The sequence below is a fragment of the Salmo salar genome, chromosome ssa10 (assembly GCF_905237065.1).
Source record: "Salmo salar chromosome ssa10, Ssal_v3.1, whole genome shotgun sequence".
NCBI lineage: Eukaryota > Metazoa > Chordata > Actinopteri > Salmoniformes > Salmonidae > Salmo > Salmo salar.
In genome coordinates this window covers 15,383,851-15,517,331 of record NC_059451.1, presented here as the reverse complement: position 1 = coordinate 15,517,331, position 133,481 = coordinate 15,383,851, and the positions used below count along the sequence as shown (strand labels likewise).

Sequence of the window (133,481 nt, the reverse complement as noted above, 5' to 3'; positions counted from 1 at the left end):
CCCTCCAGGCCTGAGGACAAAGTCTTTCCTCTAGATATATGACAGATAGGAGTGGCTATAGAGTCAGCTACCATCCTCAGTAGCTCTCCATCTATATTGTCAATGGCAGGAGGTTTGTCATTATTTATCGATAACAATCATTTTTCCACCTCTCCCACATCAACTTTACAAAATACAAACTTGCAATGCTTTTCTTTCATTATTTGTTTTTTTTTATGCATGAATTTGATGGCTCATTGTTCGTTGTTGGCAATTCCTGCCTAAGTTTGCCCACTTTGCCAGTGAAGTAATCATTAAAATAATTGGCAGCATCAAATGGTTTTGTGATGAATAAGCCATCTGATTCAATGGAAGATGGAGTTAAATTTGTCTTTCTGCCCATAATTTCATTTAAAGTACTCCAATCTTTATATCATTAATCTTGTCTTCATAATACAATTTCTTCTTTTTGTTGAGTTTAGTCACATAATTTCTCAATTCGCAGTAAATCAGCCAGTCAGATATGTAACCAGACTTATTAGCCACTCCTTTTGCCCCATCTTTCGATCATACAGTTTTTAAATTCCTCATCAATCCATGGAGCCTTAACAGTTCTAACAGTCAGTTTCTTTACAGGTGCATGTTTATCAATGATTGGAAGAAGCAATTTCATAAATGCATCAAGTGCAGCATCTGAATGCTCCTTATTAATCACATCAGGCCAACAAATATTTTTAACATCATCCACACGGGTCACAGCAAAATCTTTTGTATGATCTCTTATACACTATTTTAGGCCCAGCGGTTGGAACTGTGGCTTTCCTGGATATAGCCACTATATTGTGATCACTGCATCCAATGGGTACGGATACAGCTTTAGAACAAAGTTCTACAGTATTAGTAAAAATGTGATCGATACATGTGCATGATCTTGTTCCTGTAGTGTTTGTAAACACACTGGTAGGTTAATTAATAACCTGAACCAGATTTCAGGCACTGGTTACAGTAAGAAGCTTCCTCTTGAGTGGACAGCTTGATGAAAACCAGTCAATATTCAGGTCCCCAAGAAAGTAGACCTCTTTGTTTACACCACATACACTCAAGCATTTCAAACATATTATTTAGATGCTGACTGTTAGCACTTGGTGGCCTATAGCAACGCCCCAAAAGAAAAGGCTTTAGATGTGCCAAGTGAACCTGCAACCACAACACTTAAATAACACATGACATAAGATCTTCTCTAAGCATTACAGAGATATGGCTATATACAGAAGTATATACAGCAACACCTCCCCCATAAGCATTCCTGTATCTTCTATAGATGTTATATCCTTGTATTGCTACTGCTGTATCATCAAATGAATTATCTAGATGAGTCTCAGAAATGGCTAATATATGAATGTTAGCAAGTTATTAATTTCATGAGCCTTATTTCTAAGGCTACACATATATGAATATGTGCTATTTTCAGCCCTTTCCTGGGTAGCTTATCAGAGATAGACATAATATAGAAAAGAGCAAACAAAGCAAGATTTAAAAAATCTACATTCAGCAGTCCATTAATCAATTGGTGTGTGTGTGTGTTCTGCGGGGTTGAAGCAACAAACCCATAGGCTTGGTTTGCTCATCCCTTCCAGTCTTCTGGGAGGAAGGGTGGAAAATGAGCCTGTCATAGCAGATGTAAGCAATGTCCCCACTCACTCTGGCAGCTTTCATGGCTGGGATAAGTTATTTCCTCTTTTGGCGCACAGCTTCTGGATAGTCCTCGTTGAGGAAGATATACGTTTCTCAAGTTATTGGCTCGTTCCAGAACATCTATCGTGTCCTTGAACCTCAGGAACTTGACCACTATCGGCCTGGGCCTGTCACCTGGGCCAGTGGTGGGTTTTCCAGTCCTGTGGGCGCTCTCCACCTAAATCTTCCTGTGGTCCATCTTCAATTTCTCAGAGATAATTTCCCTCACTTTGTCCTCAGACTCTGTCCAGGTCTCATGTGGAGATTCTGCATGGAGGCATTGTCAGGCTGAAACAGTAAAGGACTTTCCTCAAACTGTTGCCACAAAGTTGGAAGCACAGAATCGTCTAGAATGTCATTGAATGCTGTAGCGTTAAGATTTCCCTTCACTGCAACTAAGGGGCCTAGCTAGAACCATGAAAAACAGCTCCAGACCATTATTCCTCCTCCACCAAACATGTCAGTATGCATTGGGGCAGGTAGTGTTCTCCTGGAATCCGCCAAACCAAGATTCATCCATCGGACTGCCAGATGGTGAAGCGTGGTTCGTCACGCCAGGGAGTCCAATGGCGGCGAGCTTTATACCATTCCAGCCGATGCTTGGCATTGCGCATGGTAATTTTAGGCTTGTGTGTGGCTGCTCGGCAATGGAAACCCATTTCATGAAGCTCCCAACAAACATTTCTTGTGCTGAAGTTCCTTCCAGAGGCAGTTTGGAACTCTGTAGTTAGTGTTGCAACCGAGGACAGACCATTTTTTACATGCTACGTGCTTCAGCACTCAGCAGTCTAGTTCTGTGAGCTTGTGTGGCCTATCACATCCTGGCTGAGCCGTTGTTGCTCCTAGAAGTTTTCTCTTCACAATAACAGCACAGTTGACCGGTGCAGCTCTAGCAGGGCAGAAATTTGACAAACTGACTTGTTGGAAAGCTGGCATCCTATGACGGTGCCACATTGAAAGTCACTGAGCTCTTCAGTAAGGCCATTCTACAGCCAACGTTTGTCTGTGGAGATTGCATGGCTGTGTGCTCGATTTTATACACCTGTCAGCAACGGGTGTGGCTGAAATAGCCGAATCCACTAATTTGAAAGGTTGTCCACATACTTTTGTATATATAGTGTATTTGCTGCTACTTCATTTAAAAGTCCCTTCCAGTGGAGGCTGGTGAGGAGAGAACGGCTCATAATAATGGCCACAACAGAGCAAATGGAATGGCATCAAACACCTGGAAACTATGTGTTTGATGTATTTGATACCGTTACACTGATTACGCTCCAGCCATTATGGTGCCACCAACCTCCTGTGTTTAATACACATATAACTGAATTTGTCCCAATACCTTTTCTCCCCTAAAATGGGGGGGACTATGTACAAAATGTGCTGTAATTTCTAAACGGTCCACCTGGAAATCATGTGTTTGATGTACAGTACTAGTCAAAAGTTTGGACAGACCTACTCATTCAAGGGATTTTCTTTATTTTTATAGTACATTTTTTTATAGTAAAAATAAAGAAAAACCCTGGAATGAGTAGGTGTGTCCAAACTTGTATATATACATATTAGCTGAACAGGTGGGGCTCAAAACAGCCCCACCTGCCCTGAATGATGGGTCGCCACTGTCCAAGACATTGATTCAGCTTTGATCTAAACTTTACTAAAGGAGCACCATTGTAAGAAGTGGCGGAGGTGCTACGACACCCCTGCAGTCTATGCACCTAATGAGCAATTGAAGTGCACCCAGCCTGCTCCTTTGCCTGTGCAAAATTTGGCGATGCAGAAACGAGAGAGCACAACATCTGGGAATATTTGGCCTAGGAATATTTTCTGGTTGGTCTCAGGGAATGTAAAACAGTTAGGAAGGGTGCACTGGAGGTTGGTGGCACCTTAATTGGGGAGAACAGGCTTGTGGTAATGACTGGAGCGGAATCAGTGAAATGGTATCAAATACAGTACCAGTCAAAAGTTTGGACACACCTACTCATTCCAGGGTTTTTCTGTATTTTGCTATTTTCTACACTGTAGAATAATAGTGAAGACATCAAAACTATGAAATAACACATATGGAATCATGTAGTAACCAAAAAAAGTGTTAAACAAATCTAAATATATTTGAGATTCTTCAAAGTAGCCACCCTTTGCCTTGATGACAGCTTTGCACACTGTTGGCATTCTCTCAACCAGCTTCATGAGGTATTCACCTGTAATGCTTTTAAATTAGCAGGTGTGTCTTGTTAAAAGTCAATTTGTGGAATTTCTTTCCTTCTTAATGCATTTGAGCCAATCAGTTGTGTTGTGACAAGGTAGGGGTAGTATACAGAAGATAGCCCTATTTCGTAAAAGACCATGTCTTGTGGCAAGAACAGTTCAAATAAGCAAAGAGAAACGACAGTCCATCATTACTTTAAGACATGAAGGTCAGTCAATTCGGAGCATTTCAAGATCTTTGAAAGCTTCTTCAAGTGCAGTCGCAAAAACCATCAAGCCCTATGATGAAACTGGCTCCTCTCATGAGGACCGCTACTGGAAAGGAAGACCCAGAGTTACCTCTGCTGCAGAGGATAAGTTCATTAGAGTTACCATCCTCTGTAATAAGGGTTGTCTAAAGGAGACCAAAATGCGGCGTGTGAAGTGCTCATATTTACTTTTAATGAAAACACTTTGCAAATTAACAAAACGACCAACAACAGTCCCGTCAGGTACAAACAACGAAACGGAAAACAACCACCCACAAAACCCCATGAAAAACAGGCTGCCTAAGTATGGCTTCCAATTAGAGACAACGAAAAACACCTGCCTCTGATTGGAAACCATACCCGGCCACAACATAGAAAATACAACATAGAACGACAATCTAGACAACCCACATAGAAAACAGAAAACCCAAAATACATAGACAATAAACACCCCCCTGTCACCAATCTACTATGGAAAAATGACCTCATACTAAGGTCAGAACGTGACATCCTCAGAAATTGCAGCCCAAATAAATGCTTCATAGAGTTCAAGTAACAGACACATCTCAACTGTTCAGAGGAGACTGCTTGAATCAGGCCTTCATGGTCGAATTGCGGCAAAGAAACCACTACTAAAGGACACCAATAATAAGAGGAGACTTGCTTGGGCCAAGAAACACGACTAATGGACATTAGACTGGTGTAAATCTGTTTTTTGGTCTGATGAGTCCAAATTTGAGATTTTTGGTTCCAAGCGCTGTGTCTTTGTGAGACGCAGAGTAGTTGAACGGATGATCTCCCCATGTGTGGTTCCCACCATGAAGCATGGAGGAGGTGTGATGGTACTTTGCTGGTGACACTGTCAGTGATTTATTTACAATTCAAGGCACACTTAACCAGCATGGCTATCACAGCATTCTGCAGCGATACACCATCCCATCTGGTTTGCGCTTCGTGGGACTATCATTTGTTTTTCAACAGGACGATGACCCAACACACCTCCAGGCTGTATAAGGGCTATAAGACCAAGAAGGAGAGTGATGGAGTGCTGCATCAGATGTCCTGGCCTCCACAATCACCCGACCTCAACCCAATTGAGATGGTTTGGGATGAGTTGGACCGCAGAGTGAAGGAAAAGCAGCCAACAAGTGCTCAGCATGTGGGAACTCCTTCAAGACTGGAAAAGCATTCCAGGTGAAGCTGGCTGAGAGAATGCCAAGAGTGTGCAAAGCTGTCATAAGGGGTGGTTACTTTGAAGAATCTAATCTAGGTAAAATGTTTGTTTCATACTTTTTTGGTTACTACATTGTACATTAATTATACTGTCATAGCCTAAATGAACAACTCATAATACTTTTATTTCCCTTTTGACCCACATTTTAATCGCATAGACAAGTAGGGGAAATCCAGAATATAAAAAGTGTCACTTAAACACAAGCCACATGCAGGAACCAATGGGATGCTTGAGGAGGGGCGTTCTTGCTGATTCATGAATGGCCACATGCAGGAACATCCAAATTGAGGGCCGCAATCAGTCACTATTGGAGAGGTCCGGACATTCGGAATTCAATCAGGGTCTCAACTTACTGTGAGAATGCTGTTCATAGACTACAGCTCAGCGTTCAATATCATAGTCCCCTCCAAGCTCATCACCAAGCTAGGGACCCTAGGACTGAACCCCTCCCTCTCCATCTATTAGGGCTGAGCGTTTAGTGCTTTTTGAGGTTGGTTCGATTTTGGTTCGATTATTAAAAAATAATCACAGTTTTTCGATTATTTTTTTAAACATTAAAATGCACTATGCATTATGTGGGTTGAATGCTGTAACAACACCAAATTAAACAATTCATAAAAGTCCCATGATGGTAGTGGCTGTCCATTACTTCTTATCACTTATCATTATTTATTTATCATTTATTCACATTACTTTACTTTAATAAAATATTTGTTTTATTTGATGACTTTATTATTTCCTTCCAAGTCATCATCTCATCTCTATAGAACTGTTGCTTATGCTGTCTGACAAAATCACGATTTTAATAGTTCTTCAAAGTCAATAAGGCATACATTTATGACTGTTGAGTACCAACTATCAATCACTTAGATCATGTATTTTCAGGCTTGCGAAGCAACGGCTTTCTATCCCTCTCCATCGTGCATGCTCTCTTCTCTCAGTCTCCATGTCTGCTCCGCACAGACCTGACAAGTTTAAGTGGGCGCGCAATGGATTATGGTCAATGTAGTTAATTACCATGTTTTCTGAGCTAAACTATGTAGAATATTGGCCTGTTGGAAACTACAACTTCCTACTACATTGCACAGTTCAGGCTCTACAGAAACTGCTCATCGAGCTCACATAAAAAAATGAACGAACTGGAATAATTAATAATTTAACCAACTGTGGTCAATTAGTTATTTAAAAAATGAAAAATAACCAACATTTCGGTTAATTGCTCAGCACTAGCAACTGGATCCTGGACTTCCTGACGGTCTGGCCCCAGGTGGTGAGGGTAGGCAACAACACCTCCGCCACGCTGACCCTCAACATGGGGGCTTTTCAGGGATGTGTGCTTAGTTCCATCTTGTACTCCCTGTTCACTCACGACTGCGTGGCCATGCACGACTCCAACACCATCATCAAGTTTGCTGGCGACACAACGGTGATAGGCCTGATCACCGACGGCGATGAGACCGTGTACAGGAAGGAGGTCAGAGACTTAGCAGTGTGGTGTCAGGACAACAACGTCTCCCTCAATGTCAGTAAGACCAGAGAGCTGATCGTGGACTATAGGAGAAAGAGGGGAGAGCACACCCCCATCCACATCGACTGGGCCGTTGTGGAGCGGGTCAAGAGCTTCAAGTTCTTTGGCGTCCACATCACTAAGGACCTAACATGGTCCGCACACACCCGCAGTCGTGAAAATGGCACCTCTTCCCCCTTTAGGCTGAAAAGATTTGGCAGTGACCCTCAGATACTCAAAACATTATACAGCTGCACCATTGAGAGCATCTTGGTATAGCAAATGCACCGCCCTCGACCGAAAAGCACTATAGGGGGTGGTGCGGAAAGCCCAGTACATCACTGGGGCCGAGCTCCCTGCCATCCAGGTCCTGTCAGAGGAAGGCCTGGAGAAATGGCCAAAAACTCCAGCCACCCAAGCCATACACTGGTCACTCGGCTTAAAGTCCGGCAAATGGTACGGGAGCATCAGCTCTCGGACCAACAGGTTCCAAGACTACTATTACCCCCAAGCCATAGCCAGACTTCTAAATACTCAATTAATGGTACCCAAAGGATCTGCACTGACCCTACACACACTCACTAGACTAAACAGTACACACTATATACACACTCACTCACACACATAACATTTACACACATTCACATACAGGTACACTACATACGCACACACAACGCAGGCATTCCGACACAACACAAACGCACACACATACATGCACATTACATGCAAACACAAACAAAAACACTTTAACACGTATCATTTGCTGCTGCTACTCTGTTCTTTATTTTACTCGTATTATCTATCCTGATGCCTAGTCACTTTACCCTGCCTTCATGTACATACAGTATCTACCTGAAATACCTGGTACCTCTGCACATTGATCTGGTACTGGTACTTCCTGTATACAGCTCCATTCTTGTGTATTTTATTTTATTCCTATTGTTACTATTTAATTTTACCCTGCATCGTTGGGAAGGACTCATAAGCAAGCATTTCACAGTAAAGTCTACACCAGTTGAATTCGGCGCATGTGACAAATAACATTTGATTCAATTTGAGTTAGAATAGCAGAATACACAAGGTGCAATTTCCAAACGTGGTTGGGCATCAGCAGTTTTCCTCTTCTAATGTCACTCAATGACAGTTACTCAATTAGCCCATGTCAACAACAAAAAATGTTGATTGGTAAATTAGCTAGCTAGACAAACACTAAACTATCTAAACTTGTACAGTAGTGGCCAAAAGTTTTGAGAATGACACAAATATACATTTTCACAAAGTCTGCTGCCTCAATTTGTATGATGGCAATTTGCATATGCTCCAGAATGTTATGAAGAGTGATCAGATGAATTGCAAAGTCCCTCTTTGCCATGCAAATGAACTGAATCCCCCAAAAACATTTCCACTGCATTTCAGCCCTGCCACAAAAGGACCAGCTGATATCATCTCAGTGATTCTCTCGTTAACACAGGTGTGAGTGTTGATGAGGACAAGGCTGGAGATCACGCTGTCATGCTGATTGAGTTTGAATAACAGACTGGAAGCTTCAAAAGGAGGTTGGTGCTTGGAATCATTGTTCTTCCTCTGTCAACCATGGTTACCTGGAAGGAAACACGTGCCGTCATCATTGCTTTGCACAAAAAGGGCTTCACAGGCAAGGATATTGCTGCCAGTAAGATTGCACCTAAATCAACCATTTATTGGATCATCAAGAACTTCAAGGAGAGCGGTTCAATTGTTGTAAAGAAGGCTTCAGGGCGCCCAAGAAAATCCAGCAAGTGCCAGGACAGTCTCCTAAAGTTGATTCAGCTGCGGGATCAGGGCACCACCAGTGCAGAACTTGCTCAGGAATGGCAGCAGGCAGGTGTGAGTGCATTTGAGGCGAATACTTTTGGAGGATGGCCTGGTGTCAAGAAGGGCAGCAAAGAAGCCACTTTTCTCCAGGAAAAACATCAGGGACAGACTGATATTCTGTAAAAGGTACAGGGATTGGACTGCTGAGGACTGGGGTAAAGTCATTTTCTCTGATGAATCCCCTTTCCGATTGTTTGGGGCATCCGGATAAAAGCTTGTCCGGAGAAGACAATTTGAGCACTATCATCAGTCCTGTGTCATACCAACAGTAAAGCATCCTGAGACCATTCATGTGTGGGGTTGCTTCTCAGCCAAGGGAGTGGGCTCACTCACAATTTTGCCTAAGAACACAGCCATGAATAAAGAATGGTACCAACACATCCTCCGAGAGCAACTTCTTCCAACCATCCAGGAACAGTTTGGTGATGAACAATGCCTTTTCCAGCATGATGGAGCACCTTGCCATAAGGCAAAAGTGATAACTAAGTGGCTCGGGGAACAAAACATTGATATTTTGGGTCCATGGCCAGGAAACTCCCCAGACCTTAATCCATTTACATTTACATTTAAGTCATTTAGCAGACGCTCTTATCCAGAGCGACTTACAAAAATCCTATTGAGAACTTGTGGTCAATCCTCTGACAATCATCAACAACCCACAAATTCTGACAAACTCCAAGCATTGATTATGCAAGAATGGGCTGCCATCAGTCAGGATGTGAACCAGAAGTTAATTGACAGCATGCCAGGGCGGATTGCAGAGGTCTTGAAAAAGAAGTGTCAACACTGCAAATATTGACTCTTTGCCTCAACTTCATGTAATTGTCAATAAAAGCCTTTGACACTTATGAAATGCTTGAAATTATACTTCAGTATTCCATAGTAACATCTGACAAAAATATCTAAAGACACTGAAGCAGCAAACTTTGTGAAAATTGATATTTGTGTCATTCTCAAAACTTTTGGCCACGACTGTAGTAATCATGGCCGAATTACCGACCAGGCACACAGGGCCCGTGCCCAGGTGCCCTGACCTCCACAGGGCCCCCATTTATTTTGTTAATCACTCTCGCTCAGATATCATATTAATATGACATAAACCATGGCAAAATGTGTAAAATTGCAGGAAATTAGCTGTAAAACTGCTACATTTTTCTCTCCGACCCATAGCAAAATATGTATAATTGCAAAAAATGTACTGTATTCGCCCTTGGATGACACGCCCTTAAAATCCCCCCCATCCAGGCCTCACTAAAACTCAGACCCTGGCTACGGCTCTGGCTGCAGCCCAATAAGGCGACCAGAGTATTGGCAAGTGGGCGTGTCAAAAAGAAAGTAGTGGACGTGAGGGAAGGAGTGAGTGTGTCGAAAAGAAAGTAGTGGATGTGAGGGAAGGAGTGGGTGTGTCAAAAGGAAAGGAGTAACCACGCAACTACCCTCCTGTTAGAATTTGTACTTCTGTTTTGAAGCCAGATTATGAGTCGGAGTCATAGTTCACTGTTAGTTTTACTCAAATAGTTGTACATTTTCAGTTATAAAACTTACAATTGTTTATTTTTTATTAAATGTACTGATGATGGATGTACTGTTGCTTGTATGCGTTGTATGTGTGGGCTTACTGTGTCTGTCACCCTGATATTGGCTACTAGGTAGCTACCTTCCCACGCCGTTGCGGGACAGTAGTGCTTGGCAACAGTGGCGGTTCTAGACCATTTCAACTGGGGGGGGCCAAGCTGGGGCCAGTTGTACTGTTAGAGGGGCCAGTTACATTAGACGTTATTGTTGTCATATCGTTTTCTTCACTGCATTGCAGGAATTAGCAGGCACTGTCTAATAACGGATGTAAAAAAAAGAACGATAGCAAAAATGTGTTATGTAAAAATTATTTCATACTCCACATTTAGGGGGCCACAAAGGGGTCCAAAATTGTTGTCACAGGGGCACAGGGGCACAAGCAGCTCTATACAACACTGGTGCACTAGTCATTTGCACTGGCAAATGGTGGCAACAAATCTGCTGAATTAACTGATTCGCTTTCCATACACTCACTCCTATCGACACACTGACTCGCCTATACTCCGGTCGCCATATTGGGCTGCAGCTACCCATACTTGCACCACAGATAAAACAGTGCCCTCTGTAATTATTGGGACAGTGAAGCATTTGTTATTCTCTTGGCTCTATACTCCACAAGTTTGGATTTGAAATTAAACATTTACTTTGAAGTTAAAGTGCATACTGTCAGTTTTAATTTTAGGGTATTTTCATCCACATCGGGTGAACCGTTTAAAAAGTACTGCACTTTTTGTACATAGTGTTAACATTACAGTAACGGGAGGTTAGCATTCTTTTTTTTGGGGGGGGGGGGGCGTTATGATATTTTTTGAGAGGAAGTCCATTGATGGGAAGTGGGAGAAGATAGAGCTTGATGAAACTTGGCCAACATTCTTCTATTTTTGTTATTGATGAAACATTCGATCTCAAAACAGTTTTCCGTTCCCAAAACTGTAATACGTTACTAACAGAATGCACTAAGTTTTGTAGACTTTACCCTTTCTAAAAGTTACAATTTTTGTTTAGAAGGGAAAGGGCAAACGGCGTTATTGCACACATGCGCATCACAGAGTAGGCGTTCCTAACGGAAATATGCAAATACTTGCTAGAACGCTAGCTCGTGTTGGCCCTGCCCACCTCCTTGCTTTTTCTTCCCACTCTGCTTAATTTGCTCCCATTGGAAATGACACCTTCTGGTCTATCTTGGGTTATTTAACAAAATCTTTGCTTGCACTGAGTGGCGAATCAAGTTCATTTGACTGGAGTTATTGGACTAGTGGTCCACTAGTATATTCAGACTGGGCTACTAGTCTGTAAATCCAGTCAAAATAACCAACTTGATTTGCCACTTACCTTGGCTGTTGATTCACCAAGAACGTTTGATTACACTTTATTTGACAATAAATTAATAACACATTCCCTACATAACGTAGTCACACACAGTACAACAATCGCACGTTGATAATTCCGATATGTCACTTGCGATGAGATAATTTCGTGCCACTTTTTTCTGGGACTCCCTAAAAACACGCCACTTCATTATAAGTTACTTTTCACTAACCCTTTCCCTAACCTTAACCTGTAGCTCCTAACCTTATACGTTAATTATCCTAACCTGCGACGAAAAAGTCGTAGCTGTATGGAAGTGGTTTGTTTTTCGGGAATCTCTTCTTTTCTAGGCTTTTTTTTCCCAGCCATGGCTAGAAGGCATCCTTTTGTCAAATTACGGTCAAAAGTGTATTATTTTTTTGCATTTTTGCTAACCCAAACTCTTTTCCCAACCTTAACGTAGCAGGTTATGAGAATTAGGTTAGGGCTAGGAAAAGGATTCGCTAAAATGCAAGAACAAAACAACAACTTTTGACCTTAATTTGACTAAAATTGGAATCCTTCTAGCCATGAGCCTTTCCCCCCCACTACCAAGTTTGAACAGGGAGAGTGGGGTTCATTGCGTTGCTTGCTGATCACGAGTGCGCATGTGCTAACTATCAACAGACTCAAGAGTAGCAGCTCTGTGGTGGCAGCCTATGCTGAGCAATATATTCCATGGACATTTTTGAATAACATGTGAACATCCCAGTTCAAATATAACCCGTTTTTGGGACCATTGCGGAAGTAACTTTTTTCTCAGTGATAAGAAATTGCTTTAATTGATTAGGCCTAAGTACTACCGCACTGCGCAGTGACTGTTGGGGGAAGTTCGCGGCTGGACTTGCTGTATTGTCTGCCCCAGACACCGCCGAGTGTCTTCTACAAGCGCTGTCCAAGGCTACTTCAGAGCAGACCATCCACATTGGCGTGTTTTCGCATCATTAAAGACCGCAATAATACATTTCGTAGAGCGGTGAAGTCATTGAAAAGTATACATATTTGTCTTATTTTTTCAAAAATGGCCGCAGCAGTGGAAATGGACGGAAGTATAATGGAGGGTGTGAGTATTTCACACGATTAAAATACACTTTCTACTACATATTTTATAAAAATGGTTTGACAGTAAACTTAGGATATGTATTTACTGTGTACATTGTCATGTTTTGTCCTCTTTCAGGGCGGGCAAATTTTGAGAGTAACCGCCGCACTGAGTTGCATCAACGGCGCATCCATCAGAATACACAAAATCCGCGCAGGTAGAAGTACACCAGGATTAAGGTAATTAATTTAATAAATCTTTGCCATAATATCATAGAGAGTATGTATAACAACAAACGCCACATGTCATTACTAATAAATGAAAGCTTCACTCTAGTCGCAGTCTATAGCCCTGGGGCGATCCCCGGCGACCCGATAGAAGTTTAGTGAATCAGAAAACAAAGCAAAGTTGGTCTAAAGGACCTTTCTTCTCAAAGCAGATGTAGCATTAACGTACGTCTCCGATAAACAATTGATAACGGTTTTACAGCCTTTATTTGTAACTTGTCTAATTTGTTTTATATTTAACGGCAGATGCCCTCGTACATTTTTCATGTGATCCTTTGTTGGTTAATGCGCAAGCACATGGCTGTTCACTTATTCCTATCAACAACTGAGCTAGCCTACTCAAATTTTCCTTCATTCCCTATGTTATTCTGCACAGATAATATCAAAGCCTACATATTTTTCTAGTGAAATAAGACGTTTGTTCCTTTCATTGTTAACCCGCCGCCCCCCTTCCCCTTTTCACAAGACCACAACATCTGTCAGGGTTGGAGTTGGTGAGAGACATTTGTTGTGGAAATCTAGAGGGTGGCACAGTGGGATCTACTGAAGTCACACTCATCCCTGGGAAAATAAAGGCTGGGAAGCACACCGCAGACCCCCAAACAGCAGGGTAAATCATGTCAGGCTGCTTCTGTTTTTCCAAAGTACACATTCAAATGGAGTATGGGACAGACAGTTTGTGTTGAAAACCTTGTAGTTACTATCAACCTGACATATTTGATACCCGTAGAAACACTATCCAAAACAATATCTAGAAGTGTCTAGAGAATTCAATACTTCATTTCACCAAACAAATAGGGGGAAAAAGGTACTACATTAGTCTCCTATCTAACTCGTACTTCCGTGTCGCTCTGCGCCAGGAGTGTTGGGCTGCTGCTGCAGGTCTCTCTACCCTGTGCCCTGTATGCTGACGGACCCTCGGAGCTCTGTCTGAAGGGGGGCACCAACGCAGACATGGCCCCGCAGATTGACTACACCATAAAGGTATGGTTAACCTAACCTGTGTTTGTAGAGGTGGTTGTAATGGGGGCTTGTGTTCATGGGAAATCATGAATTGGACTTCTCTCAAGTTGTTATATACCCTGTGTCTATAGATAAGCCCATAGATGGACGGCTTGGTATATGACTGTCACTCGACATCCTCTTATTTGCCATTCTCTTATTGTTGTTAAATGCCATTGGAAATACTGTAATACATACAAATGTCTTCCAGGTATTCAAGCCCATCGTGGAGAAGTTTGGAGTACATTTTGACTGTGATTTGAGAATGAGGTTAGTATCCCTTCCCGTGTTGGAGAGTTGTTGGTAGGATAATACTGCCTGGCCCCCCAGAAAAGGACTGTTCTTCTGTCTCGAATAGGGGCTACTACCCCAAAGGTGGAGGTGAGGTGGTGGCCAAGGTAAACCCAGTGAGTGAGCTGAGCCCCGTCACCATGACCGAACGAGGGACCATCACCAAGATATATGGCAGGTCCTTTGTTGCTGGGGTGCTACCCTATAAGGTACAGCACAAAGGAATGGCTTTGGGTTAGAATTGCCTAGGAATTTTACATTTCAGTTAATGTTTTACCTGTGTAATAATGTAGTACTCAAGTAATGGAGTTGAGTGGTTTTTCATCCTTATTCCACTTGTGTACTTACAAACAATGAATTAGATTTTTCTGGACAGGTGAAGTTTACGCCACAGAGCAGTTCCTTCCACCGATCCATGTGCTACCCTCTATGCACGTGGGAGAAAAAAAATTAAGTACATTTTGAGTGAGCTCATACTTGTTTCCCTCCAGCTCGCCAAGGACATGGCAACGACGGCGACAAGAGTTATCAGGAGAGAGATAAAGGACCTGTACATAAACATCCAAACGCTGCAGGAGAAGGACATGGCCTGTGGGAGCGGCAACGGCATCATGTGAGCTTATACCTGACGTTTTACCGTTACGTGAACCCTCTGACTGTAAACGCTGTCAAAAGACGCCAATACCCGTATGACCTCAGTAAACCTGTATCAGTCACTATGCCAATGTTTTCGGTGACGATCCTTATCAAACCACTTGCACTAGTAGAGGGTGTATTGATGGTGTCATCTGAAATAATGTTGTCCCTAGTTTGGTGGATAGACGAGAGAAGGGTACTTTTAAATTATTATTATAAATTTTTTTTTACTGCCATGGGCGATCTGCCGTCTTAAATGCTTTGCAGTTCTACCTCATTTTTGACATGTTGTCTACCCTCACCAGAATCATCGCAGAGTCTTCCACGGGCTGTATATTTGCAGGGTCAGCTCTTGGGAAGAAAGGTGAGAAATCCACTGTTCTTGTGCTTGCTTGGTCTGTTAAGTGTACAGTACACGATGTGCCACTAGTCGGCAACATCCGACAGAGAATGCCTAGCATGTTAGCTCGGATGTGAAACTGTAATATCTGATTGGATGGTGAGTGAAGTAGTGCTTCAACATGAACATTTCTAAGGCCATACAGGGAAGCTGTCAACGGTGGAGAAATAGGAAAATATAGAGAAAAGGGAAAATCTTGCTCATTGTATTTTGTTTGGCAATAGTGGCTACTATTTTCAAATTGCCATCAGCAGATGCATCCGTAGGTCGTTTTTTTTTAGATTGTCTGTTTCTGCAACAACAGTTTGTTCTCTTGGGAGCAGAGTTAGGAGGCGTGTGCAGTGCACCTGTTAAGGGAAACAAATGACTCAAGCTTAGAGTAAAGGCGTTGGCATGCTTTGAGCTAAGCGAACCGAACGAGTGTGCTCACATACTCCCTTAGGCAATATTACTGTTTGTCCGTTTTGACACGCAGTAGCCAGTATACACTTCCTGAAAATAGTCAGAATTAATCTAAGATGACTCAAGAAATCTGTCGGTTAATTTTGACGTTTTTGCAGAGATCTTAGTCGCACAATTTTACAGTAAACAAAGATGTTTGGTGCAATATTTCTCAATGAAAAAATTTGAATGAAAACGAGTTCTCTCGTTGAATGACAAGTGCTTTATTGAATAATCCCTACTGTGGACCAATCAGACGAAGGGGCGTAGCCATCGGCTTGCCTTGAGGGGAAAAATGTGTGTCCGGACAGACACCATTACCGAAGTCCAACGCTAACTAAAATGTCACAAAATCTTGTCATAATATATGCGCAAACTCTTCCGAACTGTTTTGTCTGGGAAGCATGCAGACGCCATAAGAGGCCTGCTGATCTGGGATCAGTTTTGCCTTTTAGATTATAATGAAAACAATTACAAGGGGGAACCTGATCCTAGATCCCACTTCTGCTCTATTAGACACCAAAAATACGGGTCCAGATCTAAAAAAATAAAAATGTAATTCAATTTGACAACTAATGCCTTTCTCCTATGCCTCAGGTGTGTATGCAGACAAAGTGGGCTTCGAGGCTGCAGAGATGCTGCTCAGGAATATAAGGCACAACGGCTGTGTGGATGAGTTTCTCCAGGACCAGGTTAGCAATGACACACACACACACACACAGGTATTTCACAACGCAATGTTAGGTGTCGTCCTGTAAGTGATCTATACTAATTGTAAGTAAAGTGAACTTCCAAGTTGAATAGGTGCTTGACCCCTGTCTTTGCCTTACTCTCCATCTAACAGCAGCCACTTGAACTTACTCTATTTAGTCATACTGAACTCTTTGTCTTACACTTTCTGGCAGCTCATCCTCTTCATGGCCTTGGCGAATGGCACCTCCAGAATCCGCACTGGCCCAGTCACCCTACACACACAGACTGCCATCCATGTGGCAGAGCAGCTCACCCAGGTGGGACCCAAATTTTTTTTAATTTATTTCCAAAGACGCACATTTTTTAATGTTCATGGTTTTATAAACTTTTATAAAACCAGTCAACTTTTCAATAGAAAGTGTTGTCCTTATTCCCAGGCTAAGTTTACAGTGACCAAGGCAGAAGATGAGAATGCCAGCAATGACACCTACATCATCGAATGCCAAGGAGTGGGTGTCACCAACCCTCATTTCTAGCCACGCCCATGTGTTGTCTCCCCACCCCTTTTATGTTGACATCTCCACCTTCAGTCGTGGATAGAAGAAGAGGCACTGGAGAGACTTGAGGACTCATAGCCGATACACTACTGTGACGTCACTGAATAGTCTGACGCTGCTTCTATTTATATTATGATTTATGGCCCTTGTGGCTCGATATTCAAGCAAATTAATTATTGGTTTAGAAACATTCAGCCACATGAGTTGGTTATCGTTGTCCTTTTCCCCCTATTGCATTAACTATCATTACCCTCTTAGCTTGTATAACTCAGGGTATTAATGCCTTACACTGTTATAATAAAAACCTTCGATTTCTGCGTAGAAGTGGTGTATGTTTCAGCAGTTTGTTGAAGCGCCTTATAGTGCATACTGGCTTTTACGACAAACATATTTTCATGTTCTTTGTCCCTAGTTTATCGTTTTAGTTCCATGCTGCTGTCCTTTCTTAGGTCAATTAATTATATAATTTTTTGTTGATGGTCACTAAGGTAATGCAGACTAGACTGCAGAGGTTTGTTGGCTACTGTATTAGTCATAACATTAAAAAAATAATACAATTTGGAGATTTTTTGCAACTTTTTTTGTAAACATTTACAAATAAAAATCTTTCCCAGAACAGGAGATGATTTTGAGTAAAATATTTTTCACAGACCTGGATAAATTGAAATATGTAGCTAGAAGTTAGTCATCAGTGATAACTCTTATTTTTTAATATTTTTTACTTTTCAAATTTGTATTTATTTTTTACCCCCTTTTTCTCCTCAATTTTGTGATATCCAATTGCTATTTTGTCTCATCACTGCAACTCCCCAACAGGCTCAGGAGAGGCGAAGGTCAGAGTCATACGTCCTCTGAAACATGACCCACCAAACCGCGCTTTTTGACACCTGCCCGCTTAACCCGGGAAGCCAGCCACACCAATGTGTCAGAGGAAACACCGTTCAACTGATGACCGTTGTCAGCCTGCAGGCGCCTGGCCTGCCACAAGGAGTCTCTAGAGCGTGATGAGCCAAGTAAAGCCCCCCCGGCCAAACCCTCCCCTAACCCGGACAACACTCGGCCAATTGTGCACCACCCTATGGGACTCCCGGTCACGGCCGGTTGTGACATAGCCTGGGATCGAACCCAGGCCTGTAGTGACATGCCGTGTCTTGGACCACTGCGCCACTCGGGAGGCGCGACTCATCACTCTTAGTCTGTCATAATGCAAAATATCATTTGTGATTCAAACAAATATTTTAAGGACAGGTTGGCAACAATTTAATTCCAGTCAATAACTTGCTCCAAAAATCTAATTAGATGTGCTTGAGAGAAATTAAATAGACATCGCATGGAGTTGCCTATCAGATATTAATAACTATCTAGCTGACCCAGCTTGATAGCATGGTCTTGTTATACTTGCCACCTAATGATTTAACAGCAAGAAGAACCCTTTGGCACTACAAATGTTGAGGTGCTTAGGCTGTGTTTACGCAGTCATGGTGATCTTATTCCAGATAACTAGCAGAAATAGTTGCAGGTTTGTCTGACTGGAAAGCATGCAGTCTACACTTTCAGTGAAGTGTAGACCTATGGAAAACCTTATGTAACTGCTGGCAAAGCTGACCTTTTTTCCTTCCCGACTGCGGCAACTTGACAGAACCTTTTCAATAAACTCTAAGTAATGAAAATATAATGAGAAGGTAAACTATTGTATGTTTTAGCTTTGCTCATTGAGTGGTTATGCAAGTAAGTGGTGAATGTATGAGGGCTTAAGGGTTTATGGCAAGGCTTGTTGCTCAGCTCCTTTTGTGGCCTGTTCTAACCGCTTTGACTCACCACCCCCAGATGCAGGGACAATAGAGAGGAAAGAATGGGTCTAGCCCATGTGAATGACTATGCAGATCTCTTTGGTGAGGAGGTTGTGACCACTGAGCTTTATTCAATCTCTAGTTATTCACAACAGTCATGTGCATCTGTTGCTTATAGAAGTCACCAACTCCCTAATTTTACTCTCTTGTGTTTTAGATTGAAAACAATGCCGTTTTTATTGGAAGCTCACATACCGAGTTGTATACCAATTTACAGTACATCATAAAACACCCTCTCAAGACAAATCCCTTGGTCTAATACTCCTATGGCTGGGTGGTTCTTTAGAATATACTGTACAGATTAGAGGAAACTGCATGTACAACCATTCCCTTCTTTGAGTTCCGTGTTGAGCAGTGCAGGTAAGCCTTCTCCCTACAGCTACAGGTTCACTTGTCCTGTTTTTCCATGATGTCAGATGGGCAGAGTATCATGTCGTCTCCACATGACCCCAAATACAAACAAGACTCATCAATGCATGGTGTGTGAAATAATACACAGCACACCACTGCAATTAAATGAAAAATGACCAGCATTTATAGGGCAGATCGATATCTATCTATAGAGAGGAAATAAATTAGTGGCTGATAAATCTGAGAGAAACTTGAAATTCACACCGTGGCTGCATTGTAACAGGAACACCATGTGAGGGCCAATCACATTGCAGTAACCTGAGGCGGTTACCTGACCCCACCATCCCTAGCTTTGCGTTCCTCCGGCACACTCAGAGGTACAGTACTCACAAAGCCCCTCTATCGTTTGGTAAACATCGATCATATTCTGGGGTTGGAAGGGGCACAGTGATCCACAGAGTTGTCGCTGAGGCCCCGGGTGGCCCCCAAACCTTCCCTTTTGCTGTACTCCAATGTAGGCATGTCAGACGTTGTGTCCTGGAGGGCCCAAGAGCACAGTGACTGGAGCCAACCTGCAGCAGCAGCACCTCAGCAGGTCTGGATCTCTCTAATAGCAGGTGAGCGGGATCGATGGAAAACATATTCTCTATCTCATTGCTGCCAGATCAACCTTTACTAGCATCTGGGATTGGGATTTGTTTAATGTGGTATCTCTCATTAGCTCCAATTGATTGGCAATAACCATATTATGGGATTTTTTTCTGTGAGGGGAAAAGGTACAGTATTTATTGCAGTCTATGATTGAATGAAGTGAAACAAACAGCTGCTATGACAAATGACATTCTATCACAGATACATGATTGATGGATACAAGAGAAAAGAAAAGACGTGTGGTCAACAATGAAATTACTTGATTTTTAATGACCCGTGATCTGGGCAGGAAAAACTCTGGACGTTACTGAGGTAGCCTCTTTGAAGGACGGTTCACTAAAAACACAAATGTATATGATTTTGTGCTTACCTAAATAAAGTAACAAATAACCCTGAGTACGCACATAGGGTCAATACGTTGAATCAACGTTGAGTCAAGTCATTTGAATGAAATTACGTTGAACCAACATGGAATAGACGTTGATTTGGCGTCTGTGCCCAGTGGGTGTGCATGATGGCAATAAAACGGGTTTGCTTTCAGTCCACTCTCACTCACATCCTCTCATTGTGGGTGACCCACATAAACACTGGTACGAGAGGATGATACCTAATTCTAGTGTCACAGTTTACTTACTTGTGTTTCTATATAAAGATAAATTCCATGTTGAGGGTGAGATTAAGCTGAGATCAAGCTTGGTAGCGTATTGCATTGAGTTAATCAGATAAAACAAGCACCATCCCACATCTGAGACCAAGGGAGTGAATTCGGTTCATAGCCCCGACTCGACCCAAGTCCAGCAAACAACATCTTAGCCATTACTCCAAGAGGTGCAAACTTCTTGACGAGGTTGCAAAGTAGGTGTTTGGCTAAGGTCGCTACAATATTATCTTAAGTTTCAGTTGCTCAACCTATATATTTATTTACTCCTATATACTGTAGTCCATGGGCCAGAGGGCCAAATTTAACATAATTGTCCACTTTGGGGTGAAAGAAAGAAATTAGAATAAATATTGTTATTTATCTTTTATTGTAAGTGCAAAATTGTCCTCCGTAGTGGTCATTGGGATGTAAATATGAACAAATATAACATTAAAGTCAATGGGTACAGTAGGTGAAAAACAGTTGCGACATCCGGGTGTCCGCTACAGAGGACATTTCTTGATAAGCTCTTATTTAATGGGGAAAAAAGTATTACACAGTGCTGACAACTCCCTTAACTATTCCTGAGATATTCACTTACCAGAAAGAATTTGAATATCAAACTCACAAAAATGTTAATTTCACACACTTCTTTTCAAATGTCCACAGAATGTGCTAATTTTGACCTCAGACATTTTTTTAAGAACCAGGAAGATGAAGCTTTCAAGGTCACACCCCCACACGTGATATCATTGAAAAGCCTACAATGTCCTCTTAAAGGGACAACAGGACTTAATACAGTGACTGTATGGCCTCAGCGATACGTACCAAGAACTGATGTTCACTAGAGAGGACAAAAATGAATTGCTGGGTCTCAAGAGGCTATGGGCCCTTTAAAAAAGAAAAGCTGCACACTCTAGGAGCAATCATTTACTTCCAATGTTTCGACAGCCAAGCTGTTTTCATCAGGGTATAATCTCTATTGGCCGACCTTGGGGGTTCAAAGGCCATACATGGGGGTACATCAAGATAGAGCGCCACCCATTACAGCTCATTCTATCAACACATGGTACCCCAGCTGATAACTACACCAAATGTCATACAGAACAAGGAAACCCCATTGGGAAAGCTTTTTAGCTACACTGAACAAAAATATAAACGCAACATGCAACATGCAACAATTTCAAAGATTCTACTGAGTTACAGTTCATATAAGGAAAGCAGTCAATTGAAAAATGAATTATGCCCTGATCTCTGGATTTCATATGACTGGGAATACAGATATGCATCTTTTGGTCACAGATACCTTGGGAGAAAAAAAAGAAGAAAAAAGGTATGGGCGTGGATATGAAAATCTGTCAGTATCTGGTGTGACCACCATTTGTGCGACACATCTCCTTCGCATAGAGTTGATCAGGCTGTTGCTTGTGAATGTTGTCGCACTCCTTTTCAATGGCTGTGCGAAGTTGCTGGATATTGGCGGGAACTGGAACACGCTGTCGTACATGTCGATCCAGAGCATCCCAAACATGCTCAATGGGTGACATGTCTGGTGAGTATGCAGGCCATGGAAAAACTGGGACATTTTCAGCTTCCAGGAATTGTGTACAGATCCTTGTGACATGGGACCATGCATTTTCATGCTACAACATGACACGTCAATGGGTCTCAGGATCCTGTCACGATATCTCTATGCACTCAAATTGCCATCGACAAAATGCAATTGTGTTCATTGTTTGAAGTTTATGCCTGCCCATACCACCATGGGGCACTCTGTTCACAACGTTGACTATTGCAAACCGCTTGCCCATCTGCCCGGTACAGTTGAAACCTGGATTCAACTGTGAAAAGCACCCTTCTCCAGTGTGCCAGTGGCCATCGAAGGTGAGCATTATTTGCCCACTGAAGTCGGTTTCAATGCCGAACTGCAGTCATGTCAAGACCCTGGTGAGGACGACGAGCATGCAGATGAACTACCCTGAGACGGTTTCTGACAGTTGTGCAGAAATTCTTTGGTTGTCCAAACCCACAGTTTCATCAGCTGTTCGGGTGGCTGGTCTCAGACTATCATGCAGGTGAAGAAGTCGGATGTGGAGGTCCTCGGCTGGCGTGGTTACACGTGGTCTGCGGTTGTGAGGCCGGTTGGACAGCCAAATTCTCTAAAACGACATTGGAGGCGGCTTATGGTAGAGAAATGAACATTACATTATCTGGCAACAGCTCTGGTGGACATTCCTGCGGTCACTATGCCTATTGCATACTCCCTCAAAACTGTGGCATTCTGTAGTGTGACAAAACTGCACAACTTAGTGGCCTTTTATTGTCCCCAGCACAAGGTGTGCCTGTGTAATGATCATGTTGTGTAATCAGCTTCTTGATATGCCACACCTGTCACGTGGATGGATTATCTTGGCAAAGGAGAAATGCTCACTAACAGGGATGAAAAAAATGCGCAACATTTGAGAGAAATAAGCTTTTTGTGCATATGGAACATTTCTGGGATCTTTTATTTCAGCTCATGAAACATGGGACCAACACTTTACATTTTGAGTTTCTATTTTTGTTCGGTGCATATAGATTTAGTCTATAATCAGTCCCAGCAGCCCATTTTCAAAATGCCCAAGTATGTCTGTTATATGTGGGTGATTCCGCACGAAACTAGAATAAAACAGGACCATGATTTTGGGGATTTTCACAATTGTATCCATAGAAGGGTCCTTTGGAGGAAGGATTCTTGACATATATTTGACGTTTGCATCTTAAAACATAATTGAGAAATAATTAATTGACATTGGATCATTTGACATTTTGGGCTTACCCAGGCCTCCTTTAATAAGACACCATATAGTTCCATCTGTTGGTGCTACATAGCAAAAATTGGTGTCATGCGAAGCTTTACCACTTGCTCTAATATGAGTAGTGTTTTGATTTCAATAACAATTTCTTATATTGATTTATTATTATTGAAAAATATAAACATTAATATTGAAAGCATGCTGTTTTTGATATGGCAATTGTTTTATATACAGTACCAGTCAACAGTTTGGACACACCTACTCCTTCCAGGGTTTTTCTTAATTTAAAAAAAGAATAATAGTGAAGACATCAAAACTAGGAAATAACACATGGAATCATGTAGTAACCAAAAAAGTGTTAAACAAATCAAAATATATTTTATATTTGAGATTCTTCAAAGTAGCCATCCTTTGCCTTGATGACAGCTTTGCACACTTTTGTCATATACACTGCATTCTAACAAACTGCCGATAATGAGGGCATCAACTCACATAGCTAGTGAAGTATTAAAGCTTCAGCCTTTATAGATGATGTCTAGTTCCACTATTTATGGAAAAATTGTATATTTTAGTTTAGGGCTTCTGCAATATGTAATGGTTAGTGGCTGCTGAGGGTTGTCAAGGGCATCAGCAATAATCCAATTGCTGAAAGGCTGGCTTTTTTTCTAATCACCAGTTGCATAATTTCAATTAAATGTGTCAAGCAGCCACTGAACTAATGGCTACAAAATGATTAGGTAACATACTTCATTAAATAACATGTAAGGTTGAAGGTTACAGAGCATCGTTTTAAGGTGGTCAGGGACAGAAGAGCTTATGAAACACCAATGTTCCTTTTGTGTTTACCTAAATCTTTGCATTATCATGCTGAGACAACACAACAAATGGCAGAGCACACCTTTCAATTTGGAAACTTGGTTATTCACCAGCAGTTTTCCTCTTGTTATATGTCACTCACTGACAGTCACTCAATTAGCCCATGTCAGTTAACATTTTGAGATTGGTTACTTAGTCTAGCCAGCGATCTTAACTTGTAGTAATCATGGCCGAATTACCGACCGGGCACGCAGGGCACGTGCCCAGCGGCCCTGATCTCCAGGGAAACTGCAATGAATTTTGTTAGTCACTCTCATTCAGATATCATATTAACATGGCATAAGTTATGGCAAAATGTGTAGAATTGCAGGAAATTAGCTGTAAAACAACAACAAAAAGTTATGTAAAGCAAACATATTTATTTACCTTTTGTTAAAGAAGCACTTTCAAACTTTTAAAAAATAATTTCAGCCAGTAGTTTTGAGAGGTGCTCAGGAGCCAAAAGTTGTCCCTGTTTTATTTGTGTAAAATGTCATCAAATTGTGCAAGCTGATTCCGGTCATCAGTCGAGCGGTGTTTCCTCTGACACATTGGTGCATCTGACATTAGGGTTAAGAGAGCAGTGTGATAAGAAGTAGGCGGGCAGGCGTGTCATGTTTCGGAGGACTCTGGAGCAGTGGAAATGATGAAGTGATGAATTCCCCATCTGGCAGTCCAACGGACGAATCCGGGAGAAGGATATCATAAGGTGAATGCACCAATTTCTAAGTCGCTCTGGATAAGAGCGTCTGCTAACAGAGGAGAACGCTAACAGAGGAGAACACGGATGCCAGGAGACTATGCACTATGCTACCTGCCCGAATGCATAGTGCCAACTGTAAAGTTTGGTGGAGGAGGAATAATGGTTTGGGGCTGTTTTTCATGGTTTGGGCTTGGCCCCTTAGTTCCAGTGAAGGGAAATCTTACGCTACAGAATACAATTACATTCTAGACGATTCTGTGCTTCCAACTTTGTAGTAACAGTTTGGGGAAGGCCTTTTCCTGTTTCAGCATGACAATGCCTCTCCGCACAAAGCGAGGTCCATACAGAAATGGTTTGTAGAGATTGGTGTGGTAGAACTTGACTGGCCTGCACAAAGCCCTGACCTCAACTTCATTGAACACTTTTTGGATGAATTGGAATGCCGACTGTGAGCCAGGCCTGATCGCCCGACCTTACTAATGTTCTTGTGGATGAATGGAAGCAAGTCCCCGCAGCAATGTTCCAACATCTAGTGGAAAGCCTTCCCAGAAGACTGGTGGCTGTTATAGCAGCAAAGGGGGGGACCAACTCCATATTAATGCCCATGATTTTGTAATGAGATGTTCGACGAGCAGGTGTCCACTTACTTTTGGTCATATAGTGTATGTAGAATGTTCTATTGTTGTTTAATAGTCATTTTCAATTAGTATGCGAACATTTTAATTTGTGTCAACATTATTTTATCAGCCGGCGAACATTCTATTGTAGCTACAACATATATAAATATGTGAAAAACATAGAAAGCTACTTTGTTGGAGAGGTTATCATATCAATTTGGTCAGGGGCTTGTGGGGAACAATTTAATACGATTAACCCTTTGCTACCCAAAAGTGTACAAATCTTTCTGCTTGCCATGGACCAATAGTTCTCGGCGGTTTACATAGCATTTTATAAACTGGGTGGTTCGAGCCCTGAATGCTGATTGGCTGAAAACCATGGTATATCAGACCGTATACCATGGGTATGACAAAACATTAATAATGTTGGTAACCAGTGGTGTAAAGTACTTAAGTAAAAATACTTTAAAGCACTACTTAAGTAGTTTTTGGGGGTATCTGTACTTTACTATTTCTATTTTTGACAATTTTTACTTTTACTTCACTACATTCCTACAGAAAATTCTGTACTTTTTACTCCATACATTTTCCCTGACACCCAAAAGCACTCGTTACATTTTGCATGCTTAGCAGGACAGAAAATGGTCCATTTCGCAAACTTATCAAGAAAACATCCCTGCTCATCCCTACTGCCTCTGAATTGGCTGATTAACTAAACACAAATGCCATGTTTCTAAATGATGTCTGAGTGTTGGAGTGTGATCCTGGCTATCCGTAAATAAATACAAAACAAGAAAATTGTGCCGTCTGGTTTGCTTAATATAAGGATTTTTTATTATTATTTGTACTTTTACTTTTGATACTTAAGTATATTTAAAACCAAATACTTTTAGACTTTTACTCAAGTTGTATTTTACTGGGTCATTTTCTAGTAAGGTATCTTTTACTTTTACTCAAGTATGAAAATTGAATACTTTTTCCACCACTGTTGGTAACCAGTTTAAAATAGCAGTAAGGCACATCGGGGTTTGTGATATATGGCCAATATACCACTGCTAAGGGCTGTGTCCTAGCACTCCGTCATGCCTTAGCACAACCCTTAGCCGTGGTATATTGACCATATACCACACCCCCTCGGGCCATATTGATTAATTAATCTTTGTTAACTCAGATGTAAAATATTGTGTAATTTGGTCAGTTGGATGCAGAATCTGCTCATGGGAAATCTAATAGCATCTCATTCTCATTATGTTATTTTGCATATCCTGTCAGCTATAACTTTGTCAATAATTCACTGGGCCATGCTGAACAGGCATACAAAGTGTGTTACTCATATAGGCCTGTTTATACAGTGTTACTTACACATACTGTTATAGAGTTTTTATTATACTGTTTACTGTGCCCTTAACTCCATTGTTGAGTATAGGCACAGTGATTTTGATCGCTGATTGGTTGAGGTAGACATGACCTGGCAACGTGCCTTTGTGTGGTGATTGGATGGTTACCATGTGACGTCCCGATCCGCAATCATGGCAGGGAAAAGATTTGTGCGGTGTCGGAAATAAGTGAAGAGGACGTCTGTTGTTTGTTGATATTTTCCTCCGTTGTTAACGCAGCGCGGAATGAAACCAAGAGGCATGCAAATATTTTTTGGTGCAGGGCTTCACTTTATCCTTGGGCATGGATTTCGAATTGGAATGTCCAAATGACGTCTAATTTATTCTTTCAGCCTAGACAGAGTAGAGCAAAGTGCGTGGCTAGCAACTAGGATAGCTTCTGTCTATCCAGCTAACTTCATTACTGTACTTTAAAAAATATATATATCTATATATATATGAATAGTCTGATACCGTTATCTAGCTAACTTTTTCCCAGTTTACTCGTTAACTTATTTGCAACTTGTGTCTGTGTCGATGCCTCTCGACAGTCTTAAACATTCTGCTATTCTTTCAACTTTGTTTAAAATGGCAGACGACATAGAATTGATAGGAGCTTCTGAATTTATAAAAGGTAAGTGGAAATCAGGTAGTTGTGTAAACTTGCTAACGTTAACTAACAGTTATCAAGTTTGCCAACTCAATAACGTTAGTATTTCGCCAACCTGGCTACTGACTAGTTAGCGCGAGCGAGCCTTTGCACCTCGCGAGCCAACGTACTGGTCAGGCTCCTCTCTGTCTGTGATTGACACATGTGTTCGAGAACTGCTAACTTGATTACTCATATTTTCAAAGTAAATGAAACTAGCGAATTAATCTGCCATTTTGAGTTTAAAACTGACATTTGATTGAACGTAGCAAGCTTCGTACGGCAAGTCAGCTACTTTTTAATGACGGCTTGCGGGAAGCGAGTGATACAGTCGCATGAGTAAAAACAATGTTGCCATAAACGCATTCTTCCTTTGTAAAGTGTGTGGTGGATGGCGGTTTTTATGGTCCCGCAATGTTTGTTGTTAAATGTGTCCATGTTTTTTTCAGATCGATTATATTTTGCTACCCTAAGAAGCAAACCAAAAAGCACTGCAAACAAGCACTACTTCTGCACGGATGACGAATTTATCTATGAAAAGTAAGTTTTGTCCTCCCTCCCAGAATCTCTTCTCACTTTCATTCGCTTCAGTGCATTTGATTAGCTACACTTTATTGCGCAGCGGCAACAAGTCGCTTGGGCTGTTGAGGAGCTTTCTTTGCAATTATGTAACAGCTTTTCATTATACGTTTTCCAATTCAGATTAATAAAACCATTGTGTTCCACTCTGCTTGGGGTTGACCAATGGTTTGCCTAAGTCTAACCCTCCCCGCTGAACAGAAAAGTAAAACCAACTAACTGTCTGTGGTTACAATATACATATATTTAATTGATAATACATATAACAGATGGGGTTAATTACTGAATAGGATAGCTTAGTCATCTCTGTATTAGACATTTCTATTTAGAATATCAAGAATTGAAATATGTTTAAGTAGTCTGACATTTTTAAATGTTCATTATATTTCAGCTTCTATGCAGATTTTGGACCCCTCAACCTAGCCATGCTGTATAGATACTGTTGTAAACTCAACAAAAAGCTGAAGGTAAGTCATGTGCCTCTATCTCAAGCCTTACCTCCCTCAGTAAGAATGTACAATATGCATCTGTGACAACAAAACCACTTGTGGAATTCTACCTCCCACACCCTAATTGACAACTGCAAGGTTTGTGACATTTGAAAACATGGCAACGCATACAGTAGTGTGTTTTATGGGGTTAGTTATTAGATAATTACAAAAACCACACATTTTTCCCTCGCCTAGAGTTTAGTTACTTGCAAGGACAGTAATAAATTCATAGGCCCTACCAAACATTTTTCTGTTTGGCAGTGCCTCGCATTGTGAAACTTGAAGGGTAGGAATGGAATGAATGGACAAAACAAAAGTCCTCAGACCGTGTAAATTAGGGCTTTGGCAAAGTTATTTGTGTTCTTTTTTTAGCCACCCTACACCTGTCCCAAAGCTGCGATGTCACTTTCCCTCGGACAGAGAGAGTCATTGGAGATGCCAGGATAAGCTGGTCCTCATTGCACCCAGTTGGTCAGCAGTTTTATTGGGCTGACACAACACCACAATCTAGTCCAACTTGTAGTATAAGCTACAGCTATATTCTTGTCTATTCTGGAGCCTCCAAAAAGAATGATTAGATAATACTGTTTGTCATGTTTGGTGCAAATGAAATCGGAGTGTTATCACTTTTGGTAACAGGAGAGGCATTTTGTTTATAGGTCTACCTTTGTTATTATTTGTTGATGTGCATTAGAATTCGAGTTCAATCAGGTCCTGGCTTTTATCCAGGAGTAATTACATTGTTGCGGTTTATGATTTATAACTCAATTTTATGCCAAGATTTTACATGAAGTTAGTTTGTTAGGCTAACCTGAGTATTTATGAGTTCTTGTTGACATTCCGGGTACATCAATTCTCCAGATATGTTGCTTGTTCAGCCATCTCAATTATCTTCAAATTTAAGTGGGGTCTAGGAGATGTGAAGCACTAGCTAGGTCTACTCAATTTTAGTTTTCAATTGCCCTTTTAAGGCCAAAACCTTTACAAGACCCTAGTCAAGGGGAGGTCCCATCGCTTTTGTCTAACTTGGTTATTCTCAACTGAATGGGTCCAGGGTGTCTGAGTAAAAAAAAAAACATGTATTTATTTTTATTAAAAACAAATACTCCAGTCTGACCTTAAATGACATAAACCAGGTAGAAATTGTGTAGAAATTCTGAATAATTAAAAAAATAATAATGTTACCTCAGACTTTTGTTCATTCTTCAGTCACAGTATCTTTAATATAGTGCTGTTAGCAGTGCTATTTTGGTTGATTTTGGGGTCTCAAACCAGAGTTTATTAACATTCTTCATCAAGAATATTAGTATAATTTAATTATTGAAAATGAAAGAGATGGGCATGTTGTTCCATTGACGTATAATTGCTACATTTACCATCAATTATAGCATAAAAAATAGTTTTTCAGATTGTATTTTGGTGATTTATTTTTTGCGACTGAAACAACTTGGTACAATTTGGGTCCCGAGGCAAAACCAGTTGAGAACCACTTGTCTAACTCATGTCTTTCTACCACCTTGTGCATGTAACTCTCAGATAGTGTCATTAATAGAGGTTCTGCGTCTGTCTTTTTGTCCTGTCAATTTTCCGTCGATGCAGACAATCTGTAGGTCTGTCATATGTAGATGTTGGTCAATGTTGAAGGTAAAGTCTCAAGCAAGCATGATGTTTTTACCACTGTCATCCCCCCTATTTCTGTCCATGCCACCGCGCTTCGCCCTCCGGTGTTTGTTATGAACAGCTTGTTGCCTTAGGGACGGCATTCCTTTGAACCTCACTGGTTTGGATCTGCTGCATGACAAGCTGTGTATCGTCTGGAGAGAAAAAGACAAGGAAAAGTGGACAACCCTGATTGAGAAATGCTGAAATTGTACAGTTTGGAGGCTGAAATGTCCGAAATGAGTCAGGTTATCCCTTTGACAATTACGCTTTGACCATCCCACACCTGTTGGACCTGAGTCCATTTGATTTGTGTTTTTGCCCCCACTCACCTACCCTGTTTCCACATCCTCTCACCACTCATGCATGTGTCTGGCCTGGCCTCAGTTTCGTCTAACTTAACCTGTTTAGTGATGCATTTCAACAGTTTTTTTACCCTGACCGTTACCCAGAGAGGATCAAGGAAGTGTAAACATCTCTTGTGGTCACTGCTCACTACATTTGAAGTCAATAGATTCAATCCGTTTCCCAAATAATTTCATAAACATTACAAAACCATAAATCAAATCCATCCACGTGTATTGCTTCAATATCTTGGAGGTTTAGGCCTACTATTTTAGGTCTAGGCCTACATCTTCTAGCAAACCTTGTTAGATAGTCTGAAGTATTTTACATATGAAGTGAAAACATTACAGCAGATTAAGTCTGTTTTCCCCCGAATCCAATATAGGCTATGTTTTCGTGGTTACATTTCTCTGTCATATAGCAATTTACTTTCTCTATTAAGACTAGCATATTGGTGGCATGAATGCAACAAGTAGATCACTTCCCTCAGGCCTAGATGATGGTATTGATTCATGACCAGGCCCGATGTCTTTTGCTATGGTAAAATATTCCTCCCACACCGTCCAATGGAAGTTGCTGCCTCTGTTTTCCTCTCAGAGGAAAAGACTGAGGTCATCCTTACAAGCCTCTGCAGTTTCATTTCCATACCACACTTCAATTAGTATAGAGACTTGAGCATGGTGCTCCTCACATTTCTGGTTAGGCCTATATAGCACCGACTGGATGTGTGTCTATGGATGTGTCTATGGATGTGTGTCTTCTAGCTTGCCTTTGCTGCTTCCAAGTGCTTTGGCCCCCTCGGGCAGTGATTCTGAATGAAAACACTGACAGCGGCACAGACACTGTCACACACACCTGCAGCCCACCTGTCCTGCCAGCGGTGGCGACGTCCTGTCTGCATCAGTACATATCAGGGTTTTTCTGGATCAAAAAGGGGCTTAGGTGGTGGTCGCTGCAATGGGTGTGTGGCAATGGGTGTGTCGGCCCCCATCTTGGGGGATTTAGTGAATTCTTAAGCCAATTTCCTGCAATTCTACAAATTTCTCCATGGCGCTGAGAGATTTGTGCAGTTTTAAAGCAAATTTCCTGCAATTCTATGCATTTTGCCATGGCTAATGCTGTTCTTTTGCTGAAACATAAAATCAATACTGCGAAATTCATTGGTTTTGGATTTTTTTTTCAATTCTCCCTGACTGTCTAGCTAGTGATTGTTAGTTCTCAAAGATTTATAATTCTAAAACAAATTTACATCTGATTTTAGTCATTTTAAGTTTACACTGAAAGCCTTTTTCCATCCTGAAAATGACGTAAAAAAAAAAAGTTTTTTTCGTTTTTTTCCTCTATTTTTTTTACAGTTTGTCCTGGGCGGCCCGAAAACACTTAGGCGGCCCGCCCAATGATTTCAATGGCGGATAAAACCTTTCATATAATGTAATATCATATACAAGCCAGAACTAGATGTGCTTTCAGGTCTATTAATTAGCTCCAAAACTGCCATGTTCTTGCATCTTTCTCTTGAGTAGAAAATAGGAAGCTGACGAGTTCATCGTTGTTGATTTCTATTTACTGCCACTAACTGTTTTATATAGGCCTAGCGTATGTTTATGCCACATATAAATACATGATCATGCATAGGTTGTACAGTACTATGGTCACCTAACCATTGTTGTTTAGACATGGTTTAGTAGAGTTTGACTCATCCAGTGTTTGAATATCTTGATCAATTGTTCTAATCTAAATGGCTTTAATGTGAAGTTTTAATCGTTTAGTTTTTTTCCTTACGTGTGTTTTCTCCTTTTTGTCTGCAGTCCTTCACACTGACCAGAAAGCGACTCGTACACTACACCAGCTTTGACCAGCGGAAAAGGGCCAACGCTGCTGTTTTAATCGGTGCCTATGCTGTGAGTATCCTCTCTCTCACTCTCTGCAGGGAAAGGAAGTTATGCAAGGGGAATAGTGTATTTTGGTGCATTATGTCATGCTGCACCTCCCTAAGTAATGCAGCTCAACTGCACATTTCCCCTAGTGTATTGTTTTTATTTTGTTTTGGCGCTATTGTTGTCAATCAAGGCCTTTTTTGAGTGCTTCTTTCAGCCAGTGCAGTTTTAACCATGCTAGCCAGGTCTGAGTCAGAACAGAAACGGATAGGAGCTGCTGATATATATAGTCAGTCCTATTGTCCTCAATGTCCTGCCATAATGGCCCTATCTTCCAGCCCTTTTGAATGCCCAGCAGCTTCTGTTGCACTAGGCCCTATTCATTTGGCCCCTTGCTGCCATCCATGGTTGAAGGCTGTCCTTTCGCTTCCAATCAGATACCAGCCTTGACTGTAATGTGTGACGGCATCCCCTGCCAGCTGGCTGCTCTGTCACGTGGCAGTAAACGAGGGGATTTATCTGGTGCTTCTGTTGCTGTGCTGTGATGATGACATGCCTTATGACAGATGCCGTAGATGACATGATGATTATCTCCGGCAATGTGGGTCAGTAGTGTTTCACTCAGTGGACTGTGCCCAGTCCTTACCCCAAGACGGAGGGGTCAGCGTCGGTCATGACAACCTTTGTATGTAACTTAAGGCCCTACTCAGAATATTTCCATTGTGATGCCCAGCATCTAGAAGCTTTAATAAACCTGGACTTGACCCTCCTCTAAGGTAAACACAATATAGGCTATATCAGGCTTCATTCTGGTTTCGGCCCTTAATGGCTAAACGCATGATTGATAAACCACAGTTGTTGTGTATCTCAACCATGTTTACAGTTTCTTAACTAGCTAGCCTATCTAAATCCTCAAGTAATATTATATTGCTGGCCTGGGTTAGATTGAATAGGGCCTTTTGTCTATAGCACTCTTTGTCTTGATAGCAGCCCAGGCAGGCCACATAGCTCTGGGAGGAGATATTAATAAGCAGCGTTGCAGCAGGGGGCATGCTGGATTATAATCTGGATTTGGCTTCCTGTCCTGGATAACAGTGGCAGGAGATGGTTGGTCCTCCCCAAACAACAGACACCCCTGAAGTGAACCCTGTATAACTTACTGTCCTATGCACAGCTGTACTTAAGGTTCCATGCTAGCTTTGTCCTCTCAGCATGTCTAGACACTAGCCATATTGATGCACACTAGCCATATTGACACATGGTCAGATGCTCTTCAATATTTATCCATGCTCGAAGGAATTTGATGTACAGCACTTTCTAACTACAAATAGGATTTGATCCACTCACCTTAAAGGATAAGTTTACCCAAAATCCACAAACTCCCAAGGGATTCCATACATAGTTAAGTGGAGTTATCCCTCTCCCCCCCTCTCTCTCCATGTAGTGCTGTACTGAAACAGCTGCAAAAAAGGGTCACGTGACTCGTGACGTTGCTGGATGCAGGCCTCGCACTGCTCCGTTGCTAGTGAATTGATGATTCAGAAATTGTGTACTGTTATATTTAAAGGTAAACACTTGAAACATTTGCCCTAATTGATATAATTGTTTTATGTTGGTGACTGCCACAGTAGCTGAGATGGATAACAACTGTGCATGTGTGCTCTCGGGGTAATCCCTGCTATGTAGAAACTTCACATTATGACCTTATTCCCAGATGTGTTTTTTTCTGAGAAGTGTAGACCGCGTTACACATTAGTTATACAAGGTAAACAACAACCTACAAATCTGTCTGACGACAAAATACTCGCAAGTTGTGAAGAACCCTACTGGAAAGTCGCCGACGGTGTCGTCGAACCGTATTTATTTGAGCCTGAGTATTTGGATGTAGAATTGAGGCAAATTGAGCTTCAGTTGGCCGTCGCTGCCCTAGCTGCCGCAGCAGTAGCTGCACCACTGACCCAACCCATGCCCAGGATCAACACAGACTGGTGGTGCAGTTTTGGCAATTATGCTCCAATTCCTCGAATGAGGAATGTTTGTGCTGCAGAGATTTTGAATACGTTATGTTGAATACGTAATGATGAGGAGCAGTTAGTTTGCTTTTGCAATCACAGGGATTTTGATGCCCACAAACCCTGGTTTCCTGGATTATATATTTTTTTCATATCTAATGAGTAAGTAGCTTAACTTTACTTTATTGAATGATTGTTTATCACAAACATCTGAGCGGGACCGTTACTTGGTTGCTGTTTTCATATTAGTCCAAAATATTAAATAGCCTATGTCTATTTATCGCAATGTAAGGTGGCACAATGTCGGTTGTCTCTCACCCTATTCATATATGACGGGGGGTATGTGCATTCGGAAAGTAATCAGACCTCTGGACTTTTTCCACTTTTTATTTTTATTTTTTTAAGTTAGACTTATTCAAAAATGAATATAAAAAAAATATATGTATGTATGTATATGTGTATATATATGTGTATGCTAATCAATCTACACATAATACCCAATAATGAGGCAAAAACAGGTATTTAGATTTTTTTTGCAAATGTATAAAAAAAAGATACCTTATTTACGTAAGTATTCAAACCCTTTACTTAGTACTTTGAAACAACTTTGGCAGTGATTACAGCCTTGAGTCTTCTTGGGTATGACGCTACAAGCTTGGCACACCTGTATTTGGGGAGTTTCTCCCATTTCTTCTCTGCAGATCCTCTCAAGCTTAGTCAGGTTGGATGGGGAGCGTCGCTGCATAGCTATTTTCAGGTCTCTCCAGAGATGTTAGATCGAGTTCAAGTCTGGGCTCTAGCTGGGCCACTCAAGGACATTCAGAAACTTGTCCTGAAGCCACTCCTGCATTTTTGGCTTTTTTGCCCTCGGTCATTGTCCTGTTGGAAGGTGAACCTTTGCCCCAGTCTGAGTTCCTGAGTGCTCTGGAGCAGGTTTTCATCAAGGATTTCTTTGTACTTTGCTTCGTTCATCTTTCCCTCAATCCTGACTAGTTCCTGCCGCTGAAAAACATCCCCACAGCATGATGCTGCTACCACCATGCTTCACCGTAGGGATGGTGCCAGGTTTCCTCCAGACATGACGCTTGGCATTCAGGCCAAAGAGTTCAATCTTGGTTTCATCAAACCAGAGAATCTTGTTTCTCATGGTCTGAGTCCTTTAGGTGGCTTTTGCCAAACTCCAAGTGGGCTGTCATGTGCCTTTTTACTGAGGACTGGCTTCCGTCTGGCACTCTAGAGCTCTGTCAGCGTGGCCATCAGGTTCTTGGTCACCTCCCTGACCAAGGCCCTTCTCCCCCGAGTGCTCAGTTTGGCTGGTCGGCCAGCTCTAAGAAGAATCTTGGTAATTCCAAACTTATTCCATTTAAGAAGGATGGAGTCCAGTGTGTTCTTCAATGCTATAAAACAATGTTGGTACCCTTCCCGATATCTGTGCCTCGACACAATCCTGTCTCAGAGCTCTACGGACAATACCTTTTGACCTCATTGCTTGGTTTTTGCTCTGACATGTACTGCCAACTGTGGGACCTTATATAGACAGGTGTGTGCTTTTCCAAATCATGTCCAATCAATTGAATTTACCACAGGTGGACTACAGTCAAGTTGTAGAAACTTCTCAAGGATGATCAATGGAAACAGGATGCACCTGAGCTCAATTTTGAGTCTCATAGCAAAGGGTCTGAATACTTCTGTAAGTAAGGTAGTTGTGTTTTTTATTTAGAATTAATGTGCAGAAATTTTTTAACCTGTTTTTGCTTTGTCATTATGGGGTGTTCTGTGTAGATTGCTGAGAAACATTTTTTTATTTAATCCATTTTAGAATAAGGCTGTAGCGTAACAAAATGTGGAAAAAGTCGAGGGGTCTAACTACTTTCAGAGTGCACTGTATGCTAACCTGTAGAGCACCTAGGCCTTATGTTTACATTATATGGTGCAATGGTAATAACACAATAACACCTCGAACTTCAAGAATTAAACTCCACTGAACTTGTTTTGGCGTATGAAATCACTTGGGAGTTTCTGGATTTTGGGTAAACTTTCCTTTTAATGGGGATACAGCTATTTAAGGGATTTATAAATGAATGATATGTACCAATTTGATTCTTGAAGAATATAACTTATAAATGCCTCATGAGCTTAATTTAACTGTTGTACCCCATCAGAAGCCAAACTATATAAGTTGTTTTACTCTGTTTGTAAACAAAGCAGGGTTTGGAACGAAAATTATTTTTCAATAGTTTCGTTCTGAATGGAACAATACATTTTTTTCCCATCCATTCCACATTTCCAACAAGCAAAAAGTTCTGAACCAGTTCAAACCATAAAGTAACATTTTATATCATTCCTTTTTAAACCTGTTTTTATATCTAGCTCAACATTAATCAATCAGTGCTTCTAGAGCACCAATCAGTGACTTGCATCCTTCACAGCGTTGGCTTAACGTTGAACCAGAGATCGCTAACAAGCTTGTGTGTGCAGAGCGGCAGCAGAATACATTTCCTGTATTGGCCAATAGGAGACTGATAACGTTGTGGGAAGAGTATTGCACTGATGGTGTGTCTAATCTGTCACTCGGTGACCCTAATTAAAGCTGCTATCACTTATTCCTTCGTAGACAATCTCTCCAGGGTAGATGCACAAAACGAAGCGCTGAGCTAAATTTTGCCTGAACCTTGACCGATGCCCAAGATGAACTTTTCATTCATTGACACTGAAATATCACGTTCTTTCACAACCAGGCCATATAGTTTCTCCCAGCTGCACGAGTCATTAGCTCTCAAATGCACACTGAAGACATAGCATTCAGAAATCAATATAGTTCCTGATGAACTGCGTTTAACCAATTTAGATGGGATACGGGATGTGATGTTTGTCTGCGTTGTTATAACCTCTGTAGCTACATCATGTGGATTGTGTTGACTTTAATAAGGAGAGAATGTGCTGGGAACACGGCAGGGCGGTCTGCTACTCCCTGTGTTTTCTTTCCAAGTGGGTCTCCATTGATCCGGTCACATGATTGTGTGGGCTCTGTTGAGCCCTCCTGGCCCTGCTCTCATTACAGAAGTTTGGTGCTGCGCTTTAATACAAATGACCCGCTTTCAACCCGAGAGGATTATATGTGGGACAAACAGCTGGCCCACATTCTGTATGATGGATCACGTGGGACAACACACTCCCACACCAGCAGAATAGTTTAATCTGGTGCGTTTTTGATGGATCCGATTGTCTGACTGGTGAATATTTCATGAAGCGGGAGCAGGAATAACAAAGCTCTGTTCTACTTGCTGAGAAGACGCCGGCTTCATGCACTGTTTGGCCTCCATGTCACCAGACCCACTGACACACAAGCTGCATTCACAAGCCCACTCTCCCATACATGCCCCCTAGTCGAGACTAATCATCCAGTCAACCTTTGAAAATTGGCACTCTAGGCCAGATTTGCTAATTGTTCACGCCAGGGTCCTGTTACAGCAGTTGGGTGTAAGAAAGTTGGTCTTAAATGCGAGGTCGGTGGCGTAGCTACGTCTGACTTTGGGATCAGAATTGACACCTGTTGCACCAACCAAAAACAAGACTAGTCGTAGCTAAGTCCGGCGTAAGCAATGCATGCTAGGCAGCGGCCGTTACTAGGCTGTTACCATCCTCGTGGCAGTTCTAAACTTTGCGAGGCATGTCCCATCACTTCGTAAAGCCCACCACAATGCATGACTTTTCTTAACCACAACTGTACGGATCAATCAGTAATTACCATGGTAATGACTATCACTGAATTCCGAAAATAAGTAGACTGCCATTAAAGGCATTTATCGTGTTGCTTACTGAAACTCCCAAAGTCATCCAACCGTTTTAGATACTTTAAAGCAACAGCCGTGTGTTGTCAACCGTAATTTCAGCACTGTTATGATTGGGACAGCGTTATCGCGCTGCTTTGAGACAACCGTGGGGGGACTTTTCACAGAATCTTCATTTTGAGTATTTGGTTCCAATTAGGCTGGGAAAATGTTAGCCAAATTCAGGAGCGCGGTCATGATGATAATCTAGTTTGCTTGTCTATCAGTTGTCAGAACATTTTGCTAGCATGTAATGTAGCCTATGCTAGCCTAGTATAACAGGTGGATCGTTTTGCTCTTCACTCATGTAGTAGCCTGGGCTATATTCCGAGTAAAAACCCTTGTCTGATGATCAATCAACGTGATTCTGTTTCACTGAATCTCCGTCTGTATTTGGTTATTGGATCTATTAGTTTGCTGATATCTGATCAGACACATTTAGCGTGCTGTAATATAGCGTATAAATCAAGTGTGTTATTTTTGTGATTGACTCGCGTATAGGCAACTCAAAAAGCCCACAGAGGTTGTGAAATATGAATACGAAACTCGCGTCCTTTTGAAAATATAGATTGCTATTTTCTGTGCGTGTCATGAAAGATTGTCCCAGTTGAATGCCCTATGCCTTCTCTCTACTAGACATAGAATGTACGCCCCAGGCGTAGCACGTAGACGGGCTAACGCCCAGGTTGTGCAACAGCTTTCATTTTTATGTCTGCCGTAGAACACATTTTACGTCGGACTCTACGTCGGACGTAGAGTTACGACCAACCGGTCCCAGGGCAGTTTTCACCGGTTGTTTCCAGAGGAATGTTCACATTGTCTTTATTTACTTTGTCCAGAGTTATTTTTTTGCAAGCCTCTACATTTTTTTTTTGTACATGTAATAATTAGCTAAATCTGGTCCTCTACATCCAAATGTTATGAACACACCTTGTACTGACGTGCTGCTCCACTCTGTCGTTGCTACTCCTTGTATGGATGTGGGACGCTGAGGTGTTGAGTTCCGCGGTGTTTCATTTTTAGCGTTGGTTCAGATGAGCTACCTGCTTTGCTGACACGGCTGGGAGAGCAACACGTTCATGAATGGATGACTTACCTAGCGTGTGCTTTTTATGTCCTCCATTTGGAGAACCCCTGGTGCTGAGACGTGGCCTACTGACCCCTATGCTGTTGCCTGTGGAATCTCATCTGTGTGACACATTCTGTGTCCTTGTCTCCCGTCCATGTTATGTTAGTGCTTTAACCTGAATAAATCGGGAAGCTGGAGGATTACCAAAATCCTGGAATGAAAGCTGTGTGGTTTCAGTAATTCAGTCATGGTTTATGAACTGCTTCCCCATCTCTCCCTCTCTCCCTCTCTCAGGTCATCTACCTGAAGAAGACTCCAGAGGAGGCCTACAGGGCTCTGATCTCAGGCTCCAATTCTTCATACCTTCCCTTCAGGTAAGACCAGCCATGTCCACACTATCACACAGCAGCATGGTTTCTTACCACCGAAACCATCATTGGATATTTGCCTTGGAAGCACATCTTGGCTAATTGCCTTACCTTTTGTATCATGGTTGAGCTTACAGAGGTGTTTTTGTTTTACATTGTGTCTCTGCAGTCGTTATTGTTGGGCTTTAAGCAGCTCGCGTACCTTTCGTACTGTGCTTGCTCTGCCTAGTGTATGGGACTGGTTCATTGGTCTGTTTCCCTGCCTTGTCTGGTTTCCACCTCCAGAGGCTTCCCCAGTTTTTGTTTGTGTCACCTGAAACTGTGACGCCCCGTCTGTCCCTGGGACATCTGATACTCTGTAATAACTCTGTCATGCAACCCGACAGCACAGACATGGGTCACAGCTCCACAGTATAATCAGTCCTCTGTGACGCCTCTCTCTCTGTCATCCTCATCGTCATTTTCCCTTAATCCTCTTATTAACAGGGTGCATGTCTTCCAATAGATTGGGCCTATTTGTATATGTATGACGCATGACATGTGAGGCTAAAATAACTTCCGGAGTTTCTCGTGTCCATCAAAACCAGTTATTAGACCTGGAAAAAGCAGACGAATTGGTGTGCTCTCGGATTGTAATAATACTTCATATAGTAAGGTCTTTTGGTAGTCCCAGGCTTGTGGCATTGACCAAAAAAATCTAGATTCTACAAGTTTAGCCTCCAATTGTTTTTAGTCAGTTATTATGCCTGCCTTCTCCAAAACAGAACTCGTATTTGTTTTACTCTGCATATTCCACCCACTCCATGAACATACACATCCTCTCTCTCCCCAGCATAACATGTAGTTAATCTGCTTTCTCGTGGCATAAGATATCTGTGCCTGTTGTGGATCAGCGGACTCACTCTTTAAAAGGATTGTGCTACATTTTTAGAGTGGGCGTGACAAAAATTGAATAAACAAATCTTTTCCCATCACTCGCCATTGTTAGGTGTGTAAAATGGTTTAATCTTTGTTAGCCTGGTTGGTTTCACTTGTCATATAACACAAACAAACAAGCAGTTTTCATGCATCTGGAGGGAGTGTACGGTTTAGAATGGATAGCTGGATTAGATTTTGCCTGGCTACCCAGACTCCTTGCTCAGGCCAAACGCTAAACCACGCCCATGGACATTAGCAGCTTCTCCGCAATAAGTCTGGATCAGAGTACGTCCCTGACCCTTCACCGAATGCGAACGCGAATTGATACTTTGATTGGTTAGAGACAATCCAATCGCTGATGACTGTTTTGTAAAATGCCCCTCTTCACCTCAGTCAGACTGCCTTAATTGAAGTAATTTGAAGTGTGTAGTGAACCCGCAGAGCAGTGGAAGAATTTAGTGTGAGTTGTCAGGCTAGATTAGATTAGCGCCGCTGCTTTAATTTGGTACTATTATTTATTATTTTATTTACCTTTTATTTAACTAGGCAAGTCAGTTAAGAACAAATTCTTATTTTTAATGACAGTCTAGGAACAGTGGTTTAACTGCCTTGTTCAGGGGCAGAATGACAGATTTTTACCTTGTCAGCTCAGGGATTTGATCTTGCAACCTTTCGGTTACTAGACCAACGCTCTAACCACTAGGCTACCTGCTGCCCCATAGTGGGTCTGGTGGGGCTTCTGTAATCCCAGCTGGTCATTTGGGGTCAGTCGACGTGGTCACGGTTTGTTGATGGAATTGTCCATTGTTTGATCGTCTATGCATTGAACAGGCCACAGATAACAGGAACAAGGCTATAGTCGTGTGTGTGTGTGTGTGTGTACGTGCTCGGTAGCGAATAGCCTTACCTCATCAGCTCCTTCCTATTGAACTGTGGAGTGAGTCACACCCTCATGATCAGTCCCATCCGCATTCCAACTCAATTTCACATGGTGGCGAGGAATTAGTGATGGGGTTGGGGATATATAGATGTGATGTGTGGGAGCAGGAACGGGACAGAGGGTGGGTAAGTAAAGTGAAGGCATGTCAAGAGCTGTTGTATCTGCTCTCTGCCCCTACATTGACCTGTAATTGCATTCTGTACCTGTCTTGTACACATGGTCTGTGATTCATTGCTTTGTGACATGGGTCAGCAGCCAGGCTCTATGGTCGATTTTGGGCATTGTTGGCCTGAGTTATGATTGTGACAGATATCCACCCTTAGGGCTTGTCTCAACCTGTCAGTGTGTTTGGTGAGTTGAAGCTGAATAATATCATATAGTCCCATGGACTCCCCCTATGTTGGTAGCAAACAGATGCGAGATTAGGATATCTCACTGAACCTAGTTGTCCTTGCTGACTTCTCTCTCTTGTCAGTGCTCGGTTACAATTTAGGCCTATCGTCACGACATTCCTATGTTCTCCGACTACCCTTCCACTCCTTTATTTACTCACTAACTTACCACGAAGCATTGTGTCTATCCACCAAAAGAAAATACCGATCTGAATACAATGTGTACGACTTTGGAGAGTCTTCCTGGCCATAGAAGAATCATAGGCGCTGCAGTGTTTGCAGTTAGCCCCGTTATCTCCTGTCTGTGGCGATGCCTCTATTGGCGCTCTCTGGTTTAATTGGGGCCTTGTGTCGCCCACAAAGATGGCCTTCTTGCCGGGGCCACGGGGCTGTGTGAATGGAGAAGAATGGAGCTTTGTCAGTTTACTTGACCAGCTCTAATGGCCCCTAGCTAAAGGGATGGCACTTATGTAACTTGTTGTGTTGGGTGGAGAATGAACGAGTAGAGATTGGCGAAGAGGGGAGATGGTGTTCTCATTCGATAATTATGCTCTCTTGTCCCGCACTTTAGTTGGGAGCATTCCCAGCTCCGCTACAGCCCTATTTCTACGTACTTGTGTAATGAAGGCTGGACCAATCCTCCTCCCACCACTCTGCGTTGCCAGCACAATTTAGTTTCCTTTGAACTTGATTTGATGGGTATCGCTGGGCTACTTTTAGAAAGTCTATTTCTAACTGGGCCTTTGACCTTATTCCTCCCACCTCTCCCCAGTGGCTCCCTCCAGAGGTGTGTGTGTGTGTGTGTGTGTGTGGAGAACAGTGGGACACAGATGCTCCACTGATCCTCACCTCCCATAGTTAGTAGCTGACTGTGCGGACTGGAGTTTGGTTTTTGGATGGGGTTGTTACAATGTTATGAGAGGGAAATGGACGGACCTACACACACTCACAGTAGTACATAGACACACATTACGTCAGGGGTCGCCAACATTTTGTAGCATGAGTTACTTAAAAAAAAAATTAAACATGTCGCAAGCTACAAATGTATTTTTCTAGCTTTCAAATAGGCACGTTCTTCTCTTCTCCCCTGCAACTCTTCCCTTGGTCCTTAGTGCACTACTTTCTCTTGTATGCTGTTTTCTGTCAATAAACCTGGTAAAATAATGGTTAATAAACCACTCTAAGGGGTATTTTTCATTTTTTTCTTCAAAATTTTATTTTCTCAGTTGTAGATTTCCTGGTTTAAGATTTTTTTTCCAATTACAATTGTTCGTAAAGGAACAATGAAATTGGATGTTCTTAGGCCATGTCAATTATTAAATCACAATCTTTTTTTTTTCTGGGCTGGGGTCTGGGAAAAAAACAAAAATAGATGTTTTTTGTGTGTAATCTCCCTTTTTTTTAAAATTTTTTTTTAAATTGCCAATCTAGCGAGTGAGCAATGTGCCTGTCTAGCGACGGTTCTGTACTGCTGCTGCCTATTTCATGGCAGAGTTTGCAAATAATAGATACAAATGATATACTTACTCATGATATACTTCTGCTAGGTAAGCCTACTTTGCAGTTAACATTTAATTTGAAAGGTTTTGGGGAAAGTATTTCTGTCAACCCACAAGACAGTTATCACATCAACTGGCTTCACACGGTGTGATAGACAAATGCACGCACCATGTGTAGACGGACGGGGGCAATGTTGCTGGAAATGAATTTGCAGATATTGTGTTAGGTCTGGCTTTTTAAGCCAATAGTGGCTAACCAGGGGTGGGATAAAGTCAATATTGTGTTGATTACACGGTAGCTTGCGGTGTCTGATAGTTGTGATATTTGTTTGACAGTTTGCGATGGAACACATGAAAAATGTAGTATACTTTCGGAGTTGTTTGGCGAGCTACTCATAGGTGGGTTGCGAGCTACTGGTAGCTTGCAATCGACCTGTTGGAGACCCCTGCATTACGGTTTGTAGGCACACATTATGGCAGGGGTCTCCAACCTTTTCTAGCATGAGAGCTACTTAATTTTTTAAAAACTTCGCAAGCTACTAGTTTTTTTGACTTTCAAATAGGCACACTCTTCTCTTCTACCCTGCAATTTTCCCGTGTCCTTGGTGTACAACAGATGTTTTCTGTCAGTATTCGGTGCCTTCAGAAAGTATTTATACCCCTTAACTTTTTCAACATTTTGTTCTTCCAGCCTGAATTCAAAATGGATGAAATATATATTTTTTAAATCTCACCAATCTACACATAATACCCCATAATGACAAAGTTAAAACATATCTAATTTGCATAAGTATTCACACCACTTTGGAAGTGATTACAGCTGTGTTTTTCTGGGTATGTCTCTAAGAGCTTTGCACACCTGGATTGTACAATATTTGCCAATTTAAAAAAAAAAAAATAGTGTTTTCTTTAGCACTGTCAGGTTGGTTGTTGATCATTGCTAGACAGCCATTTTCAAGTTTTGCCGTAGATTTGAAGTCAAAACTGTTACTCGGCCACTCAGGAACATTCACTGTCTTGGTAAGCAACTCCAGTCTTGTATATTTGGCCTTGTGTTTAAGGTTATTGTCCTGCTGAAAAGTGAATTTGTCTTCCAGTGTTGGTTGGAAAGCAGACTGAACCAGATTTTCCTCTAGGATTTTGCCTGTGCTTAGCTCCGTTCCTTTTCTTTTTTTAACCTGAATCTCCCTAGTCATTGCCGATGACAAGCATATCCATAACATGATGCATCCATCACCATGCTTGAAAATACAGTATGAAGAGTGGTACTCAATGATGTGTTGGATTTGCCCCAAACAATGCTTTGTATTCAGGATATAAAGTTCATTTCTTTGCCACATTTTTTTGCAGTCTTACTTTAGTGCCTTGTTGCAAACAGGATGCATGTTTTGGAATATTTGTGTTCTGTACAGGCTTCCTTTTCACTCTGTCAATTAGGTTAGTATTGTGGAGTAACAACAATGTTGTTGATCCATCCTCAGTTTTCTCCTATCACAGCCATTAAACTCTAACTGTTTTAAAGTCACCATTGGCCTCATGGTGAAATTCCTGAGTGGTTTCCTTCCTCTCCGGCAACTGCTTTAGGAAGGACGCCTGTATGTTAGTAGTGACTGGGTGTATTGATACACCATCCAAAGTGTAATTAATAACTTCACCATGTTCAAAGGGATATTGAATGTCTGCATTTTTATTTTTACCCATCTACCAATAAGTCCTCTTCTTTGCGATGCGTAGGAAAACCTCACTGGTCTGTGGTTGAATCTGTGTTTTGAAATTCACTTCTCGACTGTGGGACCTTACAATTATGTCGGGTACAGAGATGAGGTATTCATTCAAAGATAATGTTGACTATTATTGCACACAGAGCGAGTCCATGCAACTTATTATGTGACTTGTTAAGCAAATGTATTACCAATTTGGGCTTGCAGTAATAAAGGGGTTGAATACTTATTGATTAAAGACATTTCAGCTTTTCTTTTTTAATGAATTTGTAGAAATGTCTAAAACATAAAGTAGATTTAACATTATGGGCTATTGTGTGTAGGACAGTGACACAATCTAAATGTAATCCATTTTAAATTAATGCTCTAACACAAAATTGCTAATTTTCTTTTTTTTTCCAGTTAGCTTTCTCCTGTTCTGGGATTTTTCTCCATTTTTCTTTTTTTGTTTTACACTCAAGATTACAATTCTTCATAGAGAACAACAAATTGATGTTTTTTAGGTCTGTTTTAAATTGTTATTCCCCATCTAGTGAGAGTGGAATGTGTCGGTCTAGCAATGTTTCTGCTGTTATGCCTACTGCTGCAGCACATGTTATGGCAAAACAAACATGTTATGCAAAAACATCGCCACCCAGTTGATACCAATAATCACGATATACACTACCAGTCAAATGTTTGGGCACACCTACTCATTCCAGGGTTTTTCTTAATATTTACTGTTTTCTACATTGTAGAATAATAGTGAAGACATCAAAACTATGAAATAATACACATGTAGTAACCAAAAAATTGTTAAATCAAATTATATTTTAGATTCTTCGAAGTAGCCACCCCTTTGCGCCGATGAAAGCTTTGCACACTCTTGGCATTCTCCTTCGAATGAGTAGGTGTCCAAACTTTTGACTGACACTGTAGTTCTGTCAGGTAAGCCCACTTTGCAGTTAACACTTAATTGAGAAAGTTTTAGGGAATGTCTTTGTACCAACAAGACGTATCATTTAGCATCACTAATTGGCTACACACAGAGTGATAGACAAATGCGTGCACCAAACAGACAGACGGGGGCAATATTGCTGGCAGATATTATGTTTAGGTTTTTAAGCCAGTGGGGGCTAACCAGGGGAGTGATAATGTCAGTGTGGCTTTGATTGGGTAGTAGCCAGGAGCATGAGGTGTCTAATACTTGTGAGATTTGTTTGACAGTTGGCAATGGAAACCATGAAAAAAAATGCATGTACTTTCAGAATGATTTGGTGAGCTAACTCATAGGTGGGCTGCGAGCAACTGGTAGCTCTCCATCTACCAGTTGGAGACCCCTGCAGTACGGCATATAATCACATACACAAACAGTTTCAGCCTTTTGTGTCTGAAACGCCTTGTTTTGTGTTGTGAGTGGTGTCACGGTAACTGAACTCCTCGTGTCTCTGACACACCACTTTGTGTAGGTGGCCTCTTGAAGGCTCTTGGTTGAACCTTTGCTATTCACTTTGATGCTCCTGTCAGTAACAGAGCGCTCCCAGCCTGCAGCAGCACTCCGACCTAGAGAGAGGAACGAGAACAAACAGCTGAATTTGACCCAGATTCTTCTGCCAGCTACAATATGCCTATGAAATGAGGAATTAAGTACATGCGCGCATAATGTGCTATTTGAGATTTTGTGCGTGCGAAATTGTGTGTTTGTGAAACAAGGAAGCTGTGTTTTATAGATTAATACATTTTTTTTTTGGTCAGCATTGGAGAATGCCAAATGAGCTGAGGCCGCAATGCAAGTGCTTTGATTTCGTGAAAAGCTGTCTCTAGAAAGATATGTCTTCCCATATTCACTGGTCTCCTTTCTTAGGGCCAATTTTCTGCACGCAACATCTCCTTAAGAACGTGACGAACGTCTTACGTTTTCAGTTTTCACCATGAATATATACATTGATCTCCTCATTGCCCTGTCTCAAGCGTTCTTTCCCAAAGTAATGTCTTTTTGTTCTCCTTTGTCGTTGGCCTATCTAGTATCCAAGGTCACTGTGTCACCTGAGAAGTGGATGGTGACATCACTTGTCCTGGCTCAAGGACTTATTCAATTGGAGCATTCCTCTTGATGCCCATGTCCCACAAAAGATGAGATGATGAAATGTTTGGATTTTATGTTCAGATATGGACCAGTGGTTTCTGATTTGTGTGTGTGCAATGGGGATGTTTGCTGTGTTTTGATAGGGGTGAGTACTAGCTAAAGTTTGGGGTCACCTAAAAAATGTCCTTGTTTTTGAAAGAAAAACAAACATTTTTGTCCATTAAAATAACATGAAATTGTTCAGAAACAGTGTAGAGTGTTAATGTTGTAAATGACTTGCAGCTGGAAACAGCAGATTTTATTTATGAAATAGAAAACGTAGGCGTACAGAGGCCCATTATCAGCGACCATCACTCCTGTGTTCCAATGGCACGTTGTGTTAGCTAATCCAAGTTGATCATTTTAAAAGGCTAATTGATCATTAGAAAACCCTTTTGCAATTATGTTAGCACAGCTGAAACTGTTGTTCTGATTTAAAGAAGCAATAAAACTGGCCTTCTTTAGACTAGTTGAGTATCTGGAGCATCAGCATTTGTGGGTTCGATTACAGGCTCAAAATGGCCAGAAACCAATAACTTTCTACTGAAGCTCGTCAGTCTATTCTTGTTCTGAGAAATGAAGGCTATTCCATGCGAGAAATTGCCAAGAAACTGAAGATCTCGTACAGTGCTGTGTACTACTCCTTTTACAGAACAGAGCAAACTGGCCCTAACCAAAATAGAAAGAGGAGTGGGAGGCCCCGGTGTACAACTGAGCAAGAGGACAAGTGCATTAGTGTCTAGTTTGAGAAACAGACGCCTCACAAGTCCTCAACTTGCAGCTTAATTAAATAGTACCCGCAAAACACCAAAATACACATACTGAACAAATGTATAAATGCAACAATTTCAAAGATTTTACTGAGTTACAGTTCATAGAAGGAAGTCAGTCAATATAAATAAATAAATAAATTAGGCCCTAATCTATGGATTTCGCATGACTGGGAATGGGCACAGCCATGGGTGGGCATAGGCCCACCCACTTGGGAGCCAGCCCCCCTCAGACGGTCCCGCAGGTGAAGAAGCCGGATGAGGAGGTCCTGGGCTGGCATGATTACACGTTGTAAGGCCAGTTGTATGTACTGCCAAATTATCGAAAATAATGTTGGAGGCACTTTATGGTAGAGAAATGAACATTACATTTTCTGGTAACAGCTCTGTTGGACTTACCTGCAGTCAGCATGCCAATTGCACGCTCCCTTAACTTGAGACGTCTGTTGTGTTGTGTGACCAAAACTGCACATTTGTGGCCTTTTAATGTCCTCAGCACAAGGTTCACCTGTGTAATCTGTTTAATCAGCTTCTTGATATGCCACACTTGTCAGGTGGATGGATTATCTTGGCAAAGGAGAAATGTTCACTAACAGGGATATGAACAAAATTTGAGAAACTTTGTGCATATTCAACATTTCCGGGATCTTTTATTTTAGCTCATGAAAATGGGACCAACATTTTACATGTTCGTTTATATTTTTGTTCCGTATAGTTCCCATGTTTGTGCTTCAGTATATTGTCGTTCCAATCTCTCCAATGTGGTAATTGCGACACTTGATAACTCACTCCTCTTTCAATTAATGTCTCACTCACTCCTTCATCTCTTTGATTTTCAGAGACGCCTCATTTGGAAGTTGCACATACAACCTGACTATTCTCGACTGCTTACAAGGAATCCGGAAGGTGAGTTTTGTGTATTTATGGACTTAGTGAATTTCCAGTAAATCGTAATGTTAAATAGAAAGCCATCTTTTGTGTAGCTGATTTTGATTGCTTTCCTGCTGCGCCCTCTTTTCCTCCCTCTTTATCACCATTCTACATACTTTCTTATATCCATGGCCAAGCCAACACTTACTTGCTGACTACAGCGGCCACTCGCTTGCGTCCATCATAACCAACTATATTCATTTGTGGGCAGGTCCAAACAGACGTGTAACATTCATGGACATTTAGCTAGCTAGCTTTTGCTGGCTAGTTTGTTCTGGAAGATTAACACTAGGTTGTTATTTTACCTGACATGCATATGGTCCCCTTTTTTCTTTAGCTGGTTCTTTGTAGAATTTTGATCCGTAGTCATACAAAGTTGTGTTTTTTCTCTACTCCAATTCAATCCACAGGTAAAAAGGGAAACCTAGTTAGTATCCAATAAGGAGGGGATTTGTGGCGCATCTCAAATAGATCCAAGTTCTATTTTAGCGCTTGGCTACACAGACGCTCGTTCACGCGCGGGTGAAATGATTGAATAACATGTATGTGTACATTTTTCTTTTGCGACGCTAGCGCACTCAACGTGGTCGATAAGGTTAGCAGTTGTCTGTCTCTCCGTAGCATCCTGACCTAGCATTTAGACGGCAATCCCAGACTGAGGGCAGAGTTTTGTAGTCCGGCAGCGGGAGACTTATGTTGTGCAGTTTCTGGGTGATGAAGGGCGTGTGCTAGTTTGTCTCTATATGGGGGGGACAGTTATGTAACCCTGTAGGTGAGCGGTAGGAAGGTAGCACAGTCTCATGTGGCACTGCAGGTACAGTGACAAAGGCAAAAACCCACAATAACCACTCTATAGGTTACATCAGCCACGCTGGGGACTTAGTGTGCCAGCAGTGTCATTCCGGAAAGACTTGTCAGACAGCCATCATATAGGAATGTCTGTGATTCCTTGGCACGTTGTAGTATTTTCCGTCATCTTCCACAAAAGGCCCTAGTACACACACACACACACACACACACACACACACTACGTCACTCCCCAAAGACCCTGGGAATTTCCCTTCCCATTGTGAGAGGCAGGGAATAACAATAAGTTAGTCTGTGGCAGTATTGAAACCTTAGACTCCAGTCCCATATATTTGCAGTAAGGATTTTGGGTAATTTAAATTCACTTCCTGAATGAAATTGGCACCAATTCTGGTATATATCCCTCAAAACAACTTTCCTACTTCTGCTGTTACTGTATTGCTGGTTCTTACACTAGAAAAACCTGGCCTCTTTGGACCCTCCTTCAGGCCAATGAGGAGTCATTTTGACTCAACATTCTAACAGCCTAATAAATACATTGCATGTATGCAATCAGAAAAATAATACTTTGGTTTCATTTATGGAGGTCTTGGGTAACATTAGAATACAAAAAAAACAACATGATTTCAAATTATTTGGCTAATTTCTGTTACTGTAGGCTATCTGTTGCCATGTGGTCACATGTGGAGCGCATGGAACAGGGGTTAGTCTTGTAAAATATTATTTTGAAAAAAGAAATAGTTTCTATTTGGCAATGGTAAGTGTTTTGGAAAGCTCAGAATCTGCTCTTTCTGATACTATATAGAAATCAAAACGTCTTACCTGCCTGTGACTCTCTAGGCTGATTTGAAAAAGTAGCCTTTTTGTCCTCTTAACTGCTTATAACACATTTGAAATTCTAACAACTTACGTGTGTGAAATACAGACATATTTAGGAAAAGTCCAGGACGGAGTGGAGCATAACTTTTAAAAATGGCAGAGCTATTTAAATTGTAAATTCATATTCATTCATTGTATATAGACTTATTTTTCTACTGTATTATTGACTATGTTTGTTTTACTCCACGTGTAACTCTGTTGTTGTATGTTGTCGAACTGCTTTGCTTTATCTTGGCCAGGTCGCAATTGTAAATGAGAACTTGTTCTCAACTTGCCTACCTGGTTAAATAAAGGTGAAATAAATAAATAAATATTGGGTCAAAATGATCCCCTTGACCATTCTAGTGTTAAGCAGCCATTTCCCCATCTCTTTATGGCCCTGTAATGCTACTAAGTGAGTAAGTCTCAGTAATGTATGGTGTTGGATCAGGTGGCTGCCTACTGTGTTAATTACAGGCTGTTTCTGTTCTAATCACTGTGATCTGTTCCATGATTCACTGTTTGGCTGACTGCTCTGCTCTAGTAGAGGGACCCAGTGCCCCTGTTAGCATGTCACTGTGCTAATGAATTAATCACTTGACACACACTCTTATGTGACAGGTGTGCAGGGCGCGCACAAACAAAGGTACATAGTGTATTCAGACCGCTTGACTTTTTCCAAATTTTGTTACGTGACAGCTCTATTCTAAAAATTGATTATATTTAAATGTTTTCCACATCAATACACCATAATGACAAAGCGAACGCAGGTTTTTAGACATTTTTGCAAATGTGTTAAAATAAAACACATTATTTACATAAGTATTCAGACCCTTTGCTATGAGACTTGAAATTGAGCTCAGGTGCATCCTGTTTCCTTTGATCATCCTTGATGTTTCTACAACTTGATTGGAGTCCACCTGTGGTAAATTCAATTGATGGATTTGGAAAGGCACACACCTGTCTATATAAGCTCCCACAGTTGACCGTGCATGTCAGAGCAAAAACCAAGCCATGAGGTTAAATGAATTGTCCATAGAGCTCCGAGACAGAATTGTGTCGAAGCACACGTCTGGGGAAGGGTGCCAAAACATTTCTGTACAATTGAAGGTCCCCAACAACACAGTGGCCTCCATCATTCTTTTGTTTACATTTTCTTTTTCATCCCTTTTTCTCCCCAATTTTGTGGTATCCGATTGGTAGTTAGTCTTGTCCCATCGCTGCAACTCCCGTACAGATTCGGGAGAGGCAAAGGTTGAGAGCCATGCGTCCACCGAAACACAACCCAGCCTAGCCACACTGCTTCTTTACACAATGCCCACTTAACCCGGAAGCCAGCCGCACCAATGTGTCGGAGGAAGCACCGTACACCTGGCCCGCCAACAAGACGCTAGAGCGCGATGGGACAGGAAGCATGGTGGTGGCAGCATCATGCTGTGGGGATGTTTTTCAGCAGCAGAGACTGGGAGACTAGTTGGTATCAAGCAGGGGAAAATGAAAGGAGCGAAGTACAGCCATCTTTGATGAAAACCTGTTCCAGAGTGCTCAGGACCTCAGACTGGGGCGAAGGTTCACCTTCCAACAGGACAACGGCCCTAAGCACACAGCCAAGACAATGCAGGAGTGCATCTGAGCTCCCCATCCAACCTGATAGAGCTTGAGAGGCTCTGCAGAGAAGAATGGGAGAAACTCCCCAAATACAAGTGTGCCAAGCTTCTGGCGTCATACCCAAGAACACTCGAGGCTGTAATTGCTGCCAAAGGTTCTTCAACAAAGTACTGAGTAAAGGGTCTGAATACCTATGTGAAATTTCATTTTTTTAAATTTTTAATACATTAGCAAAATTTCATAACCTTTTTTGCTTTGTCATTATGGGGTATTGTGTGTCGATTTGAGGGGGTGGGTGGGACATTTGAATCCCTTTTAGAATAAGACTGTAACGTAACAAAATGTGGAAAAAGTCAAAGGGTCTGAATACTTTCCAAATGCACTGTAGGTATGTACCCTCACAGACAGGTGGGTCGGGTGGTCACCACAGTGTAAATGGTTCAAAGGGATTTCCTTCTTTCTAAACCTTAGCGTGGTACAGAAAGAGGCATTTTTCACCATAGTTAACTCTGGTTTGCTGAGAGGTTAATTGTCTATTAAACCTGCTGCTCAGGAGAACTGAGAAGAGTTGCGTAACACAGACCTGGGGGGAGAGCAGCTCAGACAGTTGTCAACACTACAGACCTGACAGAGAAGAGGGGATGGAAAGAGGCTGTCAGCGCAGTGAACATGCCCACTGCACGCTCACGTGTCCAATGTTTGTGTGCATCTCAGTTTCCCTGTCTCAAATGGATAGTATCCTACTTTCTGCCTTTCCATGGATTTCTTTTAGTATGTAGTGATTTTAAATGCAGTAGGATACGTTTCTGAGCCAAGGACAAACTTATCCTTGAAAGAGCGCGTACACAATATACTCTACATGGACAGTATGTGAGGGGCGTGGAGGTCTGTTTGGCAGTAGCTGTGTTACTTTGATTTACTGTTAATTCACAGGCTGGAGAGCTTGATCGGGTGGTTTCTTTAGAACTCAACTGGTGACATGAAATGCGATAATTAGTTTAACCGGTTTTGATTGAAGAATAAAGGCCTGGACAGTAAAGACCAGATCTCTCCTATCTATCTGAACTTTTGTTGAAGTAAAATAGATCAAATTGTTTTTAGAATCTGTGACTCATCTAGACATGGGAATCCAGAACTATGAACTCTTGTGGCTGATCAATTAAACCAGTTGATAATTGATTTCTGGTGGATAAAGAAAACCAGTCAACTCTTCTGGGACACTACCAGGACTGGAGCTGAATAGCCCTTTGGAGAAGCAAAACTTTAAAAAAAATATTGGCTCAGCCGAACTACAGTGAGGGGGGAAAAAAGTATTTGATCCCCTGCTGTTTTTGTATGTTTGCCCACTGACAAAGAAATGATCAGTCTATAATTTTAATGGTAGGTTTATTTGAACAGTGAGAGACAGAATAACAACAAAAAAATCCAGAAAAACGCATGTCAAGTGCTCCTAATCTCAGCTTGTTACCTGTATAAAAGACACCTGTCTACAGAAGCAATCAATCAAACTCTCCACCATGGCCAAGACCAAAGAGCTCTCCAAGGATGTCAGGGACAAGATTGTAGACCTGCACAAGGCTGGAATGGGCTACAAGACCATCGCCAAGCAGCTTGGTGAGAAGGTGACAACATTCACAAATGGAAGAAACACAAAAGAACTGTCAATCTCCCTAGGCCTGGGGCTCCATGCAAGATCTCACCTCGTGGAGTTGCAATGATCATGAGAACGGTGAGGAATCAGGCCCAGAACTACACTGGAGGATCTTGTCAATGATCTCAAGGCAGCTGGGACCATAGTCACCAAGAAAACAATTGGTAACACACTACGCTGTGAAGGACTGTAATCCTGCAGCGCCCGCAAGGTCCCCCTGCTCAAGAAAGCACATATACATGCCCGTCTGAAGTCTGACAATGAACATCTGAATGACTCAGAGGACAACTGGGTGAAAGTGCTGTGGTCAGATGAGACCAAAATGGAGCTCTTTGACATCAACTCAACTCGCCGTGTTTGGAGGAGGAGGAATGCTGCCCATGACCCCATGAACACCATCCCCACAGTCAGGGCATTGAAAATGGGTCGTGGATGGGTATTCCAGCATGACAATGACCCAAAACACATGGCCAAGGCAACAAAGGAGTGGCTCAAGAAGAAGCACATTAAGGTCCTGGAGTGGCCTAGCCAGTCTCCAGACCTTAATCCGATAGAAAATCTGTGGAGGGAGCTGAAGGTTCGAGTTGCCAAACGTCAGCCTCGAAACCTTAATGACTTGGAGAAGATCTGCAAAGAAGAGTGGGACAAAATCCCTCCTGAGATGTGTGCAAACCTGGTGGCCAACTTCAAGAAACATCTGACCTCTGATTGCCAACAAGGGTTTTGCCACCAAGTACTAAGTCATGTTTTGCAGAGGTGTCAAATACTTATTTCCCTCTTTAAAATGCAAATCATTTTATAACATTTTTGACATGGGTTTTTCTGGATTTTTTTCTTGTTATTCTGTCTCTCACTGTTCAAAAAAACCTACCATTAAAATTATAGACTGATCATTTCTTTGTCAGTGGGCAAACGTACAAAATCAACAGGGGATCAAATACTTTTTTCCCTCACTGTATATAAAATTCACTAAATAATTTCAACTTCATTTTACAATTCTGCGAATCACAACCCCCTAATGCTTACCAATGATAGTTCTACAGTGTATGGCTGGTACAGTGTAGTACTGACTTCACACGCTTAATCAGACAACTCCCTATTTGACACACATGCTGCAAATGTCACAGGCCTTAGACAGGAGACGCACAGTGGTGTGGGGTAGAATACTGGGAAGGAGCACGGTGGTTCCACGTTCTCTACTCACAATTACCCTCAAGACTTTGGTTGGTTGCTGACTGTTCACTATGCATCTATCCTCACCAACACTATAATTGAGTTGGCGGGTTAAAGTGCCCACATGAATTATCCTTAGTAATTTAGCCTTGCACCTAGCAAATGCGTCACTTTGTCATGCCGGTAACCCACTTATGTTATTGTTGCTTTATTATCCCTATCCTTGTAAGCCCACATTATCATCAACATGGCTTTGTTTGATGCAGCTGATAATGACTGTCTGGGTCACTGCCGTCCTCCGCTGTAACAGTATCTGTTCTGAGCGACGCAGATTGTAATCGGTCATCATGACCCTGCAAAGGCTTTTGTGCGTCAGGCTTTCCGGTGGACCGCAGGCTTGAGGTGAATCTAGTTCTAGGGCTGCCTGGGTCACTTCAGTTTTGCTTGGTCATGAATGAATTGAGACACACACACACACACACACATTAAACTCTCTGTTCTTTTCTTTCCTCTTCAGGCCCTGCAGCATGGATTCTTTGACTTTGAGACGTTTGATGTGGACGAATACGAGCACTACGAGGTAATGATGACATGTTGACCTTGGACCTGCTCCAATTGTAAGCGTCCACCCATCAGTTTGAACGGCAGAGCATCTGTAAACCGCGAACGGCAGCACCCCTACAATAGTCACAATCTCACACTGTTACGCAACGCTGCGGTTGACTGATGAGCTGACGTGCCCTTTTAGTTTAATGAGAACGTCTTGTGTGAGTGACATCAATTATTTTGACCCAACTAGGCAAAACCGGACAGAATATTGTCTACTACTACTAAAGTGTGTGGCACGTAGTCACAAAATTACTTTTTTGATAATGTTGATGTGGCAGTCTAGCCTGGTCCCAGAGCTGTTTGTGCCATGGATTAACAATGACAATAGGAGTTGGCAAGGCGGTACAAACAGATCTGGGACCAGGCTAGTGGAGCCATCAGTTTAGGTTGATACTGAAGATGGCTACTAACTGGCCAGCCTGGAAAGTCTGAATAAAGCATTTAGTGTTGAAGTAGAATTTCCAGTCAGAGCAAAATATCCATATCCCTTTTCTTCTGGGCCCCTGTTGGATATGTTGAGTCCTCTTCTCTATCTCTCTCTCTCTCTCTGTTATAGCGAGTGGAAAATGGAGACTTCAACTGGATCGTGCCTGGGAAATTTCTAGCCTTCAGTGGACCCCATCCCAAAAGTAAAATAGAAAATGGTGAGATGGGTTTTGGATTCTCTCCGTGACCTTTTTATGGACCCTTTTTCTTTAAGAATCAACAGCTGTTCCAGAGTAATTTAATAGTGTTGTCTCGACCAATGAACCTTGACAAGGTTCAGGTTTAGATTGGAGATTTTGGTAGACTTTCCCTATGCATCCGTTTTCCCTTGTCTGTTCTCCTCTGTAACAGCAGATGGAGTCATTGGCATAGTAATAAGTTTGACAACAAACCAAAGATTGCTCTGAGTTTAACAAGGCTTTGGTTACTTTTTGTCTTCACCGGCAGGTCTAGAATTAGTTGTCCTTACCTAAGTTTTACACAAATTAACTGTCCTTAATCTCTCCCCCCCCCAAACCAGGTTACCCTCTTCACGCTCCAGAAGCATACTTCCCTTACTTCCGACAGCACAACGTTACCTCGGTCGTCCGGCTCAACAAGAAGATCTACGATGCCCAGCGCTTCACGGATGCCGGCTTCGACCACTACGACCTGTTCTTCGTAGACGGCAGCACGCCAAGCGACGTCATCACCCGCCGCTTCCTGCACATCTGCGAGAGCACCGACGGAGCCGTGGCCGTCCACTGCAAAGGTGAGACATGCGCGCGCACACACTGCAGTATATGTTGAGATATTTCACATATCTGATATCTGAGGTGTGCTTGATTTGGCTTGCCTGGCATATGGGGACTGCACTATTTGGACTGTTTCCATTGTGTGCCTGGCAAGCTAAATCAAACGCACCTTACATATTTTATGTCTGGTAAGAGGGATTTTAAAGAGTTCACTCTCCATTGGAATGTTATTTGGCTGCCAAGTTGGCGGAGTTGATCAGTAATGCAACGCTCAGCTGTAGGCTATATTTTTGTATTCTTTGCCACCGAACGCAGGTCTGCAGGTCTTACATTAGGGGGCAGTGTTGTTCAATGTATGCCCCTTGTCAGGTGTATTACTTACCAGTGTTACCATAGTGCAGTGATACTGTACCTATGTCTTATGTGGTGAAGCCTATGTTCCTAAAAGTCTTATTTATAGAACAAATCTGATGATGACATTATAAGGTCATCTCTCTTTCTTTATGTCTCTGTCTCTTTATCTCTCTTATCTCATCTCTCTTATCTCATCTCTCTTTTTATGTATCACTTTTATCTCTCTCTCTCTCTCTCCCTATCAATCAGCTGGCCTTGGGCGTACAGGCACTCTCATAGGCTGTTACCTGATGAAGCACTACCGCTTTACAGCAGCAGAGACCATCGCCTGGATCAGGTTCTGCCGACCAGGCTCCGTCATCGGCCCCCAGCAGCACTTCCTGGAGGAGTAAGTATTCCTTATAGCTGGTCCTAGATCATTTTCCTCTAGCTTCTTGTAATTCATATACATTATAAGCCTTTGTAAGAGCAATTGTTAGAATCCACAGTTTCTCAAGCAAGCAACTGTCTTGACGTAGTCTTTGTGCCCTTGATTGGCAATTTGTCTTGTTCATTCAGAGTTGAGAGGGAATTTAGGGGGGGGGCCATGGAAATCTTCAGAGCCAATGAAACGTTTGTGCCTCAGTTTATGGCCTGATAACATGCACTGCTGTAGATTTTGTCAGGGGAGAATTTATAATGTTATTTTTCTTAAGTGTTCTTTAATCTTTATACCAGTTCATCCAAATGTGTTGGCTGACCACTTTTTATTCAACTTGCTGACTAAACCAGAAAGTCTGGCGCTCGTGTGTGTTGTGAAGGGGGAAAACATACTCCTCCATGGGGGAGAGTCTAACAGGAAATGCAAGGACAGATGAAAGATCTTACACACATACCAGTAGGATGCTTGGACAGCTTTTTGGTCTTGCTCAACTGCTGTTTTGTGGGTAGAGTGTGTGTTTGTGGGTGTGTTTTAAACAGTACTCGGGTCTTGTTCCCAGTCCACCCATCATCTGTGAAGCTGAACAGATTCCTGTCCTGGTTATCCACAGCTTGTTGTTGGTTCTTTTCTCTCCAAAGCTGTCTGCCATGTTCTGGGTGAACAAAGGGGTAAAGATTAAATGGGGTAAATTGTTGGTCAAATCTGTCCCCCCACCCGCCATTCTGCCCTTCAACAGCAGTTGTAGTATTATCTCTTAGCATCGATTCCATTGTCCTGGGATATAAACTGTCTCTCTGGTCAGGCCACAAGTGACATGGTCTTATAGACTTAAGGTCACACGGACGGTGAGTATGTCCTAATGCCACCTCTCTCTCTCTCCCTCCTCACTCCCCCCCACCTTTCCATATTTCGTCTCCCGCTCGTCGCTCTCTCCGATCTGTTTCTCTGTCAGGAGGCAAGCAGCCATGTGGATGCAAGGAGACGTGCAGCGTTCGCAACCGAAGCAGCCGAGGGGCGTGTCTCGCCTCACCTCCAGCATGGATGACCTCGCCCTCGGCCCCACCCACACCACCATCACCACCAGCCCTGCTGGCATCCTCAAGTCCCACAGCATCGACCGCCTCCAAGAGGTCAGTGCCATCCCACAACCCTTCCGAGGGTCCTGTTTGTTAGGCACTAAAAGGAATAAGTAGTATCTAAACTTGACCAATAAGAAACACTTGTTTCACCTTAATCAATACAACCCTGTGTTCACTTAGGAAATTCCGAATTGTTTCAACCCTGTTTTTAATCTGTTATTTTCTGTTTGGCGCCTAATGAACCCGACCCTGATAATGCCCCATTTCCCCATGGATGTGAAACATCTGAGGCTACAGCTATTCCCCCACTTTTGACGTAAAACCATTCTAGTGTTCCTTCTAGAATGTTCAGTTATAGGTGGCCTACTTCCCTTACCCTCACACACCCTTACCCTCTCTTCTCGTTAGTGATGCAGTGTTTGGAGCTGTAGCGTGCGGATGACTAAGTATCGTCTACTCGTGTGGAGGCTGACTCGATTTCCCTGCAGAGTGTGTGTGTTCATGTGAGCGTCTGTGCGTAGTCGGTGGTTGTCCGTAAGTTCTGGGGGCTGTGAGGACAGACAGTAGATGTTTGCTTCTAAAGGCTTCCGATCTTGTAGTCTTATCCCAGGGTCAAATTATTTCTATCAAAGGAATCACACACAACTGTTGACCTGAAGAAAATCTGAGACGTCTAGGGTGTATTATTTCGTACTTTAATGTAAACTCAGCAAAAAAAGAACTGTCCCTTTTTCAGGACCTTACCTTTCAAAGATAATTTGTAAAAATCCAAATAACTTCTCAGATCTTCATTGTAAAGTGTTTAACTTGTTATGGCTTGGGGGCAGTATTTCGACATCTGGATGAGAAGCGTGCCCAAAGTAAACGGCCTGTTACTCAGGCTCAGAAGCCAGGATATGCATATAATTGGTAGATTTGGATAGAAAACACTCTAAAGTTTCCAAAACTGTTAAAATAATGTGTGAGTATAACATAACTGATTATGGCAGGTGAAAACCTGAGGAAAATCCATCCAGGAAGTGGGATTTTTTGATGTGGGTATTTTTCAATTGAATGCCTATAGAGTATCTAAATGGTTAGGACCCATATTGCAGTTCCTATGGCTTCCACTAGATGTCAACAGTCTTTAGACATTGTTTCAGGCTTGTTTTCTGAAAAATGAAGAAGAATGAGACCATTTTGTCAGTGGACTGTAGAATCAAGCAGTGCTGGTTTGTGCGCGTGACCGAATGCGTGCCCTTCGTTGTTTTTCCTTTCTATTGAATACGCTATTGTCCGGTTGAAATATAATCGATTATTTAGACAATAGACAACCTGAGGATTAATTATAAACATTGTTTGACATGTTTCGACGAACTTTACCGGTACTATTAGGATGTATTCGTCTGCATGTTTTGACCGCCTTGAAGCCTGTGGATTACTGAACAAAACGCGCCAACAAAACAGAGTTTTTGGGATATAAAGAGGGACTTTATCGAACAAATGAAACATTTATTGTGTAGCTGGGACTCTTGTGACTGTAACCAGATGAAGATCTTCAAAGGTAAGTGATACATTTTATCGCTATTTCTGACTTTCGTGACTCCTATACTTGGCTGGAAAATGTTAGTCTGATTTTGTAAGCAGGGCGCTGTCCTCAGATAATCGCATGGCGTGCTTTCACCGTAAAGCCTTTTTGAAATCTGACAAAGTGGCTGGATTAACAAGAATTTAATCTTTAAACCGATATATAACACTTGTATTTTATGAAAGTTTATTATGACTATTTCTGTATTTTGAATTTGGCGCTCTGCAATTTCACTGGATGTTGTCGAGATGGGTCGCTAGCGGAACACTTGTACCAGAGATGTTAAATATTGTTTCCCATGCTTGTTCAATGAACCATAAACAATTAATGAACATGCACCTGTGGAACGGTCATTAACTTACCTCGGGTAGGGGGCAGTATTTTGACGTCCGGATGAAAGGTGTGCCCAAATTAAACTGCCTGCTACTCGGGCTCAGAAGGTAGGATATGCATATTATTAGTAGATTTGGATAGAAAACACTCTGAAGTTTCTAAAACTGTTTGAATGATGTCTGTGAGTATAACAGAACTCATATGGCAGGCAAAAACCTGAGAAAAATCCAACCAGGAAGTGGGAAATCTGAGGCTTGTAGTTTTTCCAAGTGATTCCCTATACAGTATACAGTGACTTAGGGTTCATTTTGCACTTCCTAATGCTTCCGCTAGATGTCAACAGTCTTTAGAACTTTGTTAAATGCTTCTACTGTGAATATGGAGCGAACAAGAGGGCCTGGAGTCCGATGAGTGAGGAAATGACATGAGCTCAGAGGCACGCACTCAAGTGAGTGTGAGCTGTGTTCCTTTTCTTTTTTGAAGACATTGGAATTGGAATATTACTGAAGATTTATGTTAACCTCTTACATCTAGACGTTCCGCTAGCGGAACACCTGCTCCAATATCCAATGATAGGCGTGGCGCGAATTACAAATTCCTCAAAAATACAAAAACTTCAATTTTTCAAACATATGACTATTTTACAGCATTTTAAAGACAAGACTCTCCTTTATCTAACCACACTGTCCGATTTCAAAAAGGCTTTACAGCGAAAGCAAAACATTAGATTATGTCAGCAGAGTACACAGCCAGAGATAATCACACCCATTTTTCAAGCTAGCATATAATGTCACAAAAAACAAAACCACAGCTAAATGCAATACTAACCTTTGATCTTCATCAGATGACAACCCTAGGACATTATGTTATACAATACATGCATGTTTTGTTCAATCAAGTTCATATTTATATCAAAAACCAGCTTTTTACATTAGCATGTGACGTTCAGAACTAGCATTCCCACCGAACACTTCCGGTGAATTTACTAAATTACTCACAATAAACGTTCACAAAAAACATCATTATTTTAAGAATTATAGATACAGAACTCCTTTGTGCAATCGAGGTGTCCGATTTTAAAATAGCTTTTCGGTGAAAGCACATTTTGCAATATTCTGAGTACATAGCCCGGCATCCAGCAAGTTTAGCCTTCACCAAACTCCGATTTACTATTAGAAAAGTTTGATTACCTTTGGTGTTCTTCGTCAGAATGCACTCCCAGGACTGCTACTTCAATAACAAATGTTGGTTTGGTTCAAAATAATCCATAGTTATATCCAAATAGCGGCGTTTTGTTCGTGCGTTCAAGACACTATCCGAAGTGTAAAGAAGGGTGACGCGCACGACGCATTTCGTGACAAAACATTTCTAAATATTCCATTACCGTACTTCGAAGCATGTCAACCGCTGTTTAAAATACATTTTTATGCCATTTTTCTCGTAAAAAAGCGATAATATTCCGACCGGGAGTGGTGGTTTTCGTTCGAGAGAGAAAATAAACAATGGAGTCGACTCGTGCACGCGCCTCAGTTTCATAGTACTGTGACTGGCCACTATCCAAACGCGCTAATGTTTTTCAGCCAGAGCCTGCAAAGCCACGATTCAGCTTTTTGCCGCCTTCTGAGAGCCCATGGGAGCCGTAGGAAGTGTCACGTAACAGCAGAGATCCCCTGTATTGGATAGAGATAATCAAGAAGGCCAAGAAATTGTCAGACAGGGCACTTCCTGCATGGAATCTTCTCAGGTTTTGGCCTGCCAAATGAGTTCTGTTATACTCAGACACCATTCAAACAGTTTTAGAAACTTTGGAGTGTATTCTATCCAAAGCTAATAATTATATGCATATTCTAGTTTCTGGGCAGGAGTAGTAACCAGATTAAATCGGGTACGTTTTTTATCCGGCCGTGAAAATACTGCCCCCTAGCCATAACAGGTTAAAAACATCCTAAAGATTGATGCTATACATCGTTTGACATATTTCTACGAACGTAAATAGAACTTTTTTTTTTTCGTCGTGACATTTTTGCGCGCTTCCTGCATTTGGAGTAGGCGACTGAACGCGCGAACAAAAAGGAGGTATTTGGACATAAATGATGGACTTTATCGACCAAAACAAACATTTATTGTGGACCTGGGATTCCTGGGAGTGCATTCTGCTGAAAATCATCAAAGGTAAGTGAATATTTATAATATTATTTCGGAATTTTATTGACTCCACACAATAGCATGTTTGGTTTCGTGTCTGAACGCTTTCCTCAGATTATTGCAAAGTGTGCTTTCGCTGTAAAGTTTTTTTGAACTCTGACACAGTGGTTGCATTAAGGAGAAGTGTATCTATAGTTCTTTGAATTACAGTTTAATATTTTAATATTTTATCAACGTTTATGATGAGTATTTCTGTAAATTGATGTGCTCATTCACCGGAAGTTTTGGGAGGCAAAACATTTCTGAACATTACACACCAATGTATAATGGGGTTTTTGGATATAAATATGAACTTTATCGAGCAAAACATACATGTATTGTGTAACATGAAGTCCTATGAGTGCCATCTGATGAAGATCATCAAAGGTTAGTGATTCATTTTAGCTGTATTTCTGGTTTTTGTGACGCCTCTCCTTGCTTGGAAAATGGCTGTGGTTTTTCTTGTCAAGGTGATGTCCTAACATAATCTAATGCTATGCTTTCGCCGTAAAGCCTTTTTGAAATTGGACAATGTGGTTGGATTAACGAGAAGTGTATGTTTGAATTATGAGATTTTTGTTTTGAATTTGGCGCCCTGCTATTTCACTGGCTGTTGAATAGTGTGTCCTGCAGGTGAGACGGTCACGTCCCACATACCCCAGAGAGGTTAAGACACAGCTTACAGACAGTAGGCAGTTAAGGTCACAGTTATGAAAACTTAGGACACTAAAGAGGCCTTTCTACTGACTCTGAAAAACACCAAAATAAAGATGCCCAGTGTCCCTGCTCATCTGCATGAATGTGCCTTACATTTATTTATTTTTTATTTTTTTACATTTTAGTCATTTAGCAGACGCTCTTATCCAGAGCGACTTACAAATTGATGCCTTAGGCCTTAGGCATGCTGTAAGGAGGCATGAGAACTGCAGATGTGGCCAGGACAATAAATTGCAATGTCCGTACTGTGAGACGCCTAAGACAGCGCTACAGGGAGACAGGACGGACAGCTGATCATCCTCGCAGTGGCAGACCACGTGTAACAACACCTGCACAGGATCGGTACATCCAAACATCACACCTGCGAGACAGGTACAAGATGGCAACAACAACTGCCCGAGTTACACCAGGAATGCACAATCCCTCCATCAGTGCTCAGACTGTCCGCAATAGGCTGAGAGAGGTTGGACTGAGGGCTTGTAGGCCTGTTGTAAGGCAGGTCCTCACCAGACATCACCGGCAACAACGTCGCCTATGGGCACAAACCCACCTTCGCTTGACCAGAAAGGACTGGAAAAAAGTGTTCTTCACTGACAAGTTGTGGTTTTGTCTCACCAGGGGTGATGGTCGGATTCACGTTTATCGTTGAAGGAATGAGCGTTACACCGAGGCCTGTACTCTGGAGCGGGATCAATTTAGAGGTGGAGGGTCCGTCATGGTCTGGTGCGGTGTGTCACAGCATCATCGGACTGAGCTTGTTGTCATTGCAGGCAATCTCAACGCTTTGCATTACAGGGAAGACATCCTCCTCCCTCATGTGGTACCCTTCCTGCAGGCTCATCCTGACATGACCCTCCAGCATGACAATGCCACCAGCCATACTGCTCGTTCTGTGTGTGATTTCCTGCAAGACAGGAATGTCAATGTTCTGCCATGGCCAGCGAAGAGCCCGGATCTCAATCCCATTGAGCACGTCTGGGACCTGTTGGATCGGAGGCTGAGGGCTAGGGCCATTTCCCCCCCAGAAATGTCCGGGAACTTGCAGGCGCCTTGGTGGAAGAGTGCGGTAACATCTCACAGCAAGAACTGGCAAATCTGGTGCAGTCCATGAGGAGGAGATGCACTGCAGTACCTAAAACAGCTGGTGGCCACACCAGATACTGACTGTTACTTTTGACCCCACCTTTGTTCAGGGACATATTATTCCATTTGTTAGTCACATGTCTGTGGAACTTGTTCAGTTTATGTCTCAGTTGTTGAATCTTATGTTCATACAAATATTTACACATGTTAACTATGCTGGGAAAAAACGCAGTTGACAGTGAGAGAACGTTTCTTTTTTTGCTGAGTTTATTTATCAAACCAGCACTAGACATACTATAGGGGTGGGAGCACTATTTCCGTAGACAGCTGTTCTTCTTATACACAACACGGCCATGTTTTGCTTTGTTTCATCGTGATCTACTGTACATGCTTAGGCGCACATCTTACGGGTTCATGCGTTGTCTCCACAGAACGACTACATTGGAGAAAACGGGCTCTGCATGACCCAAGGAGATAAACTGCGTGCCTTAAAGGGCCGGCGCCAGCCCAGGTCGGCCACAACGGGAGCCCTAAGGTAAGAATTGCCATGGATACCTCAAACTTCCCCTTTAAGATCCTCCCGCCTTATTAGTTGGCACCTTTTTGAGATCTCAGTTGAAGAATTCAGCCTTTCCTCCCTTAGCGGTATAGCTTTCCATGTTTTGATGAACTCTGTCCTCTTCACTACGGAAAGTAATGCATATTTAAGGTTATAACCCACAGGTAAAAATTCTGGGAGGCATGAAAACCACCCCGCTGGCGGACAGTTGTAAACTGTGGAATGATTTGAATTTATCTGTCTAGCACCGTCTTCTAGCTCAGTGGTTCCCAACCGAGGAACTCTGAGGTGTGCCGCGAAACTTTTCCTAATCGTGGTGATTCTTTTAAAACGCTCACTTATAAACAGCACATGTGGAATGCATAGAATGTTGACTTGGCAGCGCGAGTGCCAGTCAGATAATACATTCGATGGTACATGGTTACACCTGTAAGTCCAGTGTGCTGTTATTACATTTGTATCATTTGATGGGCGCGCATCACGACCGAAGTAGTCTGTATCGTTTTACTTCATCTGTGAAAACCATTAGCACAGGGGCATGTCTGATTAGGCTGAACCCGAGTCATTTATTTCTTACTCTATACCACAGCCTCTTGCCATAGAAACAGAACATGACTTTGTGTCTGTGGTTGCACCTTTTTTAAAACCTGTTGGGGATCTTATCCCGATATCGGGATTCATTGTCAAGAGACCATGGCGGGAAATTCAAAAACTGCAAGAATCTAATAATTTCAATTTCTCAAACAATCAACTATTTCTCACAATTTGAAAGATAAACATCTCCTAAATCCAACCACATTGTCCGATTTCAAAGAGGCTTTACGGCGAAAGCATAAAGTTAGGTTATGTTAGGAGAGTACATTGAAAATAGCTGTGTGTAATGTTTTGTCAATTCAAAGACAGGCGTCACCATAAGCGGATAACCAGCTAGAATTATGCACCAACCTTTGACAATCTTCCTCAGATGACACTCCTAATACATTATGTTACACAATACATGCATTTTTTGTTCCATCAAGTTAATATTTATATCCAAAAACAGCATTTTACCGAAGCGGTGAAAATCAGATTTTTTTTTTCTCTCAAATGCTTCCGGTGAACAACGTTACAAATCACAAAATTACTATTCGATAACATTGGTAAATTATATTATTGTCATTCAAATATTCATACTTTAACATTTCGTAAATGCTACTGCAATGCCAGATTTCAAAATAACTTTACTGGGAAATCACAATTTGCAATAAACCGGGTGCTGTGCTAAGAACAATAGGCTAGGCTATACAGGTTAGCACCATCTTGTAACCATGTAATATCAAAATTACTATTGTCAATATTCCCTTACCTTTGATTATCTTCATCCATTGGCACTTCCAGAAATCCCAGGTCCACTACAAATGTGGTTTCTTTTGACAAAGTTCATAATTGATGTCCAAATAACTCCAAGTTGTTCCATGTTGTTAGCGCTCGGTAGGCTACTAAAAAGTAGCGCGGGGGAGTCACGGCAAAAAAAAATAATAATCTATTTACATTGTTCAAACATGTCAAACGTTGTTTAGCATCAATCTTTAGAGCCATTTTTAACGTGAAACATCAGTAATGTTTCAACCCGACCTCTCCTGTGTCTTGAAAAACGTCTTTGAAAAATGTATCGCATCACATGATTGCGCAGGTGCAGCCAATAATGAAGTGACGACATCCCAGGGAGGTCAACTTCTCTTCCTTGCCATCCGGTCTCTGTTCATCATAGACGCTTCAAACAACTTTATAAAGATCGTTGACATCTAGTGGAAGCCGTAGGAGTTGCGAAATGAATCCTTTCTCACTATGGTATCTATAAAACAATGACACTAAATAGTACAGTCACAAAATTCATTTTTTTTTTTATCTATTTTTCACAGGTTTTTGCCTGCAATATGAGTTTTGTTATACTTACAGACACCATTCAAACTGTTTTAGAAAATTCAGAGTGTTTTCTATCCGAATGTGTTAATAATATGCATATCCTAGCTTCTGAGTTGGTGTAGGAGGCAGTTAAAAATGGGCACATATTTTTTTCAAAATTTCTCAATACTGCCCCCGAGCCCCAACAGGATAATGAAGAAAACTGCTAGTCTCTAGCATAAACTGTTTACTAAAGACTTATTTTACCTGACCTAAAACAATGGCACATTCTGGCGCAGATTTCAGGACACTCTTAAAGAGGTACACGCATTAACCATTATGAGTAAGGAACTATGAAAATATTTCAAATAAAAGGTATTTAATCTATATTAAAAAAAAATAGATATAATATATAATAATATATATATGTATATATATATTTACAGTAGATCACGATTTATATAAAATATATATATATATATTTATATGTATATATATATTTACAGTAGATCACGATTTATATAAATTATATATATATTAATATTAATTAATTGGGACGTTTTAGGTGTGCTGCAGAATTTTATATCATGTCAAGGTGGGCCACGGTTCAAAAAAGATGTGGGATCACTGTTCCAGCAAGTAAGACAGTCTGTGGCTCTGATCTGTTTTGGGGCACAGGTTTCCATGGTTATCTAGCTGAAATAACACAGGCACTGCCAGGCAGGGCAGGATTTTCAGAATAATGGCTCTGTTTCACGCTGGGGTTTCTGAAAAATACTCGATTTGGTTTTCCTCTAGAAAGTCATTTTTAAGCTTTTGTTTTAGTCATGTAGCCTACTGGATGCTCTCTTCCAAAATGACTTAGTAATCACTACTTTCCCCCTTCTCTATGCTCTAAGTAAATATACGTGTGCAAACATGCTGCCTTTGGACGTGTGAACCCTCCATCTTTGTCTCCCTCTTTCTTTTTCAGACTTGAAGACATGAAAATGCACACCAGGTCACCGTCCCAACCTTTTAGGTACCATTACAATTGTGTTGACTTTGCTGTTTGTCTGTCTGTCTTTTCCCAGTTTTCACTCACACAGAGTGAACTGCTGTCACAAAACACACAATTGATACAGTCTCATCAATATACAGTGAGGGAAAAAAGTATTTGATCCCCTGCTGATTTTGTTCGTTTGCACACTGACAAAGAAATGATCAGTCTATAATTTTAATGGTAGGTTTATTTGAACAGTGAGAGACAGAATAACAAGAAAAAAATCCAGAAAAACGCATGTGAAAAATGTTATAAATTGATTTGCATTTTAATGAGGGAAATTAGTATTTGACCCCTCTGCAAAACATGACTTAGTACTTAGTGGCAAAACCCTTGTTGGCAATCACAGAGGTCAGATATTTCTTGTAGTTGGCCACCAGGTTTGCACACATCTCAGGAGGGATTTTGTCCCACTCCTCTTTGCAGATCTTCTCCAAGTCATTAAGGTTTCGAGGCTGACGTTTGGCAACTCGAACCTTCAGCTCCCTCCACAGATTTTCTATGGGATTAAGGTCTGGAGACTGGCTAGGCCACTCCAGGACCTTAATGTGCTTCTTCTTGAGCCACTCCTTTGTTGCCTTGGCCGTGTGTTTTGGGTCATTGTCATGCTGGAATACCCATCGACAACCCATTTTCAATGCAAGGAGGTTCTCACCCAAGATTTGACGGTACATGGCCCCGTCCATCGTCCCTTTGATGCGGTGAAGTTGTCCTGTCCCCTTAGCAGAAAAACACCCCCAAAGCATAATGTTTCCACCTCCATGTTTGACTGTGGGGATGGTGTTCATGGGGTCATGGGCAGCATTCCTCCTCCTCCAAACACGGCGAGTTGAGTTGATGTCAAAGAGCTCCATTTTGGTCTCATCTGACCACAGCACTTTCACCCAGTTGTCCTCTGAATCATTCAGATGTTCATTGGCAAACTTCAGACGGGCATGTATATGTGCTTTCTTGAGCAGGGGGACCTTGCGGGCGCTGCAGGATTTCAGTCCTTTACGGCGTAGTGTGTTACCAATTGTTTAATTGGTGACTATGGTCCCAGCTGCCTTGAGATCATTGACAAGATCCTCCTGTGTAGTTCTGGGCTGATTCCTCACCGTTCTCATGATCATTGCAACTCCACAAGGTGAGATCTTGCATGGAGCCCCAGGCCTAGGGAGATTGACAGTTCTTTTGTGTTTCTTCCATTTGCGAATAATTGCACCAACTGTTGTCACCTTCTCACCAAGCTGCTTGGCGATGGTCTTGTAGCCCATTCCAGCCTTGTGTAGGTCTACAATCTTGTCCCTGACATCCTTGGTGAGCTCTTTGGTCTTGGCCATGGTGGACAGTTTGGAATCTGATTGATTGCTTCTGTGGACAGGTGTCTTTTATACAGGTAACAAGCTGAGAATCTCAGCTCGTTACCTGTATAAAAGACACCTGGGAGCCAGAAATCTTTCTGATTTGAGAGGGGTCAAATACTTTTTTCCCTCATTAAAATGCAAATAATTTTATAACATTTTGGACATGTGTTTTTCTGGATTTTTTTGTTGTTATTCTGTCTCTCACTGTTCAAATAAACCTACCATTAAAATTATAGACTGATCATTTCTTTGTCAGTGGGCAAACGTACAAAATCAGTGGCATTAACATCTCGGTCATTCAATTCAGTGCAAAGTAAAGCACAACTCAACTGAAGCTGGAACTAGACTACATCCAGCACAGTGCTGGATGGACAGAGAGGTAGTCCTTGATGATCTTTTTGGCCTTCCTGTAACTTTGGGTGCTGTAGGTGTCCTAGAGGGCAGGTAGTTTGCCCCTAGTGATGCGTTGTGTGGACCGCACCACCCTCTGGAGAGCCCTGCGGTTGTGGGTGGTGCTGTTGCCGTACCAGTGATGCAGCCAGACAGGATGCTCTCAATTGTGCATCTGTAAAAGTTTTTCAGGGTTTTAGGTGACAAGTCATATTTCTTCAGCCTCCTGAGGTTGAAGAGGCGCTGTTGCGCCTTCACCACACTGTCTGTGTGGGTGGACCATTTCAGTTTGTCAGTGATTTGTACGCCGAGTAACTTTTTAAGATGGTGCCGACAAAGGGGGCTGCCTCGCTTCTGGTTCTTAGGAAACTTTGCGGCATTTAGTTTTTTTCTGTTATTTCTTACATTGTTAGCCCAGAAAATGTTGTTATTACATACAGCTGGTAAGAACTATTGGATATCGAGCGGTGGTAACTCACCAGCACGACCAGGAATACGACTTTCCTGAAGCGGATCCTTTGTTCGCACCACCCAGGGCAATTGAACTGATTCCAGAGGCCGACCCAAAACAACGCCGGCGGAAAAGGGGTACTCGGAGTGGTCTTCTGGCACAACTTAGGTGTGCACACCACCCACCGCTTCCGAAGTATATTACTCGCTAATGTTCAGTCCCTGGATAACAAAGTTGACAAGATCAGGGCAAGAGTTTCTTTCTAGAGAGACATCAGGGATTGTAACATACTCTGTTTCATGGAAACATGGGTCTCTCTGGATATACTATTGGAGTCGGTCCAGCCATCTGGATTCTCGGTTCATCGCGCCAACAGGAATAAACATCTCTCTGTGAAGAAGGGCGGAGATGTGCGTTTCACGATTAACGACTCATGGTGTAATTGTGATAACATACAGGAACTCAAGTCCTTTTGTTCACCAGACCTAGAATACCTCATAATCAAATGCCGACCGTATTACCGTCCAAAAGAATTTACTTTGATTATAGTCACGGCTGTGTACACCTTCCATCATGCCGATACCGTGATGGCCCTCAAGGAACTTCACTGGACTTTATGCAAACTGGAAAACATATAGCCTGACGCTGCATTTATTGTAGCTGTGGATTTTAACAAAGAAAATTGAGGAAAAGGCTGTCTAAATTCTATCAGCTTATCGACAGGCTGTTTTAGCTACTCGCGCTGCTAAAACACTTGACCATTGTTACTCCAACTTCCGGGATGTATACAAGGCCCTCTCCCGCCCTCCTTTTGGCAATTCTGACCACGACCCCATTTTGCTCCTCCCTTCCTATAGTCAGAAACTCAAACAGGAAGTACCCGTGCTAAGGACTATTCAACGCTGGTTTGACCAAACAGAATCCACGCTTCAAGATTGTTTTGACTGGGATATGTTCCGGGTAGCTTCCGAGAATAATATTGACGAATTCACTGAAACGGTAACTGAATTTATCAGGAAGTGTATAGGAGATGTTGTACCCACTGGAATTATTAAAACCTACCCTATCCAGATCATCAAGGACAACACCCACCCGAGCCACTGCCTGTTCACCCCGCTATCATCCAGAAGGCGAGGTCAGTAAAGGTGCTTCAAAGCTTGTACCAAAAGACTGAAAAACAGCTTCTATCTCAAGGCCGTCAGACTATTAAATAGCCATCACTAGCACAGAGAGGCTGCTGTCTATATACACGGACTTCATTGGCCACTTTAATAAATGGAACACTAGTCACTTTAATAATGTCAATTTAATAATGTTTACATATCTTGCGATACTCATCTCCTATGTATATACTGTATTTTATACTATTCTACTGTATTTTAGTCTATGCCACTTTGACATTGCTCGTCCATATATTTATATATTCTTAATACCATTCCTTACTTATATTTGTGTGTATTGGGTACATGTGCAATTGTTAGATATTACTTGTTAGATATTGCTGCACTGTCAACTAGAAGCACAAACATTTCACTACACCCGCAATAACATCTGCTAAACACGTGTATGTGACCGATTTGGAGAGGAGAGGCGGCTTGGATTGTGAAAAGAGTTGATGGAAATTGAACTCCCTCTTTTGTGCTAGAGTACGGCCCTTAATAAGTGTTCCTCAAAGAGGAGCGAGCGAAGAGTGCTCTTCGACAGCTCTCTCCTCCCACTACTTTAGCCATCTTCCTTTCACCTACTCAAATGTGTGTGTCTCCGTGTGTGTGTCACTGAAAGGCAGAGGATAATCACGCTAGCACATCTCCTCTAGTTGTTGTACTCCTGAAATAAGAGCGTCCTTCAGCCCAGTACAGACTGATAGTTCACAGATGACCACGAGCAGCAAAGACAGACTGCTTTTATGAAGGAGCTGGGAGTGATGCCTCGTACCAGAACCAGCTTTTTTTCTGTCTCCTATTATCTTATTCGTTCCCACTCCCTTCACACTTCAATTATATTATACTAATATCAAAGATTCAACTATGGTGCTGTTGAAGTGCCTTACCTAATAAATAGTCCTTCAGATACCGTTCTGTAACATTGTCTGGTGTTACTGGGTACATCTTTCACTGGGGGTCGTCGTTAAAGTCTTGCCCATACGTTGTTTGTTTCTAACAATGGGATTTGCACTGTAGGTCCTTAATGTCTTTAAGGGGTGTACACTATCCAATTTGTGTGCCCGACGAAGATCATGTTTTCTATGTGTGTAGTAGAAGAAACTATTGTGTATGTTGGCAAAAGTTGTTACTTCTGTTAACAGCTGTTAAGTTTGTTACTCCACCTCACAATATTTACGTCCAAATCATCGTTCTCTTTCTTTCTCCCAGCAGGATGAACCTCGGAGTGGGCACTCAGGGCACCATCTCCCCTCTCAAGTCCTCCAAAGTCCCATCATCCTCTGCTTCGGCCAGCGCCAAGAGAATTGGCGGCAGCTCCTCCTCCTCGGCGTCCAACCTCAAGAGGTGAGCCTGCACCCTCCCCCCTACGCACCCCTCCCCGGAAACTTCTTACCCTTTACTCCTTTTTTTTTTTTTATCTAAACACTTCTTTCTTTCTTCCCTTTTCATCCTGCGTAGCCTCCCATCCCTCCATTTATCCACTTACCCTTTCTCTTGCCTCCTGTAGATTGGTTTATTCTATAACCTTTCTCTCTTCCCCCTCTTTCCTGCTCTTTCCTGTCCTGTCATATCTTTCTTGGCTGTCTCAGTCCCCTGGTTGTGTTTCTGCCTGTCTGTGACTACCCAATGCCCTGAGAACCAGTGGAAGGATATGCAGGGCTGAACAGTGTGTGTGTGTGTGTGTGTGTGTGGGGCTCACTAGACCGATTCACATAGAGGGTTGATGTGTTGCAGGCAGTGTGCTTTCCCAACAGACCGACTCTAAATCCCCCGCATTTTGCTGTGCAAGAGACCGGCACAGGCAGATGCACATAACCGAGAAAATATGCATCATCAACCTCTCCCCCTTGAGCAGTACCGGATCTACTTTGCTCTGTGGAGGATTTGTGAATGTTTCTTTTTCTATTCTACTGCGTGATATAACTGTGAATGTGTAGGTAGGTAGCCATGGCAATGAGAACTCCAGCTTCCCCCCTGGTGAATCTGGCAAAATGCCTGCAGTGCCGAAGGTGTGCATTACACTAACATGGGGTAGTCAGGCTCCTGTATCAGACTGCATGTTGACAATATAGATTGTCTATGTCTGACTCAATCCCCTATTCCACTGTTAGCTGATTGATTAACACACAACCGGTTTATACAGTCTCCTATCAGAGCCAATGTACCGTACCCAAAGGTAGCTGCCCTCTCCTTAGCCTGTGAAAGCAAAGGCAGTGGCTATCCCCTTGTCAGTGTGTTTGTTTGGGGTGTGTCCCTGTGTATTTACATGTTCCCACTCCTGCTACCTTTCCCTCCATATATTTGTCCACCCCCCCCACACATCTCAGCTCCTCCATCAACTCCAGGCTAGCCAGCTCCCTAGGCAACCTGTATGCAGCCAACGGCGGTGAGGACAATAAGAAGCCGCCTTTCGTTCCCACTTCATCACCACCCTCCTCTTCAAGCTCGTCCATCGTCACCATCACTCCATCGGGCCGGACGGCTCCTGGTTCCTGCTACGTGGCTAATGGCACGCTTGGCACCAATTACCACCACCAAGAGGCCAACAACAATCAGTATAATTCCTCCCCCGCCGGGATCTTCAGCCACGGTGGCCTCGCGGGGGCCCCACACCATGCTGCAGGCAGGCTGGGGCCCGGGCCTGAGGTGTATGGCCCCTACAGATCCCAAAAACGGGGCTACTCCGGCCTGAGCAGACCCTCTGGCCGCTACCTCAGTCGCTCAATCCCCGTAAGTGTGTGTGCTCACCACCTGAAAAAACAAAACTCCAACAGTAGCATCTTTTTGGTATTTCCACTGTGACCCTTTTTTGACCTCTTTTGACCTCTTGTGTTTCCCCTCTGCACTTCTCCGTCAAACACGAGTTTCCTTCCTTTTTGTGCGGATGTTGTCATGTTATGATTGTAGCCAGTCGTCCTCTTCCTGCTGCTGCTGTAGCTTCTCCGCTGTCTGTGTGTCTAACTCTCTGGCTGCTCCACTGAACTCTATTCCTTGTCTGTCTTCATGGTGCTGAATAAGGACCTACAATGGCCTAGTTCCACTCTAAATGCCTACTTCATACATACCAACTACGGCTATTAGGCCATTTCACACCAGCCACCCATCTAGAGTTGAAAGCATTTACTGGAACATTTGGGCAGAACCCTAATTAGTGTTATGAACAATGAAGTTCCTCTTCCATTGTGTATTGGTGGGGAGACATTTTGCTAATTCACTTTATTTCCTGACCTGTTCAATGGATACTTGGGGATTTTGGCAATGAGGCCCTTTATCTACTTCCCCAGAACTTGTGGATAAAAATTGTATGTCTCTGCCCGCAGTTGATGGAAGTTGCAAAATAACTCTAGCGCAATTGCTAACTAGCGTTAGCACACGCTAGTTAGCATTGGCTTGCAGAACAGCCTCTAACTTCCTCCATACTGGACACAGACATAAGAATGGTGTACACGAGTTCATCTGACTCTGGTGAAGTAGATACAGGGCATCATTGCCAAAATCCCAAACTATCCCTTCATCTTATTCACCTCTATTGAGTGGATTCTATCATCACATACCAATTAAAAATAATAAAGCTCCGCAACAGAAACAACACTAAACTGGAAATGCACTTTAACTACTAACCAGGTTGATTTTGTATAAACAAAGGGCTTTTGTGCACTGGCCTCATGATTCCTCCTGGTTGGGTGATTGGCTGGTTCCTTCTGGTTGGGTGATGGCTGGATGTCAATATGGTTCCTCCTGGTTGGGTGATTGGCTGGATGTCAATGTGGTTCCTTCTGATTGGCTGGATGTCAATGAGGTTCCTTCAGGTTTCTGGCTTTAACATAAGGAAATGTAATAACAGAGACATCTAACAACACTTTTTAAACATGACACTAACTTCTAACGCGTGTTGCTGTTTGATAGACGCAAGTGGGGCGCAATTACGCAGTGGATCTGTGTGACTGCAAGCTTAGTGTGGCCAAACGTTTTTTCATCGTTTTTTCTCTCAAATAGCCCACGTGTCCCCCCCCTCAAGTGTTCCACAAGGATGCTGGCCCATGTTGACTCCAATGCTTCCCGCAGTTGTCAAGTTGGCTGGATGTCCTTTGGGTGGTGGACCATTCTTGATACACACAGGAAACTGTTGCATGTGAAAAACACAGTGGCGTTGCAGTTCTTGACACAAGCCGGTGGGCCTGGCAGCTGCTGCCATACCCCATTCAAAGGCACTTAAATCTTATTTCTTGCCCATTGCCCTCTGAATGGCACCCATACACGATCCATGTCTCAATTGGTTAAGGGCTTGTGAGTAAGCATTTCACAGTATGGTCTACACCTGTTGTATTCGACGCATGTGACAAATAACATTTGATTTGTCTCCAGGCTTAAAAATCCTTCTTTAACCAGGCTCCTCCCCTTCATCTACATTGATTGAAGTGGATTTTAATGGTTGACATCAATAAGGGATCATAGCTTTCACCTGGTCAGTCTGTCATGGAAAGAGACGGTGCTCCTAATGTTTTGAACACCGTGCAAATTCTAAACTGTTGTTATCCACTTGTAGAAGCTATTATTGGAGTAAAGCGCATTCATCCATCCCTCAGAAGGAAGCATCTCCCTCAGTTTTGTCTTAGCCCAACCCAGAGGGAAATCCTAACCTCCCTTCCAAAAAGCAGTTGTTAGTTGTGGTCCAGTGCCAGACTCAGTCATACTATAGAGCTCACTCATTTCCTGAGATGCGAGCCCAGTAATTCTCCTCCTTCCTTTACCATGAACTCATGGAGGCCTTTCATAGGCCCTGACCACAAGGGCCTGACATCTGAGGCTAGTTCCTGGAACTTCCCACACTTGCGCCAGCAACGCCAGTGCCAGAATTCTCACCCACTGCTTCTCAGCCAACCTAGATTGTTGCACCGTTATCATTCATTTAACATTTTAGGATTGACTGGCTCAAAACCTGCTACTCTTGCACAGATATCAAGTTAATTCACGTTCAATCCCCATCACCTTGCCTATGCCTACTAAATAAGTAAAGGATAGATGAATGAATGAATGAATAATATCTTCCAATATACACCCCTCACCCTTCCTAGGTGATGGTAACACACATACCATACTAGCAGCCACAACCACCAGCCCACAAACGGTGTGAAAATAAGGTAACAAGTGATGTGACAGACAGTGCTTATGACAGTGGTGGAAAAAGTACCCAATTGTCATGCTTGAGTAAAAGTGAAGATGCCTTAATAGAAAATGACTCAAATAAAACAGTCACCCAGTAAAATACTACTTGACTAAAAGTCAGTATTTGGGTTTTAAATATACTTAAGTACAGTGTATTCAGACCTCTTGACTTTTTACAAATGTTACGTTACAGCATTATTCTAAAATGTATTAAATAAAAAAATGTTAATCAATCTACACACAAACCCCATAATGACAATGCGAAAACAGTTTGTTTTCATTTTTGCAAATGTATTAAAAATAAAAAACATACCTTATTTACGTAAGTATTCAGACCCTTTGCTAAGAGACTTGAAATTGAGCTTGTGCATCCTATTGCCATTGATCATCCTTGAGATGTTTCTAAATCTTGATTGGAGTCCACCTGTGGTAAATTCAATTGATTGGACATGATTTGGAAAAGCACACACCTGTCTATATACGGTCCCACAGTTGACAGTGCATGTCAGAGCAAAAACCAAGCCATGTGTTTGAAGGAATTGTCCGTAGAGCTCCGAGACAGGATTGTGTCGAGGCACAGATCTGGGGAAGGATACCAAAAGATGTCTGCAGCATTGAACGTTCCCAAGAACACAGTGGCCTCCATCATTCTTAAATCGAAGAAGTTTGGAACCACCAAGACTCTTAGAGCTAGCTGGCTGCCCGGGCAAACTGAGCAATCGGGGGAGAAGGGCCTTGGTCAAGGAGGTGACCTAGAACCCGATGGTCACTCTAACAGAGCTCCAGAGTTCCTCTGTGGAGATGGGAGAACCTTCCGGAAGGGCAACCATCTCTGCAGCCCTCCACCAATCAGGCCTTAATGGTACACTGGGCAGACGGATGCCACGCCTCAGTAAAAGGCACATGACAGCTCGATTGGAGTTTGCCGAAAACCACCTAAAGGACTGACCATGAGAAACAAGATTATGCTGTGGGGATGTTTTTCAGCGGTAGTGACTGGGAGACTAGAAAGGATCGAGGGAAAGCTGAACGGAGTAAAGTACAGAGCGATCCTTGATGAAGACCTGCTCCAGAGAACTCAGGACCTTCGACCGGGGTGAAGGTTCATCTTCCAACAGGACAACAACCCTAAGCACACAGCCAAGACAACGCAGCAGTGGCTTCGGGACAAGTCTCTGAATGTCCTTGAGTTGCCCAGCCAAGGCCTGGAGCCCGATTGAACATCTCTGGAGGGAGCTGAAAATAGCTGTGCCGCGATGCTCCCCATCCAACCTGACAGAGCTTGAGAGGATTTGCATAGTAGAATGGGAGATACTCTCCAATTACAGGTGTGCCAAGCTTGTAGCATCATACCCAAGAAGACTCGAGACTGTAGTCGCTGTCAAAGGTGCTTCAACAAAGTACTGAGTAAAGGGTCTGAACACTTATGTAAATGTCATATTGCAGTTTCTTCTTTTTTTTATACATTTTCAAAACGTCTTAACCTGTTTTTGCGTTGTTATTATGGGGTATTGTGTAGATTGATAAGGGGATTTAACAAAAAAATCAGTTTTAGAATAAGGCTGTAATGTAACAAAGTCAAGGGGTCTGAATACTTTCAGAATGCACTATATCAGAAGTAAAAGTAATTGCTAAAATATACTTGAGTATCAAAAGTAAAGTCAATTATTATTTTAATGTTTTTTTATGTACAGAGAGCCAGGGTCACACTCCATCACACATAATTTACAAAGAAGCATGTATGTTTAGTGAGTCCACCAGATCAGAGGCAGTAGGGATGACCAGGGATGTTCTCTTGATACGTGTGGGAATTAGACCATTTTCCTGTCCTGCTAAGCATTCAAAATGTAACCAATACTTTTGGGTGTCAGGGAAAATGTATGTAAAAACGACACTATTTTCTTTAGGAATGAAGTGAAGTAAGAGTCCTCAAAAATATAAATGAGTAAAGTACAGAAACCCCAAAAACTACTTAAGAAGTATTTTTACTTAAGTACTTTACATCACTGCAGAGGGGCTGGTTGAGAATGGAGAATATTGTATTACTGTCTCCTTGTTTTGCCAGTCAGTGGAGTTGTTCCTTTATCAGAATTCCAATACCCTATCAGAATCCCATGACCTTCTCTCCCTTCTTGCACAATTCATCTCATCCCCATCTGTTTGCCAGTCCTGCTAATTCCTGCTCTCTACCTCGCAGCTTCCTACTCTTGCCCACACACAGACACCCTGTCTGTCTTGTCCACCATAAATCTATTCATTAGTCCAGGAAAATGCATTTGACATTTAAATGATTGTCTATTTTAATGGCTTTTCTATACCTTTGTAACCAACCGTTCAAGTGTAACCTGTTAGGAATAGAATATTTCACACAGGCTTGTTAGATAACAACCTTCACCCTTTGTTTTTTTTGTCGTCAACACTTGAACAATTAGATGCAGTGATTTGCTTTTCTATTTGCATTAGAGCCAGAGGCTGTGTTATAATCCACTGTGATTCACTGTCATATTTTGTCTCTCTGTCTCCCTTCTCCGTCTCTTGCAGTCCCTTCAATCTGAATATGTTCAATACTAAAGCGCTGGTTCTGCGTTGACCAAGACCAGACAGACACCTTGACACTGGACCTCTGACCTGGATGGGATGGAGTCTCCCACCCCCTTTTTTTTCTCTCTCAATATCTCCCCCACTCTCTCCCGCATACTGAAAGGAAAATTAATAAACCGTGGCATCTGAATGGGTGTGGTCTTTGGAGACAGGCACATCGACAGCCACAAACTCCCAAGGGCTCATGGAACTTTGAGTTTTGGGCTTCTTCTGTCTGCTTCAGACGGCCTCGATCCACCCTAACTGCAGTCACTGTTTGGATAATGCTTACAAAGGGCGATTTGTTTACCTAGCTTTTGTCTTTTATTTTTTGTTTCTGGCGAGCTATAATTAGGCGTGGCCAGGCTGTGACTATGTGAGTGCTCTTTCTTTAAAGCTGAGATCCGGCCATATACAGTAGGTTCTAGGCTTTCCTGCGTCACATATCTGTTTTCTTTTATATGTTTATGTGCTAATACTGTATACACAACACATGACTTGTACTGGGGGGGAAAAATGTATTTTCTTTTTTAGACGAGAAAGGATTTTATACATGAAATATGACAATTTTGTTGCCTGGATAAAGAAATGTTTATTTAGAAGTGGGTTAAAGAACATGTTTTGGTTTATGACAATTCTATTTTTGTCTCTTGAGTGTAACTACTTCACTAACAATATATCTAGATCAAAATATGTGAAATTAATGGAGAGGCGGCGTACGGTATTTTGCGAGCCGAGTTCCTTATCAACAAAGTATTTACAGGACCAGGCTCAGGGTAAAGTGCTCTCCTATTTACGATTGTGTTTTGTGCGTGCGTGACGGTGTACGTCCGTGTGTAGTAGCATCTACGTACCATAGACTATGAGAATATGTATGTATGTGCCCATGTGAGCGAGTGTTTGCGCGCGTGCATGAAAGAGGTTGAGTGGTGACCGTGTGTGTAGGGGGTTGTCTAGAGATCATGTGTGCAGTCCTCTGGTGATGGGATCAAGCGAAGAGATGTGAATGGAAGAGAATTACATATAGGGAAGAAATGAATGCTGTCTCTTCACTATTCTAAAAATATTTTTTGTTTGTTTTGATTAAATCAATTCAATCGACGGGTGGGTTTTGGTACCCCCTTTTCAATTGGAACTAATTAATAATGTTCTCCTCTGTTGCAAGCCTACAGGAGATTTGCATATAAATGGGACAACGATAGTATTTATCCTATCATGATATGATAACTAAAGTCATACCTTCAACCAGCGTTGTGTAGGCCTTGTGACTATGTACTGTATGCTTAGCATGACGAACTAAACGGATGATTCAAACCCGTGGTCATTACTAGAGGAAATTTGAGTTGTGGTGTTGGACTGACACCACACAAGCCTCAGTCCCTACAGTATACTGTTCATGCCAGGCAGCTCAGCAACCCTCTCCACAGACACTGCACTCCACAGACACTGCAATCATGCTCTTTTTAAAGGGAAAATGTTTGATTTTAATGAGCAGATTTTCAGTGTTATTCGGCCCACATTGACTCGCTGTAGATTACGAAACTTGATTCGTGGCAGCCTATTTTTAAACACACACACACTACTGTAGAACCAATTATGTTTGTTGTTTTATAATTAAGGCGCAGTGGAAGTTCATCGCTATTACTGAAATATTTCCATGTTGTGTGTCGTGTTTGTGTTGAATGTAAAAACAAGTCAGAGACTTTTTTTTCCTGGCTTGTGTGTATTATAATTAGTTCAGCTTGTAGATGGCGAGAACTTTTCAGCTTTGCAGGTAGAGGTTCCTAAAAAAAATTGAAAAGCACAACTGTCCCCCAAAAATGCTTTCTTTAGAATGTCATATTGGGTGCACAATGCAGCGGTCATTATCAAAGCTGGTTTTCTACCAATGAGTATGGCATACTGTGGCCCAACTAAGTACATTTTTCTGTTGGACCTTGTAACAATGGATCCATATATTTGGATGCTTCTTATTTTTTTTATTTTATGTAGTAGACTATTGACGTTGATTTGGGTAACAAAAAAAAAAATGGGTACAGAAGCGTCTGTTTATCACTGATTTTATCATTTTTGTTATTATTTTAGGCCTCTGTACAGTCCTGGCAGTGAAATTATTTTGTTTCAAAATGGAGAATCTTAATGCAAGTATTCTACCTCCATGAAATGTACAATTTTAATAGCAGAAAAATTCTTACTTGCATATATTTTTTCAAGCAGTATGTTATGAAAATGTTATAACTTTAGATTAGTATTTTTTCATACAGTAGACACATTTGCATTTTAGTATGCTTACTGTATGTACACAGAGCAAAAATATAAACGCAACATTTTAAAAGATTTTACTGAGTTCATTTAAGGAAATCATTCAATTGAAATAATTGCATTAGGCCCTAATCTATGGATTTCACATGACTGGGGATACAGATATGCATCTGTTGGCCACAGATACTGTACTTTAAAAAATAGGTAGTGCCATGGACCAGAAAAAAAACAGTCAGTATCTGGTGTGACCACCATTTGCCTCATGCAGCGCGACACATCTCCTTCGCATGGAGTTGATCAGGCTGTTGTGGCCTGTGGAATGTTGTTCCACTCCTCTTCAATGGCTTGGCTGTGCGAAGTTTCTGGATATTGGCAGGAACTGGAACACGCTGTCGTACATGTCAATCCAGAGCATCCCAAACATGCTCAATGGGTGACATGTCTGGTGAGTCTGCAGGCCATGGAAGAACTGGGACATTTTCAGCTTCCGGGAATTGTGTACAGATCCTTGCGACATGGGGCCGTGCATTATCAGGCTGACACATAAGGTGATTGCGGCAAATTAATGGCATAACAATGGGCCTCTATCTCGTCACAGTATGTCTGTGCATTCAAATTGCCATCGATAAAATGTAATTGTGTTCATTGTCCATAGCTTATGCCTGCCCATACCATAACCGCACCGCCATCATGTGGCACTCTGCTCACAATGTTGACATCAGCAAACCGCTCACCCCCACGATTCCATACACGCTGTCTGCCATCTACCCGGTACAGTTGAAACTGCGATTCAGCCATGAAGAGCACACTTCTCCAGTGTGCCAGTGGCTATCGAAGGTCACCATTTGCCAACTGAAGTCGGTTACGACGCTCTACTGCAGTCGGGTCAAGACCCTGGTGAGGATTACGAACACACAGATAAGCTTCACTGAGACAGTTTGTGCCAAAATTCTTCAGTTGTGCAAACCCACAGTTTCATCAGACGGTCCCGCAGGTGAGAAGCCGGATGTGGAGGTCCTGGGATGGCGTGGTTACACGTGGTCTGCGGTTGGATATACGGACATATTCTCTAAAATGAGGTTGGAGGTGGCTTATGGTAGACAAAATGAACATTCAATTCACTAACTCTGGTGGACATTCCTGCAGTCAGCATGCCAATTGACATGTGTTGTGTGACACAACTGCATATTTTAAAGTGTCCCCAGCACAAGGTGCACCTGTGTAATGACCATGCTGTTTCATCAGCTTCTTGATATGCCCCACCTGTCAGGTGGATTATCTTGGCAAAGGAGAATTGCTCACTAAGAGGGATGAAAACAAATGTGTGCATAAAACTTGAGCAAAATAAGTTTTAGTGCGTATAGCACATTTCTGGTATCTTTTTGTTTCAGCTCATGAAAATGGGACCAATACTTAACATATTGCGTTGTATATTTTTTTGTTCAGTGTATATATTTTACATTTACAGTTAATGCAGGTTTCTAAAGGAAGTAACAAAATAAAAACGCATTTTAAAGATTCTTGCCTCTGTAAATTATTTATTGTACTTGCTCTTTTTTTCTCTTCAGAACTTGCCATATTGACAGATAAGAGTACATTTGTATTTGAAGGAAGGAAGGAACACAAGCTCCGACTGATTCTGGTTGTCTTGGTTTCACACCTGTATAGCCTTTCAGCTGTCAAACAGGTAAATAATTTGTTTGAATATGCTAACCGAACATAGCATCTTTTTTTAAAATAGTGCACTTATTTCAAATGACTAGCTAGGCACATCAACACAGAGCCTTCTATTGCAATAAAGGGCTTTGTATCATCTTTGCTTAGGCAGGGTAGTTCACCTGAATTTCTTATCTTGAAAGAGATTGGAAACAGCCAGAGACAATTGTTATCTTCGATGACCAAATACAAAATTGTAAAATATTGAACGAAGAAATTAACTTTTTGGAAGCATTGTTTCTAGTCTAACTATATTTGCCATATGTGAACATGTGACGATTTTAAATTTCATTACTAAATAAATCAAGAGTCAATTAGTTTCTTATGGTTCATAAAGATACATTTCAAGATAAGGAAGCATTGCATGTTTTTAGGTGAACGTTCCCTTTATACATCAGTGACAGAGGTTTTAAAAAAAATAGTTTTTATTGTTTCTGCCTGTCCTTTTACCAATTGGTACTCCTGTGTGTGTCTGTGAGCACAGTCTTTAAAGGGACAAGTCAGTAATGAATTCTGCATGCGTTTGAATTGCTAATGACGTTTAGTTTTTCACAGCTTCATAGCTTGGTGCCAAACAGCCCTGTTTTGATTACATAACTATAACAAAAAAAACTGTGAAATTGACTTTTCTTGTTCTTTCCTGTTTTCTCTCGACTTTTCTCCCTTAATAAAGTGGTTGTTTTTGTTTTATTATTTTTGTTTTTGTAGAAAACTATAGTGAGAGCTTAGATCATTTCCTGGGTGTGACTTGGGCAGTTTCCATTTCTCATTACAGCATGTTTAGAGAGTCTTCCTGTGTACGTGAAACTGCCTTGTAAAGGAATCAAATCAAATTGTATTTGTCACAAACACCGAATACTGCAGGTGTAGACTTTACAGTGAAATACTTACTTACAAGCCCTTATCTAACAATCCAGTTAAGAAAGAAAAGTGTTAAAGTATTTACTAAAATAAACTGAAGTAACATTTTATTATATCTTTTTTTTTATTGAAAAATCATTAAGTTGCAACAATAAAATAACACTAGCGAGGCTATATACAGGGGGTTACCTGTATGAGGTACACATAATAGGACTGTTGGTTATTTTTATTTTTAGAGAACATAATTTGCTCTAAATCAGCCATTGGAGATTGTGTAAGGTGTAACCTATAATGTACACTACAGTATGATTATTTGTGTGGTTTTTATACGAAGTTGTTTTGTGTGAGCTACTGTATGGTTCGAAACCCTTTGCTGAATCATTTAAAACATCCAAATGCATGGGGCTCTTCCCATTTCAGTTTGTTCCAATCCAGGCCATGTTGATTCTCTTTCGTATAAGTGTCTTGTAGCTATTGAAATGCTGCAGTCATGGTGGATAATAAGAGGAATGCCATTGACTGGTATGGGTTTTGGCTTTGTATACACCCTTCAATGATCTATCAAAACAGTGGTGTTCACATTTCCTGCCTGTTATATATAGGCCGCGTTTCAATCTGGCAAATGGTGCATTTCAAATGTTTCGCTTGCATAAGTGCATTAGATTTGCACAGCAGTTAGTCCAGTATGGAGGGAGAGTTAGGTATTCGGGTCTGTCTTTTTTTTTTTTTGTGCACTGGATGAATTCTCAGTCAGGATTGCCATCAACTGAACAGTTTATGCCCATTTCTAAATCAAGTGTTAACTCCCCTCGGCCTCCTTCCAGGACATCCTGCTGTATCAAATCAAACACTCTTCAAAACGCTTTCTGGAAATGGCCAATCTGCAACTGATTGAAAACCAGCCTTGGTGTTGGTGGAAAGACATTTTACTAATATTGTAGGCCTATAATAAAAAGGGATTACAGAAAACAGTCAATCTCCATTTTATTATATTTAAGAATATATTATTTTTCAACAAATGGATGTTTTAGCCTGGCTAGATGTTCAAAAGGCTTCTCTGACTCTCGTCTCATTAAATGTCAGGCAGCCAGCCATTCTATGTGGATGCATTGGTTTTGTGACTCAACTCCTATATAATCACATATTATGGATTTTCCTTATTCAAGTTTAGTAGGATAGCCTATGCTATATTCCTTTAATGTATGATATAGGCCTATTTGCGTTTCCATCATAATTATTGGAAATAGCACATGAAAATCATTCAATGTTTATTAATACGCCACATGCAGTAGGCTATATGTTTAGGGTAGGTGTTATCATGAACCTGCTCTCTGCTCCAGTCGTCTCATACGTCTTTGTTGATCTAGTGTCTGCAGCATCACCACAGGCGCTCAATGCAACTGACTGCTGCCTCAATATGGAAACTAATTTCCACTGAGGGAGAACAGACTAACATCAACAATATTGCAAAATGACCACTTACCGTTTTTTCGTATGAAAAACATATTTTATTCTTCGAACATGCAAAACGACTCGGCGCAACTGGCAGACTGCGATGTGGGACACAATGCCAAAATCAGTCTTGCGGCACTCTATTCTCTCATGTGCCTGTTTGGGACCATTTTAAACCTTTTGGTTGTCTACCTGGTCGTGACATTTAAGAAACTTCGGACGGCTAGCAATGCGTTTATTGTGAACGGCTGTATAGCCGACCTGTTGGTGTGCGCATTTTGGATGCCGCACGAGGCGGTGGGAATTTATTCTGGAAGCCCTTTCCCGGCTGGGTACCAAGCCTTCAAAGATGCACTCTTATTCCTCGGCATCACTGTCTCTCTTCTCTCCCATTCCCTGATCGCCGTCAACCGATACGTGTTGATTACCAAATCACCAGTGACCTATCTGTCCATCTACCAAAAAAGACGCATAGAATGGATGATAAGCGCGTCGTGGCTTTCGGCGCTGGGATTTATTTTACCCTGGATCACATCTTTACGTTACCCACAGGAAGGATGCTCATATCTCCCGGCTTCCGCAGCATCACTGCTCAAAGGAGGGAAGCCCATTTTCTCTGACCCATTTGCAGCTGGTACCCTGGCGTTGACTATTATTGGTCAGACAATGGTTGTTCTGTATTGCTATTTAAAAATCTTTCGAAGGGTGCAGATCAGTGTGAAGAGGGTCAGCATATTACATTTTCCTATAGTAAATAACCTTCCCTATTCGTTCCCCAGAAAGGACAAACGTTTGGGGTTCTACGTGTTGGCAGTGTGTTTCATATTCATACTCACTACACAGCCTCTTTTCTGGGTGTTATCAGTAGCACTTTTTACCACAGTGCCATTGGCACTAAGGACTTCTTCATGGATGTTTTTCTGCACTCTCTTTGTTACAAACCCTTTTCTCTACACGTGGAAGAACGAGGAGTTTAGAAAATCTTTCAGATCCGTGCTCAAGGGAGAATTTTGGAGAGGGTCTACAGTTGGGGTTGAGCCCATCACAATTAATACAATATCTCACCTTCTGCCGAGACAAAACAGTAGAAGGGCATTTTTGGCTGAGATAAATTGAACAGCATCTGAACTGCAATGACATTGGTCCCTGTAAGGATACAAACCCTACAGTGTTTTAGAAAGCTTACCTGGCAACTCAATTGAAAATTACGCTATTGGTTGCTCAGATTTGTAAAACATTAGTGATGCTGTTAATCATTATTATTAATATTATTATTAGTATTATTATGTAGTGCCATTATGCAATAAATTGTAGGTCAACCAGAAGAACACTCAACAAATGAACAAATAGTTTGTAAAACATTGTGTATCAAATTCGTTTTTGTTTATATTCATGTATTTTTCTATATACATTTTTATGCACCATGGTTGTACTAAGCCTTTATGCAAATTGTAAATCCGCTTATGTGTTCATTTGAATAAAGCTGAAAATGAAAGTGCAAGAAAAACGTTTTGTCACATTTGCCTATTACACTTGACTAGGTGCAGTGTCCTTGTGTGTCCAGATGCACCTGAGGTCACCATCAGTGCTTTCTCATCTGGGAGCAGCAGGGATGGCCACCCCCCTTTTACCATTGAGTGGGAGAGAAAAGGGAATCACTTGCCCCAGAATTTTCACTGACACAAAAATGGAACCGTCACGGGCTGGCTTCAATAGTTTACCAGTGTGTGGCCAAGAATGTGTTGTCCGAGTCAAGGAAGAGATGACACTGGAGGTGCAACCTAACAGTACAACTACTTACTACTTTAATCCGTGCAAACATCCAGGGGTGCAACATCTCTAAGCGTATGCATGCCTCATCTGATGATGGTATTGGAAATAATATCCCTAACGGTCGTTGTTTACGACAGTGCATCTTTTGATGAATCATTTTACAATTTGCATTTTAAAACGATAGCATTTTGACAGGTATATGCTTCCATATCACTTATGTTGTTTTTCACAGCCTGTTTGTGCTCTTTGTAGACGGATCAGCGAACACGAGTATCCAGGCCTACCCGTTGCAGACCATTTCCTACAGGTTCAGCTGAACCTGACCTGCTTGTCGGACATGCACCCCAAAGCCAAGCAGTACACGTCTGGACCAGGATCCCAGATATGATACTACCCAAAGAGGCCATGATTACAAACAGCCATTCAATCATTGAGAACTTCCAAAAGCTCCACAAAGGCATCTGATTGTAGAGTGAGTCACCACGGTGGGAATACAGAGGGAGCATTTTTTAATGCCTCTGTACAAGGTATGAAGTAGCCACCAGTATATTGTCATACTGTATTTGCTGCCTTGTAATAATTTCCTCAATCAATAAATTGATATAAATTCCTTAAAGCATAGCATTTTATACAAATGTATAAGTATTATGATAGCAAACGGTATCAAGGAAATAAGTGGTCAAAGAGTACTGATTTTATGAATTGTTAGTCAATTGTAAAAAGGAAACTGGTTTTAACCTGGAAGACTAACCAGTCAGAGCTTAATGCTGTTAATCTTGCCAGTTCTACATCTTTAAACATCTTAGTAATACAGGCTTGTGCATGTTTTGCACCGCATTCCCTGAAATGCCATGTTATCGAACTGTGGTGTCCCTCTTTTGTCCCTGCAGCATAGCCTGAGTCTAAGGCGTCCACTCAGTTGGCAGCTACAATGACTGGCTGTCTGGTCAGCGGAATCACTGGAGGGTCCGTGGCAAGATTCATGCTGGCTAAATGGCTCAACTGATGTTCCCTTAAATCACCTCATTGTGTGGGATTTATTCTTGAGCCATTCAGTCTCATCCATAGTGCCTACAGTCAAATCAAACTTTGTCACATGCGCCGAATATATGTGTAGACCTTATCGTGAAATGCTTACTTACAAGCCCTTAACCAACAGTGCAGTTCAAGAAAGAGTTAAGAAAATATTTACCAAATAAACTGAAGTAAAAAGTAACACAACAAAATAACAATAACGAGGCTATATACAGGGGGTACCGGTACCGAGTCAATGTGCGGGGGTACAGGTTAGTCAAGGTAATTTGTACATGTAGGTAGAGGTAAAGTGACTACACGTAAATGTAAATAATCCGGTGGCCATTTTGGTAATTTTTTTGTCTGTTTTACGGCTTGGTGGTAGAAGCCATAAATAAGACTGCTGAACGATTAACCAAAATGGCCACCGGATTATTAACATTTACAATTCATACAGCGAAGAAGCTTAAAGGCCCAATGCAACCGTTTTTTATATCCATATCAAATCATTTCTGGGTAATAATTTTAAGTACCTTACTGAAATAGATTTCCATTCAAATGGGCAAAAATATATTTTTAGCAAAAAAATCGAGCAAGAAATTTTCTAGCACTGTCTGGGAGTGGTCTGAATTGGGAGCGGGAAACTGAAACTAGCTGTTATTGGTTGAGAGGTTTGGAACTCTTTGTTTTTGGTCTATTAACCAATTTACCGCATGGTGATGTTACCACGGAAAGCCCAAACTCCTGCCCATGCAAACCTGATGATTAGAAGCTCCTGTATAGATTGTACTCTGAGTGTACAAAACAGTAGGAACACCTTCCTAATATCGAATTCCACCTTTTTTTGCCCGCAGAACAGACTCAATTCATTGTGGCACGGACTCTACAAGGTGTTGAAAGCGTTCCACAGGGATGCTGTCCCTTGTTTACTCCAATGCTTCCCACAGTTGTGTCAAGTTGGCTGGATGTCCTTTGGGTGGGAGACAATTCTTGATACACATGGGAAACTGTTGAGTGTGGAAAAACCCAGCAACGTTGCAGTTCTTGACAGACTCAAACCGGTGCGCCTGGAACATACTACCATACCCCCATACATATTTTGTCTTGCCTATTCACCCTCTGAATGGCACACACAAATAATCCATGTCTCAATTGTGTCCAGGCTTTAAAATCCTTCTTTAATCTGTCTCCCCCCTTCATCTACACTGATTTCAAGTAGATTTAACAAGTGACGTCAATAAGGGATCATAGCTTTCACCTGGTCAGTCTGTCACAGAAAGAGTAGCGTAAATTCTAGACTGTTGTTATACACTTGTACAAGATATTGTTGGAGTCAAGAGCATTCATCCATCCATCCATCCCTCAGAAGAAAGCATCTCCCTTGGACTCTGCCGTAACCTAACCTAGAGGGAAATCCAAACTTGTTTTTGTATACTCAATGTATTTTCAAACAGCAACTATCAGGAACAGTGGAGGCTCCTGAGAGGAGGAAGGGGAGGACCATCCTCAATGAATTTCATAAAAATTGTGAAACTTTAAAAGTTATCCTTTTAAGATAAAACTATACTAAATATGTTCACATGTCAACAAATAATTTATTAAAACACAATTAAGGTCTATAGTAACCTCAACAGCACTCTGTAGGTTAGCACCATGGTGTAGCGGTCCCGTGTGGCTCAGTTGGTAGAGCATGGTGTTTGCAAAGCCAGGGTTGTGGGTTCGATTCCCACGGGGGACCAGTACGGTAAAAACAATGTATGAAATGTATGCATTCACTACTGTAAGTCGCTCTGGATAAGAGCGTCTGCTAAATGACTAAAATGTAAATGTATGTCAAATGTAGCTGGAGGACAGCTAGCTTCTGTCCTCCTCTGGGTACATTGACTTCAATACAACATGTAGGAGGCTCATGGTTCTCACTCCCTTCCGTAGACTTAAACAGTAATTATGACAACTTCCAGAGGACGTCCTCCAACCTATCAGAGCTCTTGCAGCATGAACTGACATATTGTCCACCCAATCAGAGAATGAATCTAGTACTGAAAGCATAAACTACAGCTAGCTAGCACTGCAGTGCAAACAATGTGGTGAGTAGTTGACTCAGAGAGAGAAAAAGAAAACCGTTTTGAACATTAATTTCTTCCAAAATTAATAAAAAAGAGTGAGACAGAGAGCTAGCTATATTTGATTGTATTTTTGTGTTTAAACTTTCACTTTCACTTAGCTAGCCTACTCAAACACCCGGCTCAAACCGAGAGGGATGCTATGTTAGCTAGCTGGCTATGGCTATCCAACACAAGTCAAGGTAAGCTGTTGGTTTGATTAATTTATTGCCACTGGGGCCAACCGGTATAACTGCTAAACTAATTTCTGACTGTACACTGTACTGCATGATTGTAGCAGGTTTACTAACACATTAGTTCTAGTAGTTCTAGTTGACTATGACGTGACAACGATGTAGGCTGTGTGTAGCGGTTAGCGGTCATGATATGAAGGTTTGGCTTGGAAAGTTTTTTTGGGCTGACGAGTTGTGCATCGAAGTCCACAAGCAAAGGGGAAACGTGAGAGGAGGAGAGTGCATAGATAGTTGCGAGAAGGAATTATATATAAAACAAGCAAAGTGATCATGCTGTTTTTGTGGCTGCTATGAAAGTGAACTGTTTGCGTGTGATCCGGTGTGTTTTCATTCCGACGATTCTGTTGGAAAACATTTCTTAAATGGAAGCAAACAATGAAACGGGGATAAAAATACCTGAATTTGTCAAATATAAACTCTTGTTTGCAACTGTTGGACTAATGATTACACCCTAGATTAGCTAGATGCAGGCAAGAGTGTGCAAGGTGGTATTGAGCGTAACACGATCACCTTGATTACTCAAAATTCTCTCAACATTTGCACCTACATTGTAAACTTTCATTCATTGGCTAGGTTGTAGCAACCTCATGATGGGTACAGGGAACATTTTAGTATCATGTTGTAGCCTAAACCTATCGATGTTACATTGAACTGGATGAATGGAATATGAATGACAGTCATCCAATATGCTGTAATAGAAATATGGCCATGCTCATTAAAAATAATATAATCCTCCCTCATCTTAAAAGGTACCGATCGCCACCGATCAGGAAATAACTCTGATCAAAGGTTGGCATACTTTTACAGCGTTCGATTCATCAGCTGTACGATATGATATAAAAATGTGGAAAAACGTAATTTTGCCTGCAATGGGCAGCTATGCTTGTAATAAGCAATGTATAGAGGCTAATACTGAAAGTACTTATTTTAATCCTAGTTATTGTACTACACACACTACATGGCCAAAAGTATGTGGACACCTGTTTTTCGAACATCTCATTCCAAAATCACGGGCATTAATATGAAGTTGGTCCCCCCTTTGCTGCTATAACAGTCTCCACTCTTCTGGGAAGGCTTTCCACTAGATGTTGGAACATTACTGCAGGGACTTGCTTCCATTCAGCCATGAGCATTGGTGAGGTCGGGCACTGATGTTGGGCGATTAGGCCTGGCTCGCAGTTGGCGTTCCAATTCATCCCAAAGGTGTTCGGTGGAGTTGAGGTCAGGGCTCTGTGCAGGCCAGCCAATTTCTTCCACACCGATCTCAACAAACAATTTCTCTATGGACCTCGCTTTGTGCACGGGGGCATTGTCATGCTGAAACAGGAAAGGGCCTTTCTCAAAGTTGGTAGCACAGAATTGTCTAGAATGTCATTGTATGCTGTAGTGCAGTCTCGTTCTGTGAGCTTGTGTGGCCTACCACTTCGCGACTGAGCCGTTGTTGCTCCTAGATGTTTACACTTTACAATACCAGCACTTAGAGTTGAACGGGGCAGCAGCAGAAATCTGATGAGCTGACTTGTTGGAAAGGTGGCATCCTGTGACGGTGCCACGTTGAAAGACAGTGAGCTCTTCAGTACGGGCCATTCTACTGCCAATGTTTATCTTTGGAGATTGCATGGCTGTGTGCTCGATTTTATATACCTGTCAGCAACGGGTGTGGCTGAAATAGCCGAATCCACTAATTTGAAGGGGTTTCCACATACACTTGGCCGTGTAGTGTATATGGTTACCAATCACTGTGGGTGGAAGAGTGAGCCAGGAAGCAATTTGTTTGTTTAGTTGTTCTAAGAAACAATAGATATTGCAATGGTCTGCACGACTAAGGACTGAAGTCCTTTTCAGATGCCCAGCTTCATTAATTAAAGGAAATGTTTTTTTGGTCTGTATAGTATTGCCCATATTGATATTTGTATCTATTTTAATGATAACAAGCTGTTATGAAATAAATTAAATATCTTTCATGAAATGAATGAACTGACTAAATGTAATGGTTATTGCTGCTTGTTTTCAACAGAAGTAATTAAAACTCAGTCTATGACAACATGCGCATGGGTGTTACTTTAATGCTAGTTCATATCTTTTGCAAGTATGATAGGCACCCATCCCCCCCAACCCAAACATACACTTCTTATATTTGTGTATGTTTCAAAGAAAGAATATTATAGGCACATGGGTGTATGAAGAGTAATCCAGATGCACAAACTTTGAAGGAAGAGACTTTTTCAGAAGCAGGACATTCAAGGGGGCCTTTTCCTTTCAGTTGTTTCCTACCAAGTAGCAAGAGATCGAAGCGTCTTCTCTCTCAGATGAGCAACTGTATTTTTAGCTGCCAGTGTTTTGTTATTTATACACAAAAATATAAACGCATCATGCAACAATTTCAAAGATTTCACTGAGTTACAGTTCATATAAGGAAATCAGTCAATTGAAATAATACAGATATGCATCTGTTTGTCACATATCTTTTTTTTAAATCGGAAAACCAGTCAGTATCTGGTGTGACCACCAGTTGCCTCATGCAGCGTGACACATCTCCTTCGCATAGAGTTGATCAGGCTGTTGATTTTGGCCTGTGGAATGTTGTCCCACTCTTCTTCAAAGGCTGTGTGAAGTTTCTGGATATTGGCAGGAACTAAACACGCTGTCGTACACGTCGATCCAGAGCTTCCTAAGCTAGCTCAATGGGTGACATGTCTGTTGAGTATGCAGGCCATGGAAGAACTGGGACATTTTCAGCTTCCGGGAATTGTGTGCAGATCCTTGCCACATGGGGCCATACATTATCATGCTGAAACATAAGGTGATGGCGGCAGATGAATGGCATGAGAACGGGCCTCAGGATCTCGTCACGGTATCTCTGTGCATTCAAATTGCTATTGATAACATGCAATTGTGTTCCTTGTCCGTAGCTTATGCATGCCCATACCATAACCCCACTGCCACCATGGGGCACTCTGATCACAACGTTGACATCAGCAATCCGCTCGCCCACCCTTCTGCCATCTGCCCGATATCTAAAAATGGTACCGACAAAGAGGGCTGCCTCGCTTTTAGTTCTTAGGAAACTTTGCAGAATTTTGTTTTTTTATGTATTATTTCTTACATTGCTAGCCCAGAACATTTTATGTGTTATTAAATACAGCTGGGAAGAACTATTGGATATCAGAGCAGCGGTAACTCACCAGCACTACCAGTACTACCAGCATTATGACCAGGAATATGACTTTCCCGAAGCGGATCCTTTGTTTGCACCACTCAGGGCAATTGAACTGATTCCAGAGGCCGACCCAGAACAACGTCGGTGAAGGAGAGGTACTCGGAGCGGTCTTTTGGTCCACACCTCCCACCTATTCTGACTATCAGGGATTGTAACATGCTCTGTTTCATGAAAATCATTGCTCTCTCAGGATATACTGTTGGAGTCTGTCCAGCCATCTGGATTCTCAGTTCATCGCGCTGACAGGAATAAATATCTCTTGGGGAAGAGGGCGGGGGTGTATGTTTCACGATTAACGACTCATGGTGTAGTTGTGATAACATACAGGAACTCAAGTCCTTTTGTTCACCCGACCTAGAATACCTCACAATCAAATGCCGTCCGTATTATCTCCCAATATAACTTTCTTTGGTTATAGTCTCTGCCGTGTATCCTCCCTTAAGCCGATACCACGACGGCCCTCAAGGAACTTTACTGGACTTTATGCAAACTGGCACCCACATATCCTGAGGCTGCATTTATTGTAGCTGGGGATTTTAACAAAGCAAATTTGAGGAAAAGGCTGCCTAAATTCTATCAGCATATCGACTGTAGTACTCGCGCTGCTAAAACACTCGACCACTGTTACTCCAACTTCCGGGATGCATACAAGGCCCTCCCCCGCCCTCCTTTTGGCAAATCTGACAACTCCATTTTGCTCCTCCCTTCCTATAGTCAGAAACTCAAACAGGAAGTACCCGTGCTAAGGACTATTCAACGCTGGTCTGACCAAACGGAATCCACGCTTCAAGATTGTTTTGATCACGTGGACTGGGATATGTTCCGGGTAGCTTCCGAAAATAATATTGATGTTAACACTGAGATGTTGAGTGAGTTTATCAGAAAGTGTATAGGAGATGTTGTACCCACTATGACTTAAAACCTACCCTAACCAGAAACCGTGGATAGATGGCAGCATTCGTGCAAAACTGAAAGAGCAAACCACCGCATTTAACCATGGCAAGGTGACTGGAAATATGGCAGAATACAAACAGAGTAGTAATTCCCTCCGCAAGGCAAACAAACAGGCATAACGTCAGTATAGAGACAAAGTGGAGTTGCAATTCCACAGCTCAGACATGAGACGTATGTGGAAGGGCCTACAGACAATCACAGACTACAAAAGGAAAACCAGCTACGTCGCGGACACCGACGTCTTGCTTCCAGACAAGCTAAACACGTTCCTTGCCCGCTTTGAGGATAGTTACAGTGCCACCGACACGGCCCACTACCAAGGACTGTGGGCTCTCCTTTTCCGTGGCTGACGTGAGTAAAACATTTAAACGTGTTAACCCCCGCAAGGCTGCCGGCCCACATGGTATCCCTATCCGCGTCCTCAGAGCACGCACAGACCAGCTGGCTGATATGTTTACGGACATATTCAATCTCTCCCTATCCCAGTCTGCTCTCCCCACATGCTTCAAGATGGCCACCATTGTTCCTGTACCCAAGAATGCAAAGGTAACTGAACTAAATGATTATCGCCCCGTAGCACTCACTTCTGTTATCATGAAGTGCTTTGAGAGACTAGTAAAGGATCATATTACCTCCACCTTACCTGCCACCCAAGACCCACTTCAATTTGCTTACCGCCTCAACAGGTCCACAGACAATGCAATCGCCTGCACACTGCCCTATCCCATCTGGACAAGAGAAATACCTATGTAAGAATGCTGTTCTTTGACTATAGCTCAGCATTCAACACCATAGTACCCTCCAAGCTCATCATTAAGCTTGAGGCCCTGGGTCTGAACCCCACCCTGTGCAATTGGTACTTGGACTTCCTGATGGGCCGCCCTCATGTGGTGAAGGTAGGAAACAACACCTCCACTTAGCTGATCCTCAACACTGGGGCCCCACAAGGGTGCATGCTCAGCACCCTCCTGTACTCCCTGTTCACCCATGACTGCGTGGCCAAGCACGCCTCCAACTCATTCATCAAGTTTGCAGACAACACAACAGTAGTAGGCTTGATTACCAACAACGACGAGAAAGCGTACATGGAGGTGAGGAATCTGGTAGTGTAGTGCCAGGAAAACAACCTCTCACTCAACGTCAACAAAACAAAGGAGATGATCGTGGACTTTAGGAAACAGCAGAGGGAGCACCACAATATCCACATTGACGGGACAGCAGTGGAGAAGGTGGAAAGTTTTAAGTTCCTCGGCATACATATCACCGACAAACTGAAATGGTCCACCCACACAGACGGTGTGGTGAAGGCGCAATAGCGCCTCTTCAATCTCAGGAGGCTGAAGAAATTTGGCTTGTCACCTAAAACCCTCAAACTTTTACAGATGCACAATTGAGAGCATCCTGTCAGGCTGTATCATCACCTGGTACAGCAACTGCACCGCCCACAACCTCAGGGCTCTCCAGAGGGTGGTGCGGTCTGCACAACACATCACCGGGGGCAAACTACCTGCCCTCCAGGACACCTACAGCACCTAATGTCACAGGAAGGCCAAAAGGACAACAACCACCCGAGCTACTGCCTGTTCACCCCATTATCATCCAGAAGGCGAGGTCAGTACAGGTGCATCAAATCTGGGACCGAGAGACAGAAGCTATTTTTCAATCTCATGGTCATCAGACTGTTAAATAGCCATCACTAGCACAGAGGGGCTGCTGCCTCACAGACTTGAAATAATTGGCCACTTTAATAAATGGAAAACTAGTCACTTTAATAATGTCACTTTAATAATGATTACATATCTTGCATTACTCATCTCATATGAATATACTGTATTCTATACTATTCTACTGTATCTTAGTCTATGCCACTCTGACATTGCTTGTCCATATTTATATATTCTTAATTCCATTTGTGTGTATTGGGTATATGTTGAGAAATTGTTAGATATTGCTGCACTGTCGGAACTAGAAGCACAAGCATTTCGCTACACCCACAATAACATCTGCTAAACACGTGTATGTGACCAATAAGATTTGATTTACAGTTGAAACCGGGATTCATCCATGAAGAGCACACTTCTCCAGTGTGCCAGTGGACATCGAAGGTGAGCATTTGCCCACTGAAGTCGGTTACGCCGAACTGCAGTCAGGTCAAGACCCTGGTGAGGATTACGAACACGCAGATAAGCTTCACTGAGACGGTTTCTGACAGTTTGTGCCAAAATGATTTGGTTGTGCAAACCCAAGGTTTCATCAGACGATCCCGCAGGTGAAGATGCTGGATGTGGAGGTCCTGGGATGGCGTGGTTAAGCGTGGTCTGCGGCTGTGAGGCCTGTTGAATGTACTGCCAAATTCTCTAAAATGAGGTTGGATGCAGCTGATGGTAGAGAAAATTAACATTGAATTCGCTGACAACTCTGGTGGACATTCCTGCAAGTCAGCATGCCAATTGGCATGTGACATAACTGCACATTTTAGAGTCTGTCCCCAGCACAAGATGCACCTGTGTAATGATCATGCTGTTTAATCAGCTACTTGATATGCCACACCTATCAGATGGATGGATTCTCTTGGCAAAGGAAAAATGCTCACTAAAGGGATGTAAATAAATTTGTGCCCAAAATTTGAGAGAAATAAGATTTTTGTGTGTATGGCAAATTTCTTGTCACGGTTCCCCCCGGTACTGCTGCTCATTCTGTTCACCAGTTCCTGAGGTCGACGTCACCGGCCTTCTAGGCTGCAATGAACTGTGTCATTACGCACACCTGGTTCCAATTCCTCACTGACTGTATTTGTGTAAATGTGCACTTTGTTTCCCCATTGGGCTGTCGATTATTGTTCCCATGTCTGTTGGTCGTGTGAGTACCTATGCGTTGTCTCAGCCTGTGCTGCGTGTTTTGTGCATTTGTGTTTTTACGGGTCTCGTCCCGTGTCGTTCTACGAGGTTTACCCTCGCTCTTTTGTTTGGGTACATCCCAGTGTTTTGTATACGTGTTTGTTTTGGGTGTATTAAATACCCCGATGATGTATTCCTGCGCCTGTCTCCAAATCCTTTACACCAGCGTGACATTTCTGGGAACTTTTATTTCAGCTCATGAAACATGGGACCAACACTACATGTTGCGTTTTATATTTTTGTTCAGTATAGTTTTATATAAACTACCCACTGGGCACAGACGTCAGTTCAGCGTGTAGTTTTGATTTACATTTGGTTGAGATGTCAACAACATCAATTCAACATGAAATCAACAAAACATTTCACCATGTCATTGGATTTTGGTTAAAAATTCAGTGAAAAAAAGACAATGCCCTTACATTGATGACTTTTTGAAAATCCAATACATTTTCCATGTTGATTCAATGTCCTCACATAGATATTTTCGGTTGAAATGACAAGGAAACAACATTGATTCAACCTGTTTTGTCCCCAGTGGGATAGTTCTATAACAGCAAAAATCAAGTATTTCTTAAACTATTTTACCTCAGCAATTTAACAGCATTATTTTCATGAAACCCTTTCTTATTCATCAAAACAACCATTGGTGTGAAATGAGACAGAATCTTGGCAGTATCAGACACCACTTCATCACATTATGTCTGTGAGGACAGCTATTTGTTGATAGAACCACAGTGTTCATAGCAAATTCCATTGTCCCTTGACCCACGGAACACTAATAGTCATTACTCTGATACAATATGCTTGGACTTTCCTCTGATGCTGTCCCGGTTGCATAACTCTGCTTTGTCAAAATGAAAGTGCACTTTAGCCTATATTTAGAAATTGGGGGGGTTGAGATGAGTTTAATCAAGTTGGTGAATGGTTCTGTTTTATACCACCAAGATTAACAGTATTTCCAGAACATTTAACTGAACTATGATGGTACTAATGTTAAATAGAGTTCCCTCATAAGACATTTTTTTCAACCTAAGCACTTTTGAGGATTGTTGTAATTGACTAAATATAATGTTTATGCTACATCAGAGTATGGTCTTTGAAAAAATGTACACTATGTACAGTATACAGTATGCTTTGTTTTGGTATTGTGTGTGTGTGTGTGTGTGTTATATTACTGTCGGTAACACGTCTGTCCCATTTTGGCTGGTGTGGGTGAGGACAGAAAGAATATCAATGATTTACACATGATTCAAACTAAATGTGCTCACCATTTCTGATGTATCTATGCAAGTCTGGATCTGGAGCTCCAACACTGTTGTATTGAATTTGAAGGCCTCTAGATATCAAATAATAAAATATCAACCACTAATCTTCCCTAATATGCCTTGTTTTATTTACATTTACATTTACATTTAAGTCATTTAGCAGACGCTCTTATCCAGAGCGACTTACAAATTGGTGCATTCACCTTATAATATCCAGTGGAACAACCACTTTACAATAGTGCATCTAAATCTTTTAAGGGGGGGGTTAGAAGGATTACTTTATCCTATCCCAGGTATTCCTTGAAGAGGTGGGGTTTCAGGTTTTTAAACACACACATCTAGATTTCCAAGGTTGTCCTATTGATTGTTTGTTTCACTGTGACCACATGAACAGCTTTCTCTCCAGGTCACAGTATTTCAGTGACAGAGTGAAGTGGATTGATCATATGTCATGTTCTCCTGCCTCCTCACGGGACAAGGACTGACCGGCTTCATGTGGTGTCACCATGAATGGGTCTGCAATGGAATCTGTTACATGGCCCACAATAGAGGCCATGCATATGTGGGAGAACACTACAGTCTGGAGAGCACGCTGCTCTTATCACATGGGTGTCTTTGTCCTCAGATGCATTGGTGTGGTCGTAGAAATACATTCCATTTATATTACTATGGGTGTGCTATACTTTGATGTGTTCAGGCTAATGGAGATTGACTTGAGCAAAATATGTGTCTTGTATATGACAGACATGCAGGCAAAAATAAAATAAATCCATATAGTTCATGTTTGGAATATCTATATTTTAATTAACATAGCATGTCTATGATTTTCAAAGAGATCTTAAATGTGATTCTCCTCAGCTAAAAGATCATTTCATTACATGTTTTTAAAGGTCCAGTGCAGTCAAAAACTTGATTTTCCTGTGTTTTATACAGTTGAAGTCAGAAGTTTACATACACTTAGGTTGGAGTCATTAAATCTCATTTTACAACCACTCCACACATTTCTTGTTAACAAACTATAGTTTTGGCAAGTCGGTTAGGACATCTACTTTGTGCATGACAAATCTGTCTGTAAACAAACAATTGTTTACAGACAGATTATTTCACTTAATTCACAGTATCACAATTCCAGTGGGTCAGAAGTTGACATACACTAAGTTGACTGTGCCTTTAAACAGCTTGTAAAATTCCAGAAAATGATGCCATGGCTTTAGAAGCTTCTGATAGGCTATTTGAAATCATTATCACCTCCAAAGGTCTGGTTCATCCTTGGGAGCAATTTACAAACGCCTGAAGGTACCACGTTCATCTGTACAAACAATAGTACGCAAGTATAAACACCATGGGACCACGCAGCCCTCATACCGCTCAGGAAGGAGATGAACGTACTTTGGTGTGAAAAGTGCAAATCAATCCCAGAACAACAGCAAAGGACCTTGTGAAGATGCTGGAGGAAACAGGTACAAAAGTATCTATATCCACAGTAAAACGAATCCTATATCGACATAACCTGAAAGGCCGCTCAGCAAGGAAGAAGCCACTGCTCCAAAACCGCCATAAAAAAGCCAGACTATGGTTTGCAACTGCACATGACGACAAAGATCGTACTTTTTGGAGAAATGTCCTCTGGTCTGATGAAACAAAAATAGAACTGTTTGGCCATAATGACCATCTTTATGTTTGGAGGAAAAAGGGGGAGGCTTGCAAACTGAAGAACACCATCCCAACTGTGAAGCATGGGGGTGGCAGCATCATGTTGTTGGGGTGCTTTGCTGCAGGAGGGACTGGTGCACTTCACAAAATAGATGGCATCATGAGGAAGTAAAATTATGTGGATATATTGAAGCAACATCTCAAGACATCAGTCAGGAAGTTAAAGCTTGGTCACAAAAGGATCTTCCAAATGGACAATGACCCCAAGCATACTTCCAAAGTTGTGGCAAATGGCTTAAGAACAACAAAGTCAAGGTATTGACTGTGGCCATCACAAAGCCCTGACCTCAATCCTATAGAAGATTTGTGGGCAGAACTGAAAAAGCATGTGCGAGCAAGGAAGCCTACAAACCTGACTCAGTTACACCAGCTCTGTCAGGAGGAATGGGCCAAAAATTCACCCAACTTATTGTGGGGAGCTTGTGGAAGGCTACCTGAAAAGTTTGACCCAAGTTAAACAATTTAAAGGCAATGCTACCAAATACTAATTGAGTGTATGTAAACTTATGACCCATTGGGAATGTGATGAAAGAAATAAAAGCTGAAATAAATTATTCTCTCTACTATTATTCTGACATTCCACATTCTTAAAACAAAGTGGTGATCCTAACTGACCTAAAACAGGGAATTTTTACTAGGATTAAATGTCAGGAATTGTGAACAACTGAGTTTAAATGTATTTGGCTAAGGTGTATGTAAACTTCTGACTTCAACTGTATATGTTTCCACACTATGAGGTTGGAATAATACTGTGAAATTATGAAAATTATGATAATGCCCCTTATGTGTAAGAGCTGTTTGAAAAGGCTGTCTGAAATTTCAGCCTGTTGTAGTGGAATAGAGTTTTGTCCTTCCGCGGTGATGTCACCATGTGGTAAATTAGTTAATAGACCAATATTAACTAATTAGCTAATCAACAAACCTCTCTGCCAATAACAGCTACTTTTCAGTTTTCCCCTCCCCACTCCATTCCCAGACACTCCTAGAATTTGTTTTAAGAAATTGCTCTTTAATAAGAAGCAATATTTGTTTTTATTTGACCATTTTTTCTTGAAAATAATCACAGTAAGGTACCTAATTGTTACCCAGAAATGATTTGATATTGAGATAACAACTGCCGCATTGGACCTTTAAGGAAACCATCTTGAGTTTGATTTAAACCAGCAGAGGGGGTTGTTATTCACAACCATAGGAGAGAGAGACTGACTGAAGGCCATGCAATGAGAGGCCCCAGTAGTGGGGTAATTCCTCCGTGACATACTTGGAATTGTAAGTGGGTGTGTTAAATGTTTTTTTTTCTTCACCCTGTTGGTATCCCTCCCTATTCCAATTTATAAATCCACAGACTCTGGACTCTGGGCTGACCAGACCCATCATCCACAGCACAGCATAGCAGGACTAAGGGAAGTTACAGTCTAGCTCAAATCAGTTCCTTACAGGTTTTTTTATTCAGCCTATCCAACACAAAAATGTATCTCATTCTGTTATGGGTATTGATACTACCAGTAACAGGTAAGCAGTGATTCTATTTTTATCATTAACATTTCACAATCAATGTGACATGCCTTCAAACTATGTACTGTAGGTAGCCTACTGTGTGGCAGTGTTTGGCATTTTAATAGGGTTGTGGGTAGCCTCGGGATGTAAACTCACCTGAAAATGTCAGTATTGTACTTAACGACATGTACATATTTAAATGCAGCCGTAGTAGGCGAAATATGATAATTTACTAATAGGCTTATAACCTAGAATTCAGATTGAATTTAAAAAAAATAAACAATCATGAAGTTTCCTTAACCTACTTTATAGTTTTGAAATATGTTATTAATTATGAATGTGAATTGTAATTCATTGTTATTTTTCATTTCAGCATTTGCATTTCATATGGAGCTCAAACCAAAGAGTGCACTTTTGAAAGTTGGTGATAGGCATGAGCTGCAATGCTCGGTGAAGGATTGCAATGAAAAGGTTTCCATCTCCTGGGCTTTGCTGGAGGATAAGCCAATGTTTGCAAAAATACACACCTCCGGGTCGGAATCAGTGGCGGTCTTTGACCCTGTGGCGACAGCACATGATGACACACTTCTCTGCAAAGGCAGTTGCGGAGAATCGACCAAACAACACCGTGCTGTTGTCAAAGTATACTGTACGTCCAATCTACTTAATTCAGAATAAGCCAGCATCAGCCATTGTTATAAGCCAATAGAAATGTATAAGACATGCTTATAAGTTCTTTATTCATTGTTATACATATTCTGAATGCTTATGAATTGTAATGCTTATCATGCTTAAATGCTTGTACACGAAATGCAAATGTATTAATACATTGTTTATTAATGCTTTAATAATCATGCAATGTATTGTAAAGTAATTACTGAATTAAATCAGTCCAGTTTAATCAGTTTCAAATGCACATGTTTAAAGTAGGCCTTTGAATTTGAATTTCAAACACTGCATGCAATAAGATCGCAATTTGATATTCCAGCATTTCCAGAGGCCCCTGTCATATCAGGCCATGACCGACTTCTCTTGGGCCAGACCAACACTCTGACGTGTGAGGTGACAGACGCTTATCCTGCAGAGCACCTGAAGCTTGAGTGGCTGCGAGGGGACAGCACGCTCCAGACAGATGCAGAGTCTGTTGTGTCCACCTACACGTTCGTGCCCACCCCCGAGGACAAAGAGGCGAGCATCACATGCAGAGCCACTCACGATCAGGATGGTGTGCCCGATGATGAGAAGACCAAGGAAACCTCTGTTTCTCTCACAGTGCTTTGTAAGTTACTACTGCAGCGTGACTGTTAGGCAAAGGGAAGCTGCTAGTGATGCATTGATGCATGGTTGACATATGATTAATATCAAATTACCCATATAAGCGCTGATCTTAAAGTCAGTGTTGTTTAGGCAGTTATTCTGCAACGACCAAATGTCATCCATAGTTCACAATTGAGGCCTACAACAACAACATAATTTCTATATATTGTTTTTCAGATGCACCACAGATTACGTCAATATCTGAGCTGACTGTTGTGAGAGTTGGCTCCAGTCCCACGTTGTTGTGCCATGCTGAAGGGAACCCCAGACCAGAGATACGGTGGAAGGCCATTGGTCCGCACGGACAGGCTGTCATAGTGGGGCAGAGCGAGGAGCTTGTCCTCACCGAGATGACACTGGTGGATTCTGGTCAATATGAGTGTGTGGCGAGCAACACCATTGGAAACATCACAGCCAGCGTGAACGTCATTGTTGAAGGTAGGATAATAACTACCCGACTTTCTAAAAATGAAAATGAATTTCTCCTCGGTCTTGTATTTTGGATAAGTTCTGTTTGGTGTCACTCTATGATAGTGTAATAGTAAGGAGTCATCTTTGTAGCTTTGTCTAAAAGTCTGTTTGGGGGAGCAATCGCAATAAAACAACCTCTTAAATAGCGAGCTCAACTTCTGTCTGCCCTCTGGCAGCTCCCCCAACAAACACCTCCATCACAGTGAGCCCAGCCAGTGAGGTGAAGGAAGGGGAGAGCGTGACGGTGTCCTGCCTGTCAGACGGAGCTCCGGTGGGACGGATGGTGCTGAGGAGATTCTCTGAGGACCAGGATGTAACTCTTCAGTCCAGCAACGGCTCCTCCACCTCCTTCACCCTGTCCTCTGCCCTGCTAGCGGACTCTGCTCTCTACCAGTGCGAAGCCTTCAATGAGCACGGCAGCCAGAAAGTCAGCACCTTGCTCTCCGTTGAAGGTGAGATTCTTTTTTAAAATGTATATTTCGGTAACGTAACATTGTAAGTTGACCTTAGGCTTTGTGCAGTAGTTATTGTAACTACTTTGGTAACCAAATTAGAATTACACAATTGTAGCGTTGTACATGAAACAATGGCTGGATTCTAATAATGGAAACTGGAAAAATGATGTTTCAAAATAGTTGCCAGTATAGTTAGAGTTTATTACATGTAGGCCTAATTACACCCATGTAACTGCATAATATATTTAAATGTAAAGTGTAACCAAAAGCTGTACTGTTGTACTGCAAAAATACTCCTTCAGTTGAACTATAACAATGTACTGTCACGTCTTGACCAGTTTAGGGATTATTTGCTATTGTAGTTTGGTCAGGACGTGGCAGAGGGTATTTTGTTTATGTGGTTTCGGGGTGGTGGTGTATGTAGTAGGGTGTTTGATTTATTATTTCCTGGTTTTGGTCTATGTTCTATGTTTTGGTATTGCTATGTTCTTTCTGGTTTGTTGTATTTCAATGTTTAGGTTGATGGGGGGTTGGACTCTCAATTGGAGGCAGGTGCTTTCTCGTTGCCTCTGATTGAGAGTCCTATATATGGGTAATTGTTTGGTGTGGTGGGAGATTGTTTCTTGTTTTGCCTGTGTGAGCATGACAAGACTGTTTTGTTGTTCGTGCGTTCTTCGTTTTATTATTTTGGTGTTCTCTTTATTTAAAATAAATAACAAGATGAGCATCCACATTCCTGCTGCGTTTTGGTCCTCTATTCCCGACGACAGCCGTTACATGTACAGATAAATCATGTAAGCGACATGTCCTGAAGAAAAGGGGAAATTTGTCTTAGTAAATGCATTGAAACCCAATTTCCCTGGGGAGCAAACTGAGTGTTGAGTCACCAAGCCATTGAGTCACCAAGCCTCTTCTGTGTACAAGAGCCCTAGAAAAGTGACACAGCAGATAACAGAAACAGCCAATGTTCTGAACACATGCATACAGACGTTTGAGGGACTCCAATGTGGATTGCTGTTATTTTTACTCCGTGTATGTGTTTCCCACCTCCGGGTACGATGACATGAGTGGGTTTGAATACAGGACATACTCAGAGTAATAATTAAAACCATTACTGGGATGAAGTAGTAGATGATAAAGATTATAATAATGATCATGATCATGTGGAGTAGAGGGCTCTGGGTAAATGTTCATTGTTTTACCGATCAGCTGATTTCTATAATGATACCTGCCTTTGCGATGTAGTTTGACTCTTTTTAATATACTCTTATGTTTGCTTCGTTTTTTTTCTGTTGTGGATTAAGTTGTGGCTAGATTTGATTTCGCTAAGAGATTTTCTTTGAGGGATAGTGAATTGGTTTTAAAAGAATTGAATTAACTGAACTGAATTGAACTGAACTGAAATGGAGCAGATCTGAATTGAGCAGAGTCATCTATCCTCTTTCCTGTGGTTCTTTTTTCTCAGCGTATCCCCTGGAGGTGGAGATGGTATCGGGGGTGATGGCTGAGATAGGATCCAACCTGGTGCTCTCCTGCCTGGCTTCGGGCTGTCCCCAGCCAGCCTTCTCCTGGAGGAGCATGCTGGACATGCCCGTCCACAGCCACGCACGCAACCAGGACTCCCTTTCCCAGCTCCACCTGGGCCCACTTGGGCTGGCCCATGAGCAAGCCTACACCTGCGAGGCCAAGTGTGGCTCTGTCATCAAGGCCAAGCAAGCAGAGGTCAAGGTTTTCTGTGGGTATACTATACATCCTCAGAAAGATGACTTGGCTTCGTTTAGTTCAATCTATTTACTGTGAGTTTGTATGTTATGAGAAGGAAGAAAGAAATGTGCTTAGAAATAAATAAAATAAATGTGCTTGTCATTGGCCACTTTTTTACAGAAGTCCAATGCCAGTTTGATATAATTTATTACATTTTGTTTGGAAATGTCCAGATGAAAACAAAGTTATTTGGGGTTGATTGTAATTTGCCTTACACTTGTTCAGTGGTACCAAAGCGTGGCACAATACATTCTACAGGTTTATGTTGATATAGCAACTGTTTTGCTCAGTGTGGGGTAATGCTTAGGTTCACGTCACTGATTTCGAAAGAGTACAGTGACCCTTTGTAGGAGGTTGGAAGAATAAGCATCCTCTTATGAAACCAAACTTAAGACTTAAAGCCTGAATGATCACTCGAAACCATGCTGCTCTCCCACACAACATGGGCAGAAGTCCAGTTTGTTTTTTGCCGGAATGCACTGGTATCAGTGGTCTGGTTCAATGTGGGAGAGAGATTAACATAAAGTGAAGAATGATAAAAAGTACTCCAGGGTCACTGAAGACTTCTCATATTTCCCGTCGGTGAAATGTAGAGTTTCGCAGAAGTGTTGTCATTGCATTAAAATGGGTATAAGCTTTAGTGCATTCTAGGCCATTGACTCACATGATTCACAAGTTATGCTGATTAATGCCTCCCTTACTCGCAGTCTTTTTAAAAGTCTGCTATCTTATGGAAATGTGTCAGGTCCCCATATCGGCACGTCACAATCTGAAACACCCCATCTTTAAACCTTCAAAGTGAAGAGTCTACCCATTAACATGACTGACTAACTCGCTCACAGCTCTATCTGGTCTTATGTACTTTTAGTCACATATTGATATTTTCATCTACCCATTTCTCTCTCCTCCCCCAGCTTTCCCCTCGGACCCTATCATCGAGAACCCTGGACCCTTTCTGGAAGACGGGAAGGCCACCTTGTACTGTTCTGTAGCCGATGTCTACCCAGCAAGTCACTTGCAGATTCAATGGCTCGATGGGGAAACTGAGCTACGCTCCGGGGTGGGTCAGTACTCCAGTGAGCTCCAGAATGCGACGTCGACGTTATCTTTTTTGGTGAAACCGGAGGATCAGGGGAGACGGATCACCTGCAGAGTCGGTCTTCAGATGGACGTAGTCCATCAAAGCCGGAGAGAGAGGCAGGCGGTGACTGTACTGGAGCTCCACTGTAAGTGGTTGTACAGATTATTGACGTCTAGCTCAAATCATGAATTTTTTATGCCATTGGGTGGATAAGTTGCTTGATGGTCCTAGAGAGCCGATGGGTGGTGCAGGCCTTTGTTCCACCCCAGCATCATAATCATAACACACCTGATCCACTCATTGTGTTCTGAATGGAGGACCATGAACAGTTGATTGCTTAAATCACTGGTATTTACCCTGGGGTGTCCACACACTGCCCTTGGAGCTTTAAATTTAGGGAATCTGTCATGCCGAACTTCAGTCCTTGAGGTGTTAATGGCGGTTGTGTAGTGCGGTTTTCGGAAGCCTTATATGTGTTTTTCGAAACCTAAACTGAGTCTGATGTTTGCTGTGCAGATGCCCCCAGGGGAACCACCATCACAGTGAGCCCAGCCAGTGAGGTGAAGGAAGGGGAGAGCGTGACGGTGTCCTGCCTGTCAGACGGCGCTCCAGTGGGATGGATGGTGCTGAGGAGACTCTCTGAGGACCAGGATGTAAAGCTCCAGTCCCACAACGGCTCCTCCACCTCCTTCACCCTGTCCTCTGCCCTGCTAGCAGACTCTGCTCTCTACCAGTGTGAGGCCTTCAATGAGCACGGCAGCCAGAGAGCTAGCACACACATTACAGTCAAAGGTGGGTGCCAGGCTTCCGGCACACACACACCACATTCTTCTTTTATTTCACTACCATGCATTCGTACTGGCAACCGCAGGAAACTTTCCCTAACCCCAGTTCGTTTTTTTGGTTCTTTAATTAAGTTACTGTTCTCTACACCGACAGACCTTTTTGTTTTCACTTCCTGTTTAGTATTGTTTGCTCTCATGGGTTGGAGCGTGGCCTTTTCCTTGTCATGTCACAGCTGTCGGTATCTAAGAACATGATGTTTAAGTTAGCCATTGGCTGTAGTGTTGTCACACCATACCAAAATACACTTATAAGACACTTCACACTGCACAGGAACTCAACAACATGAAATGGCATAACGTAATTCTAGATAATGGTTCTATAGAGCTTGTCTCATTGACATTTCACACATTGCTGTCAGTAATTTCACACATTCTGCTCAGGAATCTACTTTATAGCGGACGGTAATGTTATGTTGTATTGCAAACTGCCAAAAGACTGAATGCCTTACAGTATTTCGCACTATAACTGCCCTGCACCATATTCATATTTGTTTTTAATTTGTTTTCTCAAGGCAGTGTCTTCCCTCATTATTCAAGTGTGTTCTATTTAACTTTTGTCCAGCACCTCCTAGGAATACAACAGTTCTGGTCTATCCGTCCACTGAGGTTCAGGAGGGCCAAAATGTCACCGTATGCTGTCGCTCTGTTAGTTTCCCCCCACCTGTTGTGGTTTTGAGAAAACTGGACAATGGCACAGAGCTCTACTCCCTGGATGGGAACTTCCTGCTGGTGAACCTTACGCCCAACGATACAGGCCTATACCAGGTGAATGTGACCAATGACCTGGGCTACGAGACTAAGATCTTCAGCATTAACGTCATGGGTGAGTGAAATGGTTCAGTGTAGAGAGCACTTTATTTCCCTTCACCGCTTTGAACCCCATGTTCAACTGAGAAATTGGAAACAGAGAACGGAGATATCGCTATCTCCCCAAAACAAACAACAGTGGAATTTGAGAACAGTGAAGCTTTAAAAAGTCAAGAAAATTCCATCCACCCATAACAAACACTGGTGTCGTTTGAGAGGACTCGAAAGCTGTAAAAACATAAAATGCTATTTTTGGCCAGTATGCCTCGTCCTCACTGTCTCCCTGTTCTTCCCATCTTCCCTTTGCCTACAGAGAAGCACTCCAGTCCTTCACCCGACTGGAACCAGATAGTCATTCCTGCTGTCTGCGTGGGTATGATGGTGACCACCACAGTCCTAGTCCTGGACAATCTTAGGAGAGCCAGGAGGAAGGGCTCCTATGAGCTGGCCAAGTGTAAGCCCGGCACTGCATAGACTAGAGGAGTCTAAAACCTGTGGCCCGGGAGCCAGATTGCGGCCCCCACTCGTGCTACCAACATGAACATGTACTGTCTAAAAATGGTTCCTCAGGCAAAATAACATTGACCCTCCTGGTGTAAAGACATACCAAGGGACAGACTCACCTGGGGTGAACTCCTTGCCTGAAAGGGTACAGACGAGAGGCTTGCCCATTGTCCCGTGTCCAGGCCTTTGGCAGTGTCTAGTCTTGACAGTTCATGCAGCTTTAGTATTCCGATCATAGAGTTCTGATCATGGAATTCCGAACGTGTCATGCGTCTGTACCTACATATAAATGTGTCTACTGTGTCCACAGTGTGTCCGGATTCCCTTTCCCTGCGCTATATTCAAATGTCAGTATGCATTCTACAAACGGTGGAATAGGCTAAATATGAAAATAACACAACAACTGATGGCAGTAGCTAACTACTCTAGCTAACTAGCCAGCTAACCTCTGTAGCTAGACAGCAAGCTAACAAGCAACGCTAAAGGGATTGCAAATGGGTTAGCATATCTCTAGTCAAACAAAAAAATAATTTTTCTAAATATTAGCTAGTTGGCTAGCATTTTTGAGGCCAGCAAACACGTTCCTCACGGGCTAGGAACGTATTTCCTATAACGTTACAATGAAAAGGTGCCTCTCGATCTGAACACAATCAGACCACAAAGCAACTTTTGTGCATCTAGACCCGTCTTTTCAATGCGATCTTCGTATTCTGATAGCAGAAGTCGCATGTAAGTGTCAAGTGTAGACACGACCTCAGTCAAAGGACAAGGCCTTATGACCTTTGGAAGTGACTAGAGCAGGGTAAGAAATAGAGACGCACCTTTGTGGTTGGATGTGGGGTCTTCTGGATATGTGTGTATGCGTCAACCATTGACTTAGTGTGTATGTTTGTGTTTTACGGTGTATATCCGTTGGGCCTTAGGTTCCCATTTCTATAGAAACCGACGCAAAAAAATCTGTAATAGGTGTAATAATCTAACTGCATCTCACTGTAATTTGCTCCTTTATAATTTCTTGGCAGCTTTCATTTAAACCCATTGATGTCTAAGTGTCACAACAGAAGGATGAATGCAATATGTTACGTTTCTTCAAACTAAATCATACAATGAAATTAGCAGTGATAAGAACTTGAACTTAAAAAAAGTGAATACAATGTATTGACATTGTATATATGAACTTTGAACTATATCAGTATGATGTGTGTCAGAAACAACACAATGGTTTCCCAAGGAAAGGAATAGACAGTGTTGTGGTAATGTAATACAATATGAAAGCAACACGTATTTGCCTCGTTGTTTTGACTGTTATATAGGTCTCTAATGTGGGCTACCCTTATTAGAAGTGTTTGTATGTGTGGAGAGGTTGCAATGTGTGTGGGGTATTTTTGTTCCCCACCATTTACTTAATTTTTGTGGGATATGAGAGCCGGTTTGGTACGTGTTTAAAAAGCAGTTGTTTTTTTAATCAAAGCCTGTATATAACTTTATTTGTTTTGTTTATGACTATTCGTAATCACCATTGAAGCGGTGAAACGTTTTTCCCTATTTTCTGTGAGTTGTGTTTGAATTGTAAGTTTGTTTCATTATTAATAAATATTTATTTCCATAACTAAAAGCTGTTCATTGAAATAGTAGCTTTGGGTTTTGGCATCTCCCGTTGCAGTGGAGAAGCCAGGGGAAGTGAAGACAGTTAATGGGGGCTTTTGTGTGAGTCAGCATGTCCAGCATGAATTTCACTTTCAGTTCCTGGAAGTAGTACTATGAGTGCTGTGACTAGTTAGAGCGAAACTCTCTTTCCTGATTGTCTCCCACTTGCAATCCAAGGTGAGGATGAAGAAGGGCAAATGGATATGAGACATTGAAATTCAAGTCAGTGATCAAGCCTTGTTGTGGAAAAATCTTTTTTGACTATGAACTCAAATCGATATCTTAACCAATGTACTGAATCGACCACAGCTTTCAGGAAAAACTCAACCTCTTTTAATTATAGTATCTATTCTTAATTACAGGGAACATTGAGTTTCTCAATTACATAGTGAAAAGCTAATGAAAAGAGCCCCACTTGGCTTACGAAATCTGATTGCAAGTTCAGAGAGTCCTAGGTATGGGTTCAATTTCACACCTTAAAGATTGAACGTTTGTATAGTTTTTTTGTTGTTGAACGTTTTGTATAATTTCAGCCAGTAGTTTTGAAAGTGGTGCTCACGAGCCAACAGTGGTCCACGTTTGTTGTGTACTATGTCATCAAATTGTGTACTATGTCATCCATTTAGTCTGATATGTTACGTCCTGCAAATTATTATAAATGTGGGTTTTTTTGCAATTCGTATAATATGTTAATAATCCAATTTGTACTATATGTTACACATTTATTTTGCTTAAGATCCAAGAGTGCATCTTTAAGTATTGAAAAAAACCATTTTTTTTTAGGAAAAGTTTAAAAAATATCTATAGAAAAAAATGAAAGAAAAATGTATAGAATTTTAAACAAAGGCAGTTCCTACCTTTGGTTAGGTTACTCGTACAATATGTTAAGAGTTTAAATTAAGAAAAGTTACAAATGTAATCCAGAGGACTTGTGTAAGAGTGTCATTGTGTCATCATGGTGGATACACGAGTCCCTGGTTTAAATACAATGATGTAGCTAACTGGAAACATTCGTCATGGGACTAAAATCACAATGGCCTATTTGGGCGTGACAAGCACTTGGTTTATTAAAAACATGTGGACAAATCGTTAGCTACGGCTGGCAGTGGCTAGCTACAGGCTTGTAGCCTTGTTATTCATTCCATTTGGCTAGCTAGTCAGACAACAAGATAACATACTTGAAAATTGTCAGGGGTCAATAATGAACGGATATTAGAAGTGTACAGTCTGAAATTATTGACACCCTTGATAAAGCTAAGCATTAATGACTGTATAAAATAAATAATAAAAATCTTAGCTATATTGTATGTTCAATTTTTTTGGGAAATTATATTATTATATACTAATACAATTACTCAGAGATAGAGATTTAGTTTAACAAATAATATTTTGTTTTCTAAAAAAGTCAGGGGTCAAAACGATTGACACCCCTGTTTTCAATATCTTTTAATATCTCACCTTGCGAGGATAACAGCACTGAGACGTTTATGAGTTGGTGGGATCTTAGAACATTCCTCCATACAGAATCCTTCCAGATCCTTGATATCCTTAGTCTGCCCTTATGGACTGCCCTCTTCAATACAAACCACTGGTTTTCAATGGGGTTCAAGTCCGGAGGCTGAGATAGTCATTGTAAAAAGTTGATTTTGTGGCCAATTAACCATTTATTTTGATGTGTGCTTGGGGTTATTGTGTTGCTGGAAGATCCACTTGCGGCCAAGTTTCAGCCTCCTGGCAGAGGCAACCAGGTTTTTGGCTAAAATGTCCTTGTATTTGGTAAAGTTAATGATTCCGTTGACCTCAACAAGGGCCTCAGGACTAGTGGAAGCAAAATAGCCCCATAACATCAAAGATCAACCATTTTACAGTAGGTATGGGGTTGCTGTTAATGCATTCTCATTTAGACTCTACACCCACCACTGATGTGCGGGGCCAAAGAGCTCTATTTTCATGAAATTTACCTCATACCTAGGGCTCTATTCAATCCATATCACGGCAGTTCAGCTTTACAGCATGATTGAAATGTGCTGAAAACGTAATGGCAGTGTTCCCGCGTTAGCGGAGACTGCATTCAGGGTGAATGCTGCAAATGTTGGCTGAATCGGAAAATACATTTACATTTCTATCACGCAATCTGTAACACTTCAGTGATACAGGTTGAATAGAGCCCCTAGTTGGCTGGGGATGTGTCACACCAAACTAAACTGGTGAATCATTGAGTTTCAACATCGTTGGTGTCCATGAGCTTCCATGTTCTGTCTTTAAAGATAGCCATTGATGTCTTGAATCAAGCGCATATTGAGCCCCTATAGACACTGATAGTCGTTCTCAATGTGCTTAATAGGGCAAACAAACGAGGGCGGATAAATGAGGGCCAAGCGTTACTGCTTTAACAAGCCTGTATCATGTTCCCAGCTCCTTTCTTCAGCACATTGTCTATTGATTCTCTTTTCCCTTTCCTCCATAATGGCTAGTCACCATGGAAACAGTCCCAAAGCTTGGCTCCAGAAGGAAAGAGGGGTGTCAGGGTTGTTAATACCCAGAGGACAAAGATGTGTGAGAGAGTAGGGGAGGTGCAAATGGAACATTGAGGTCTGTCTTAGAGAGGTGGCAAAGTAAGAGACAAGGTTTCTCCAGGCCACTGCGGTCTTCCAAATGTAGAGAGACCCGTTGGAGCGGAGCACCGTTTTAGGTGTGAAGAGGAGCTCCTTGGGTGTAGGCCTATTTTGGGATCCAAAGAGTATGGGTTAGTAATGCAGTGCTGAATGTGAAAATAACCAGCAAAGTCCTTCTGTGGAATGAGTTAGTGTTTCCAAGCGGTTCCATTGAGATACATTTACTGTTGACATTGATGGGGTAGAAAATACTGCTCTTGATTTATACTGAACAAAAATACACATGCAACATGTAAAGTGTTGGTCCCATGTTTCATGAGCTGAAATAAAAGATCCCAAAAATGTTCCATATGCACAAAAAGCTTATTTCTTTCAAATGTTGTGCACACATTTGTTTGCATCCCTGTTAGTGAGCATTTCCTTTGCCAAGATAATCCATCCACCTGACAGGTGTGGCATATCAAGAAGCTGATTAAACAGCATGGTCATTACACAGGTGCACCTTGTGCTGGGGACAATAAAAGGCCACTCTAAAATGTGCAGTTTTGTCACGCAACACAATGCCACGGATGTCTCAGGTTTTGACGTACCGTGCAATTGGCATGCTGACTGCAGGAATGTCCACCAGAGCTGTTGCCAGAGAATTGAATGTTCATTTATTTACCATAAACCGCCTCCAACGTCGTTTTAGAGAATTTGGCAGTACTTCCAACCGGCCTCACAACCGCAGACCACATGTAACCACGCCAGCCCAGGGCCTCCACATCCAGCTTCTTCACCTGCGGGATCGTCGGAGACCAGCCACCCGGACAGCTGATGAAACTGAGGAGTATTTCTGTCTGGGGGAAAACACATTCTGATTGGCTGGGCCTGGCTCCCAAGTGGGTGGGCCTATGCCCATAGATTAGCGATTAATACATTTACTTCAATGAACTGATTTCCTTATATGAACTGTAACTCAGTAAAATCCTTGAAATGGTTGCATTTTAGAAGGGCCTTAGTCAGAGAGGTTACCAAGAACCCGATGATGACTCTGACAGAGCTCCAGATTTCCTCTGTGGAGATGGGAGAATCCGCCAGAAGGGCAACCATCTCTGCAGCCCTCCACCAATCAGGCCATAATGGTAGCGTGGCCAGACAGAAGCCACTCCTCAGTAATAGGCACATGACAAATCTTGTAATAAATAATGTGGATATTGAGCAAATTGAGATGACTAAACTGCTTGGAGTAACCCTAGATTGTAAACTGTCAAAACATATTGATGTAGCAGTAGCTAAAATGGGGAGAAGTCTGTCTATAATAAAGCGATGCTCTGCCTTAACAGCACTATCAACAAGGCAGGTCCTACAAAACCTAGTTTTGTTGCACCTTGACTATTGTTCAGTCGTGTGGTCAGGTTCCACAAAAAAGGACTTAGGAAAATTGAAATTGGCTCAGAACAGGGCAGCATGGCTGGCCCTTGGATGTACACAGAGAGCTAATATTAATAATATGCATGTCAATCTCTCCTGGCTGAAAGTGGAGGAGAGGTTGACTTCATCACTACTTTTATTTATGAGCGGTATTGACATGTTGAATGCACCGAGCTGTCTGTCTAAACTACTGGCACACAGCTCGGACACCCATGCTTACCACACAAGACATGCCACAAGAGGTCTCTTCACAGTCCCCAAGTCCAGAACAGATTATGGAAGGCACTCAGTACTACATAGAACCATGACTACATGGAACTCTATTCCACATCAAGTAACTGACGCAAGCAGTAAAATTTGATTTATAAAACAGATTAAAAAAACACCTTATGGAACAGCGGGGAATGTGAAGCAACACAAACATTGGCACAGACACATGCATACACACACAACACACACACACACACACACGATAACATACGCACTATACATACACATGGATTTAGTACTGTAGATATGTGGTAGTGGTGGACTAGGGGCCTGAGGGCACACAGTGTGTTGTGAAATCTGTGAATGTATTGTCATGTTTTTAAAATTGCATAAACTGCCTTCATTTTGCTGGACCCCAGGAAGAGTAGCTGCTGCTTTGACAGGAACTAATGGGGATCCATAATAAATACAAATGCAGCCCGCTTGGAGTTCGTCAAAAGGCACCTAACGGACTCAGACCAACACTCTACTCAGCAAATTGGATGCAGTCTATCACAGTGCCATCCATTTTGTTACCAAAGCGCCTTATACCACCCACCACTGCGACCTGTATGCTTTAGTCGGCTGGCCCTCACTCGCTACATATTCGTCGCCAGACCCACTGTCTCCAGGTCATCAATAGTCTATGCTAGGTAAAGCTCTGCCTTATCTCAGCTCACTGGTCACGATAACAACACCCAACCGTAGCATGCGCTCCAGCATGTATATCTCACTGGTCATCCCCAAAGCCAACACCTCCTTTGGCCGCCTTTCCTTACAGTTCTTTGCTGCCAGTGACTGGAACGAATTGCAAAAATCGCTGAAGCTGGAGACTTACATTTCCCTCACTAACTTTAAACATCAGCTATCTGAGCAGCTAACCGATCGCTGCAGCTGTACATAGTCCATCTGTAAATAGCCCACCCAATCTACCTACCTCATCCCCATATTGTTTTAATTTACATTGCGGCTCTTTTGCACACTAGTATCACTACTTACACACCATCATCTGCTCATCATCATCTGCTCATCTATCACTCCAGTGTTAATCTGCTAAATTGTAATTACTTTGCTACTATGGCCTATTTATTGCCATACCTCCTCATGCCATTTGCACACACTGTATATAGACTTTCTTTTTTTCTATTGTGTCATTGACTGTACGCTTGTTATTCCATGTGTAACTCTGTGTTGTTGATTTGCAACAATTTCTAAAAACCTGTTTTTGCTTCATAATTATGGAGTATTGTGTGTAGTAGATTGATGAGGGAAAAAACTACTGAATCCATTTTAGAATAAGGCTGTAAGGTAACAAAATATTTAAAAAGTCAAGGAGTCTGAATACTTTCCGAATGCACTGTATAAAGACTCTTTAAATTATACCTCTTGATTTGAGTGTGCTTTTATTGGTTTCCGATGTAAGCAGCCCTGTACTTATTCCTGAATAAGGGTTGAAAAAGAAAATAGTGTCACGACTTCTACCGAAGTCGATGCCTCTCCTTTATCGGGCGGTGTTCGGCGGTCGACGTCGCCAATCTTCTAGCCATCGCCGATCCATTTTTCATTTTCCATTTGTTTTGTCTTGTTTTCCCACACACCTGGTTCTCATTTCCCTCATTATGTGTTGTGTATTTAACTCTCTGTTTCCCCCATGTCTTTGTGTGGTATTGTTTATCTGTTTTCATATACAGTGGGGGAAAAAAGTATACTGCTCAAAAAAATAAAGGGAACACTTAAACAACACATCCTAGATCTGAATGAAAGAAATAATCTTATTAAATACTTTTTTCTTTACATAGTTGAATGTGCTGACAACAAAATCACACAAAAATAATCAATGGAAATCCAATTTATCAACCCATGGAGGTCTGGATCTGGAGTCACACTCAAAATTAAAGTGGAAAACCACACTACAGGCTGATCCAACTTTGATGTAATGTCCTTAAAACAAGTCAAAATGAGGCTCAGTAGTGTGTGTGGCCTCCACGTGCCTGTATGACCTCCCTACAACGCCTGGGCACGCCTGATGAGGTGGCGGATGGTCTCCTGAGGGATCTCCTCCCAGACCTGGACTAAAGCATCCGCCAACTCCTGGACAGTCTGTGGTGCAACGTGGCGTTGGTGGATGGAGCGAGACATGATGTCCCAGATGTGCTCAATTGGATTCAGGTCTGGGGAACGGGCGGGCCAGTCCATAGCATCAATGCCTTCCTCTTGCAGGAACTGCTGACACACTCCAGCCACATGAGGTCTAGCATTGTCTTGCATTAGGAGGAACCCAGGGCCAACCGCACCAGCATATGGTCTCACAAGGGGTCTGAGGATCTCATCTCGGTACCTAATGGCAGTCAGGCTACCTCTGGCGAGCACATGGAGGGCTGTGCGGCCCCCCAAAGAAATGCCACCCCACACCATGACTGACCCACTGCCAAACCGGTCATGCTGGAGGATGTTGCAGGCAGCAGAACTTTCTACACGGCGTCTCCAGACTCTGTCACGTCTGTCACGTGCTCAGTGTGAACCTGCTTTCATCTGTGAAGAGCACAGGGCGCCAGTGGCGAATTTGCCAATCTTGGTGTTCTCTGGCAAATGCCAAACGTCCTGCACGGTGTTGGTCTGTAAGCACAACCCCCACCTGTGGACGTCGGGCCCTCATACCACCCTCATGGAGTCTGTTTCTGACCGTTTGAGCAGACACATGCACATTTGTGGCCTGCTGGAGGTCATTTTGCAGGGCTCTGGCAGTGCTTCTCCTGCTCCTCCTTGCACAAAGGCGGAGGTAGCGGTCCTGCTGCTGGGTTGTTGCCATCCTATGGCCTCCTCCACGTCTCCTGATGTACTGGCCTGTCTCCTGGTAGCACCTCCATACTCTGGACACTACGCTGACAGACACAGCAAACCTTCTTGCCACAGCTCGCATTGATGTGCCATCCTGGATGAGCTGCACTACCTGAGCCACTTGTGTGGGTTGTAGACTCCGTCTCATGCTACCACTAGAGTGAAAGCACCGCCAGCATTCAAAAGTGACCAAAACATCAGCCAGGAAGCATAGGAACTGAGAAGTGGTCTGTGGTCCCCACCTGCAGAACCACTCCTTTATTGGGGGTGTCTTGCTAATTGCCTATAATTTCCACCTGTTGTCTATTCCATTTACACAACAGCATGTGAAATTTATTGTCAATCAGTGTTGCTTCCCGAAGTGGACAGTTTGATTTCACAGAAGTGTGATTGACTTGGAGTTACATTGTGTTGTTTAAGTGTTCCCTTTATTTTTTTGAGCAGTGTATTTGATCCCCTGCTAATTTTGTACATTTGCCCACTGACAAAGAAAGGATCAGTCTATAATTTTAATGGTAGGCTTATTTGAACAGTGAGAGACAGAATAACAACAAAAATAACCAGAAAAACGCATGTCAGAAATGTTATAAATTGATTTGCATTTTAAAAAGGAAAATAAGTATTTGACCCCCTCTCAATCAGAAAGATTTCTGGCTCCCAGGTGTCTTTTATACAGGTAACGAGCTGAGATTAGGAGCACACTATTAAAGGGAGTGCTCCTAACCGCAGCTTGTTACCTGTAAAAAAGACACCTGTCCACAGAAGCAATCAATCAATCAGATTCCAAACTCTCCACCATGGCCAAGACCAAAGAGCTCTCCAAGGATGTCAGGGACAAGATTGTAGACCTACACAAGGCTGGAATGGCCTACAAGACCATTGCCAAGCAGCTTGGTGAGAAGGTGACAACATTTGGTGCGATTATTCACAAATGGAAGAAACACAAAAGAACTGTCAATCTCCCTCGGCCTGGGGCTCCATGCAAGATCTCACCTCGTGGAGTTGCAATGATCATGAGAACGGTGAGGAATCAGCCCAGAACTACACGGGAGGATCTTGTCAATGATCTCAAGGCAGCTGGGACCATAGTCACCAAGAAAACAATTGGTAACACACTACGCCGTGAAGGACTGAAATCCTGCAGCGCCGGCAAGGTCCCCCTGCTCAAGAATACATATACATGCCCATCTGAAGTTTGCCAATGAACATCTGAATGACTCAGAGGACAACTGGTGAAAGTGTTGTGGTCAGATGAGACCAAAATGGAGCTCTTTGACATCAACTCAACTCGCCGTGTTTGGAGGAGGAGGAATGCTGTCTATGACCCCAAGAACACCATCTCCACCGTCAAACATGGAGGTGGAAACATTATGCTTTTGGGGTGTTTTTCTGCTAAGGGGACAGGGCAACTTCACCGCATCAAAGGGACGATGGACGGGGCCATGTACCGGAAAATCTTGGGTGAGTACCTCCTTCCCTCAGCCAGGGCATTGAAAATGGGTCGTGGATGGGTATTCCAGCATGACAATGACCCAAAACACACGGCCAAGGCAGCAAAGGAGTGGCTCAAGAAGAAACACATTAAGGTCCTGGAGTGGCCAGTCTCCAGACCTTAATCCCATAGAAAATCTGTGGAGGGAGCTGAAGGTTTAAGTTGCCAAACGTCAGCCTCGAAACCTTAATGACTTGGAGAAGACCTGCAAAGAGGAGTGGGACAAAATCCCTCCTGAGATGTGTGCAAACCTGGTGGCCAACTACAAGAAACGTCTGACCTCTGTGATTGCCAACAAGGGTTTTGCCACCAAGTACTAAGTCATGTTTTGCAGAGGGGTCAAATACTTATTTCCCTCATTAAAATGCAAATCATTTTATAACATTTTTTACATGGTTTTTCTGGATTTTTTTGTTGTTATTCTGTCTCTCACTGTTCAAATAAACCTATTATTAAAATTATAGACTGATCATTTCTTTGTAAATGGGCAAACGTACAAAATCAGCAGGGGTTCAAATACTTTTTTCCCCCACTGTAGCTGTATTTGTATTAGGTTCTCGCTACAGCACAACATAAAATTGGTGAACATGTTAAATCAAATCCAATCAAATCAAAGTGTATTTGTCACGTGCGCCGAATACAACAGGTGTAAACCTTACAGTGAAATGCTTACTTACAGGCTCTAACCAATAGTGCAAAAAAATGTATTAGGTGAACAATAGGTAAGTAAAGAAATAAAAACAACAGTAAAAAGACAGTGAAAAATAACAGTAGCGAGGCTGTATACAGTAGCGAGGCTATAAAAATAGAGAGGCTACATACAGACACTGGTTAGTCGGGCTGATTGAGGTAGTATATACATGTAGATATGATTAAAGTGACTATGCATATATGATAAACAGAGAGTAGCAGTAGCGTAAAAGAGGGGTTGGGGGGCACACAGTGCAAATAGTCCGTGTAGCCATTTGATTACCTGTTCAGGAGTCTTATGGCTTGGGGGTAAAAACTATTGAGAAGCCTTTTTGTCCTAGACTTGGCACTCTGGCACCGCTTGCCATGCGGTAGTGGAGAGAACAGTCTATGGCTGGGGTGGCTGGGGTCTTTGACAATTTTTAGGGCCTTCCTCTGACAGCGCCTGGTGTAGAGGTCCTGGATGGCAGACAGCTTAACCCCAGTGATGTACTGGGCCGTACGCACTACCCACTGTAGTGCCTTGTGGTCTGAGGCCGAGCAATTGCCGTACCAGGCAGTGATGCAACCAGTCAGGATGCTCTCGATGTTGCAGCTGTTGAACCTTTTGAGGATCTCAGGACCCATGCCAAATCTTTTTAGTTTCCTGAGGGGGAATAGGCTTTGTCGTGCCCTCTTCACGACTGTCTTTGTGTGTTTGGACCATTGTAGTTTGTTGTTGATGTGGACACCAAGAAACTTGAAGCTCTCAACCTTAGATTTTACATTTTAGTCATTTAGCAGACGCTCTTATCCAGAGCGACTTACACCTTCTCCACTACAGCCCAGTTGATGAAAATGGGGGCGTGCTCGGTTATCCTTTTCTGTAGTACACAATCATCTCCTTGGTCTTGGTTACGTTGAGGGATAGGTTGTTAATCTGGCACCACACGGCCAGGTCTCTGACCTCCTCCCTATAGCCTGTCTCGTCGTTGTCGGTGATCAGGCCTACCACTGTTGTGTCGTCTGCAAACTTAATGATGGTGTTGGAGTCGTGCCTGGCCATGCAGTTGTGGGTGAACAGGGAGTACAGGACGGGACTGAGCACACACCCCTGGGGGGCTCCAGTGTTGAGCATCAGCGTGGCAGATGTGTTGCTACCTACCCTTACCACCTGGGAGCGGCCCGTCAGGAAGTCCAGGATCCAGTTGCAGAGGGAGGTGTTTAGTCCCAGGATCCTTAGCTTAGTGATGATCTTTGAGGGTACTATGGTGTTGAACGCTGAGCTGTAGTCAATGAATATCATTCTCACATAGGTGTTACTTTTGTTCAGCTGTGAAAGGGCAGTGTGGAGTGCAATAGAGATTGCATCATCTGTGGATCTGTTTGGGCGGTATGCAAATTGGAGTGGGTCTAGTGTTTCTGGGATAATGGTGTTGATGTGAGCCATTACCAGCCTTTCAAAGCACTTCATGGTTATGGACGTGAATGCTACGGGTCTGTAGTCATTTAGGCAGTCATTCGTGTTCTTGGGCACAAGGACTATGGTGGTGTGCTTGAAACATGTTGGTATTACAGACTCAATCAGGGACATGTTGAAAATGTCAGTGAAGACACCTGCCAGTTGCTCAGCACACGTCCTGGTAATCCCTCTGGCGCCGCAGCCTTGTGTATGTTGACCTGTTTAAAGGTCTTACTCATGTCGGCTACGGAGAGCGTGATCACACAGTCGTCCGGAACAGCTGATGCTCTCATGCATGCCTCAGTGTTGCTTGCCTCGAAGCGAGCATAGAAGTGATTTAGCTCGTCTGGTAGGCTCGTGTCACTGGGCAGCTCATGGCTGTGCTTCCCTTTGTAGTCTGTAATAGTTTGCAAGCCCTGCCACATAAGACGAGCGTCGGAGCCGGTGTAGTATGATTCAATATTAGCCCTGTATTGACGCTTTGCCTGTTTGATGGTTCGTCGCAGGGCATAGCAGGATTTCTTATAAGCTTCTGGGTTGGAGTCCACCACCTTGAAAGCGGCAGCTCTACCCTTTAGCTTAGTGTGAATGTTGCCTGTAATCCATGGCTTTTGGTTGTGTTATGTACGTACAGTCAATGTGGGGACCACGTCCTCGATGCACTTATTGATAAAGCAGTGACTGATGTGGTGTACTCCTCAATGCCATCGGAAGAATCCCGGAACATGTTCCAGTCTGTGATAGCAAAACAGTCCTGTAGTTTAGCATCTGCTTCATCTGATCACTTTTTTATAGACCGAGTCACTGGTGCTTCCTGCTTTAATTTTTGCTTGTAAGTACGAATCAGGAGGATAGAGTTGTGGTCGGATTTACCAAATGGAGGGCGAGGGAGAGCTTTGTACACATCTCTGTGTGTGGAGTACAGGTGATCTACAATTTTTTCCCCTCTGGTTGCACATTTAACAAGTTGATAGAAATTAGGTAGAACTGATTTAAGTTTCCCTGCATTAAAGTCTCCAGCCACTAGGAGCGCCGCCTCTGGGTGAGTGGTTTCCTGTTTGCTTATTTCCTTATACAGCTGACTGAGTGCGGTCTTAGTGCCAGCCTCTGTCTGTGGTGGTAAATAAACAGCCACGAAAAGGTTGGGCATGTGGGGCGGGCATTGATAGTGGTGTTGTTCAAGAATGCACTTAGCCAGTTTAGGGTCAGCCTTACTCTAAGAGTTCCAGAAATGACTTTTTCAAAGTAGATAATCAGATGTACAAAGCATTTTCATCAATTAGCTATGATAAAATCAATGGAGTTTAGCTAACAGAACATGTACTTTAATAACACACGTGTCACAAGCAGAGTTCTAAAATCCCACAGCAAACAACCACAGAGACAGGCCAAAGTACAACAATGAACATACAGAGTATTATTACATGTAAAAAGGCTGGGATTTAGGGCTATGAGCACCGGGGAAACTAACACAGCAGTTGATTCACTCATGGAGTGGTGGCCAATGTTCGTCCTACTCTTTCCGAGCAGGGTTCATTTGTTCGGCCCTACCCAAGCAGGGTTTGTTCGTTTGGCTCTACCTGAGCAGGATTCGGCTGTTCCTCCCAAGCAGGGGTCATTAGTTGATGACTAGTCGATGGCTGATTCGGTCATCAATGGCAGGTTCGGTTGTCGGTGGCTGCTTGCTGGGCATTCTCTCGCTCTACGCCAGGCCTGCTGGGTTGTAGTGTTGGGTGTTGTCTCTCGCAGGTGTGTCAGGCCTATCCCCCGTGTCTGTAGTCGTGGGGGACACAAAACATACAATTAAAGCATGTACTGGCCAACAATTGGAGTCACACTCACACGTTTGAAACAAGTGCTTCCTTTAGAAGTGCTATAGCGACCGGTAGATTTGTATATTTTTACCAGAGTAGGCATGCAGCAGCAACGAGGTGGACGTCTGTCGGTCGAGAGGTTCCCCTGGTCTGAATGGCATCCTGACGGTATGTTCCTTTTGACTCTAGTTCTGAGGAATGTTTAGCAATTAGTTTGGATAGGAGGTGATAAGGAATTGGCAACAACTGTCTCAAGTCAACGTAGTCTATGCCAATCTGGGGGATCACAGCACACCATGTAATCAAACAAATAGTTCATGCAATTCAATTTCACAGGTGAGAATGTCATGCATTAATAAGTTAAAGCCAATGGAAACCAACACACAGCACACGTGATTAAAAGGCACTCATAAATAGACGTGATATAAAATAATAAGACCTGCTGATAAGTAATATAAAAACAATGGCAAATTCTAGTTGAATAAGAGTCAATGTCACTTGTGACACACACTCAAAACCTTAATGGGAGTACATTACACTTCTGTACATGGTGAAGCACATGAGCTGCTCCTCTTTCTTCACTGTCCTATGACATGGTGGATAGTGGTATTAAAGGGGAATGAACTGGACAACTTATGCTGCTTCAGACTATTCATCTTCCGAGGCAATTAAAGGAGATAAATCTCTTGCAGCTAACACTTGAAGTGCTTTTCCGTTTTAAAGAGCTTTCCTGTGGGGAGCCTTGAGTTGTGTTGAAGTGTCATACTGGATCCCAATGACCATTAACCTTGTCGTGAAGAAATTGTGTAAATTATGTAAGACCAAAGAAGGATGTTCTGCAGATGTTCACCCATCTTTGACTTGGGGACAATGATTTGTGCTGGGGGTATTTCCTGGCCTCTGGAACGGGAGGCACAAGTCTTTGCTGTTTTGCTTAGACGAACTGAAGCTGCTATCTAGAGTTGATGTTTTTTTTACTTCCACTTCAATAATTTTATGGGGGGGGGACCCCCATGATTCAGCAGATGTTGGTTGACCCAGGGTCGTTTCATACAGCCTGATCCCAGATCTTATTTTGCTGTTTTGCCAATGACTATAGGAGTTGGCAAGATAACACAACAATATCTAGGACCAGGCTATGTTTCATGTGGAGGGCTAATTTAACTGTTGGGCTCCAACACAATGATTATCTGAACAACATATCTGTAGTGCCAGCATATTTTCCCCCGTGTATTATGTTCTGTTGATTAAAACAAAACACCTGCTTTTGACTATCTTCTCTCCCCTTCTTTGTAAAGGGGATCTGGTTTTCTGACCTCCTTTCATATTTTTATTCATTTTGTCAGACAGGACACCGGAAAAGTAGAAAGGAGGGAATTGGGAAACAGATAGAATGGCCGAGACAGAGCTTGAACTCCGGTTGCCAGGGGGGCATGTCGTCCGGGTTTGGGTTGTCGCTCTCCACTCCAGCACACCTGATTTTGATTCTTGTTTGTGTTGTTTGCACGACAAGACTTGATGAGAATTCCTCATAGTTTATACTTACAGCATACATTACAACAGAGCAAGCAGCCTTTTGGGGGCTCTCAGCGAGATTTGGCAGTGGAGAGAAAAATGTGCAGCTTTAAAGTTAATCAACTGCGATTCAACACATTCTACCATGGGGCGGAGAGAAGATATTATAGTTCAAATCAAACAACATTTTATTGGTCACATACACATATTTAGCAGATGTTATTGCGGGTGTAGCGAAATGCTTGTGTTCCTAGCTCCAACAGTGCAGTAGTGTCTAACAAGTCAATACAATACACACAAATCTAAAGATTTAAGTAAAATAAGTTTAAAGCTAATTAGCTGCATATCTAAACATTTTGCCAAGGGGTGCAGAGAAATGTTGCCGTTAAGGATCGTGCCCTTTTTTCCAATTTTCGCCTAAAATGACATACCCAAATCTAACTGCCTGTAGCTCAGGACCTGAAGCAAGGATATGCATATTCTTGATACCATTTGAAGGAAACACTTTGAAGTTTGTGGAAATGTGAAATTAATGTAGGAGAATATAACACATTCGATCTGGTAAAAGATAATACAAACATAAAAATGATGCGTTTTCTTTTATTTTTTGTTCCATCATCTTTGAAATGCAAGAGAAAGGCCATACTTTCACATAGGAGTCTAGGTGTAATTTAGATTTTGGCCACCAGATGGCGGCAGTGTGTGTGCAAAGTTTCAGACTGATCCAGTGAAGAATTACATTACTGCACAATATTTTGTATCAAGTCTGCCAGGATTTTGCCCAAATGTGCCAAATTGGTCAATTGATACATTTTCAAGTACAATAACTATAGAGAACATCCAAAAATGCTATGGTAATGAAAAATCTAAGTTTACACACTCCCAGGAATGTCATACATGATGGATCATTAGCTTATACAATAACTTTCTGTAGACCCCAGTTCCTACATTTGAACATAAAAATAGATTTTATCAAACAAAACTATGCTACATTTTATCTCTGGGACCCTCAGGATGACAAATCAGAGCAACATTACTGAATGTAAGTACATTATCTACCTTCAGAGGTGAATGTATCAAACCAGTTGCTGTGATAAAAGTTTTTTGTTGTTGTGCACTCTCCTCAAACAATAGTGTAACAGTGTAGGTTCCGTCCCTCTCTTCGCCCCAACCTGGGCTTGAACCAGTGACCCTTGCACACATCAACAACTGACACCCACGAAGCATCATTACCCATCACGCCACAAAAGCCTTGCAACGCAAGGGGAACAACCACTTCAGGTCTCAGAGCGAGTGACGTCACTGATTGAAACGCTATTAGCGCGCACCACCGCTAACTAACTAGCCATTTCACATCGGTTACACTCACCCCCCATTTGACCTCTTCCTTTTCCGCAGCAACCAATGATCCGGGTCAACAGCATCAATGTAACAGTGTAGGTTCCGTCCCTCTCTTCGCACCAACCTGGGCTCGAACCAGGGACCCTTGCACACATCAACAACTGACACCCACGAAGCATCGTTACCCATCGCGCCACAAAAGCCACGGCCCTTGCAACGCAAGGGGAACAACCACTTCAGGTCTCAGAGCGAGTGACGTCACTGATGGAAACGCTATTAGCGCGCACCACCGCTAACTAACTAGCCATTTCACATCGGTTACACTAGCATGGTCTTTTTTCACTGTAATAGCTACTGTTAAGAATTTAAGCTTTCTGCCCATATAAGACATGTCTATGTCCCGTAAAGTTGGCTGTTGTATACAACATCATTCTAGTCTCATTAGCGCACTTTAGCAACAACTGTCCCAGTTTCGGGACTTTGCCATGGGGTGCAGAGAAAATGTTGCAATTTTAAAGCTAATTTCTTGCAATTCTACACATTTTCCCATGACTTATTCCATGTTCATATGATCTCTGAGTGACTAACAAAATCAATGGTGGCCCCATGGAGGTCAGGGCCATTGGGCAGGTGCCCTTTGTGCCCGGTCAGTAAATTGGCCATGATTACTACAAACTTTAAATAGCTAGCTAGACTAATTTACCTAGCAATCTAAACATTTTAGCTGACATGGGATATTTGACTGACTGTCAGTGACTGACATAACAAGAGGAGAACTACTGATGCACTACCAAATTTCAAAATTGCATCTTGCGGATTCTATTATTATAATTCCTCTACAGTAAGTTGAGATCCCAGCTGAGTTCCCAAAAAGAATAATAACTGCTTATTACAATTGACTTGTAATATTTCATGACAATGCTCGCCAGTTTACTCTTTGTGTGAGTGCACTTCTAAAACAATCATTATTATTAGTCAGTAAATGTCTGAAAATGTGTCAAGAGAGACAAATGTATGGGAGTAAAAGGGAGGTAGAGTGTTTATTTTTTCCAATTACCCGTGTGCTCACGTTCCCTCTTGCATGTTCCCCCTGCCCTCCCCCAGATCTCTGAGGCCTAACCAAAGCTTGCTGACCCATGCATGTTTGAAGTTCCAAGTAAGTTCCTCATGAAAATCAATGAGGAAAGCAAGCACTTGTGTCTCTAAATAACAACATGGCCAGGATACAGAGGTCACATGAGTATTCAAAGTGACACCGAAGTTATGCTTGCTTTCCTGTTGCCTGCTGCAGATGGGTTGATTAAAGAGCTATCTCCGGTGGAACTGAGCCTTTTAGGCGGAAGTACCAGCTTGACCCATTGAATGGAAACTTTGCTTTGCCATGTTCCTGCCTTGGTTAAAGTAGTTGAAGCAATGATGAATGAAATGCTTGGCCAAGACTTGCATGCTTACTTAAGCAGAAATCTGTACCGTACTTTGTGTTCTCTGCTCTTGGAGAACAACATGCTGTATAATTTGTGATGACCTAGAAGTCCTTGTGTATGCTTCTCCCTGTGAACGAGGGAACTAAACATTTGGTCAAATGGACATCAATGCATGCCTTTTTAAGATCACTATAGGACAGGCAACTAGATCTCATAAATTCACTAATACAAATTTGACATGCATGCATTTGTATGACAATTTATCATAAGCACAACAAACGATTTCAGCACAAAAGAGGTGGTTTCTATAACTGATGGTTTAGATTGTGATTTTCACCATCTTGTAAAGGAAGAGACTCACATTCTTCAGGACTTTTTAGAAATGGATGTGTGCAAACTAAAACTAGGCTGACTTACACTCTGACCCAGTGTCTGGTTGCTGGAGAAGTGCCAAGGTAAACACAGTTGTGCTAGTCAGACTTGCCTTTGGAAAGATGAACTATGTGATGGTGGTCTGATAATGAAAACATCAGATCTGGGCCATTTCTCAACAGGAGGACACTCCAGTTCTCTATCCAACTCTATACTGTGCTATACACTAAATTTACTATGGATTTTGCAATAATGCACAATGCAAGATGTTAAACACATAGCTCGTACCATGGACACAAGGGCCGAAAAGGAATCCTGGCAAGGTTGGGTAAGCCACGTGATGTTACATCCCACACACAGTAGAATAATACCAAAACAGTCTTGTATGGTTGTTTTGAAAAAGGCACATTTATTTTCAGATTCTAGAACATAGGCAACACAGTGACAATAGAATTGGCTTATGCAGAAACAGACTAGTACCTATTAGGCAGCACAAGAGCCATGCTAGTCTCCCTTGGATAATGTGCATTCATGTCAGATGACACACAGAATCAGTGTGACAGGATCTTTTACAAAATAACCTCATGTACATTTGTACATCTGAGGAGCATCTATTATTCTGTAGACATAAAACATGAATTTGTTCCTGTTTTATGTGTTAGACAAGATCAAGTGGCTTGTTGTTTTCCAGACCACTTCATGTTAATGAGACCAGAAGAACATGGGTTTGCCATTCATTGCCAGTCACGATTTATGTGTTATTTTTCCAAACAAAGCACTTGTTATCATATTGTCGTAATACATATTCATGAAGTTATTGAATGAAAGACGTATTTTAAGATATTGTCACTTATTTCCTGCTTGGGCTTAAGTGTACCAACAGTTGAATAAGGATTACAATTTCAGAGGCTAAATGAAGGGTAGGCATTAAGTGATTTTTTGGGGGGGCATGGGTAACAAACTCATGGCACTGCAACGTCACAACCAGTTTCGATGCCAGTTCCCATACTTAAACAAAAAATGTACAAAAATCACACAGAAAAACAATTGCTTAACTAAATCAATCCTGTTAAAACAGCCAACATCGTCCCAGTGGCAATTTACGGGATGGTCATGGGTGTTTAGCTTTTTAGGCCCCCCCCCCCCACTGTTTTTTGTACCAATCAGTACTTGGATTTGATCAGTGCTGACACTTATTGGGCCTGTCTGGTTCTTAGTAACTCAGGCAACAAGATAATTGTTCCTATTTGGATCAACAGACACAGTTACCATGGAAACATGTCCCCTCTGGAAGTACAGTTTTTATGTTCACAAACATCGCTTTTTTCAACTGTTTGATATTCAGTCCTTACGCCCAGTTTCTCATCATTACCTACGCTTGTTGGTTCATTATCTCAGAATCCAACAGCTCTTATGTTTGTGAAGTGTCTCTTTGTCACCTACTAGTCCACTTTTCCCCATTTCTTCTCATTTATTTCAGCAGATAGACACAATGAATGCATTGTCCATGACACCTACATTGAATAACATATAACATATATCGCACAGACATAATCCTTCTTTTGGCAAAGGAGGGAAATAGTGTTGGTGTGAAACATGGAGGAGGAGAGGAACTTCATTCGATCTTTCTTTAAGCACATGAAGTTATCAAACTTGAGATGATGGTTATTTCCCAGGATGCCCTTATTGCCATACTGTGGTATCCTCAATGGGATTCATGCAGTATTCTTTTGTAATAAAATCCAGAAGAACAGGAAATGGTTCAGAGTGCCTATGCTTCAGTTATAGACCCCCATATGTTCACCCCCACTCAGCACATACTGGTTGAATCAACGTTGTTTCCACATCATTTCAATGAAATTACGTTGAACCAACTTGGAATAGATGTTGAATTGACATCTGTGCACAGTGGGCCAGCACTTGCAGCACTATTCTCACAGTGGAAGAATCAATGTTTTGTAGTGTTTGCAGCTCAATTATGTATAGCCAATCTTAATTATGTTTTCTAAAACTACGTACTGGCTTTTATTTATGTTATTCAACAGCCTACACAGAAATGTTGATTTCATCCCATCAGCATTGAGGTCCAGCTTGCTTATCCAGAGCTTGGGCGGTATCTAGTGGTCAAAAAGAGGAATACATTGGCAGATTCTTCATATTGCCGGTTGTACCTTCCTTTTACCAAACTCAGTCTAAAGTTTACCAAAAGTGCATGACATTATTGAGGGGTTCATTTGAATACATTTCTGATCATAACAAAAGTTGATAAAATTGCAATCCTTTTCAGTTTTCTACTAGAATATGAAAAAAATGACATGGGGTAGCCTATATGTTTTTCCTTTAAAGGCAAACTGTGAGCTAAGTTGCAATTATGTCAACTTTTCTTACTATATTTTTAAACGAGGAACCAACAAAACGTTGTTAAATTGAAAACTTTATTTCAAAAAATGTGTATTATGCCGATAAGATTCCATTAGCATGTTTTTGTGTTTCGTTCATATGCAAAGCCTTCTATTGCATATGAAAAAAATGACATGGGGTAGCCTATATGTTTTTCCTATAAAGGAAAACTGTGAGCTAAATTGTAATTTTGTCAACTTTTCATACTAGATTTTTAAATGAGGAACCAAGAAAACGTTGTTATATTTAAAACCTTATTTCGAAAGATTTGCATTATGCCGATAGGCTTCCATTAGCATGTTTCTGTGTTTCATTCATATTACAACAAATACATTATTTTGTTGAATAAATCAGAAATATGTGTGTGTGACAGGTTTAAAAAAAAAAAATGTTGTAATGACATTGCATTTGTAAGCACTATTGTGCAATCAGGGCAACGTAACCTACTCAGGGTAATGGACTGTAGGCTGATCTGATGGGGTCAGTACAGGTGCATCAATGCTGGGACCAAGAGACTGAAAAACAGCTTCTATCTCAAGGCCATCGGACTGTTAAACAGCCATCACTAGCACAGAGAGGCTGCTGCCGACATACAGACTTGAAATCATTGGCCACTTTAATAAATGGAACACTAGTCACTTTAATAATGCCCCTTTAATAATGTTTACATATCTTGCATTACTCATCTCATATGTATATACTGTATTCGATACTATCTATTGCATCTTAGCCTATGCGCTCTGACATTGCTCATCCATATATTTAGGAATTCTCATTCCATTCCTTTACTTAGATTTGTGTGTATTAGGTATTTGTTGTGGAATTGTTAGATATTACTTGTTAGCTATTGCTGCACTGTCAGAACTAGAAGCACAAGCATTTCGATACACTCGCAATAACATCTGCTAACCATGTGTATGTGACCAATACAATTTGATTTGATTTGATGTGATGGTGGAACAATATCTATATGATGGGGCGCAAAGCCTTATATTACAATGAAACACTCTGGGGAACAGAATCTGATGGGAGTCCCTGAGTCCCTGTGTGTATGTATTGATATGTAGGCTATTTGTGCCGTTTTTAATGTAATGTATGTAGTTCTGTCCTTGAGCTGTTCTTGTCTATTAATGTGCTGTATTATGTCATGTTTTGTGTGGACCCCAGGAAGAGTAGCTGCTGCTTTTGCAACAGTTTTGATTGATTGATTTCATTTATTAGTACATTTTTTAAATACATACTGTACATAAGGGTGCTCCAGCTGGTGACGCCTCCACATTCAATTTAAGAAAATCATCAAGGATAACGCTAAGCTTAAAAGCTTATTTCCATTGAGGTCCTTTTGGAAGGGGAACGGGGGATGCAGCATGTTTAGGCGGCAGTTGTAGTTGCAACAGACAATGACAGACAGAATTGTTGTTTGTTTCATAAAATGAGCTAATTAGTACAGTTCCATTCCTAATAAACAACTATAGGTACATCTCCCTTGTCTCACATACCCTTAATATATAAAACAATCAATCCCTTATATATATACAAGACATTCACAATGTGATACACAATAGGCACCAAAAGGCAGACCATATGCTATCCCGGGCATTTCCTTCTCAGCCACGTACTATAATCTTTCTACTCACTTTCGAGACATGCTACTGTTTAGCAATTTTTTCAGTGAGAACTTGAAACTACCCATTGAAGGTATAAGTTTCAAATTATTTGGAAAACTATTCCAAAGAATGGCAGCTGAGTAAAAAAAAGTGAATTTCCCCATACCACTATTAAATCTAAAATGGACAATATCAGTTTCACTCTTTCAGTTTCACCAAGTTAAAGTAGTTACATAAGTACCTGAGGACCATACTGTGGACAAACTTATGGACAAGACACAATTTAATCTGAGAGACTCTCTCGTTCCACTTTGAGCAATCTAAGGCTTTCAAAGTCGGAATGGTCAAGATTAAATCACGCTTTAGCTTTATCTGTGGGGCACTATTGTACCAGGAAGAGCACGCATAGTCGAAGTGGCACTGAACAAGAGCCCCTGCCAATGCCACCATTGCATTCTTATCCAGATATTTGGAGGTTCTTGCCAGAAACCAAATTTGATGGTTCACTTTGGAGATTTTTTGTGCCATCCTCTCTTCTGTCAGATGGTTATCTAGCACACATCCAAGATAATTAACAGTATTTTGCTGTGACTACTAAGTCATCTACTACCACCTTAACATCAGGGGATTTCCTCAGTTTCACTTTGGAGCCGAACAAGATGGACATTCCAAGGTGAAGTGACAGCTTATAGCCATTTACTGACATTCCGAAGTTCAGCACTGAGGGCTTTCTCAACCACATTTTTGTCTTTGTGGGAAACCAACAGCGGAGAATCATCTGCATAGAGGAAAAGGTCACATGTACAGGCAGATTTCAGATCATTTATATACAACAAAAAGAAAAGTGGACCCAGCACACTCCCTTGGGATTTTCCGCAGTTCAAGATTTTGGGTTTAGACAGGGTCTCATCCACATTCACCATCTGTTTTCTTCCTTGCAGATAAGAGCTAACCCATTTTACGGCTAAGTTACTAAAGCCCATGGCTCTTAGTTTGATTAAACAGAATCTCATGATCCACTGTATCAAACGCCTTTTTGGAGAGCTAACATAACCATACCACAAAAGTTCCCTCCATCTACTTCCTTCCTGATGTAGTCAGTTAGATATAGTAGGCAAGTATTGGTGGAAT

At 42.0% G+C, this 133,481-nt stretch overlaps 4 protein-coding genes across 9 annotated transcripts; all 4 read left to right on the top strand.

Moving 5' to 3' along the window:
- The first annotated feature begins 12,269 nt into the window (after positions 1–12,269).
- rtca (RNA 3'-terminal phosphate cyclase) lies at positions 12,270–17,353 on the top strand. Its single transcript, XM_014216017.2, has 11 exons — positions 12,270–12,746; positions 12,864–12,964; positions 13,479–13,622; positions 13,873–13,996; positions 14,226–14,284; positions 14,373–14,514; positions 14,797–14,918; positions 15,247–15,305; positions 16,380–16,474; positions 16,688–16,792; positions 16,913–17,353. Exons 1-11 carry the CDS (start codon positions 12,705–12,707, stop codon positions 17,009–17,011), a joined length of 1,092 nt encoding a protein of 363 aa, XP_014071492.1. The 5' UTR covers positions 12,270–12,704; the 3' UTR covers positions 17,012–17,353.
- A 9,657-nt stretch (positions 17,354–27,010) lies between these two features.
- On the top strand, positions 27,011–87,818 carry cdc14ab (cell division cycle 14Ab). Of its 6 annotated transcripts, none has more exons than XM_014216013.2 (16): positions 27,011–27,504; positions 27,969–28,059; positions 28,490–28,565; positions 32,402–32,494; positions 39,676–39,755; positions 48,933–48,999; positions 55,638–55,700; positions 56,286–56,373; positions 56,736–56,966; positions 57,553–57,691; positions 58,677–58,854; positions 65,119–65,222; positions 68,104–68,151; positions 72,735–72,866; positions 73,850–74,252; positions 79,230–83,048. In XM_014216013.2, exons 1-16 carry the CDS (start codon positions 27,408–27,410, stop codon positions 79,257–79,259), a joined length of 1,920 nt encoding a protein of 639 aa, XP_014071488.2. In that variant the 5' UTR covers positions 27,011–27,407; the 3' UTR covers positions 79,260–83,048. The 6 variants fall into 6 exon arrangements, with proteins under 6 accessions (XP_014071488.2, XP_014071487.2, XP_045543336.1 ...); XM_014216012.2 differs by having other exon boundaries at positions 72,732–72,866; XM_045687380.1 differs by lacking the exons at positions 73,850–74,252; positions 79,230–83,048 and adding an exon at positions 87,585–87,818 and having other exon boundaries at positions 72,732–72,866.
- gpr88 (G protein-coupled receptor 88) lies at positions 85,441–87,357 on the top strand. Its single transcript, XM_014216884.2, has one exon. The coding sequence runs from the start codon at positions 85,602–85,604 to the stop codon at positions 86,673–86,675; it is 1,074 nt and encodes a 357-aa protein (XP_014072359.1). The 5' UTR covers positions 85,441–85,601; the 3' UTR covers positions 86,676–87,357.
- A 14,205-nt stretch (positions 87,819–102,023) lies between the features above and the next one.
- Positions 102,024–109,003, top strand: LOC100526765 (vascular cell adhesion molecule-like protein). The gene is given in 10 exon segments (XM_014216011.2): positions 102,024–102,263; positions 102,622–102,897; positions 103,237–103,527; positions 103,743–104,003; positions 104,213–104,488; positions 105,957–106,226; positions 107,170–107,481; positions 107,853–108,128; positions 108,744–108,845; positions 108,848–109,003. Coding segments are annotated over 10 exon segments (2,223 nt in total). The 5' UTR covers positions 102,024–102,220; the 3' UTR covers positions 108,964–109,003.
- Positions 109,004–133,481: the final 24,478 nt, after the last annotated feature.

Coding starts and splice junctions, on each gene's coding strand:
- rtca (XM_014216017.2), top strand. CDS start 12,705: ATGGCCGCAGCAGTGGAAATGGACGGAAGTATAATGGAGGGT. Junction 12,747..12,863: donor ACGGAAGTATAATGGAGGGT/GTGAGTATTTCA, acceptor GTCCTCTTTCAG/GGCGGGCAAATTTTGAGAGT. Junction 12,965..13,478: donor AGAAGTACACCAGGATTAAG/GTAATTAATTTA, acceptor CCTTTTCACAAG/ACCACAACATCTGTCAGGGT.
- cdc14ab (XM_014216012.2), top strand. CDS start 27,408: ATGCCTCTCGACAGTCTTAAACATTCTGCTATTCTTTCAACTTTGTTT. Junction 28,566..32,401: donor AACTCAACAAAAAGCTGAAG/GTAAGTCATGTG, acceptor TTTTGTCTGCAG/TCCTTCACACTGACCAGAAA. Junction 32,495..39,675: donor TTTTAATCGGTGCCTATGCT/GTGAGTATCCTC, acceptor TCCCTCTCTCAG/GTCATCTACCTGAAGAAGAC.
- gpr88 (XM_014216884.2), top strand. CDS start 85,602: ATGAAAAACATATTTTATTCTTCGAACATGCAAAACGACTCGGCGCAA.